At 41.4% G+C, this 144179-nt stretch overlaps 1 protein-coding gene across 4 annotated transcripts; it reads left to right on the forward strand.

The window, feature by feature from the left end:
- The first annotated feature begins 6156 nt into the window (after nucleotides 1-6156).
- On the forward strand, nucleotides 6157-76928 carry SEMA6D (semaphorin 6D). Of its 4 annotated transcripts, none has more exons than XM_040413991.1 (19): nucleotides 6158-6414; nucleotides 44204-44357; nucleotides 48896-49007; nucleotides 51827-51887; nucleotides 52002-52064; nucleotides 52157-52258; nucleotides 53918-54008; nucleotides 55121-55240; nucleotides 55710-55798; nucleotides 61746-61963; nucleotides 62083-62214; nucleotides 62336-62491; nucleotides 62847-63020; nucleotides 64126-64266; nucleotides 64350-64427; nucleotides 64882-64940; nucleotides 65265-65321; nucleotides 66558-66722; nucleotides 70787-76928. In XM_040413991.1, exons 2-19 carry the CDS (start codon nucleotides 44249-44251, stop codon nucleotides 72106-72108), a joined length of 3249 nt encoding a protein of 1082 aa, XP_040269925.1. In that variant the 5' UTR covers nucleotides 6158-6414; nucleotides 44204-44248; the 3' UTR covers nucleotides 72109-76928. The 4 variants fall into 4 exon arrangements, with proteins under 4 accessions (XP_040269926.1, XP_040269925.1, XP_040269924.1 ...); XM_040413990.1 differs by having other exon boundaries at nucleotides 6158-6402; nucleotides 44201-44357; XM_040413992.1 differs by lacking the exon at nucleotides 65265-65321 and having other exon boundaries at nucleotides 6157-6402; nucleotides 44201-44357.
- Nucleotides 76929-144179: the final 67251 nt, after the last annotated feature.

The raw sequence follows: 144179 nt of genomic DNA on the forward strand, positions 1-144179 counted from the left end.
CTGACATTCAAAAACAAAACAAAAACAAATCAGTGACCAATATAGCTACCTTTCTTTGCAAGGACACTCAAAAGCCTGCCATCCATGGATTCTGTCAGTGTTTTGATCTGTTCACCATCAACATTGCGTGCAGCAGCAACCACAGCCTCCCAGACACTGTTCAGAGAGGTGTACTGTTTTCCCTCCTTGTAAATCTCACATTTGATGATGGACCACAGGTTCTCAATGGGGTTCAGATCAGGTGAACAAGGAGGCCATGTCATTAGATTTTCTTCTTTTATACCCTTTCTTGCCAGCCACGCTGTGGAGTACTTGGACGCGTGTGATGGAGCATTGTCCTGCATGAAAATCATGTTATTCTTGAAGGATGCAGACTTCTTCCTGTACCACTGCTTGAAGAAGGTGTCTTCCAGAAACTGGCAGTAGGACTGGGAGTTAAGCTTGACTCCATCATCAACCCGAAAAGGCCCCACAAGCTCATCTTTGATGATACCAGCCCAAACCAGTACTCCACCTCCACCTTGCTGGCGTCTGAGTCGGACTGGAGCTCTCTGCCCTTTACCAATCCAGCCACGGGCCCATCCATCTGGCCCATCAAGACACACTCTCATTTCATCAGTCCATAAAACCTTAGAAAAATCAGTCTTGAGATATTTCTTGGCCCAGTCTTGACGTTTCAGCTTGTGTGTCTTGTTCAGTGGTGGTCGTCTTTCAGCCTTTCTTACCTTGGCCATGTCTCTGAGTATTGCACACCTTGTGCTTTTGGGCACTCCAGTGATGTTGCAGCTCTGAAATATGGCTAAACTGGTGGCAAGTGGCATCTTGGCAGCTGCACGCTTGACTTTTCTCAGTTCAAGGGCAGTTATTTTGCGCCTTGGTTTTTCCACACGCTTCTTGCGACCCTGTTGACTATTTTGAATGAAACGCTTGATTGTTCGATGATCACGCTTCAGAAGCTTTGCAATTTTAAGAGTGCTGCATCCCTCTGCAAGATATCTCACTATTTTTGACTTTTCTGAGCCTGTCAAGTCCTTCTTTTGACCCATTTTGCCAAAGGAAAGGAAGTTGCCTAATAATTATGCACACCTAATATAGGGTGTTGATGTCATTAGACCACAACCCCTTCTCATTACAGAGATGCACATCACCTAATATGCTTAATTGGTAGTAGGCTTTCGAGCCTATACAGCTTGGAGTAAGACAACATGCATAAAGAGGATGATGTGGTCAAAATACTCATTTGCCTAATAATTCTGCACGCAGTGTATAACTACTATCATTGTCGCTCCACACAACCAACCAAAAGTACATCAATAGAACTGAGGTCCATTAGACAATGTCCAATGCAGTAATAAAACGCATCAATGGAGAGTAGCACTCGCCGGATCTTACGGTCATCCGGAATGCAGCAGCCCACCTGGAGCGCTAGATCCACAAAGGCTCCTGAATACACAGTCCAATAAACGATAACGGAGGCAGTATGTCCAGTGAATGTCCCTTTATTGGGAACTGCTTACATGAAATACGTGGTTACAAAAGTTGCTACGTTTCGGCTATAGCATAGCCTTTATCAAGCACAGTGCATGATAAAGGCTATGCTATAGCCGAAACCAAGCAACTTTTGTAACCACGTATTTCATGTAAGCAGTTCCCAATAAAGGGACATTCACCGGACATGCTGCCTCCGTTATCGTTTATTGGACCATGCAGTAATAAGACTGCAAAAGTGCAAGATGGATAAAACATCAGACAAAGTATATAGTACCGACTGCGAGGTGATGCAGCCTCCACCTTGCGGTCGGTACTATATACTTTGTCTGATGTTTTATCCACCTTGCACTTTTGCAGTCTTATTACTGCATTGGACATTGTCTAATGGACCTTAGTTCTATTGATGTACTTTTGGTCAGTTGTGTGGAGCGACAATGATAGTAGTTATATGTATGAAAAACAAAAAAGGCGACCCAAGGTGTCCCAGGGAAGGGTGAAGGACAGTGCCCACCCAATACAACCGCAAAGGACACGCTTAAAGGGCAACTCGGCACAAGCTCCCGAGTACAACAGCAGAAACACAAGAAAAAGGAGCTCATAGTACCAAAAAGATAATATGTTTTATTAGAGCATAGTCAAAATTACATAAATGAAAAAGCAATAAATGTGATGCCGTTAATGGGATAAAATAAGAGCAGAGGACAGAAAAGAAAAAGCGCCACCCTGGGGAAGCACTCGGATCAAAAATACAATATATCTATAGATCACAGGGAAATACTGGGTAGAGTGCCCAACCTATGAAACAGGACAATGAACTATGTATGTACTGCTGTTTTGGTGCATGACCTACCATGTGCTGCTGCTTAGGATCCGCTTTTAACCGCATGGATGTTATTATATTATGTGATGTTTGCAATAAATAAAGAGTGTATATTTTCGATTATTTACTAATGCGTGGTTACTTGTTTGGTAGACCCAAGTAAACAATAAAGGGGGCAGCCCCTTCAAATCGTTGACGGACACGGTTGCCGAGAGTCGGACCCCCCATTGATTTGCTACGAAAGGATAGGCCAATCCTATTGAAACCATATAATTCACCTGGACAAAAAAAAAAAACAGAAAACTGTGATGCATGGTTCTTACTACCGTAATGCCTGTCTGGGCTCCCAAAATATGATAGGATGACTAAACTTGTAGGGTTTTCTTTGCAATAGAGAGGGTGAGGTAAGTGGCTATCACCAACAGGATTGGATTGAACTAGTTTCTAGTTCTCCCTGATGGGAATGAAGATGAAATCTACACTCAACCTCCATGGAGATCACATTTCGGCAGATTTCGCCCTGACTATACACTAGTATCCAGGCTCGGACTGGCCCACAGGGGTACAGGTGAATCCCCCGGTGGGCCCCTGAGCAGGGTGGGCCCCTTGTCTTCCACCTCCTGCACAAGGGACACAAGACAAAGTAGACTTACTGCACTAAATATAGATAAGCTCTGTACAGCACCTCAACCATCGAAGTTTATATAAAAACTGAGTTGATTATTTAAGGAACTCCCCAATTTATTATTATAGACACATTCATGTGGCTGAGAGGACTTCTAACGTTCCAGCAGATTCAATAAACATAAATATCATGGGGTATGTAGGGTATATATCATAGTTCCAGCATAATTTTAGGGGTTCTTTCTATGCTGGAACTATGAGAGGACTTCTAGGTTCAGAGGCAGGACAGCCAGTATCCTCCTTTCCCAGGGACCTGCCCTCTCAAAATTGCTGCAAGGACCCCATAATCAATCATCTGGTAGCATCTTGCTGCTGTGTGAGCAGGTAATATTTGGATGTATCCATACGGTGGGCCCTAGACAGCCCAGTCCGCCACTGCTAGTGTCTATGACCTCCTCGTCACGAACGATATACACAGCAATGCCCTTTCCCTAAAAGCATTACCCAACCATCATCATAATGCTAACAAATAGAGATAGCAGAATTGATTCAGAGGGGTCAGGAATTTCCAGGAATCTGAGTCATTCCCATTTTACAGATTAATTGGAGGATAGATGTTTTAATGATTTGCTCATCTCTACTTCCAAATATATGATGCTGCGCTTTTTTTTTTTTTTGTCAACACAAAAGCCTTTCAGGGAAAATAAATCTCTGCATGATCCATAGGAGGGCAAGTACATCTTCTATTGCTGTGTCATGGCCTGTCAATTAGGCATTGTCACCGCGAGAAACCAGAAGAACATTTTCCTGTTTGGCACAGCTCCCCGGGGTGACGGTCTCTAGAGCAAACTATGGCCATTGTTGCATCCTGGACCACAGATGACTAGGCTTTCCGAAGTAGCAGAGCTCAGTATGCTATCGTCCTCTATGGCATAAGGCACATTTACACTCGCCGAGCAGCAGCGGATTGTCGAGAAGGAAGAGTTCCCGACAGTCGGCTGCTCATTCAGTGGAGGTGAAGCTCTGTACTTATGTGCAGCGATCACCTCCACAGTATGAGGTTGAGGGATCACTATTGCCATCACTCGTCCTCATACAGACTCATTGTGACTGGGCAGCAGATCTGTTTAGACCCCACAATCTGTCCTATTGCACTACAGACAAGGATAGGACTGTTCTTTTAGGGGCCGGACCTTCCGTTCCCCAAAATACAGAATGCAAACAGACGTCATCTATATTTTTTGCAGATCCGTTTTTGTGGACAGCAAAATACATACGGTCGTGTGCATGAGCCCTTAAGATGAGGCTGGTTTACCAGCAGTAACCTCAATTCGGCCTAATCAGTCAGATGAATCTGTTTGGGTCTGAATTGATTATGCCTGAATCGAAAACGCTCCATTTGGTCTGGAAATTGGTGTATGACATTCTGAGGAGACTTATTTTTTTTATTATTTCCTCTTTATCTCTCTCCACAAAAATTGCCCCATTCGAATCAGCAAAAATTTGGAAGCAACTCGAAATTCTACAAAATTTGGGTCTAATTTGATTGGTTATATTATCCATTCGCTCATCGCTAGTCCTAAATAAAGCCACCAAATATTACCATGGATTGGGCAGCACGGTGGCTCAGTGGTTACGAGCAGCGCTGGGGTCCTAGGTTTAAATCCGACCAAGGACAACATCTGCATGGAGTTTGTATGTTCTCCCTGTGTTTGCGTGGGTTTCCTCTGGGTGCTCCGGTTTCCTCCCACACGCCAAAGACATACTGATAGGGGACTAATATAAGCGTATATTACACGGAGCGAATGTTTGGTGTCCCGTGCCCATGCTGTGAACCGCAGATTGCGGTCCACAATGCACGGGCACCTTCCGTGAGGCAGGCGCATGGGGATCGCAGACCCATTCACTTGAATGGATCCGCGATTCCTCCGTTCCGCAAAAAGATAGAGCATGTTCTATCTTTTTGCGGTGCAGAGGCACGGAACGGAACGCCAGAAATGTGGTCCACAATACGGGAACGAGACCCAACGGTGGACGATTTTTCGGCCGATAATTGCTAACAAGCGTTGATGCGAATCATCTTGCAGTGTAATACTGACGCGGACTGCCCGATGAACAAGCATTTGCTCAAAAATTTGCGCTTTCTGGCGACAAATTGTGGTGTCTAATAATGATCTGCTGACGGCAAACTGCTAGACAGTATAGGGACGAGTGATGGCAAAACGATCACCCTCCCCATGCTGCGGAGGAGATCGCTGCATGTAATAGCAGCGGTCTCCTCCGCTAGCTAGCAGGCGATTACCGGGAGGGAACGCTTTCCTCGAGACAATCTCTTGCTCAATTTACCTGCCTAATACAGGCATTAGATTGCGAGCTCCGCTGGAGACAGCACATTATGGTAACGTTTGTAAAGCGCTGCTGAATACGTCGTAGGATCTGAATGGCCAGATGTGATTTACGGATATTCTACATGATGCGCTTTACCGCTCGACACGGAGTAGCGGGTGAGCAGTGACTTCTGATTATGTGTTGATTCCAGTCATTTCATGCACTCGGCCTAGTGACCGTGTAAAGGGCGGATTACTTGCAGCTGTCCCTTATCGTCGCCGTCTGACCGATAAATGGACCTTTATGGTGTTACAGCTTTTCCTGCGACTTCAGCAGCGTTTTTCCATCCCCCCCACTAATAGCTTTGCGTTCGGCCATGTCAGTAAATCAGACCTCCACACCGCCCGGATTTACTTCAGAAATGGCCTTCCATGTCATTGCTTTTCATGTCTAAGAAAACTAAGACTGAAGTTTGCTGCAGCAGCAATGAGGGAAGGATGACTTGTCTTCAGGATGATGGGGATAATGAGGGGAGAAGACATGACTGGCACCCTCCTGGCTGAGGGGGGAGGGGATGAGGCCACCATAGGGTCACTGGAAGAAGAGGAGCAGGCAGAGGACTAGCCAAATCTCTCCAAGCTGGGGGAGGCTCCTGGCTGCTGCCGCCGAGGGATCCTGTTACAGCAGTTGCTGGCTGCTTTCCTCCTCTCTGCTGACTAGCGCTGTATGAGGGAAGGAGCGGGCAGCTCTCCCTTCCCTGGACGGGTGGCACAGCCCGCCACTCCCTGGCACACAGGGAGAAAGTTTCTCCGCCACTGGCAGCAGCGGCACAGCATTGTGCGGGGAAGTTGTGTTTACTGTGAGGGGGATGGGAGTGTGAGAGGGGGAGGAGGAGGAGGTGCCGGTGCAGGCGGGGGGTGAGGGCAGTCCACTGTCTCTCTGCCATTTGATCAGACTGGAGCTTTGAAGATCAGTGAGCTTACAGCCGGGCCTCTCTGGGACACTGCCGAGGTCTATGGGATATTGGGGATGTGCATTGGATCTGCAGCTGGATGGGAATCCTTCCTTGGTGGAGCAAACTTAGCTGGATACCAGGATCTGTGCCCAGAAATGGAGCAGTAGAGGGGCTGGCAGCCGAGTAGCTTCTGGAGGTAAGTTACTGTGCCCTGTGCCTCCCCATCGCTCTACCTGGTGCTATCATGGTTGTGTCTCATGTGGACTGTACTGGCACCGGGGATCGCACTGGATGTACTGGATACACTGCTATAGATATAACTAGTGATCGGTATACACTGCTATAGATAGAACTAGTGATCTGTATACACTGCTATAGATATAACTAGTGATCGGTATATACTGCTATAGATAGAACTAGTGATCGGTATATACTGCTATAGATAGAACTAGTGATCTGTATACACTGCTATAGATATAACTAGTGATCGGTATATACTGCTATAGATAGAACTAGTGATCGGTATATACTGCTATAGATAGAACTAGTGAGCTGTATATACTGCTATAGATAGAACTAGTGATCTGTATACACTGCTATAGATATAACTAGTGATCGGTATATACTGCTATAGATAGAACTAGTGATCTGTATATACTGCTATAGATAGAACTAGTGATCTGTATACACTGCTATAGATATAACTAGTGATCGGTATATACTGCTATAGATAGAACTAGTGATCGGTATATACTGCTATAGATAGAACTAGTGATCTGTATACACTGCTATAGATATAACTAGTGATCGGTATATACTGCTATAGATAGAACTAGTGATCGGTATATACTGCTATAGATAGAACTAGTGAGCTGTATATACTGCTATAGATAGAACTAGTGAGCTGTATATACTGCTATAGATATACTAGTGATCGGTGAATACTGTATATACTGCTATAGATCTAACTAGGGATCGGTATATACTGTATATACTGCTATAGATATAACTAGTGAGCTGTATACACTGTATATACTGCTATAGATAAAAGTAGTGATCGGTATATACTGCTATAGATATAACTAGTGATCGGTATACACTGTATATACTGCTATAGATATAACTAGTGAGCTGTATACACTGTATATACTGCTATAGATATAAGTAGTGAGCTGTATATACTGCTATAGATATAAGTAGTGATCGGTATATACTGTATATACTGCTATAGATATAACTAGTGATCTGTATACACTGTATATACTGCTATAGATATAACTATTGAGCTGTATATACTGCTATAGACATCACTAGTGATCGGTATACACTGTATATACTGCTATAGATATAACTATTGAGCTGTATATACTGTATGTACTGCTATAGATATAACTAGTGATCGGTATATACTGCTATAGATATAACTAGTGATCGGTGAATACTGTATATACTGCTATAGATATAACTAGTGATCGGTATATACTGCTATAGATATAAGTAGTGATCGGTATACACTGTACATACTGTTATATATATATATATATATATATATATATATATAAAACTAGTGAGTTGTATACACTGTATATACTGCTATAGATATAAATGGTGAGCTGTATACACTGTACACTAAGTGATGGCAGTATATACACTGTATGTACTGGTATAGATAGAAGTAGTGATCGCACTGTATACACTATATACGTGCACTGCCACAATCTGAGGTCCAGATCGCACTGTAATATACAGAACTTGAGATCACACATGTGTATCTTATTGCACTGCCATATAGATAACTAGAGATCGCACCGTGTGCACTGATAACAGGATCGCACCGTGTGCACTGTGTACATGTTCTGTGCACTGATAACTTGGGATCGCACAGTGTGTACTGTGTATATGTTCTGTGCACTGATAACTAAGGATCGCACTGTGTGTACTGTGTATATGTTCTGTGCACTGATAACTAAGGATCGCACAGTGTGTACTGTGTATATGTTCTGTGCACTGATAACTAAGGATCGCACTGTGTGTACTGTGTATATGTTCTGTGCACTGATAACTAGAGATCGCACCGTGTGCACTGATAACAGGATCGCACCGTGTGCACTGTGTACATGTTCTGTGCACTGATAACTTGGGATCGCACAGTGTGTACTGTGTATATGTTCTGTGCACTGATAACTAAGGATCGCACTGTGTGTACTGTGTATATGTTCTGTGCACTGATAACTAGAGATCGCACCGTGTGCACTGATAACTAAGGATCGCACTGTGTGTACTGTGTATATGTTCTGTGCACTGATAACTAGAGATCGCACCGTGTGCACTGATAACTAAGGATCGCACAGTGTGTACTGTGTACATGATGTGTGCACGATAACTAGATGTGTGCACCCAGTGCTGTGGGTGCCGGAGATTGCCCTCTGGATGAAGGTGGAGGCTGGATGAATAGGGTTACTGGTGCAGTTGTCTCTGCTGCTATTCGTGTCTGGTGTATTAAAAGCTCCATGTATTCTGGGCTGACTTGGAGCTGGGGAGGGGGCTGCAGCCTCCCCTGGTGCTGGGGAACAGACAGGCAGCTAGATTTCACTGGGCTATAAATTATGCATGGAAACAAATAGGTGCTATCAGTGTGCGGGGCTGGAGCAGAGCCCCCCAGGCTTCAGCTGTGTTCCAGCAGCAGAGATGGATGTGGTGGTGCTGGAGCAGGTTTCTACTAGTATGGGAGCATTGTGGCTTTCTGCCTTTAGTGCAGTGCACCACCTATAGACCATCTGCTGGCTTATGGACTTGGAGAGAAAGTGGGTGGCTGTTGAGCTACAGGTCTCAGCATAACATGTTGGCAGCACCTATGGATCTAGACTATTTTGGGTAGGTGTGGCTCCTCGGCGCTTCTTGCAAAGAGACATTAAATAAGAGTGTCTCTTTAAAGGGGTTCTCCGGAAATTAAGAAAATGAAAATACTTAAATATTACTTCATTATAAATATATTCCCAAATACCTTTCTTTAGTTATAATGGCTCGTTATGTCTGGGGAGCAATCATTAGGAGAAATAAAATGGCCGCTGTCCTATTAGTACACACAGAACCTGTCCTACTCACACAGGAGGACAAGTTACTTCAGAAGCTGCCTCATCCTCCTCTCATATTTGTCAGGGATTATGATCCTGAATCCAGCTGCGAAGAACTTCAGCTGAATCTCAGTAGGAATGGAGTCCATGAGGATTGCTCCTCAGACAGAACAAGCCATTATAACTAGTGAAAGGTGTTTGGGAACACACTTATAATAAAGAAATAGTTCTTAATTCTTGGAGAACCCCTTTAAGTGTGCTGATGCAATGCTATATCTCACAGTATCCCTTGTTTTTTGTGTTTTCCTGTTGCTTTTTTATTATTTTCTTCTTCTCCTCGTGTTGTCTGTAAAGTGTTACTTCTATACAGTAATAAATAGAAGCTCATTTTCAGTAGCCTCGGGCTAGGCATTCATGTGGTTAACCGTACACCTAATGAACATCCTGCAAGCCGCACTGGTTGACGACGCACAACCGGTAAACATTTACCTTGCGCCAAGGAAATTCATGGGAAGATGAATGTGCCCTGTCATTCTTATCTAATTGCATACTTGACGCATCTAATTATACCGGCTTAAATGAACGACAGCCCTTACATGTTTGTGCACCCGCATATAGGCGACATATCATTAATTCAATGCAGGGAAGTAAAAATAGCACGGGAACAGAGGCAGCCTTGTTTCCGATGATTCACATGAACAAAAAGAGTTAAGTGCGGACTCTGGTACCGAGAGGTCTTTAAAGGAAGTTCATCCAGAATGGAGGATTTATTGGGACCACGCGTTTCGGTACTGAACCAGTACCTTCATCAGGCCGTTGTTTCCAATGCTAACTATTTTTCATCTGGTTCCTTCAGGAGGTTGCACCTTCTGAACTACTACTCTCATCAGAGGCTTGTCTGTTCCTCTCGGAGGCAGGCTCATCTTTATACTGATCGTATCTTTGGATTACATGTCCCAACGGGATAGGAATAACCCCAGTTTCTTAAGAGCTCCTTTCGACTGCCCAGTTTATCAGGAAGGAATGTTAGTAAGAACGCTCTTTCTCGATAATCTGCTCGTGTAAAGGTGCTGCAGACACCGCCATCATCATTTCTGGGCAGCAGATCAATCTGTCGAAGGGCTCATGCACACGACCGTATCTATTTTGCAGTCCCCAAAAACGGATCCGCAAAAAATACAGATGACGTCCGTGTGCATTCCGTCTTTTACGGAACAGCTGGCCCCTGATAGAACAGTACTATCCTTGTCCGTAATGCGGACAATAATAGGACATGTTCTATTCTTTTGGCGGAACGGACATACGGAAACGGAATGCACACGGAGTACCTTCCGTTTTTTTTTTGTGGACTCATTAAAATGAATGGTTCCGCATACGGTCCGCAAAAAAAAACGGAACGGACAAGGAAAGAAAATGCATGAGCCCTGAACAGCATCCCGCCGCCCAGGAGCAATGTGAGGAGCCATCGCTCGTCTCTGTACAGTGGAGGTGATTGCCGCATGTAAATGCAGCTCTTACCTCCACTGACGAGCAGGCAGGAACGCTTCCTTCTGGATAATTGGCTGCTCCAGAGACTGTAAAATTACGAATTTGAATTGTACGACCTACTGTGAATCTAATTCTCACTGAATAAATTCGGACTTGTGAGGTCATGACTTACCCCTCCAGAGAATGTGCCTTGTATGGATGCCTGTCACCCCCCTCAGCAGCTGATGGACCTCTTCAACATCCAACATCTTGAAGTCCATCATCCACTTTTGCTGTGTAGGTGAATGCAGGCTACTGTTCTCTGAAAGCAGCCAGATTAGACAAGGCTGAGGCAGACTAAGATGTTCTTCAAGAGGATTAATGACCAGAAGTCCAGGAAGATGTCCACCCCCATGATGACTTCCTCCAGACGCATTTCCATAGGCATATGGTGAACAATATGAGCGACTAACTTTACGTTTTTTTAAGATTTAGATCTTACAATTATGGATTCTTTTGAATCTGGAAGAGCAGATATAGAAATCGGAGTAACCGAGGACAGCAAGATCCAAGGAGAATCGCTGCTAATTTACTCCAGAAATAGATTGTAATAGAAAAGGAGGTTTAATCAGGGCTTAGAAATTCATGACATAAAAAGTGAATTGTTTGCTACAGTGAGATGACTATTTCCTCCAGCAGTAGCAGAGTATGTGTAATTAAAATAGTGAAGGCATTGCTCACGTCTGTTAGGAGACATGATCTGTTTTCATACATTAGATAAGCCATTACGGTTACAGTCAGAAATCCGTGTAAACCATTAAATTAAGTTCTTACTGGGAGAATAGCTGCCAATTTCTCCTTCAGAAGAAATTCTGTTCAGGCTTTTTTTGTTTGTCTTGTCGCTGAGAAATGTTAGAGGAAAATCATATTTGAACGGTCCAATGCCAATTCCAGAAGCTGCGGGAGGCCTGTCATGGTCTAGATTTAGTGTCATGTTCAAGACTCGCTGCAGCTAATAATAAGATTGGTAAATTGTCTACTGTATGCTGATGCCTAAGTATGAAGAGCCACCGAGTGGCATAAAACGAGGGGCGCCTGTCCCTCCCAACTTTTCTCTTCCATCGCTCTTTTGTTAACTAACCCATATTAGCATTTTAACAGCGGCACGTTGAACTTCTGTCTTTCTTCTTCGACTTGGGCACAGTATGTAGATCATCCATCATTCTGTCCTTGGCCACAACAGGCTACTGGCCCCATATCCATTCACAGCTATAGAGAAATTACCCGACTGTGAACAACGCGGCTGGCATTTTCTTCCTTTTCACGGCACTGCCTGCACTGTTGTGCCTAGCAACTAAAGTTAACTTGGTGATCATAAAATTAGTATCCATGTTGATGCTGTGATGTTCAGCCAGGTTCTGAGCAGTAGGAGACGCGGTACCACCATGGCATGGTAGTGGCAGATGTCGCTGCTGCTAACTCTCTTGATTTGGAAGACGAGAACCTCTCCATAAGCCTGCTTTCAGTTCTGGATTAAGTCGCCCTTTACCTGAGCCGAGAATCCGCCAGATAATTGCTAATGAGCGTTAATAGGAACAATCGTTAGCGATTATCTGGAGGTGTAAAGGTGCCGTTGATCATCCAATGAGCGAGCAAAGCGCTCATTCGCCAGGTAAGGCCTCTTGCACACAAACGTATTTTCATACCATTTCCGTTCTGTTTTTTTTTCCCAATTAATTTCAATGGGTCCGCAAATAAAACGGAAGGTACTCCGGCGTGCATTCTTTTTCCGTATTTCCGTTCCGCAAAAAAATAGAACATGTCCTATTATTGTCCACATTACAGACAAGGATAGTACTGTTCTATTAGGGGCCAGCTGTTCGGTTCCGCAAAATACGGAATACACACGGACGTCATCCATATTCTTTGCGGATCTGTTTTTTGCGGACCGCAAAATACATACGGTCGTGTGCAAGAGGCCTAATTTGAAAGTTTGTGTAGGCATCTAAAGTAGCGTTTGGTGGCAGCAGATCGTACTGTGTAAACGAGTCTGTATGGGGACGAGTGATGGCATTAGCGATCGCTCTTCCCCATACTGTGGAGCGGATCGCTGAATGTAAATGCAGTGGTCTCCTCCACTGACGAGCAGGCGATTGTTAGGAAGGAACGCTTCCTTCATGACAATCACCTGCCGCATCGTCCCGTCTAAAGGCTGTATTAAAACTCTTTAACATCGTATTTGAGGATGAAGGGATAGTCTTTTGTCCATTGCATTTTCCTACCAACTGGTTACTCAGTTATCCTTTTGAAGCACTCCTATGCCTGGTTGGTTTTGGGCATCATTTGTAGTCTGCAGGACAACTGAGATTTACCTACAGCTGCCATAAACCGAATGCTCAGTTGTTTATCTCCTAGATTGTACCTGCTCCTCCATATAATTGTAAGGATTCCATGCATCGGTTGGCTTCCCCTTGATAAATGTAAGCCATTGTTCACTTTTGCTTAAGGGACCATAAAATATTGTCCAACTGTGTTAATTCCGTCATTTTTAAAGAGAAATCAATGGTAACAAGTATTCTTTTTCTGTGGCAGCTCAATATAGTTACATTGCTCTTGGGCACATCCATAGATACCAGGAACACAGTGACTGGCAAATCAGGTGTTATTAAGATGATCCCTGTTGCTTATGCTAAATTTAATAATACAGTACATTTTCTATAAGAGAACCTGTCACCATAAAATGCAGTGCAATCTGAAAGCAGCGTGTTATGGAGCAGGAGAAGCTGAGAAGATTGATGTAGAGTTTTGTGAGAAAAGATTCAACAAAACTAATTTATGCATTTAAATCTCTGCCTTTTCTAACTTCAGTAGTACACAGGGCCGTCTTATCAGTGATAGCATTCTCTGTGTAAGTGTGTATACATAGATAGATGTCAGTCACTGATAGTTGTACACAGGGGAGATGTTATCAGTGATTGATAACATTCTCTGTGTGTGTATACATAGATAGCTGTTAGTCACTGATAGTTGTACACGGGGGTGGTGTTATAAGTAATAGCATTCTTTGTGTAAGTGTTTATACATAGATAGCTGTCAGTCACTGATAGTTGTACACGGGTGTGGTGTTATCAGTGATAGCATTCTTTGTGTAAGTGTTTATACATAGATAGGTGTTATCAGGGATTGATAGCATTCTCTGTGTAAGTTTGTGTAACAGAGATAGCTGTCAGCCACTGATAGTTGTACACTGGGGAGCTGTTATCAGTGATTGATAGCATTCTCTGTGTAAGTGTGTATACATGATAGCCCTCAGTCACTAATAGCTGTACACGGGGAGGTGTTATCAGTGATTGATAGCATTGTGTGTATAAGGCTACATGCACACGACAATGAAAAACTGACATGTACGGTGATGTACATTTTTTAACGGCCATCACAAGTCTGTTTTAAGACCAATGGTAGTCTATGGGGTTATTGACACGTCAGATTTTTTGACTGCCAGTAAAAAAACAGACGTAAAAAAAAAAAACATGTTCTATCTTGTCCGTTTTTCACCGACAGACTGTTTCTCAGAAAGGCATCAGTGAAATAAACGTCCGTTAAAAATGTCCGTTTTTAACAGACATTTTTTTCGTTGTGTGCATGTAGCCTAAGTGTGTATACAGACATAGCTGTCAGTCACTGATAGTTGTACACGGGAGGTGTTATCAGTGATTGATAGCATTCTCTGGGTAAGTGTGTATACATAGATAGCTGTCAGTCACTGATAGTTATACACAGGGGAGGTGTTATCTGTGATTGATAGCATTCTCTGTGTAAGTGTATATACAGACAGAGCTGTCAGTCACTGTACAGTTGAGCTCAGAAAGCGCAGGGATATACCGTAAATATTTAAATTACAAGTTTTACTGAATCTTTTCAAAAAAATTATATGTCAATCTGCTCAGCTCCTCCTGCTCTATAACATGCTGCCTTCAGATTGCACTTCCTTTCGTGGTAACAGGTCCTCTTTAAAGGGTATTTGTCAGCAGATTTGTACCTATCAAACTTGCTGACCTGTTGCATGTGTGCTTAGCAGCTGAAGGCATCTGTGTTGGTCCCATGTTTATATGTGCCCGCCTTGCTGAGAAAAATGAAGTTTTAATATATGCAAATAAACCTCTAGGAGCAACGGGGGGGCGTTGCCATTGCACCTAGAGGCTCTGCTCTCTCTGCAACTGCCATGTCCTCTCCACTTTGATTGACAGGGCCAGGCAGTGTAAACGTGATCACACCTGGCTCTGCCAATCAAAGTGGAGAGGGAGAGGCCGTTGCAGAGAGACCAGAGCCTCTAGGTGCAATGGCAACGCCCTCATTGCTCTTAGAGGCTCATTTGCATATATTAGAACATCATTTTTCTCAGCAATGCGGTCACATATGAATATGGGACCAACACAGATGCCTTCAGCTGCCAAGTGCAGATGTAACAGGTCAGACAGTGTCATAGGTACAAATCTGCTGACAGATGTCCATAACTTTACATATACTTATTCACAGAATGTTCTGCCATTGCATTGGTTTCTGATATTTGAAGGCAAAGGATACAAGCTGTCCTTGCTTCCATGGAAAATGGCCTGATATAAGGACATGTCTGATACGATAGACTTCTTTCATGTGACTTGTAACTGATCTCCATAGCCACCCTTTTCTCTATCCCTCCTCTGTATAGTTTGCTGTCTTTTAGAGCTCCAGGCCAGGGAAGCCACTTTTCAGATATCAGACCAAGCTAGGCTGGGATTAGGAGGCGCTCTATTAGCTTGCACGGCTATTGTCTCTGTGTCTAGACCACTCCCGTCACCACCAGAGATCAGACAGTCGCTGTCTTTTATCTGGAGGTTGAGGATATTTGAGTAGTCCTGTGAAGCAGGACTATTTATAGGGTGGATCCTTCCGTTCTCCTGCCTCGGGGCTATATATTTTTACCAGTCCTAGATGTAAGCAAAGCACAATCCTGTTTATTTCATGCCCTTGGGTGTGGAGCTATGTGCGGTGCCATCTGCGCCATCCAGTTTTCTGTCCGTTTCCTGAGAAGTTTGACAATGTGTACTCTGCTGATGGACCGTTATAAGCCAAAAACCATTTAATTGTGTAAGGTGCCAGTGATATGTCCAAAATTGTTACGGTTACTTTTTAGACTCCTGCGTCCAGCAGGCTTTCCATTTAACTAAATGAAAACTGCACCCTGTCTGTGCCCTTATTGATGCGGCTGAAATTAAGCTGCTTAGAGGCTGGCATGTTTCCACAAGAATGACGTTCTCAGCTCCCATTTCCTTCTAGCTAATAAATGTATGGTCGTTTCTAAATAATTGCATTTTCTTCATGTCCACGGTGGGAATCCGCCATGTTAGTGATCACTACAGATAATGTGGGACATTTATCAAAACCGTTGCCCATAGCAACCAATCAGATTCCACCTTTCATTTTCCAACAGAGCTCTGAAAAATGAAAGGGGGAATCTGATTGGCTGTTCTGGGCAGTTTTGATAAATCTTCCCCATGGAGGCTAATAACCTGGCCATACACATTAGATAGTTGCCTCTCCCAGTCGCCGTTCACATGCATGCTGTTTGTAAAGCGCTGCGGAATATGTTGGCGATATATAAATAAAGATTATCATTATCATGTGTCCTGAAGAGAGGGAAGCAATAAGTCAGTAAGAATAGAGGCTGTAGAATAGTTATTACATGGGGAATGTAAGTAGTTAAAACAGAAATGTCAGGAGAGGTGAGAGGTCCCCTTTTAAACTCATCCCAACAATCTGCATTATTCAGTTTCCTGATTCTGCTCCAACAGCAGTGCTGGATCGGCACTTGACAGGCCCTGAGGGTGTCCGATGGACCCCACTGACTGACCATAATACATGCATGCTGCGCTATTTTGTCTGCCACTTTTTACGGAATCTGTGAAGCTTCTAACACAGATGTGAGCACAGCCTTACCTGCTCCTATATCAAGGCATTCAGTCAGAGTGAACAGGTGCCCTACAAAGAGCAGAGATATTGATGACCTTCTCTAAAGATACATCATCAGTATCAGATCAGTGGGGGTTTTACACCCGGGACCCCCATTGATTAGCTGTCTACAGCAGCTGCCAGCTGAATAGGAGGTGAGCTGCAGTAACCTGACATGGCCACTACACACAGGATGGAGCTGTGCTCCCTGCTCAGTTCTCTGTTAGTTTTGGTGCCAGTGGCGGCTACAATTGACAGATCAGTGGAGTTGACGGGTGTTAGACCTCCACCAATCTGTTATTGATGACCTATCCTTTAGATAAAGGGGTCAATATCTATAATCTGGAAAACCCCTTTAACAGGCTTCTTTAGAGGCATTAGAAATTATACAGTTCCTATACGGTGCTGGAATATTGTATAGTGTTGAATAAAGCGCCTGCTCATCCATGGGACTGTTACGTTAGGCCTTGCTGGAGACAATAATTGTTGTTTTTGGGGAAACAGGATCACTAATGACAGCACTAAAGAATATATCGAGAAAAGTCCATTAATTTACCAGATTTAAAGAGGACCTTTCACCAAAAAATGTCATGCAATCTGCAGGCAGCAGGTTATAGAGCAGGAGGAGCTGAGCAGATTGATATAGACAGTAAATATTCTTTAATTTATACATTTATAGTTCTGCTATTTCTAACTAAAGACCATCAATGTGAACAGCTCTCAGTACACGGCGATAAAGTTATATATATTGGGAAGGGCAATGGCATTAGTGATCACTCCTCCCCAAACTCTGGAGGGGATCGCTGCATGTAACTGCTGCGGTATCCTCCGCTAGCAATCAGCAGATCGTCGGGATGGAACACCTCCTTCCCGACATTCTGCTAGATCGCCGTCCGGTGTAAAGGGACCTTTAGCACATTTGTGTTTAGTGTTTGGTTGGTAAGTTTCTGGCTTTCTGAGAGTTGCTTTTTGGATCATTTCCTGTTTTTATTTTTATCTTTTTTCAATTTTGGAAGGGGAGGGGGTTGTTATGAAGTGGTATTGTATTTTTGGCTTTTCCATGGCTTTGTAATTAGCATGGGAATAGGGACAGAGGTTACAGGACAGTGACCACCTTGGAACAATTTTATATGGTTTACATATATTTTTCATAGCCTACATAAAATGTTGAGTAAGGGGCCCTATTAGACCTCATGATTCTCTGGCCATTTATTGGGAAAGGGCGTTCATAATTGCCCCGTATAATCGATGATGCGATGAACGAGCAAGCGCTTGTTTGTCGGCTGATGGCCATCTTTCATCTTTATGAAAGATGGGGATTTTCGGCAGCACATCTCCCTGTGTAATCAGGAATGTTCTGTCGATAATCACCAGAACTGAAGGAGGGAGGAACAACGACAGTAGCAATCTTTCCTTCTACATCCAGTTTGGATCAGCCTGTGTAATCAGGCAGGTGCAAACAAGCGCTGATGAATGTGTTTTTATCCATCGGCGCTCGCACTGCCCGAACATCAGGCAGTGTAATAGGCTCCTAGGGGTCCTATTAGATGGGCAGATATTTTTTTTTACTAACGAGCAGCAAGTGATGATTTAGTGAGTCATTTGCAATCAAAACACATTCAATTACACAAAACAATAATCACTAAATATTTTTCAAAGTTTGCTCGTTATTATGAACGTTGCATGTCCACCCCTAGAGCATTTACACTACTAATAACTGCCAGACTTCTGACTAGACGCGGGGGGTGGCGGCGTCTAATGATAACCTTTCAGTTGGTGCAGATTTGTCTGATCCATGAAAAACACTTTATCGCTCATCCTTTGATTGCAGCCCCTTCTTACCTATGATGATAATTTCTCAACAATCGAACAATTATACAAAAATTCTAATGATAATAATTGGAGCATCTAACAAGTCCTTAATTTAGTAAAGTTGTGTATCTATGTAAATGTTGGAAGCATTAAGGGGTTCATTTACTAACCAGAAATGCGCCTATGCAAAGGTCCTGCAACTTTTCCCTGCTCATGCAGGTCTAAAAAAGTGGGCGTGGTGGGAAAGGGGAGGGGCTGGCAGGCCCTTCTCATTTACCATTTTCTATGTCCGGTTTAGGCATAGAAAATGGTCTAAATGTAAGACAGCTCACAAGCGATCTTACATATAGAACTGGCGCTGGATGCGCCGAAGTTATGGAGAGGCCAGCCGCCGCTACATAACTCCAGCGAATCCACCACCAGGTATAGGGGATATTAAGACCGGCGTCTAAAACGTGGGTCTTAATTGACCCCCTAGGTCTCATGGATCCCTGTGCTATTTAGACCAGACTCTTCAGGGATTAAATCTCCCAGCATTCCTTGCTTGCTCAATGCTGTCTGCACGTAGCATCATTCTGCAGAAGTGTACTCTTCGTACCTGACACAGCATTTTGATGCAGAAAAAAACAGTCATTATTTGACCTAAGCAAAGCCATTAGTGATGTCTTCTTGTTGACTGTTTCCAATAGCAACAAGCAGAAATCTAGATGCAGCTGTGGACTCTGATTATGGCTGTAGCTACTGAACAGAACACATTTATAGAGCTACCTTTTACGTGCCATACACTGTAAATCAGAGTGGATTTGCCATAGGCAAAGATTCTTCAAAGAACATACGAAAGAAAATTGAACCTGGGACTCCGATTTATGACATGGATTGACCGGTTGATCCTCATAGGGATTAAGCCCATTGTAACTCACTGGGGCTTACATGTTAATAATAAACATGCTGTGGATTTTAAAATGCAGGACACACACATTCATGAACAAGAACCTAAAGGTGACCATTGGATGAATATGTAAGGGTAAGAGTATGACAAATTGGATTTTGATTTGTCTGCTCATTTTTAGGGAGATAACCAGAGGTGTCTGGCAGTGTCCTTTTCCCCCCTTTCTATTGAGAACACATGAACACTTGGCTGACTGCGCATGTGCATGGTGGGGTTGGGAGGAATAGCTGCTGGTTGAACATGCATTCAGCCAACAGCTATCTAAGGTGTATGGCCACCTCAAGGCACCATTGCCTTTTCTCATGACTTCATGTAGATATTTCCGTGGTAAAAATGTCATGTAAGCAAAACCTAATGAGCTTCATAAACGTTATTAATATTACTAATATATCATTTCATGAAAAATCATCTGAGATTACATCTAAGCTGGTCATACATATAAGAGGAACGTTGGCTAAACCTCATTGAGGATAGGATAACAATCTAATGTGTATGAAGGATCCAGACTGTTCTCTAATTAGCTATTCAGTGGAATATCTATCATTCGTGTTGCATTTCTACTTGACCAGTCCTTTGCTGGCACTGAACATGAGATGGTATCTGAAGTGTCCGCCAATGGCTTGTGTCACTCCCTTAAAGCCACTATAAACCTCATCGGGACCAGACAACAATCTAATTTGTATGAGAAGGCTCCTGACTTTCCCCTGACAGATGATGTTGGGGGAGAGAACGGTTTTGCAGATTAAATTTTTTTGGCCAACCACGTTTTTAAGCTGCCGATAGAGGGGTCTGGCAGTGAGTTTCTCCTTTCTCCCACTGAAAACATGTAACATTCGGCTAGACTGGGCATGTATGGGAATTGGGAGAGGTAGTATTTGGCTAAGGGCTAATGAAGGTGCATGGGCACGTTAAAGGAGAGGTGCACCTTTTGAGTTTTTATAATTTTTGGGCAACTCCCCCTCCTGGACAGACATGCAAAGAGAAGCATTCTTACTTGCTTCCTGGTGCTGGCTCCCGGCATCTTTTCTCCCCGGCCTCGGCTGTTCCACTGGATGTAAACCTCCTATTTGATGCTGCTGCAGCCAATTGCTGGCTGCAGCAGTGGCCTGCCCCCATTACGCAAGGATAACAGGTCACTGCTGTGACCAGAGATTGGCTGCAGCAGCATCAAATAGGAGGTTTTCATCCAGGGAGCCCAGTGGAGCAGCAGAAAGAATCTGATGAATGTGAGTCCAAGTCCAACAGATTAGAAAGCTGTCGTTGTGCTAAACTATATTGATGTACTCTGCCAAAGTGCTCCTCAAGAAGATCTTGACCAACTTGGCCAATTAAACCTGTAGCCAAAACAGACTTTGACTTATTAACACACCATGAAAAGATCTACACTGCGTGCAGAATTATTAGGCAAATTAGTATTTTGACCACATCATCCTCTTTATGCATGTTGTCTTACTCCAAGCTGTATAGGCTCGAAAGCCTGCTACCAATTAAGCATATTAGGTGATGTGCATCTCTGTAATGAGAAGGGGTGTGGTCTAATGACATCAACACCCTATATTAGGTGTGCATAATTATTAGGCAACTTCCTTTCCTTTGGCAAAATGGGTCAAAAGAAGGACTTGACAGGCTTAGAAAAGTCAAAAATAGTGAGATATCTTGCAGAGGGATGCAGCACTCTTAAAATTGCAAAGCTTCTGAAGCGTGATCATCGAACAATCAAGCGTTTCATTCAAAATAGTCAACAGGGTCGCAAGAAGCGTGTGGAAAAACCAAGGCGCAAAATAACTGCCCATGAACTGAGAAAAGTCAAGCGTGCAGCTGCCAAGATGCCACTTGCCACCAGTTTGGCCATATTTCAGAGCTGCAACATCACTGGAGTGCCCAAAAGCACAAGGTGTGCAATACTCAGAGACATGGCCAAGGTAAGAAAGGCTGAAAGACGACCACCACTGAACAAGACCCACAAACTGAAACGTCAAGACTGGGCCAAGAAATATCTCAAGACTGATTTTTCTAAGGTTTTATGGACTGATGAAATGAGAGTGAGTCTTGATGGGCCAGATGGATGGGCCCGTGGCTGGATTGGTAAAGGGCAGAGAGCTCCAGTCCAAATCAGACGCCAGCAAGGTGGAGGTGGAGTACTGGTTTGGGCTGGTATCATCAAAGATGAGCTTGTGGGGCCTTTTCGGGTTGAGGATGGAGTCAAGCTCAACTCCCAGTCTTACTGCCAGTTTCTGGAAGACACCTTCTTCAAGCAGTGGTACAGGAAGAAGTCTGCATCCTTCAAGAAAAACATGATTTTCATGCAGGACAATGCTCCATCACACGCGTCCAAGTACTCCACAGCGTGGCTGGCAAGAAAGGGTATAAAAGAAGAAAATCTAATGACATGGCCTCCTTGTTCACCTGATCTGAACCCCATTGAGAACCTGTGGTCCATCATCAAATGTGAGATTTACAAGGAGGGAAAACAGTACACCTCTCTGAACAGTGTCTGGGAGGCTGTGGTTGCTGCTGCACGCAATGTTGATGGTGAACAGATCAAAACACTGACAGAATCCATGGATGGCAGGCTTTTGAGTGTCCTTGCAAAGAAAGGTGGCTATATTGGTCACTGATTTGTTTTTGTTTTGTTTTTGAATGTCAGAAATGTATATTTGTGAATGTTGAGATGTTATATTGGTTTCACTGGTAAAAATAAATAATTGAAATGGGTATATATTTGTTTTTTGTTAAGTTGCCTAATAATTATGCACAGTAATAGTCACCTGCACACACAGATATCCCCCTAAAATAGCTAAAACTAAAAACAAACTAAAAACTACTTCCAAAAATATTCAGCTTTGATATTAATGAGTTTTTTGGGTTCATTGAGAACATGGTTGTTGTTCAATAATAAAATTAATCCTCAAAAATACAACTTGCCTAATAATTCTGCACTCCCTGTAGACGAGACAAAGTCTGTTTGTGTACCGTTAGCAGAAGAGCCTTTCACTTCTTTAGTTATTATTTTTAATGGAGATTATTAAATTTACTAACTTTTAATTTTGCAATATCATTTTTGTTGCATAGTTTACAACTAATGATATGATTTTTAAGAAATCATAGCATTAAGAATGTCTATTCAATTCTTAGGGTGATCTCATACACTTCCCTAAGCCAAAGACGCACCCATTATCCTTTTGACCATAGCTTGTATTTTGAACATCTACATATACCAAGTAGATACTAATATATGTCATGGAGAAGTTTCTGGAATGTTCCTGAAGTTTGCTTTGGAATGAGTTTGTTTAGGCCTCTTTCACACTTGCGTTGTCCGGATCCGGCGTGTACTCCACTTGCCGGAATTACACGCCGGATCCGGAAAAACGCAAGTGTACTGAAAGCATTTGAAGACGGAACCGTCTTCCAAATGCGTTCAGTGTTACTATGGCACCCAGGACGCTATTAAAGTCCTGGTTGCCATAGTAGGAGCGGGGAGCGGGGGAGCAGTATACTTACAGTCCGTGCGGCTCCCGGGGCGCTCCAGAGTGACGTCAGAGCGCCCCATGCGCATGGATGACGTGTCCATGTGATCACATGATCCATGCGCTTGGGGCGCCCTGACGTCACTCTGGAGCGCCCCGGGAGCCGCACGGACTGTAAGTATGCTGCTCCCCAGCTCCCCACTACACTTTACCATGGCTGCCAGGACTTTAGCGTCCCGGCAGCCATGGTAACCACTCTGAAAAAGCTAAATGTCGGCTCCGGCAATGCGCCGAAACGACGTTTAGCTTAAGGCCGGATCCGGATCAATGCCTTTCAATGGGCATTAATTCCGGATCCGGCCTTGCGGCAAGTGTTCCGGATTTTTGGCCGGAGCAAAAAGCGCAGCATGCTGCGGTATTTTCTCCGGCCAAAAAACGTTCCGTTCCGGAACTGAAGACATCCTGATGCATCCTGAACAGATTTCTCTCCATTCAGAATGCATTAGGATAATCCTGATCAGGATTCTTCCGGCATAGAGCCCCGACGACGGAACTCTATGCCGGAAGACAAGAACGCAAGTGTGAAAGAGCCCTAAGCAAAGTCATGGGTATGACTTAATGCATTATTGATCACCTTCATAAGGTCATACAATGTTACTGTTAAGTGTTGCATTTCATTACTATCTTCTCCTAATCTGATGACTGCTGAGCAATGTTGATGTGAGGTGGCACTTGCTACAGTTATCATCCACCTGGTGATTAGACAAAGCTCAGTTCTCAGGCCAATATTAGACATTCTGAAAAGAAGAGACGACATGAAAGAACCAACATTATTCTGGATTTGTATAGATAAAATGACAGAAAAGAGCACCTTTCGAAGTAGAATTTACAATATGATGCACGTACTACAGATATTGTAGTCAGTAAGGACTGTATTAATGACTCCAACGAGCTATGTTTCAGATCTACAACGTTGAAATATTTTTAGGCATTTATTCAAAATGAAACAACTTGGGATAAGCATGTGTTTGTAGAGCCTAAACTAAAACCTACCTGCCTATAAGCTCATTCATGGATGCCACACTACCCTGGATTTTTTACCACCATACGGCAGTAGTTTTATCAAATTTTTTAACAGCTGTGATAGAACGTCAAATATCTCAGGTGTGAAATATGGTAATATATAATTATATTTCTGCAAATGTCATTACTAAAGTGCTGATCTAAAGCAAATGTATGTTTGGAAGGCATTTGATTGCTACAAAAATTTTGGACTTTGATGAAAAAGGGAATGTAGGAGAATATAGGAGATTTGCTATATGGGGTTTCTGTCCTGTTTTCTGGTATTTTTCTCTGAATTACTGTACTATTCTTGCCATTAAAAAAAAAACACCAAAGCCCTAATGGAAACATAACTAGACCCCATTATTCTAAATGCACGCACAATATCTGTCGTGGCAGAGTCAGAAATGGAAGCGTAGCACTAGTGTGACCAGAGTCTAACTTTACTGTACAGATGTTGAGAACAACTGGTGATTTTTTTAAGCCCTTGGTGGAATTGTAAAATTTTAAAGGCCTAGATAAACTATACTGCCATATAACTTTCTTCTTGGTTAATTTCTTTGGAGTTAAACTCGAAATGTATGAAGCTAGTTACATTGATTCATAGGAAGAATCACAAAGATACGGCCCTCATTATCAGGGCAAGAGAATGCTTTGTAGACTTTAGGAGCCGTTCCAGCAGCCATTTTTTGATATGTACTACAGAAAAGGAACCCTTCATTTACATTATTAGAAAGCAAACCATGGTGTTCAGGGCCAATGACCCATTTATATGTTTGTTTTCTACCTGGTTTCTGGTATTTGTACAGCTCTGGGTGATAATATACTGAAAAGTTATATTTAAGTATAGTCAATATAATCCCATTAAAGGAACAGGTATCCTTAGCTATTTAAAACCTAATGATACATTAAAGAAGCTCTCTAGGATTTTTTTTTTTTTACCTATTTACCTATATAATGCATTATTGTAATGCATTTACCTATATAATCCATTATTAAAGGGGTTATCCAATACTAAAAACTGGTGTGGGGAAAGTATATTCCCTGTGAGTGGCCAGGACATATGGGGGCAGTTTTTAGTATTGGATAACCCCTTTAAAGAATAAGATACAGGCTCCTGTGTATTTTTGTGTATAACAGTTTTATTTGATGCGGAATTTGTGGGTTGTCAGCCATCTTGATTCCTTCTCCTCTTAGATATGATATTACTAATCCAACATTTCCCATCATGCCTGGCTCTGCAGAGACAGAGGGGCGGAGTCTCATCTCACTGCATTGTGTAAGAGTAGCCATGACACAGAACTGCTGTCCCCTCACACTGCAGGGTCTCTATGTTTTCCTATGTGATGCAGCTTGAGCCTGTCTGCCCTCTCTGCCCTGTCATCTCTCTCTCCTCTGTCAGCTTTTGCATGCAGGAGGCAGGGAGGCCAGTGTGACACTACATCTCAAAGAACTACACTGGAGAGTCAGCACACACAGATGGCATAGACAGGCAGAGTCAGGAGCTTTATATAACTGCAACTAATCACTGTATACTATATATTCACTATATATCTGTACTCCAGGTCCTTTAGATAGGGTAGAAATTATATGTTCAGCAGAATACAGGGATATACAGAGAAACATGGAGGGCGGGGAGGGGCCTGAGAGCTGTCAGGAGGGATCTGATAGCTGATGATGTCATCCTCTAATTTCCACAGAGACTGTTGGGAGACTGACCACTGCTGTGTACACATTAGAGCAAGCTCTGGGCTGGTGATCACCTGACCAGGTTCCTATAATTCAATTCCCATAGCAATATATGTAAAATAAAAAAAATCCCTGTGTGCTTCTTTAAGGCCCATTTACATGTGTAGATAATCTGCCTATAAAGAATACCGATTGAGGATATGGCAAGTTGTACTGCGCTCATTAGTTACAATTAAATGTATGGATTATTGGGGGTACAGTATGTTCAGACAAATGACCATTCGTGCAGTTATACTGACAAATGACTTGAACGCTTATCATCAGTCATCCAAAGACTTATGTAACCATCTGTGGCCATCTTTATTAGCTGTTGGCCAAATGATCATTCGGTCGACAGCTATCTCTCCTTATTTTCCCGTACACGTTTGGGTTGGCCGGGCATGTACGTGTTGTCAGAGAGGAGAGCCGCTTAGAGAGTTGGGAGCTCCTAATATGCTTTAGTTTGTCAGTCGAACCTGCCTTTTTAGCGGTTAACCCAATAAAGCACTAATGTGTATGAGAGCCTGTAGACCATGTTGTCATTGGGAATGTTGCTCTTTTATGAAGCTGGAGCTTTTCAGATGGACATAGAGGCACTGACAATTCCTTGATCCTTGATTCCTTGACTGTAATGATAGATCATAGTGACAACTGTTCGGATGTGAAGTCCTAGCCAATTGATGTCTGTTTACATGGTCAGAATATTTTTTGACCGTGCATAAAAATATTTCTTGTTTTATAAATGATCTTATTTAAAGGGAACCAGTCACACAGTACATGCACTCTGATCTGTAGGCCGCAGGTGAAGCTCTGCAGACTGATGTATAGTTTTCTAGAAAAAGATTCTGCATAACGTAATTTATTCATTTTCATTCCTGCTCAGTCCAGCGGGTGGTCTTAGTCAGTGGATGACGGCTCTTACCATATGTCCACTGATCAAAAGGCAAGCCGTCAATCCAAATATAGTAGAGTATAAAAATGTGCGAAATTGGATGTGTACTTTTTTTAAAATCTAGAACTAAAGCTGGACATACACATTAAATGTATGTTGGATGACCCCAGGAGTAGATGTCAGGGGAGAAAAGGGTGAGATTGTTGGATTTCAGTAGGCCCAATCCTTTAGTTCTCAGGGGGTTAAACCTGTCTTCTTATTCACAAGTCTATAGGGGTAGTTCGAGAGACAGTTATCTCATATATATATATGGCTGGCTTAAAAAGAGAAAATAATGTGTCCAGCTTAAGGTGTGATAGTATATGTTATATCACTTCTCATAGATAGCGATGATGGTGCTAAGGCAGTCTCTCTACATTTAGCAAATTATCTGGAAGTGTTAGGGTTTTTTGTATTTAGCTGAAATAGTACATTCTTTTCAAGGTTACAGCCTCCTCCTTGTGCCATGTCTCTATCCGGCTGCCTCCTTGACTACCGTATTGTCTTGTTATTTCTAGTCCTGTGCTGCCACCGTTTGCTCCCTCTGATAAACCTTCTCAGCTTTTATATATGTGGTCCTCACAACGCGTTACGTTTCATGTGACCCTCCAATTTTCTCAGTTTAAATGCCTTCCAAATCTAATGTTCTTTAAATGATAATTCTATGTGCTGTGGAAAATAAGAATATACTCGTCAGTAATTCTTCAATTTTACGTTGACCGGGTGGGGATGCATAGGGATGGACTACTTTATCCCTGTATAACTAATAAGCTGAATTGAAGGTCCGGGTACCTTTCTGCAAAGGGTATACATCTTGATACACATATATACTAAATCTGTCATGTAAAAAAATTACAAGTGAACTTTTGCAGGTTATAATTCACTTGGGTTGTAGGCTGTTGTATTTTTAAGACCACGAAAACACATTAAAATGTCTTGGTGTAAGCTGTGGAAATGTTATTTTAGAATGATTTTTATTTCCTAGCCGTGGAGTGTGTAAATATTCAGAGCTGTGCCGCTGGCAGATTGCAATGGGGGGAAACAAATGCCCTCATTATTATTATAATGGCGGCAAAGTTTCACTTTAACTATATTCATGGGAGATACAAAAGTGTATTTCATATGTAAATAAGGCCCCTATGATCACAGCGTTGACTCATCATTGCACCATTTCTATTTGCTTCGCTCCAAAGTTGTCTAATTTAAAGAACATTTAGAAAGGACCTGGTTTAATTTGAACTTTTCTCACTGATGAGTAACCCAGCTTAATTGCATTTTGAGACAACACACTGCTTTGTATAGGCGAGTTATTTCTCCTCTGATGAGATGAGCTTTATATTCATTAATGATGCCAAAGTGAAGCCTTTGGTGGGAAGGTGGGATCTTTCATAACACTGGCATACAAGGGTCCTCACTGATATGTTGTCTGCTGAACACAAATGGATCCAAGAAAAGGATACGGATCAATGGCTGACGAATGACAATGACAAACGTTTGCAATGTGCTTTTCTCACAGGGACTCAAAGCGTAGGGATCGTTGTGTGGCTGGGAAGTCGGTGGCTGCCATATAGGCGCTTGACCTCAACACACACTAGGGTCAATTTGTAGGAAGTCAGTGGCTGCCATATAGGCGCTCAACCCTCAATTTTATAGGAAGCCAGTTTACCTATTTGTATATTTTTGGACTTTGGTAGGAAACCCATGCAAACACATGGAGGACATACAAACGCCAGTAGATGAAGTAGCTTTTATTTTAGTTGTATTCTTTCGGATACTTGCTAAGCATATTGCTCAGTGGCATGGACTGCCAACTGGTTGGTGTTCAACTTCTAAATTAAATCTATGAAGGTGTTCCCTTTCCATCTGTCTTAAAACATACTGACGGAAGGAACGGTTTTGGCGCTATGAAGAACAGCTTCTGCTACAACTTGCGATGAATAGCTCTAATGCCAACAAATATACCAGTGATTTCCAAAATGATTACTGCAGGGGAACCCCCTGAAAAATCTCTCTACTTCTGTACTTCTGGGGAAGCCCCAATACCATTCCTGACTCAAAGGAGCTTGTTATATGGGGTGGGTAAAGTATTCTATAATTATGGCTCAGTGCTATAAGTTAGCTCAGTTATGCTTACTGCTTTGTAATCAGTTTACCCTTCCTGTTGGCTTTTTGCCATGTTCTGGAGCTCAAGGGGCTTTATCCTGGGAAACTGGTTGGGAAATATTGGAATATACAGTTATAAGACAGGATACATTCACATTTGGAGGTAGTGGTGCTGCAAATTGTTTTTGTTCCTGTATCTACTGCTGTGTTATGGCCACATTGTATAATGTGGATTTTATAAAATCCTGTAAATTACTATGGCACATCTGGGCACTGGGATTACTATAATTTGTCCCCACAACCCTGAATGAGGGTACTTTCACACTAGCGTTATTCTTTTCCGGTATTGAAATCCGGTAAAGGGTCTCAATACCGTAAAAAAAACACATTCGTTTTATCCTAATGCATTCTGAATGGAAAGCAAAACGTTCAGTATGCATCAGGATGTCTTCCGTTCCGTCCCTTGTACGGTACTTTGACCGTATTTTTTTCGGACAAAATCCCGGAACACCACCGTACTTTCCATAGACATGTATTAATGCCGGATCCGGTACCAAGTGTTCCGGAAATTGCCGCGTTGCTGGATTCTGTTTTCCGTTATTCCGGATGAGAAGGATAACACCGGATCTGTCTACCAGATCCGGAAAAAACATATTTCCGCTTGCATACGGTTTTCCGGCAGGCAGTTACGAACAGCGCTAGTGTAAAAGTACCTCAATCTGTTAATTGATTACTAGAATGGAAACTGGCTCTGATTATGGCCTCCACCAGGAGATGTCTATACCAGGGTTATATGTCTGTGTGTCTGTGGCAATTCTTTTTGAAGTATTTGCATAGTCCGTCTTTATAACTAACATTTGAAGGATGCAGTGAGTATAATGGTCGGTTTCTTAAAATTAAATAAGAAATTGTCCAGTTTCTACTTATCGACTCCACATTGGGTCTGTTTGTGTTCTGTTCCAGTGCTGGATGCGCTGGCTGAGCTTTCTGATCAGAGGGAACAAATGTCTTTGGAATTCATGACATATTGCTCTGGTTTTATGCTCCAAGCTTGTATTGATTATTGAAACACAGACTGAGCCAAGGGTGTCGTACGCTGGCAGAAGTGTATGGTGCGTGGCGACTCTCATAAAATACATCTTCAGAGCAGTTTGTTCTGGATTCGTACATCTGATGGGTGCTCTGACACACCGTAACATCAGCCCAAAAAGAGCACAGTGAACTGCTGTCTATACCGGATGCTCGGTATAAAATGTGTGAAAGGTTTGGATTCACATCTTCAAGTAGAAGTCTGTTGTCTTACAATTCTTATGAAAACCGCCATAGACATTTGTTTTGCCTTAAAATACATCCAGCTGTATCCTTCTTTACCTTTCCTCTTGGTTTGAGGTTTCCCAAGATTGCTGTGAGAATGAACTTTTCGTAAGGCTGAATCCACCCATGGTGAACATACTGGAGCTTTTCCAACCAGATTTGTGGACAGAAAATTCACAGTAGGAGCAAAGTGGGTGAGATTTTAACAAACCTCATCCACTTGCTGCAGGAAAATGTTCATGCGTAAATTGGCATGCGGTGAAGAATACCAACACTTTCTGCAGATATTCTCCTCGAATCTCATGTTTTACAATGCGTAAGGAGAAATCCATGGCGACCTCCGTGATAAGATATGCATGTCAGCCTGTGGATTTTGGTGTAGATTTAAATCCATGGTGAGTTTTACCATCTCATGTGGATGTACCCTTGATCTATTATCTGGTCATCTGGAGAATTTGGTCATCTCGGGATAAGAGGAAAGGTAAGGAAGGACACATCAGTATATAAGCTTTGGAATGATACCTGCAAGCGGTTACTATTCAGCATAAGGAAGACATTAGTGGACAGATGAACATTCAGGCCTTGTCCCAAATTATTGCTTGTGTTCAGGTCACAATCATATTGACCTGAAATAGAAAATGAGAAGATTTGTAGGTTCTTGAAAATATGATTCAGTTCTTTTTCAATCAGTTATATCAGTGATCCTCTTACTTACCAGGTCTCCTAAATTGCAGAATTATAGGGGCACACGACCTACCACTGTCTATCTACCATTCAGGAGTCAGTCAAGGTTTGGTTATAAGAGTGCTGCCACACATAGTGGCGTTTTGTGCCCAGTTTAATGCATTCAAAAACCTCAGATTTTATGCAGCCTTTTTAAACATTTTTGACCAAATAGTGAGCGTGTCATTCATTCTTTAATGGCGTTGTTATATTAGAAAGTATGAATGCCCTTTTAATGTCAGTTTTTTCAGACAACAGTATGGCATTTGCAAGGCAAAAATAATAGTAATAGTAGATATCAGTGGGACACAAATAGGAAGTGCCACACCCAGAAAATAAAAGCATAAAATAAAAGCCATTTAGTCAAAAAGAAAAAGCCAGTTAGAAAAAAAAGCCATTCCGCCAAAAAACACAACTCAAAGGTGTCTCCCCATTGAATATGTATGTGTATGGGGGAATGGGTCAGGAGGGGCAGCTATTGAATGTGTATGGCGCCTTAAAACCTGGAGCTGATTTATTATTTTTTTAATTAAGAAACAATGACGAAAAACACCTAAAAACGGCAAAATATCACCTGTGTGTGAAACCAGCCTAAAATAGGTGTTACAAGCAGGTTAAGGCTACTTTCACACTCGCGTTTTGTGCGGATCTGTCATGGACAGATCCGTTCAGATATTACAACCGTCTGCATCCGTTCAGAACGGATCCGTTTGTATTATCTGTAACATAGCCAAGACGGATCCGTCTTGAACACCATAGAAAGTCAATGGAGGACGGATCCGTTTTCTTTTGTGCCAGATTGTGTCAGTGAAAACGGATCCGTCCCCATTGACTTACATTGTGTGCCAGAACGGATCCGTTTGGCTCAGTTTCACCAGACGGACACCAGCGTTTTGGTGTCCGTCTCCAAAGCGGAATGGAGACTGAACTGATGCATTCTGAGCGGATCCTTTTCCATTCAGAATGAATTAGAATGCAAACTGATCCGTTTTGGACCGATTGTGAGAGCCCTGAACGGATCTCACAAACGGAAAGCCAAAACGCCAGTGTGAAAGTAGACTTAGTAGTCCTTTATGTAAAGATGATTTCATGAAAAGGGTTATTAGAAGTACCGCACACTTGTGTTTTAGCTTCCAAGAGTCAGTCAAGGTACACAGAGAACATCTTAAACTGATTGAATATAATTTAGTAATTTGAGAGAATTGATGACTAAGCTCTTTCCGCTATGGGGTGTAAAATATTTTCCATTAAGAAGCAGACCACAGCTTTTCAGGTGATAGAACTTGGTGCTGATCCCAGTGTCAACTCGCTTTGTGATCTTAGGCCCTCAGCACAAAATTATATATGGGCTCAGTGGAGCAGGGAATCGTTTTTGCTGAAAAATTTCTAAATGCACTTGCGGCAAAATAGGAAGAAAAAAAAATGCTCTATATTATTAAAGCTAGTTCTGCCTAATAATAGAAGAATTATGTAGACTGAGCACATATAATGATCTCACGTTTATCCATTATTCAAATTGAAATTTTAAAATAAAAATGCAGTTAACTCAGGTTTTTCCAATTTTTTACTTTTATTTTTTGTATGAAATAGTCTGTACAAAGTGCTTTTATTAATCAAAGCAGCGTTTAGTTTTCCAAGTGAGTCAAATGAAGCACTAAGCACTAGCATCATTAAAAAGCACTGAATCTACTTTCAAGAATTCTGCCAGCCTGCTCTTGTTCAAGGGGGAAGGATCGGTTTTCTGTAATATTAAAAGCTGGCAAACAACTGAAATATAACTAGCTCCACCAGAAGCCAATTAAGATCAAAGCCGAGATTTTTCAGTAGTGAGGCTTCATCGTTTTAATATTAAACATTTTTTTCACTTTGACATAGATCAAGAGGTGTTAATGCGGATTCTTTGAAACAAGTCAAGTAGTGTTTTTAAGTGACAGAACTGCTATTTGTTCTATCACAATCAATTAGTATCATGCCCCGGAATCCTCTCCATCTCTCCAATGCTGTATCTGAAGTATCTGGTGCTGACAAACAAGAACAGTACTGTAGGCTTTCATGGCAGACGACGTGGCTGTCGGGAAAAAAACAAGACTAAGTACACAGTGATGAGAACAAAGCACACAGATTTGTATTCCTCCTTCCCAAATCATCCAAGCAAACCATGTATCTGATCAAGACGCAGGCGGATGTGACCGGGGTGTAAATAGTTAAAGCTGGTCATAGCAGACACAGGGTTGGGTATTATCACACATTCCCTAAATTGGCCATGCAGATTAGATTTTCGGGGCGACAGCTAATCTCATTCAGCTCAGCCAAGCGTGCACGGGCTCTGAAAGGAGAGAGGGGAGAAAGCTACAGCCAGACACTGCTTATCTCCACTAGGATCAGACAAATTGAAATCCAAAAGCCCGATCCTTCTTTCCCTGACATCTGTTGTAAGTGCGGAAAGCCACTATACACAGTAGATGGCCGATCAGTTCTGAGTTCAGCCAACAACTTTTCTAAGAGTAGAATATTGATGACCGATCCTCAGGATAGACCATCGATATCTGATCGGTGGGAATTTGACTTCCGGCCCAACTACCAAACAGCTGCTTTAAGAGGCTGCGGCGCTCCAATGAGCTCTGCAGTCTCCTGGCAGCTTACTAAGCACAGTGCTGTACATTGTATAGAGACTGTTGGTATTGCAGCTTAGACCCTTTCAGTGATGATAAAGGGGTTAATGTCATTTATTTTAAGGGAGTGAGTTTTTCACAAGGAGTCCTAATTTATGGTGTGCGAATGATAATGTTAAGCAGATATATTCACCTATAATAATCCTATGGATGACACATAATATGCTGCAAAAAACTGTGTCTTTGGGTGTATGTTAATGTATGTGTTAATTGGTAATAATCATTACTTTTGGCTACATGTACAGAGGACATGCATGGAAAAACCTGGTTTCTAGACTCTAGTGACTGTATGATACAGGATGAACCATTGAAAAACTATGATAAATATAATTTGTCTGTTTCTTTAAGGAAATAAGGTCATGATATATCAAGACATGAGCATAGTGTCTTAAAATTGTATTATCTATCATGGTTAGTAGTTTTTCCATCCATTTCTGTATAAGCATTATTTCTGGCAGATCTCTAGACCTTCCCTTGGAACTCAGAAATACAATGCTTCTTCAAGATACTTTAAAGGCCTGGAGACGCATAAGATCTCTGTTTAAGCTTTTTCCTTATCTATAGTAGGAGAACATTCAGCTGTGGTTGGATTAATTCCAACCGGAGTAGAAGTACAACGGCAGAACCAGGTTTGCAGTATAAAACAGACTCAGTGGACTACGAAAATGGAAATATACATAACTTTCATTAGGTATTACCAAACATTTTTGGTACCCCTAGAGGATTTCCTCTGTTATCAATGAAAAAGTATAGTGTCGGTTCCAGGTCAGGGATGTCAGAGTCTGTGGATTCCTGTAGATTTCTATGAGATTTTTCCCAAACAAAGGAGAAAACTCACCATTTGCACAATACATAATACTCAGATAGACCCAAGGATTCTAGACAGGGCATGTTTTAGTAGATGGGAAAAAGAAACTGAGTTTTTAACTACCCATTGAACCAAAAATGAAACCGCAGACAAAAAACAGAAAGGGTGGATCTAGTGTATGCTTCAATTAAATCTGAAATTCATAATTATACAGGATCCATATATATCTGCATTCCATGTCATGATGGGCCAGATAGGTGGTCATAATTAAAGGTGAAAGGACTATAATTTATTTTCCTATCAGAGAAGATGGTACCGTAATAAGTAACTGCTGGATTTCAAAAACATGCTGACTTATGCCTGTATAACACCTGCCGATTTTTCGGCAGAGGAACACTAATGAGAGTTCATAGATGAGCGATCATCTGTCAGTGTAATATTGTCGTAAATTATTTTCACTTTTTTTCTTATTAGTTTCACTTTCCAATATTGCATTTTTTCTCATTTGTAATTAAATGAAAAACTAAAACAAACAAAAAAATCAATCATGTTTCCATAACATGATTGATGAAGGGATGCGGACCTCTAGAGTTTGCATATGTTTTCATGAACCTCTAAGTAGTTCTTAATGAAGTAATAAACCTTCTTTATAATAGTAACAATAACAGCAAAATTCCTAAAAAAGTAGTAACAATAAAAGGAAAAGCCTTCATTGTTGGAAATTAAGGGATGGATACATACATTACTGTAGACTTAGTCAGTTAGACCACTCAGGAGCCCACTCTGAAAACTGAGCTTTTGACAAAAAGAACTTTTGTAGACTCCAGCACAAAACAACCAAAAATATAGGCACCGGTTTCAGATTTATAGGCATATTTTCTACCTGGCAGCTGAGATTTGTCCATCTATGACAGAAGGAGAATTTAGTATTTAGTGGAACACATATATCACCTGTAATAAAGGTTTTTTGGAATGTCCTACTTGACAACATCAGTGATTTTTGATCTATTGCATTGCTAAAATAAATTTGATCTAACGTTATTAGACTTTTTAAAACACATTCAAGATTGAAAGGTTCAGGGAATAATAAGCCAGTGGATTTTTATGATGCCGTAGTGATTCTCCCAAAAACAATATGGAAGAATAAATGGCTGAGCTACGACTTTACATATAAGGTCCATTTGTTATACATTGTGCTTTATATGGCATGTTTTAGTTTACTTTTATAAGCCTGCTGATGCATGTAGCTGGTTTCCAAGAATGGTCCTTTTTTTTCCTGGCAAATGACTTGATCAATAAACAATAGGACTGCTGGCTAACGTGTTCTAGATAGAGAATAACCAAATTCTACATCACTTGATTGTTTTGCAGTTAGATCATTCAACACTTGATCCAAAATGACTTTATGGATTGGAGCTGAATAACTACAACACACAAAGAAACTTCTTGTTCCCTACTGACAGCTGGGCCAAATGTTTGTTCCAACAGTGCTGATCGGTTTTCTGATAGTATTGACAACAAAACACAATATTACGACTTTGGATGAATTGGTATGGTTAACATTTCACAAACATTTCAGCCATTCCAAGTGTGCATACCTATGGGGAAGGTCGGGGAGATTATGTGTATGTCCAACTTTAGGCTACACTGCAACTTTGACTGCTGGCATCCCTACTGAGAGCTTTCTCATACCCCTTGCAAGAATTTGTTGATGACAGCACTCTCAAAAAAAATGACATCAAGCAACATAATGGCAATGTTGTGGCCCTTGTGTACAGTCAGGGTCTTCTCCAGCAACCAAATACAATCATCTCACCCTTTGTAAAGCCAAAGTGAAAGACCATGTGATGCTTTTCAGCTGATCTAGCCACATAAACAACCTCATCATAGAAGTCCAGTCCACACAGGGAGCAGGAGAAGAGTTCCTCAGGATCATTCACTCTACACTGTGCATGTTTGCATTTTTATATGTCTGGTTAATTTATTATATTACCATCCCAGGCCGGGCTTAATGTGATTGGAGTGCTTCATCCTGCCCAATCGGAGGGGATACGTCATCTCAAGCCAACTCTGGCTTCATGTGCACACTGAAGATACATTAGATGCCACCAGAACTGCCTTGTGATGACTGAATCCTGGATTTAGCAACATCAATCGAGCCAAAGTGACATTTAGGGTATGGATAACATGACTGTTCAGCCAAATGGTTCCACCTCCATGACTTTAACAAGTCATACAGTGCATGTGGGGATAAAACTGTTTATTTTTTTAATCAGTTACTGATATAGATAAATGTACTAATCCCCTAGGGGACAGAGGGGTAAAACTTAACATTTAATACAAATGCTTCTAAAATAGTAGGCGCTAGAGGAAGGGCCTCTAATACAAACAAACATGAGACAGCCCAAAGGGCCTAAATTAGACATACACAGTATGATGACAAAAACAATGTATTGAGCAAAACAGGAACGTTCTCACCCATGTGTGGAGATGGATGGCGAAATCTCTCTGGGGTTGCTGGTGTCATCGATGGACATTAATGATATGTCACCATACTGGAACAGTGCCAACGTATTCGCCCCTGCATAGACAGGAATCGGGAGACAAAGGCCCTAGAAAGCCCTATCAGAGGGACAGGGGCTAGTGTGCCCTACCTGTCTACACAAGGTACTTACCCCGCAAGGGGCATCCCCGTCCGGATACCTATCCCTATTAGGGGCGGAATCCCTAGTACACCCTATTCAATATTATTAGGACTAATTTCAGGATGTACTACTACTTCAGCTGTGTTCTAGTTACAGTAGTCAATTGTTCACTACATGGTGCACTGAATAATTCCCTTTTCACCCTTCTTTAACCCCTTTATCTTCACATTTCTGCACAGATTTACGCAGTCCATTAGAATGACAGTTTTCTCTCTTGTTATTGAGTAACCATTAGCCGGTAACTAATGGCCTAGATCAATATCTTCTCAAGAATTGGTGTACTGAGTGATGGGAAGCTCTTCCAATGTCTATAAAATATAACCTAATTTGAGAAGGTAATGTCTATCAGTTAACAAACTGGCCAACAGCTAATGAACGTGTATGGGCATTTAAAGGGCCCCTTTTATCAGAAAGGGGTCATTATTTTTTAATTTCAATATTCATAGAAAACATTTTTTACGAATGTTTGGCCATTTTTATTTTTCATTTCAGCAGCATCGCACCACTGAAAAAAAAAATAAAAAAAAAAATATTGTCCTTCTTTGGCAGTCAGCACATAGAGATAAAACTTCTATATAGATAGGGATCCCATTATTTTACTGTTGATGTAATGCAAAGATGTTATTTGTTTGTATAATAGTAGATTAGTAGAATCAAGGCTGTTTACTGTGCTAAAAGTCCAAAGAAGGAAGTTACAAAGCCAGAGCAGGAAGTAGAATATATGGAGTGAAACCAAAAAGTATATCCAGAAAACCATCTACCTTTTTTTCAAAAAATTACATAGAATATTCACATATAGGCAGTTTATATGTGATTTAAAACATTTTTTGATCGAAGCGTTCCTTTTAAATAAAGCTTTAGTAGCAACTGTTTGTTAATAAAACATTACACTTGCCTGCCATTGACTAAAGTAATGACTTGGGTTGCAGTATTTGCTCACTAGTAAAGCCATATGTTGTGTCTTTGGGGCATCGGTAGAAGATCTATGTCTACGCTCTATATGTAGAACTAAATGTCGATGTTCTAACCAAGGGATCAGCAACCTTCAGCACTCCATCCATGGTGAAACTACGACTCCCAGCACGCACAAGTTCTTGGGTGTTGTCAGAACCTCCATAGAAGCAAATGGAGCATTTTGGGAGTTGTAGTTTCACAACAGCTGGAGTACCAGAGGTTGCTGACCTAGTCTAACCCCTTGTCTAGGAGCTGTTTAGTCATTAATTAGCAAGCATAATAATAAGGAATCAAAATTTCACTTAGCAAACATGTAAATGTCCTTCCGTGGTATGGGAACAGTGGTATAAGAACCACTATTACTATATCATTGCTCACTAGATTTTGTAAAGTTATCAGTAAAGAAAAAAAAATAGAAGTAGTAGTAACACTTCTTTATTGACTGTCTGGTATTGATTATCATATTCATGTACAAAATCATCTCCAAATTTCTGCTGTGATGTTACTATGGAATAGGATTTCAGAACTTGGAGAAGGATGGTTTCTTTATCTACAAGCCTCATCGGATTTTGGAGCAAGGGGCCAAAGTGCTTATGTCAGTAGATGCTTCAAACACGAATACGCTGAACTTTTCCTGATATAGCATTTTGCCTTCAGGTGAATTTTAATAATTCACTTAAGTGGCTTTTTGACATTGGTTGATTGCTCTGCAGCTTTGTGTGATTAAACTTCGTTCATCTACATAGACGTTAATTCATTTATGTAAACATATTCAATGAAATTTAATTCGAAATGTTAGCCTTTGCAGTATATTGATATCCATGCCAGGGTACACCAAAACTGTCAAAGCGGGGTTTACTCAAGAGTGACCTAGGTAGGTGCTTAGGATTTTGTTGCCTTAGGAGCTCCGGCACTGTCACACTCTGTAGTAATACAGCAATATACTGTATTTGCTATGATGGAGAAAACATGGCCATTTTTACAAGGAAAGTTGGACTTTTTGATCTTTACGTTGAACTATGTTTTTTAAAGGGAACCTGTCATCAACTTTATGCTGACCTCACTGAGGGCAGTATAAAATAGTGACAGACATGCTGATTTCAGCGGTGTGTCACTCATGAGGTAAAAGTCAGTGGTTGCCGAGAACCAGCATCATAATTATTTCAGCCCAGGCCTTAAAAAGAGTCAAATCTACTTGAGAAGAGTCATGGTTATTCATAACACCCTGCACTCGCCCATCTGCTGATGATTGGCAGTTCTCTCCTAGAGAGAAAGGGAGACAACCAGATCGAAGACTGTCAGACATCAGCAGGTGGGCAGGGAGAGCAAGAATTCATGAATAACCAGGACTCTTCTCAGGTGGCCGTGACTCTTTTCTAGGCCCAGTCTGCATTTACTTTTAACTTTTAAATGACAGACCACTGAAATCAACTCTATTCTAAATTCCCTTTTAATTGTGTCTCCGCCTAAACTAGACCCAGGTCTGCCCTATAAGTGATCGCGATGGCTATGTAGATCTTTACACAATGTATGGACAGCATACGTTTGGAACTGTTATAGTAAAGGCTGGTATTGGTGATCTTTATGACTGACCACATATAACTAGTTAACTAATTCTGTGTACAGACCCCATAATATTGTGACCAACTCTAAAATATTAGTTATATATAGTTGGACTATATGCATAAATTATTTAATTTACCCTCCACTGTGAATTCTACAATCATTACAAGTCACTGAGAAGTCAAGGCCTCCTTCTGACCTCCAACACCTTCTAATATCTTCTAATATTTTTAACAATTATTAATAGAGATACATTATTGTGTATAACACGTATCTCGGTGGCTGCAGAACATCTTTATGAAACAGGAGCTTTACATTAAATATTGTGGATTATTAGAAAATACCTTAAAAAAGACCATATATTACTCCGGGGACAGATCCCATAGGAGAAAGATACACAGAGCCTATTTTATAGCAATGTGGAACACTGACTTTTTGGAGCTTTTTGACGTTACCATGCCACCAGACGTGTACAGGTAAAAAGTCCATTGACGTGTAAAATAAAAATATAAGATCCCCCTTAGGAGCCCCTAGTGTAGGGTAAAGAATAAAGACAACTACAAGAGAAGAAAAGATGGCATACCATGATATAGACGTTACAGAGGACTTCTGTGTGAGGGTTTGTACAAGCAGATTAACAGTGAAGGTTGGTATTATGTTGAGTTCTGGAATATGGAATATGTTTTAAACTATTATGGTGACCAAGGGGGTTTATTTATGAGAGTATATGCGTGTAAACAGTTGGATAGTAACAGGCTGTCTTTGTAGATTGCTATGTGCGCCATGTGTATGTGCACTACATTCTCTACTGTATTCCATGTTTGTACCATATGCATATTTGTTGAGTGGTCAGCTCAGACCACCAAATGTATGCCATCTCTATATCTGTAAAACACAAGAAAATCATTCCCCGCATGGCCTAGGTTCATCGCATGGCCTAGGTGCAGCTCAGTCCCATTCAAGTGAATAAGCCTGGGCTGCAGTACCAAGCACAGCCACTATACAATGTTCGGCACTGTGCTTGGTTATCTGTTAGGAGGCTGCAGCTCTCACCGGAGCACCCCGGCCTCGTCAAACAGCTGATCAGTGGGGGTGCTGGGAGTCATGCATAGCCATGAAACTGATCAGATATTTATGACCTATCCATCATTATCAAAATCCCTTTAAACCCCTTTAAATTAAGTCTATTGTAAAGACCTGCATGATATAATCATTATTTCATTGCCTACCAATATCAAATAATGGAAACGTCAACTAGTTATTTGAAAGCCATGTCTAGTTTGACCCACAGCTATTGTCAGGTCCTATACACATTTCCAAATTAATAATATAGGGCTGTGGACGTGTTTTACCATTGCACGGCTATATTCCCACACGCAGGTATGAATGGACGTGTATTCGACATATTCTGGGGGTGCAGGTGCAATGAACCCTTTAAATCATTTTCAGATATTTATTTTCTACACCGGATAAAACAAAACTTACACGCCAACTTGGAGAAAAAGCCTTTTAAATGCCACTTTAATATCATCAGCCCATATTTCAGTAAAGTAATGGAACTGACAAAAGTGTACATGGATCTGTAACAAATAACATTTAACCCAGCCGCCCGTGTAACATGAATTGTTATTGGAGATAAATCTGCAGGGAAAGGACTGATAAATTAGTGGTTAAAATTGACAAGTGACAAGACATTTGGAAACATCATTTGTCTTCTTTCAACAGAGAAGGTGATAGCCGTGCATTTCAAATAATGCCTTTTCCTGTGTCCAGAGCTGTGAAAATAACAGGCGGCGGGTAGTGCGGATGTGCCGTTCCTCCCAAATCCCCCTTTATAACAGTCTTATTGCGCACCAGGCTATTATTCCCCATTGCTAGTAAATGGGAGATTCTTACAGTATATCACTATTACCGAATCCATAGCTTCTTGTGTTTATTGTAGGGCATACCTCAGCATGGCGGTGAGTAGCTGGTGAGTAGTTCCCGTGCAGTCCTACATCTGCCAGTTCAGTATGTCCTTCTGGATTAAACAAGCAATTTGTTAAACCTTTACTGGAAGGAAGCGCACCAGAACTGATGGGGTTTACGCTCAGGATCTCGCTGGTGGACTGATACTGACAAGGTAGAAAGTAAAAGTTTCCATACGTTCCAGTAGTCTCAAAGGGGGAATCTGTACGCCACTGGAATGTGCAAGAAGAAAGGTCGCCCCTCCTGACGCGTCTGTCTTAGTAACTACTTCCCCATGAGCATCTTTCCATTGAACTCCTTATGTTGAACCATTCCTTCATTATTCCAGCTTGAATTTTGTGAATGGATTACCAATAAAGGTCCCTCTGGGTGTCACCATTTGGGGGGGTGTCCTTGCACAGTCTGACAATGTCCAATCAGTGTGGCCAGTATCAGACTGTGCACCCCAACTGGTAACACCTAGTCTCCTTTTATGATCTACTCCTGGTTTTTATCTTCAAAAACTTACTTAAATAACCTGCCCATGTGTCCGTACCCTAAGGCTGTGTTCACATCTCCGGCACAAACTCTGGTTGTCTGATTTGGCAGAGGAACGGGCTACTGAAGTTTACCGTCTCTAGCATAGCTGAATACTGCCACACACTGTTGGACCCCCCCCCCTTCCCCGACTATAATGGGATCTGATAGGGATTCGGCAGCTTTTTGGCATAAATGCTGGCTTTCGGATGGACAAATACTGCGCCATTTATGCAGAAAAGCTGTCAGATCCCATTATGGTCAATGGGGATCCAGTGGTGCGTTCGTTGCCAATCATTGAGTATCGGGCCATGTAAATGGGCCCTAAAGGCAGCCAGTGTTTTGTGACTAAGAAGGCAGTACTGCTTGTATAATAGTGATCTGTGGGGCCCCTTGTAGCTCTTTATAAAAGTGTAGAATATATTTTCTTTTCCAACTTTATATAAAAAAAAAGAACAGATAATGACATAGTAACATAGTTTATAAGGCTGAAAAAAGACATCTGTCCATCCAGTTCGGCCTGTTATCCTGCAAGTTGATCCAGAGGAAGGCAAAAAAAAAACCCTGTGAGGTAGAAGCCAATTTTCCTCACTTTAGGGGAATAAAAAATTCCTTCCCGACTCCAATCAGGCAATCAGAACAACTCCCTGGATCAACGACCCCTCTCTAGTAGCTATATCCTGTAATATTATTACACTCCAGAAATATATCCAGGCCCCTCTTGAATTCCTTTATTGTAGTCACCATCACCACCTCCTCAGGCAGAGAGTTCCATAGTCTCACTGCTCTTACCGTAAAGAATCCTCTTCTATGTTTGTGTACAAACCTTCTTTCCTTCAGACATCAGTTACAGAATGGCAATACAATCTACAGAGAGTCTCTCCCAATTATCATACTTGCAGTCCAATAGAACGTCGGCACATAGAATAGATTTTATTAATATGGTTTAAAAAAATAATACAATATTTTATTTTATGATTATAAATGCCTCTTAAAATCCGAATAAATCTGTTTCACTGGTGTCCACATGACATCACTTACATCTGCATCTGCTACTGTTTGCCTGGCTGTGTGACTTGTAAACTTTCCAGGGCAGGACATGTATACTTTCCATGTTTGCTATGTACACTGGCAGGTACATGTGTGGCTTAGTAATATGTTGATAGCAGGTGTAGTTTATCGAATGTTCTTTCATGGCCTGTGATGGAAACCCATGAATAACGGTGAATATTACTGCACTTAATATTTTCATTGTTACAGTTGTGGTTGATTTAATATATGTAATAGGGTCATTGTTCTAAAATCTCTGTTCTGATGTTCCTCTGTTATTCCTCCTGTAAATACATCTGTAAATTGATAACTGGGTGTCACTGTTGCTTTTGACAGTAGATCATGTCCCTACACACTATGAAGATGTCCAATCCATGCTGATAGTTTCAGACCTCAATCAGTGCGGTCTAATACACATAGATAATGTACAGTACCTTTCTTTCAATTTAAACAGTAATTTACATAGTCACTTAAAGACATATTTACACTAGACTATTATCAGGCCTGTAATTTGTACGTACGCTCGTTCTCAATAATTTTCCTGTGTAAAGGTACTGTCGATCATCGGATGAACGAGCAAAATGCCATTTTTTTGGGTGAATTTATTACTTATGCAGCACATTATATCATTGTTTCTGGGCAGCAGATTGTCCTCTGTGACTTGAAGACCATGAACCCTGCTATATGAGCAGAAATCTGTTTCATTTAACAAAAAATTATTAGAAATTATAAGATATGACTTGATATTGCTTGCTTTAGGACGGGTGATAATTAGGGATGAGCGAAGCGAGCTTCATATCCTAGATCCAAAGTTGCTTCGCTCCAAACTTCGTTTTAATGCTGTACGGAGATCCATCTCCATACAGCATTAAAATGTCTGGGCACCGACGAGGCAAATTCGAATAGTTATCACCGAAGTCTCGCCGACTTCGGTGAATAACTTCGGGATTTGATAGTAGGCTATAGGAAGATACATACTGTATGGTAGTTAATACAATTACTTCTCACATGTATGAGTAGATGCCTGAATTCAGCAGAAAGTAACCATTTCTCCAGCATTCAGAAATTAAGCAGGTTTGAAATATTTGTGGATATCAATGAAATAATTCACAGTTTTACATTTTTTTATAGGTCAAACCCTGTTATCAGAACGTGGACTGGTCCATTTTATGAACCATGACGTTGTGTGTGCTTCATGCTGGCATGGTGCTAGTAATGGCGTCATTGGGCTATGCAGTTAGCTTCCCTGAAGACGATGAGCCTATCAACATCGTAGATTATCACTGTAAGTATTTTCCCTGTTTACTGTACATTGGGGGGATTTATCATGAGGGTAATATTTGAAGTCAGTTTTCCATCAGTCTGTGTTTGCAATACATTTATAAATTAGCGCACATTGCTTGTTAAATTTAGTCTATCTTCAAACCTAATATCCCAGTATTTTACCCAGTGCTTTACTGGAGTGACTTTGTGAATTTTTCGGCAATGTTTTTTGAAGAAATGTCCCAGTCAAAAATCTGGATTGAAACTCATTAACATACACTGCCTGCCCCAAAAAAAGGTCACACACTCTAATATTTCTTTGGACCACCTTTAGCTTTGATTACGGCACGCATTCGCTGTGGCATCGTTTCGATAAGCTTCTGCAATGTCACAAGATTTATTTCCATCCAGTGTTGCATTAATTTTTCACCAAGATCTTGCATTGATGATGGTAGAGTCTGACTGCTGCGCAAAGCCTTCTCCAGCACATCCCAACGATTCTCAATGGGGTTAAGGTCTGGACTCTGTGGTGGCCAATCCATGTGTGAAAATGATGTCTCATGCTCCCTGAACCACTCTTTCACATTTTGAGCCCGATGAATTCTGGCATTGTCATCTTGGAATATGCCCATGCCATCAGGGAAGAAAAAATCCATTGATGGAATAACCTGGTCATTCAGTATGTTCAGGTAGTCAGCTGACCTCATTCTTGGAGCACATACTGTTGCTGAACCTAGACCTGACCAACTGCAGAAACCCCAGATCATAGCACTGCCCCCACAGGCTTGTACAGTAGGCACTAGGCATGATGGGTGCATCACTTCATTTGCCTCTCTTTTTCCCCTGATGCGCCCATCACTCTGGAACAGGGTAAATCTGGACTCATCGGACCACATTTTCTTACGGCTACACAGCTGTTCAGTCCCAATCCCTTGAGTTCCCTTTTGCATTGTGCATGTGGAAATGCTCTTACTTTCACTATTAAACATAGCCCTGAGTTCTACTGTTGTTTTTCTTCGATTTGATTTCACCAAAAGTGATCGCCGATCACAATCATTCAGGATTTTTTCCCCACAACATTTTCTTCCTCGAATACAATGGGTCCCCACTATCCTTCCAGTTTTTAATAATGCGTTGGACAGTTCTTAACCCAATTTTAGTCGTTTCTGCAATCTCCTTAGATGTTTTCTCTGCTTGATGCATGCCAATGATTTGACCCTTCTCAAACAGACTAACATCTTTTCCACGACCACAAGATGTGTCTTTTGACATGGTTGTTTAAGAAATGAGAAGTGTAACGGATCACCTGGCACCCCGACTGGGTACCTCCGTTGACGATGAAACCAACCTCGCCACTAGAAGCAACTCATTGCACCAGTTGGGGTTAAATAACTTATTGCCAGCTGAAAGATAATCGCCCATGCAGTAACTATCATAACTATTTGCTTAGTTAAAGAGGACCTTTCACCAGAATAAAGTATCTAAACTGACTATATAGACGTGTAGAGCGGCGCCCAGGGATCCCCCTGCACTTACTGTTATCCCCGGGCGCCGCTCCGTTCTCCGGTTATAGCCTCCGGTATGTTCATAGTTAGGCTCCACCCAGGGGAACCTGCTGGCGTCTCTTTCTCCTATGCTGTAGCGCTGGCCAATCAGGCTATGAGCTGAGCGCTGCGATTGGCCAGCGCTACAGCATAGGAGAAGGAGACCGCGGCAGGTTCCCCTGGGTGGAGCCTAACTATGAACATACCGGAGGCTATAACCGGAGAACGGAGCGGCGCCCGGGGATAACAGTAAGTGCAGGGGGATCCCTGGGCGCAGCTCTACACGTCTGTATAGTCAGTTTAGATACTTTATTCTGGTGAAAGGTCTTCTTTAAAGGGTTTCTATCACCTCGTTTTGACATAATTAGCTATCAGACACTAGCGATAATTAGCTATCAGACACTAGCTAGTGTCTGCTCTACCAAACAATGCTATTATAATACCTTTGTGTGCAGCCGTTTGCCTAAAAAAATTAATTTTTATTGATATGCTAATGAGCCTCTAGGTGCTATGGGGGCGTCTTTTCAGCACCTAGAGGCTCGGTATACTCACACAAAATGCCGCCAAGCGCGTCCCTCCAGCCCGCCCATCTCCTCTGGAATGCGATCCTCCCTCTTAGCCAGCTGACGAATTCTAGCGCCTGCGCAGTGCGCGTCTGTATTCGGCGCAGGCGCAGTGAATGTCTGACCGCTCCCTGCACAGACATATCCACTGCTTGCTGCCGGGTGTCATCTATTTCTCGGAGCACTCTGACGTCATCGGCGCAGGCGCAGTGGAGATGTCTGTGCAGGGAGCGGTCAGACATTCACTGCGCCTGTGCTGAATACAGGCGCGCATGGCGCAGGTGCGAGAATTCGTCTGCTGGCTCAGAGGGAGGATCGCATTCCAGAGGAGATGGGCGGGCTGGAGGGACGCGCTGGGCGGCATTCTGTGTGAGTAGACCGAGCCTCTAGGTGCTGAAAAGAGGCTCATTTTTAGGCAAACGGCTGCACACAAAGGTATTATAATAGCATTGTTTGGTAGAGCAGACACTAGCGGATCGCTAGTGTCTGATAGCTAATTATGTCAAAACGAGGTGATAGAAACCCTTTAAATCAAGGTGGCGACTTTTTTTTGGACAGGCATTGAATCTCATTAACTCATTACCATATCTGGAGTGAAACTCATTAACTTACCAATTATTCATCTGCTTTTAAAAATTGGAATGGTGTAAAAATGGAGAAAAAGTGACCTCAAAAAGTCGCGACTTTTTGAAGGCAGAATTCTGGAATGCAAGGCTTGATAAATTACACCCATTATGTATGTAGTAAAGTACCAGAACTGTAATAGATTTGCCAGATTTGTTGTTGAGAGATCTAGCGGACAAAGACATCATGGTGGAAACAAAAATGTGAGAACCCTCTCAAGCCCTAGTAATGTTAGTAGATTAATCATGGGATAACCCCATAGGTTTTATGTAAAAAAAAAAAATCATACAGACATCATACAGTACATGACAATCTCATTCCAACAGAGCTAGAACCAGCCCTGTACTTTGCATGGATCCAGAGATCTCATTCATTGCTTCAGTTGCTCTGCTAAATGTATTTCAGGGTGGCAGCTCAGGGTGCGTGTCCTTTCTCAAGGAGCATGCCCTGTCTGCTGCAGCTGGTGGCAGTTGAATGATGGAACTGAGCATGTGCATCCATCACAGTGAAGGGGACAGAGAAATTAGAAAAAGAGAAAACAGCAGGTGGTGCTATGCAGATAGATTTCATTGAATGACTCAGTGGCTATACAACATTTTTAATTACAAGCACAAAAGTATTCAGATCCAAGGGCTGGTTTAAAAACTGTAGCGTTTTAACCGAGTGAACAAGTAAAGGTTGACCTTCAGGTATTCTTAATGAACTCCCCATATGCATTAATGGCCGGTTTGGTTTTCAGTCGAGACAGGCTAGTAAGCTTAATCCTTCAACACAAAACCTTCTAGACTCATCTATTCCTCCAGCTGTAGAGGAGACCAAGAAGCGTGAATTTAAAGTGGCCCTGGAAAAAAAACTAAAAGTGGCCCCATTTTGTAGGCATTTCCAAATTAACAGAAGGCGGGGCAACACAAGTAGGTGGGGTCAACAATACCATAGTGCAAAATACCATTATAGCAGAACCAAATAACACAGTGTAGCACAAAATACTGCCCCAAAAGCTGTCCCTCTGTGGTGACCATCAATAGCTACCATCTTCTGTCCTCCTTCTCCAGTTGTCTATGGAACAGGGGGCTTGGGTCACAGCAGGTGAATTCAGGAGGGCATGTGCGGTCGCTGGCTGTGTACATGAGTACCTGATTGTCACAGAGTTAATTACCGCTGGGAATTCATTATTTACCCAGCCAGCGGCCGTGAGGAGGACCCAGGCTGCCCCCTGGGTCATCGGCCCACCGAGAAATTTCCCTGTAAGGTCTGTGGCCAATCCGCCCCTGCCAAGAGACGATGACCACATTTCTGCAGATCAATTTTTTCAGGTGCAGATAGTCTTTCAGAATTGCAGAACTTTTTTTTTCTCATGCCTTTCTATCTTTAGTGTATCTTTAAATAAGCCAGTGATTAAATATGTGCTGAATTTATGTTTTTTTTTTGCTTTAATTGTGTTCTGATTCTCCCAGAAGGTTGCATTTTGCAATTTATCAGTACAGTACATTGGGTTATCTGCATAGAATTGTTTAACACAGACTGATTTGGTTGAAATCTCTCCAGCATGTTGTAGACTGTTTTTCCCGGAGAACATGGCCGTCCAGGAAAACATGCCATACAGTGTACTCTACTCTGTGGTTGTCTTTTGGAGGACCACACATTATTTGAAAGGGAAGGAAATCACAGTTGCTGACATTGGTCATATTTTATTCATTTATATTCAAGGTGTTGCATCAGGGATTTAGCTCAAACCCCTCTACACCTAGTATATACAGCTAATCAATTCTGTATATTGATTCTTTTGCTGTGTAATCCAGAGTGATGGTGTATCCCATTTTAACTTGCAGATTCAAGGCAATATCCTGTATTTAAAGGACGCCCTTCAGGCAATGAATCACAGCACAGCTTGGACTTTCAACTCATGTTAAAAATTCGAGACACACTTTATGTTGCTGGAAGGTAATTTCCTTTAATCTGTTTATATAATGTGGACTTGTATTCTGTTTTTCGTTCAGGAGTCATTTTTAAAGCTCACAGAAAAACTTTGGTTTAGAAAATTAAAATAGTAATCTCTATCAATTTTAGGTTTCATGCTTAGAAAGGAATGGAACAGACATAAAAAAAACAACCTAGTCATACTAAGATTGTGAGCCCCACTGTGGACAGCTTAAAGCCAATGTCTGTAAAGAGCCGCAGAATATGTCAGTGCTATATAAGTGCGTAAAATAAATAAATCAAACATATGGAGCCTTCATGTGACAATCTAATGCATAATTGCTAAGTAAAAAGGTTTCACTAATAATGCTGTGGGTGATTGGGCTGTACTGCCATTTTCAAAGTACTTTTTAGTCACCATTTAACAATTTGCAAATATATAAATTTTCTTTACAGCAATTAGTATAATAATGGCGACCACCTTTAACGAATACTAAGTGCATTAAATGGGTTGTCTAATGTCGACTACCCCTTTCCATATGACCCTCTCCTACTTATCACACTCTATTAATGGCCCTTTTACATGAGCCAGTGCATAAGCAATGATCAGGAACAAACCGTTGATACCTGATAATTGCCTATGGTTAAAGGCTATAGAAACCTTTGCAGAATTTTTTTTTTATAATTGCATTTTATTCATTTTTAGCTCATTTTTCAATTTGTTTTTATTTAAAGTTTTCAACAATTTGTATTCTACAGCCTTCAGTTTCAGTGTAAATACAGACTTTTGCTCTCTGCCTCACACTGAATCCGTCAGGGGGGGAGAGCTCTGATGGCTCGATCTGTAGTTCTTGTCCCGGAACTCCTGGCAGCTCATAAACACTTGCTATAGCTACATTTTTATCAAACTAATAAGAATTTATAAGAAATATAAGAAAATTTATAATAAAGATCACCTGAAAAAATTTTTTAGCCCAAAATGAGTAAAATGCAATAAAAAACAAATTACCCCCAAAGATGTCTAAAGCCCTAAGCCGAAGGAGAGTTTCATTTTTATGGAGCAATAATTTCTGTATGAGGTTGCTTGTCCCCATTGAGAATTAGTTTGCTGACTTCAGATTCTTGTTGACACAGGAATTCGAGCTGCCCAGAAATTATATATTTAATGTGCCACAGCTAAGATGTGATCACCCAATGAACCATTTGTTATTGGTGGCACACTTAAATGGCAATTATTGGCCGGTGTAGACCAGCCTTTAAGCAGAGCAGAGAACTACCAACCTTTGCACTGGCACTTCTGATCCATGTGTTACACAGTTTGCTACTCAGTTGAATGACAGGCAATGTAATACTACATGCCACTGCAGAGGAAAAATTTGGATGGCCTCAGCTTACCCTGGAAATAATAGCTGATAGCAGAGGGTTTCTAAAGATGTCCCATGTTGATCAGCTGGACACAAACAGCGAGAGGCCTATCAATCAGGCTGAGTCAAGTGAGGAAGAAGAGTCAAGTATAATTAGTTTTTTTTTAAATGAGGGACCCTGTTGGCATTTTATGCTGCCCATGGTTAGGTTTCTAGTTTGTACTATATATTTTATTCTCTTTACTTTAAATCCTATTGAAGGGGTTTGCTAGGGAGAAAAAAAATCAAGCCAGACATGTCAAATGGGGTTTCCAGGACTTCAATATTAGATAAGTCATGAATATCTGATTGGTGAGGGCCCGACCTCCAGCACTACTGCTGGTCAACTGTTTGAAGAGGCCGGAGGCCAGTGACGTCACATTCACTGGTCATATGACCTGTTTGTAATTTAAGTGAATGGGCCTGGGCTCCAATACCAAGAGCAGTCCCTATACAATGTACAGCGTTCTGCTTGGTATGCTGTGATGATCTTACAGTACTCACCAAAGCACCGCCACTCTTCAAACAGCTGATCAGTGGGGGTCAGACTCCGAGAACCTCTGCCCAAGGGGTGGTCACGGATATCCCAATGTTAATGACCTATATTTAATATCAATGCCCTATCCTAATCGAAAATCCCTTTTAAAAAATATAAAACGAAGGCATTACTTCCACCAATCCAGTCCTTCCTACTCTCCACTTCCTATCCCAGTGTGACACGCCGGAACTGCCAGTCACTGACCTGTCTTGGCCATTGGTTGGCTGAGCCAGTTTTTCCTTGCATTTCTGACATGTCAAGCCAGGACAGGAAGTGGAGAACAAAGTAGCGTCGAAATGGTAGCAATGGATCAGGAGATGTGAGTAACACTTCCATTTTATTTTTAACATCTTCTGACCATTTTTTTTTTATACCTAGCAGACCCCTTTGAAATTTTTATGTTACCATAAAGTTGTTCACTAGTCTGCAGGTCTGACTTATGAAACACAATTCAAAACATATTTCAAGATGTATGGGTTAGAAATATGTTTCTGTTTTTGTTGTAAATCTCATGACTATTATGAAAAACTTAGTAAAGGAGGTTGATCACTCTTTGCTTGGAAATACATTGATCTCAAGAAATATGATTTAAAAACTCTCTAATGACAGAAGGTTTGTTCAGCAACAGCCTGTTAAAACATGCATAGCCCGGATCTTAGAAACACATGGAAAGAAGGTTAGACTGCTCTGTTACAAGAAGAAAGCAAATGAAAGTGATACTCCAAGAAGGAAAAATGTAATCCGGCAATAACCTTCTGTCCAGACAAAGAAATTCAGCTGCAGAACATGTGTATTGTCTGACAAAAGTCTTGAAAATACATTTGTCATGCTATGCATGAATAACTCTAAGGCCTGCTCTCTTCTCCATTTCCTGAAGTGGCTTCTTTCTTTATCTTCCATAGAGATCAAGTTTATGCAGTAAATTTAAATGAGGTGCACAAGACTGAAGTAACACCAAGCAGAGTAAGTGAACGTACTCCAAAGTGCAATCAGAAAAGCCGCTTCGACTTTTAAAGGATAAAGGAAAAAGAAAATGTCATTCACATTCTTTATTGTTTGCTGATTTTGTTTCTTCAGAAGTTGACATGGAGATCGGGTCAAGCAGACCGTAAGAATTGTGCAATGAAAGGCAAACACAAGGTATTTCTAGACTGTTGAAGGCTAAACATCAAAAGATAACGTTAATAGAGAGGAGCTTCTGATTTCTAATGTTTCATGTATTTGTCATTCAGGATGAATGCCATAACTACATCAAGGTTTTTGTTCCACGAAATGATGAGTTGGTCTTTGTCTGTGGCACAAATGCTTTCAATCCCATGTGTAGATACTACAGGGTAAGTATGGCCTTTTTAATCTTTATGTACTCTGATGAAAATCCTTTCAATCTTTCTACCTTCTGAAAAAGTACAGACAATTGATAGAACATGTGTTGGATCTGACTAATGCGGAGTAATGAACAACACTGTAGGCTTATTGTGAGGTTTAAGCATAGATTAGGCCTCTGTTCATCTAGTAGAGGTAAAAGTAAACTAATCATCAAAATTATCTGACCTTTAATAATCTTGAAGATGTTTTACCACTTGCTAGTTTGGTGGAGTCAAGCTCTAAGACCTTTACCATCTTTGCTCTCTTTAAATATACCAGACCTTAAAGGGATTGTGTGGTCTAGTAAACTGATGATCCAATCTTGGGATAGGTTATCAATATCAGATCCACTTCCGGGACCCCTGGCGGTTAGTTATTTGTAGAGGCCGCGGCTCTCTTGAGTGCTGCATCCTCTTTGTGTTTGACTGCATGCTGTCTAGTGTGTGGTGGCGATGCAGTACAATTTCTTGTTCCATTCACTTGAATGGGATGAGTAGTTGTAGTTTTACTGCACCGTTGCTACAAGCTAGATGGTGTGCAGTTGAAAAGTTAAGAGGTTGTATGAGCGAGCGTTATGACCTCTTCAAACAGCTGATTGGCAGGGGTCCCAGGAATCGAGCCCCCCCCCCCCCCCTTCCCACTCAGCAGTACCTGAGAAGAGATCTTAACTTCCCTGGTCCCAGATACTCCGTTCTGACTCCTTAGCTTCAGGAATTTCTTCACTGGACTTCGGGTCCCCCTCTGTCAACTTCCTGCTCAACGGGGTCACATGCACTGTTGAAGCCAATGACTGGTTTCGGCAGTGACGTGTCTCCAAGTGGCAGGTCACTGCTGGGTCACATGCCTCTTGGAACACGTGACCCCTCTTTTTAAGGTGTTTACAGATGGTGACCGAAAGTCTAGTGTAGATAGCTTAAGAGGCAGGGAGAGCAATTGTATAAAGATTTCGCTACAGGTACCATTCTGTGAGCGAGGGATTTAAAACGAAAAAGTCATCCACAACCCCTTTAGCAATGTATGGAGCTGTGCTAGTTCCCGTGCACCATGGCTCCTTCTGTCAGCTAATCAGTGGGGGTGCCAGGAGTCAGACCTCCACTAATCCTATATTGATTAAGTATCCTAAGGATAGGTATTCAATATTTAAGTCTTAGTAAACAGCTTTAATGAGTAAAGGCCTTCAATGACATGTTATTAATGATATTTATAATCAATAGCAAATCAGCATCTCATAACTTCACATCAGAAACACACATGGCATATTATATTTGTTATTAAAATGTCTGTGTTAATAGATTTTTCATGCTAGTTACTAGGGATAAAAGGTCTGAGTAGGTGGATTAACCTACTGCTTGAACCATGAAGAGCCAAATATAACACATGATTAGCTGCTGAGAACTGCAGGGGGTTCTTTGTTACTTAAAATGTAGAGTCTATCTGTGGTAAATGGTCATTTGATTTCCTTTTTTTATCGGCACTCTAAATATGTGCAGCAATAATGTCTACAAAGTTATACATTCCATCCGAGTTATTTAGAATTGTAGGCTGAGAGCTTGCAGTGCTTTGTTGCTGAATTTTATATCTATCTATCTAAATATGTGTGTATATATATATATTTTTTTCTTTTGTAGTTAAGCACTTTGGAATATGATGGGGAAGAAATAAGTGGATTGGCCAGATGCCCATTTGATGCCAGACAGACCAACGTAGCCCTTTTTGCTAGTAAGACATTTGCTGTCACATTTCAGTTTGTAGGACCAATTTCATTATCTTTGCTTGGAGTCTTTGCTTGAGATTGAATTGCCATATCTTAAGCCATGTTGATGTTTAACTGATATACCATCTGTAAAGGAAGTATTGCTTATCACATTATTTTAGACTGCTCAAAAGATTATTTTGTGTATTTTTGTAATGATTTATATATAAAACTATGGATGAATAGTACACTATAACTGCATCATTTTAATGCATAGTGCCCGCCACCTGTCTCTTGGGTAAGATTTAGAAGGATTTTCTCATCTTCTCAAGCAGTGGCATACTCCTAGGATATGCCTTCACTTTATGGCCGGTGAGAGTCTGTCTTCTACATGAAGATGTAGCACTGTGTCCTTGTCACTGTTTTTCCACTCTGGCCATCCTCTTAGGCCACCCGCATAGCACTATTTCCCATGTGAATGGAGCAGCTGTGCACTACTCCATTTATGAGACTATGTCCTCCAGTCCCACAGAAGTGAATGAAGCGATGGTCATGCATGTGCACTACTGTTCAGTTCATATGAGGGAATCAAGGACCTCCGTTCTTGTGATGGCTGGAGTACCAGAGGTTGCACCCCCAGTGATCAGATATTTATCCCCTATCCTGTAGATAAGAGATAAGTGTTCTTTGTGGCCTTCACCACTTGAGACAAGAAGGGTTCTCCTTTGTGATTCAGAAATTGTTAAGATTTTTACCAAAATAGCCTGCTCTTCTTCTATGAAACCTAAATCTGATCCAGTATATTTCATTCTACACATTGTAGCTTTGTTAGCATAATTAGGATTTTAGAACTGTGGGTACTGAAAAATACAGTTTCTATGTTTGCTCCACTGCCAATATTCCTCACTTTTGTTCTTGGCAGCTTGAAAATGCAGTTTTTTTTATATTAGACAACTATGGTCAGATATTCTAATCTCAATACATAGTGTAAACTGCTTGGCTTTAGCATTTCTTTAAATACTACATAGTTTCCTTGTATACATAGTATATTTCTAGGAAAAATACCTGTAATTTACTGTGTGTATGTTTCCGTGTTTATACTTGATTTTATAATGAGAAATGTTTCTTTCTTGCTCAGATGAGAAGTTATACTCTGCCACCATGGCTGACTTCCAAGCCAGTGATGCTGTAATCTATCGGAGCATGGGGGATGGATTTGCTCTGAGGACAATTAAATATGACTCCAAGTGGCTAAAAGGTACTTGAAACCAAGCTTTTATTAATAATGACTAAGAGATCAGGCACCTACTTGATATGGGAATGAAGCGGAACGCAGTTTAATAGTATTTCTCAGAAATATGATGCATATTAAGTACCTTGGACCCTTTTAGGTTTGACAGAGCTATATGATGAAGCTAAATCTTGCATGCTGATACATCAAGGTCTTTACTCCAAATGCATATTTTCCCCCTTTGCAAAATGGTATATGATTGATTCTGCAGTTAAAAAATATATAAAAATCTTAACTGTAATATAAATCCTATGAGGCCCTTTTACACTCCATTAGACAGCATTGAAGACTGGAAGATCAATTAAGCATGAATCCCCTCGTTTAAATGCATCCCTTCGAAGATATGTAGGCTCAGCAGGCTTGAGTTTATGCATTCAAGATGCGTTTTGTGTATCTCATACAATTTAACTGATATCCTGTCCTACTGACTTTCCAGAGCCGCATTTTCTGCATGCAATAGAGTACGGCAACTACATCTACTTCTTTTTCCGAGAGATTGCTGTGGAGCATAATAATTTAGGCAAGGTAAGTGTAGATTTTGGTGTTTTCCAACTTCTGATGTTTAACATGGAGTTCAAGTTCACAAATGTGGCATAACGTTTTGAGCAAGTCGGCACTTGATAAATCTCTTTGCTATTATAAAATTATCCATTAGCCTGGGGGCTGTTCATTTTCATCTGCTTCTTAACCACAAGATATTTGCTTTACTCTTTGCTTTAATTAATCTTCAAAGACGGACTTTACATGACCTAGAAAACGAATGTGTCTTAGGAGCCTAGGTGTGTTATCGTTTTTATTTTAAATGTGCAGAAAATTTTACATGGCTTTATCCAAGACCAAAATGGCTGGCAGATTCCTGCATGACCCTGATTAGAAAATCACTTTATTTCTTGGCAAGGATTAAATGCCTAAATATGTTTGTATTTCAACAGAGGTTCCATTGTGCCTCCCAAATGTTAAATATTTAAATGACACAAATGCAGTTTATGATACTTTGGCTACATTATGGACATTCCACTGTAAATTATTAAACCATTCACGCATGGTTAATTAAAGACTTCACAAAAGGTGGGGGATCTGCGTGAACGTTATGGGCTTTGCTCAGTGGAGCATTAAAATGGACATCAGGCTGCAGTTAAATTCTGTCTGCTTTCTTTCACTGCTTAATTCTGACAAACTAGAGTTTGCTGAAAGCCCATACAGAATTATCCTATCCCAGGAAAAGAAAATTGTATATAATTTATGTTTGTCTTTAACATTTTTGCATAGAACGTTTTTTTAATTGGAAGTTAAGTTTACATCAACATCCAAAACCAACTGATTGAACAATTTAAAATCATCTTCATAGGCATTCTTTGGGATTTTGATATTGATGGCCTACCCCAGGCATCCTCAAACTGCGGCTCTCCAGCTGTTGCAAAACTACAACTCCCAGCATGCCCGAACAGCCTACAGGTATCAGCCTACAGCAGGGCATTGTGGGAGTTGTAGTTTTACAACAGCTGGAGGGCCGCAGTTTGAGGATGCCTGGCCTACCCTCAGAATAGGTCATCAAAATCAGATGGGTGGGTGTCTGATCAGCTGTTTAACCACTTCACATCCGCCCATAGTATATAAACGTTCTATCGGCGGATGTTTAACTTTGAATGGACGTTCTGGAACGTCCATTCAGAGATGGCAGCTGCACGCTAACCGTGCAGCTGCCGAGCGGGGGGCCCGCTGTCAGTGACAGCATGGCACCCCAGAGAGAAGGCAGGGACCATTCCTGTATGTCCCTGCCTTCTAGATAGCTGTATACACAGCGATCAACGAGCACTGTTTATACATATCAGGAAGCGCTATGCTGCTTCCTGTCCCGGCCCGGTGGTCATGTGACCTCCGGGGCCGGGAGAGTGCAGGAGCTGTCGGGTCTTCTACAGACCTCGATCAGCACTGAGGCTGTACAGCGTTGTATTCTGCTGTAGAGCCTCTCTGGGGGCTGTATTTCCTCTTCAACTGGGGCTACTATGTCAGCCCCAGTTACAGGAGAAATCAATAGTGGGGGGAAAAAAAGAGTGAAGGTAAATGTCCCCCAGATGTCTTGTATGACTTTATGGGGGACGCAAAGTGTAAAAAAAATATATAAAACAATAAAAAAAAAAGGTTTCACATGTCAAAAAAACTAAATTCACCAATTAAGTAATTAAATATATATTTTTTTAAATAGAAAAAAAATTATAAAATAGACATATTTGGTATTGCCGCGTTTGTAACAACCGGCTCTATAAATATATCACATGATCCACCCCGTCCGATAAACACCATAAAAAAATAAAAACTATTAAAAAAAGCAATTTTTGCCACCTTACATCACAAAAAGTGCAACTCCAAGTGATCAAAAAGGCGCATTTCCCACAAAATGGTACCAATAAAACCGTCACCTCATCCCCAAAAAAATTAGCCCATACATAAGAAAATCGCTCAAAAAAATAAAAATAAACTATAGCTCTCAGTACATGGAGACATTAAAACATAATTTTTTTGTTTCAAAAATGCTATTATTGTGTTAAAGTGAAATAAATAAAAAAAAGTATACATATTAGGTATCATCACATCCGTAACAACCAGCTCTATAAAAATATCACATGACCTAACCCCTCAGGTGAACACTGTAAAAAATAAAAACAGTGCCAAAAAAAGCAATTTTTGGTCACCTTTCATCAGAAAAATTGCAACAACAAGCGATCAAAAAGGTGTATGCCCCCCAAAATAGTACCAATCAAACCGTCACCTCATCCTGCAAAAAATTAGACCCTAAGACAATCGGTCAAAAAATAAAAAGCTATGGCTCTCAGACTATGGAGACACTAAAACATCATTTTTTTTGGTATCCAAAATGCTATTAATGTGTAAAACTTAAATAAATAAGAAAGAATATACATATTAGGTATTGCCACGTCCGTAACGATATGCTCTATAAAAATGTAACATGACCTAACCCCTCATGTGAACGCTGTAAAAATTACCAATGTTTTGGTCACCTTGCCCCATAAAGTTAAATAATGAATGATCAAAAAATCTTATGTATCGAAAAATAGTACCAATAAAAACGTCAACTCTTCCTGCAAAAAATAAGCACCTGCACCAGACGATCGGCAGAAGAAAAAAAATGGCTTTAAACAAATGGGGACACCATTTTTTTTTTTTTTAATGCTTTATTATGTAAAACTGAAACAAACAAACAAAGTAGACATATTTCACATCATTGCGTCCGTAACTACTTGGTCTATAAAAATAGCACATGATCTACCCTGTCAGATTAATGTTGTAAAAAATAAAAACAGTGCCAAAAATCTGTTACCTTGCCTCACAAAAAATGTAATATAGAGCAATTAAAAATTATATGTACCCCAAAATAGTACCAATAAAACTGGCACCTTATCCCCTAGTTTCCAAAATGGGGTCACTTTTTGGGAGTTTCTACTGTAAGGGTGCATCAGGTGAGCTTCAAATGGGACATGGCATCTAAAAACCAGTTCAGGTAAATCTGCCTTCCAAAAACCATACAGCGCTCCTTTTCTTCTGCACCCTGCCGTGTGCCCTTACATCAGTTTACGACCACATGTGGGGTGTTTCTGTAAACCGCAGAGTAATAAATATTGAGTTTTGTTTGGCTGTTAACCCTCAATGTGTTAAAGAAAAAAATAGATTAAAATGGAAAATCTGCCAAAAAAGTGAAATTTAGAAATGTCATCTCCATTTTCCTTTAATTCTTGTGGAACACCTAAAGGGTTAACAAAGTTTGTAAAATCAGTTTTGAGTAACTTGAGGGGTGTAGTTTCTAGAATAGGGTCATTTATGGGGGGGTTTCCACTATGTAAGCCCCACAAAGTGACTTCAGACCTGAACTGGTCCTTAAAAAGTGGGTTTTGGAAATTTTCTTACAAATTTTAAGAATTGCTTTTACAATTCTAAGCCTTCTAACGTCCTAAAAAAAAATTAAATGACATTTCCAAAATGATGCCAACATAAAGTAGACATATGGGGAATGTTAAGTAATAAATATTTAATGAGGTATCACTTTCTGTTTTAAAAGCAGAGAAAATGAAATTTTGAAAATTGCGAATTTTTTAAGATTTTTAGTAAATTTTTGATTATTTTATAAATAAAGGTGAAATATATCGACTCAAATTTACCACTGTCATGAAGTACAATGTGTCACGAGAAAACATTCTCAGAATGGCTTGGATAAGTAAAAGCGTTCCAAAGTTACTACCACATAACGTGACACATGTCAGATTTGCAAAATTAGACTCAGGAAGGGGGAAATGGCCCGGATGTGAAGTGGTTAAGCATTTAGGCCTCTTCCTAGGCCAGTGATGTCACATTTATTGGTCATCTCAGCCTAGGTGCAGATCAGTCCCATTCAAGTGAATGGGGCTGAGCTGCAATACCAACCCAACCGCTATCCATTGGACGGCGCTGTACTTGGTAAGCTATGAGGAGGTCACAGTGCTGACCAGAGCACCAGTGAGCACCGTGGCTTCCTCAAATAGCTGATTGCAAAGGGTGCCAGGAGTCAGACCTCCGCTTATTCCATATTGATGACCGACCTATTCTGAGAAGAGTCCCTCAGTATGAAAATTGCTGAGAAACCGTTTAATACTTTACTTTTGTAATTTAATCATCTGATGTCAATTTGTTTACTGCAAGACGTGTATCATGTTTAGTCATGGGCAGGGATGGAGCGCTCTTTGGCCAGACTGAATAGAAGACCGTTTACAGCAGCAGAATAGGAGTGTGCTGTTCTTGTCAGGACTCAGTGACCTGTTCACTCAAGTGATTTAGTTATTAATAAAAGGGCACGTTGTGGTGGGGGTAGCTAGTATAGATCCAAAGCCACAGAATAATGTGGGAGGTAGCTTGGAATGGCAATATTAACGAGTACAAATTTGAGAACTTTGTGAAACCGATGCAGTATTATTATGCAAAGCCTTAACTGTGTAATACAGATTTTCTAAAGCCAATAAGTCTACTCTTGTGCTGTAAAGCTAGTGAATAATTAAATGCTTAGAGTGCTATAATATACTATGGAATTATGGGAAATAAGTTGCCTTTTCTTTTGGTAGACCAGGGCTTTGATGGCTTAACAGACCTCAGGCTGATTTTTCAAAGATACATAGTAATCTACAAGTTTTACAGATTGTTAGGGTAACAGCAAATTAATTGACATGTATGGTCAGTTTGGCCCCATGTAGGGCTGCAGTAAATGATTATTTGAGTAATCAAGTATTCTATTATTTTTTACGATTAATCGAGTAATCTAATAAGAAAAATTGAATTAATAGACTGTTTTCCTTTATAAAAACTCATCAGACCCCCTGCCATCAGTCCCCAACACCCTTCGTTCCCCCCTGTGCGATCAGCCCAAGTGCATCAGTTCCTACAGTGCCATCAGCTCCCCCCCACCCCAGTGCCATCAGCTCCGTTCCCCCAGTGCCTTCAGCTCTCCCCCACCCCAGTGCTTTCAGATCTCCCCCACCCCAGTGCCTTCAGCTCTCCCCCCACCCCAGTGCCTTCAGCTCCACTCCCCCAGTGCCATCAGCCCCTCCATGCCATCCATTGCCATGTCACCCACTCCCCCATTGCCATCAAATCAGCCCCTTCATGTCCCCCACTTCCCCAGTGCCATCAGATCAGCCCTTCCATGTCCCGCACTCCACCAGTGCCATCAGATCAGCCCCTCCAAGATCAGCCCCTCTATGTCCCCCACTCCCCCAGTGCCATCATATCAACCCCTCCATGTCCCCCACTCCCCCAGTGCCATCATATCAGCCTCTCCATGTCCTCCAGTGCCATCAGATCAGCCCCTCCATCTCCCCCAGTGCCATCAGATCAGCCCCTCCATGTCCCCTACTCCCCCAGTGCCATCAGATCAGCTCCTCCATGTCCCCTACTCCCCCAGTGCCATCAGATTAGCCCTTTCATGTCCCCCAGTGCCATCCGTCAGCCCCTCCATGTCCCTCATACCCATCTGTCCCTCCATGCCATCCATTGCCAGCTGTCCCCCTTCAGTGCCATGTCCCCAGCGCCAGTGAAATAAAATACTTACCTTTCCTGTAGGGGCACCGCTCCACAGCTCCTTCCTCTTCTTCTCCGTGCGCTGCACTGGATCCTGAGGTCACACAGCGTCGGGTCATAGTGCACACTTACATGCACTATGGCCTAAAGATGTGTCAGGATCCAGTGCAGCGCGGTACGAGCCGGCGGGTGACCACGGAGCGGTAAGTAATAGCAAGCGCTTCACTCCCGCTCCGTGCTCACATGACACAAATGAATTCTCGATGCAAAAAATTTGCATCGAGGATTTTTTTGTGTCAAATTACTCGATTCAATCGAGTAATCGTTTCAGCCCTAGCCCCATGTAATGTTAACCATTGTACTTCCACAGATGTATTTCCTTATCCTGTGTAAATTTCACTCTGTTTTTCAGGCTGTACATTCCCGTGTAGCACGCATATGCAAAAATGACTTAGGAGGGTCGCAAAGGGTCCTTGAAAAACATTGGACTTCATTCGTAAAGGCAAGACTCAACTGTTCTGTTCCGGGGGATTCTTTTTTCTACTTTGATGTTCTGCAGTCTATAACAGACATAATAGAAATCAATGGAATTCCCACTGTTGTTGGAGTGTTTACTACACAGCTAAATAGGTAAAGAGAAGAAGAGACTGACATTAAATAGAGTCCTTCACTTTCTTCATGCTTTTACAATTCTTTCTATTGTGTAATGTGCACAAGAAAGATTTTCTTATTTTCTGCTCTTTTCTCAGCATACCAGGTTCAGCGGTTTGCGCTTTTACTATGGATGACATAGGGAAAGTATTCAGAGGAAGGTTTAAAGAACAAAAGACGCCAGACTCTGTTTGGACAGCTGTACCTGAAGATAAAGTACCCAAACCAAGGTATTAAAAGGAAAAAAAAGATTAGCTCAAGAGATGGTTAACAAAAGGGTCTCAAAGCTGTGCTTAACTAATGAAAATACTTAATATATTATCGGGGTAATAAATCATTCTTCATTTTTAGACCAGGCTGCTGTGCAGGACATGGTCCTGGTGCAGGTTTCAAGTCATCCACTGAATTTCCAGATGAAACCCTGGCCTTTATAAAGTCCCATCCTTTGATGGATTCTGCAACCCCCTCTATTGTCGAAGAGCCTTGGTTCACGAAAACCCGCGTCAGGTACTATATTAAACATAGAACTGGAAGTAGGGGGTTGTAGTCTGGGATGGATTGACTACACATTTAGCTACATATTTCACCTACAGTGAAGTTCTTTTGAATGGCCCATTGTGTAATATATGAGTCTATTAAAGCGAAGCTGCTCTTTTCATAGGTTATACCACTGTAGCTTTTTCTTAATTATTATTCTTATTTATTTTGGGGGCCATCGATGACTTCCATATCCCCTAGTGTAACATACGGAATGAGGGATGTCCTACCTGGACAACATCTTTAATGTTTCTTCTCTAAATTAACCTTTAAGCCCATGGATGATGAATATTATTAGGCATAACGCTCCTGTGTTTGGTTTCAGGTATAGATTGACAGCTGTAGCAGTGGACCACCTTGCTGGACCTTACCTTAATTACACAGTCATATTTGTAGGCTCTGAAGCTGGCATTGTGCTAAAGATCTTGGCTAAGACTAATCCATTTTCCCTGAATGACAGTGTATTACTGGAAGAAATTGATGCGTACAACCGTGCAAAGTAAGCATTACCTCGTACAAAACAAATGTATTGATTTCACATAGAAGTTAGTCTCCTACACAATTGCACATTTTCAGTCTGTTTACTTCTAATGATATAACCAAGGAAAGAACATTCTCAGTTATACAAGAGTATAGGTTTAAGAAACAGTAATAAACCTGAAATAATACTGGTCATATCATAATCCATGTTCTAGTATAAGGATGCTGAAAAAATGGATTTAAAGAGGTTCTCCGGGAATTAAGAAAATGAAAATGCTTAAATATTACTTTATTATAAATATATTCCCAAATGCCTTTCATTAGTTATAATGGCTCATTTCTTCTAGGGAGCAATCATCAGGGGAAATAAAATGGCCGCCTTCCTATTAGTGCACACAAAACCTGTCCTAATCACACAGGAGGACAAGTTACTTCACAACACTTCTGCACTTCTGTACTTCATGTTTCCTCATGAACTCCATTCCTACAGAGATTCAGCTAAAGATCTTATAATCTGTATTCAGAATCATCATCCCTGAAAAGTAGGAGAGAGCTGTCACAGCCTCCTCTATCTCAAGGTTGTGAAGTACCTTGTCCTGCTGTGTGATTAGGACAGGTTTTGTGTCTACTAACAGGACGGCGGCCATTTTGTTTCTGCTAATGATTGCTGCCTAAACAAAATGAGCCATTAAAACTAATGAAAGGCTTTTGGGAATATATTTGTAATAAAGTAAAATTTAGGTATTTTAATTTTCTAAATTCCTGGAGAACCCCTTTAACTGTTCAATATAATAAAAAATAAGCAGCATTAATTGTTGTATAGTTTGACGGCAACATTCGGGAAGGCAGCAAAACATCACATATTATAGATGAAACAATGAGGTAAATGACACTATTCTTTCAGAAAATTTTGCGTAAATCAACAGTACATGCAGATATAAGAAACTTTTTAATATACCTATTAGAGAAAAATGCCTCTGTCTCCACCTCTCCTCTCCTGCTGCACTCACTTTTAATTGACTGGTAAATTACAGTGTCTTTCCAGTCTGTTGCAGGCTCGTTGATATTGCATAATTCTAATTTACACTCTCATATTCATAAATTGTGTAATTTCTTCCCTGCAGGTGTTATGGGGACAGTGATGAGGACCGAAGAGTCTTATCCTTGCAGATGGACAAAGATCACCATGCCTTATTTGTGGCCTTTTCAAGTTGCATTATTAGGGTCCCACTGAGTCGTTGTGAGCGATATGGCTCATGCAAAAAGTATGTCAAATTTTCCTTGAGGTTGCCTATCACTGCTGGTTGCTCAACAAATCCTTGACAAAAGCATTCTCATTAACAAACAGGTCTTGTATTGGTTCGAGAGATCCTTACTGCGCTTGGCTAAACCACGAAACCTGCGGCAGAGTCAAGCCTGGCATGTTGTAAGTGTGATTACACTCTCTTACTTCTAACAGTAGTGATAGATCTAAGATTATAGGAATATGTAAACTGTTTTATTAGGATTATGTATTTCTTCCCTCTACTGCGATGCCTGTAGATGTGACGGAAATTATTTGTGCTTAGTGATAAAAATTACTCTGTGTATTTTATATTGTATTTCTACTGTAATACTTTGGAGACAGAAAACATTAATCCTAGCGGGAATTGTAATATCTGCTTTGAATCCAGTTGGGAGGTAAAGTATAGCTCCTCTGGAGATTCCTATTAATTATCACAAAGCAATTCTCCTGTACAAACAAGCATAAATTGGCTTTCTATGTTTACACAATATATTGTCGCTTTTGTATTTGCTGCTAGAATGTATTTCCAATATTTTTAAGTCTCGAGTCTTCTTACTCTTAATATTTCACAGTAAATCTCATTTTTATTACGCAGCTTTGGATATGAACAGGATGTGGAGCATGGCAACACGGCGCAGCTTGGCGATTGCCATGGTAAGGACCAGCTACTGGTTGCTCGTTACAGCCCTCTAATTTGTGCTTTGTAGTAGTAGAATACAGTGCTCACATAATGCACATACTACCTTTTGACCATAACCTATTCTTTAAAAATTTTCATGGGCTAAGCTGTTTTGCATTTAATAGCAGTAGTGAAATGTGTATTTCTTTTTTGGCTATGTGCAACTGCTTAAGGACGTAGAGAAAAAGGATCTTTTATTATCATAAACGATTTTTTATTTATTTTTGCTTTCCATTAAGATTTGACTTTTTTGGTTTGGTTTCCTTTCTTTTACTGATGACCTGTTCCTTTAATTTTAGAAAAAATGTCTACTACAACTACACCAGATTACAAAATATTTGGCGATCCAACATCTGGTTAGTTTTATTAATTTTATCTAAAATTAACTGCCTTTATCTTTCGGTTCAGCATTTTCTGCTCTTATGACCCCCTACCCACCCCTTTCGCAGTTGGCCTCATTTTTGTGCTTCAACTTCATGCACTCACTAATTGCAAGGAGAGATATCTGTCCTTTTTTAAGTTTGTTATTTTTTCTTTAAGAAGCAAAGTAATTCACCTATGTGTGACCGCATGTTACCAAATGCCCGTCATTGATTGATGCGTCAAATCTTTTATTAAAAGTCTTAATTAGTATGTGACATTTCCACAGCATGAAAGCCGACCAGCTTTCATTATTGCTCCTCATGCATCTGTCAAAGCGTGTTTCTCATCTATTAGTTATAGATGACGGTCACATTTTTCATACATCTCTATTTTTGATTGCATATGTACTTTACTGTGTACTGCTGGGCTGAACATTTGTCTTATCTTATGTATGACTCTGAAATTAGCAACTTCATAGGTAACTTTATCCATAATTCTCCTATTATCTTGATATTTCTGTGCCCTACCTGTTTGGACATGTTAAGTGCTGAGAAAGTGTTATGAAGTTCTGACACCTCAGCAGGCAGTAACCAATTTATTGTCCAGAAAATTCTAAAGAAGCTGTCATATCCTTGACCCTTTTACTAACATTACTGCGCTGAGGTATAATCTTATTTCACATCCTGGCCTGAAACAGTATTTATATAATTAAAGCATTATTTCCACCAAAACATGTATTTAAAGGAGATGTGTCAACGTGGCTGACAACATTACTTTAGGACATTTTGTGGATGCAACCTCCCAAAATGCTGATCACGCAGGTTAAAATATATATCAGATATATGTACCTAGTCCAAATGTTTGCCTGTGGCCCTTTTGAGAAAAAGGGCGTTTCCTGTTCCTAAGACGGCCTGATTGCTACTTGGCCACTATTAGGAAAACCTTTGTTAGATGCCCTTATCTAAGGGAAGTCTTTAGTTCAGACAGGTTCCCATTTAGTGTTTCTTTGTTGTCAATATCCCTTAAAAAAAAATCTTTATGTGTACTATTTTAATATTTACCTAACAAAAAATATTTTTTTCATTTCGGTTGAAGATAGAATTTAATTATTTAAGACTTTACATATTGCGCCTGGTTCTGCCACTATGTAACATGTGATATTGGTGTGGTAATTGTACGACAGCTGTGTATCCTAATGAAATGTAACAAACATCTATTTGCTACCACAGACATTGAAGCACCTTCCACTTCTGTAACCACAATGACAAGTAGTCCGTTCATTCTTCCTAAAGTGATTGGTTCCTGGAAACCCAGAATGACTGGTTCTCGGAAATTTGTGTATGAAGACCCAAACTCCTCTGATTACATTGATACATTAACAGGTGTCCCAAATGGTAAGGCCTTAAAGGGGAAGAAAGTGAACTGAGTGGAAATCTGCAATCTCCATTTTTCCTATGCTGAACTCAGATTAATTTTTGATGATGAAGATCTGAAGATGATTCAGCTTCCTTTAATAAGGCACTTTAAGCCATTCCTACCCATTGGAGGTTTGGCAGGTTTCCACTCAGGAACGGCAGTGCACTTTTGTTTTGTTTTGCTTCAATTATTTTAATGCACTTATTTGCTTTTATTTTTTGTTTGACATTACTTTGTTTTTCGCAATTATTATTATTATTATATTTTTTTTTTACCATCATAAATTAGGGTATTGGCATTTTACATAACTGTATATACATTTCCCACCACACATCATTATATTTCTTCTATATACTTGAAAATCAACTCTGAAAATGATCAATTTAGATAGACCATGGAATTCACTTCTTACAGAAAAAGTGTCCTTATTGCTCACGTCAGCCAATCAGAGTTCAGCTGAGCTGGGATTGGCTTCTATGGCCAACATGGACATTGTATCTCTATCAAATACTGGAGATTGATAGCGCAGTAAGACACATTTTTATTAATAAATTATTATAATGAAAACATGAATATTCCTTTGAGAACATGTTGCAGGAATAATAATTTATAAACAGTGCCTCTATAGGACTACCTTTGTTCCTTTTAAAACCAAAACTTACAACTTTGAATATAACTATGCTTTATGAGGTACACACAATATCCCCTTTAATGTAATATTAATACATGAACACATTATTCATGCAGGATCCTAACATAAAATATATCAATGTGCCTCCTGTTTGGCTGCTTATCATTTATACTATTATTCTGAATGCATGTATGTTTTTTGTATGCATTAGTACTACCATCTGCTCTTTTCTTCACTTTTAAGTTGGTATTTAGTTTCTTTATTACTTTTACATCTTCTTTTTACTTTTGTGTTCAAGTTTCTTTACTTTGCACACTGCCGTAAAAATTGATAACCCAGAGCATTTCTTGCTAAATGTTCAAAGGCCTTCCCACTAACAGATCTTATTATTCTTTACTATTGTAAATTTTACTAAACCTATTCTATGGCAAAAGGAAGTATTGGAGACAAATTAGAGCGGATGTCTTCATTTTAACCAGCTGTATAGAGCTTTTATTGTAGACCTTCCTATGCGTGAAGAGTTTCGCTTCTTGTATGTCTGTGGTTGCCAACTTTTCTCATAGTCATGAAAAATGAATGAGTACTAATCTAAATGTTTTCTTTCTAGGTTAGATGCTAGTGCTTGAAATAAAATCTATTTAGGAAGTATGAATGTGCAGTGCTGTGAATTTTTTTCAGGAAGTAAAGTATTCCAGAAGAATTTCCAGGACAGCAGATCTCCCTAGCCTCGGCTAATATTAGTGCTCAGGATGCCATAATTAGACAGATACCAGGCAAAAACAGGAATCATGGGATAGTTTCTAAATGGAAACCATTGCTATTAGTACTTGTAGTTTCTATGCAAAAAAAAACTAAATGAGAATGTCATTCTTTCGACAGATGAGTCAAATGGTGAGGGGGGGTAGTCTTGAGATAACACAGAAACTGTTATGAAAAATGAATTTATCATTACATAAATATATCTGTCCACAAATAGGGATACCAACAGCCAAACATAGCAGTTGTGGTAATGTGGCGGTGGTGGGACAACTCTGCAGCAGAATAATAAATGGTAGCACAAAGGCAAGACGAGATCTGAATGCCCAAAGAGAAACAAAATCAGTCCGGACATACACCCTATGACTAGATTGTGCTTGAAATCTGCCATTGTCTCTAAATCAAATTAGCTCTGCAAATTAAAGTGAGCTAAAAATCCTCAACTGGTATCTAAGGGGAGATTTTATGCCCATAACAAGTGCCAATCCAACATGTAAGTCAAACTGTGATCGTTATCCCTTAACTTTCCAATAACTGTGAGAGGGATGAGTGATGATCACACATACCCTCCTTTGCACACACCCTTAAGATTATGCCACAAGCATATTCCCTGTTTACATAGGGAGATGTGCTGCTGACAAACAACTATTTTTACGACCACATAAAAGATGCTATCAGCTGGCAAACTAGTCTTTGTTCGTTTGTCGGCTCATTGCTGTCCTGCTTACATTGGGCAATGATTGGGAACAACCTTCTTTGGACTCTTCTGATATCTGCTTATCTCCCCAAAAACAAAGTTGACTTCCTACTGCCTGATCTTTATCTCCCCTGACATTTCTCAATGGGGGAGAGTCAGGAGACCATCCAACACATTAGTAGGTTGGCCAGTCATGCCAAAATTGGTGCGTTCAGACAACATTTATCTATTATTATTAAAGCGACATTGATTCCATGGCGCTGTACATATGAAAAGGGATATACATACATAATACAGACAATTGCACTAAGCATGAACAAGATGAGTTACAAACTGGTACAGAAGGAGAGAGGGCTCCATAGGAGGATAGGGCTCTAATGGGGTTTCAAACACCCAAGGTGAAGTTTATAAGTGAAGATTATTTTCATGCCATGTATACCAATTACTTGTAACCCTGAAAAGTGATTTCTACGGCACACTATAAGCTCATGACCTGCTCAGCATTTGTCAAAAAAATGAAATTATTTTTTTAAATGTTATACAATTGAATTCACTTGCCGTATTCCTCCGACTTATGTTTTCCTATGGAAAGAAAACCTCAAGCAGTATTGTAAAAATGGTGGTCGCATGGTTCATTACAGCTTTTTTGTTACACAAACATTGAAGTAGTCATCAAGACTTGATAAAGCAGCAATTTTTCCCACAAATTGTCAACAAGGATGTGTTTATAAGATGGCATATACGATAAAACACAATGAGAATGGGATAGAATTATATATAAAAATTATCAAGCCATAAAAATGACAAACGTAAAGATGCCAATATAAACCACAAGGGCATTTCTTAATCATAAAATAATATAATAAATTGCCAACACCGGAGGGGTAAATTAATATATTTTTAGGTATTGTCATTTTATGTATTGTTGCATTTCTGTAAAGCAGTGAACAATTTAGTATGTCCATTAATAGTAATTACTTTCTTGTTTCCTTCTGATTTTCTGCTTGACTTCCCATCAGCCTTATTAAGTGGTTGTGCGTTGCTATTTCAACCTTGACTCCATGTAATCATATCACCGCGACTAAAATCTAATTAGCATACGTAAACTTGGCTAGAAGCACAAGTTTACTCACACAAGAGACTAGCACAAATCACATCAAACTAGGGCTCATATTAGCCTCAAGGAAAGGCCATGGTACATCTACCGCATTTCCATGGTTCATTTTGGAGAGCAGGTTTGTAATGACTTTTACAATACTCTGGAAAGATATGATGCTTTACAGCATATTTTGTTCAAACTTCTATGGAGACTTAAATAACACTTAAAGTTCATAATTTCTAGAAACACGCTGAATGACTTTTTAAAACACCTCAATGAATCCCAAGGAAATTCAAAAGCTATGATGGCAGATATTCAAGTGGCTCATCAAAATTCCCATCAGCCTCCACATCAAACGTTAATGCTTGATACAATGAGAATGAGAACAAAATGCAAATGCTTCGAATCAATGGGTTGTGCAGTGAGTAGATATTGATGACCTATCCTCAGGATAGGTCATCAATATCATATTGGCGGGGTGCCAACACCTGGCACCTGCTGATCAGCTGTTTGAAGATGAGGCAGCGCATGTGCAAGCGCTGCTTCCTCTTAAATAACACACTGTGTGCCTTCTCACTTATCTCAACGGTGCAGAGAAATTACAGCTGCTCATCCGATTCACTTGAATGGCAGAGAGCAGTTGTAGTTACACTCCAGTGCTGCTACAATTGAGATAACACAGAGTATAATCTTGAAGAGGAAACAGCGCCGCCTCCTCTTCAAACAGCTGATCGGATATTGATGACGTACCCTTTTAAGATGCACACATTTAATTAACTGCCACCACTTTTTAAGACTGATAATTTGTTTTAAATTGTACAGCTATTTCCTAAAACCTAGCATGTGTTTATTTCAACAGGTGTAAGATGGGAAGTACAGTCTGGAGAATCTAACCAAATGGTCCATATGAATGTTCTGATCACTTGTGTCCTCGCTGCATTTGTTCTTGGAGCATTTATTGCAGGAATGGTTGTCTACTGTTACCGGGAAATGTTTGCACGGAAATCCAGGAAGATACACAAAGATGCAGAGTCTGCTCAATCCTGTACAGACTCAAGTGGAAGTTTTGCCAAACTGAATGGGTTGTTTGACAGCCCAATTAAAGAATATCAGCAAAGCATTGATTCACCTAAACATTATACAAATATACTGACTAGTAGGAAAGATTTACCACCGAATGGTGATACAAAGTCTATTATGATAGACAGCCAAGGACAACCACCAGAACTAGCTGCACTTCCGACTCCTGAATCTACTCCTGTGCTTCAGCAGAAGAGCTTACAGCCCATCAAAAATCAGTGGGAAAAGGCACAAAATAACTTAAACATTTCACGTAAAGAGACTACTCTTAAAAGTCCACAGTTTTTTCCTTCCAGTCCTCCTCCACACTCACCTTTAGCTCATGGACAAATCCCAAGTGCAGTTGTTCTTCCAAATGCCACTCATGATTATAATACATCATTTTCTAATTCAAATGCACACAAATCAGATAAAAAACTCCACAATATTGAGCATTCTTTGGTAAAGCAGCCTAGTAAAAGAGATCGACGCTCAGTGGATTCTAGAAACACGCTGAATGACTTTTTAAAACACCTCAATGAATCCCAAGGAAATTCAAAAGCTATGATGGCAGATATTCAAGTCGCTCATCAAAATTCCCATCAGCCTCCACATCAAACGCTAATGCTTGATACAATGGGGAATATGTCTGAAATACCACCTAAAGTTCCAAATAGGGAAGCATCCTTATATTCCCCCACCTCAACTCTTCCAAGAAATAGCCCAACAAAACGGGTGGATGTGCCTTCCACCCCAAATGGGCAAATTACATCTCTAGAATCACAAAGAAGTTATCAAAAAAACTCTTCACAGAGGCATTCAATATCAGCAATGCCTAAGACTATGAACTCACCAAATGGTGTTTTGATTTCAAGACAGTCCAGTGTTAATAGAGGTTATATGCCTCCAAGTCCTAACCCAAGGATGGACTACATCCAAGGAACACCTGTTATTGTTCATCAACAGACTTCTTTATCACGGCAAAGCAGTTATACAGGACATGGAACTCTCCCTCGTATGGGAATAAAGAGGACACCATCTCTAAAACCTGATGTGCCACCAAAACCCTCATTTTCTCAGCAAAATACATCAGTTAGACAGCTAAATAAATATAGCTACTGAGATCTGTCATCTTGGTTAAAATGTGTATGGTGATAAGGCATACGTTATAAAAGGACCTTTCAGGCAGAGACATGCTTGCCGAATTAGTCCCTAAGTGGCCAAAGAAGCTGTCTTTAGTTTGGCAACCTAGAGTTGTGCCAAACACAGGAACTTCAGAACAAGCTTGAGAGGAACAAAACAAAGGAAAGTGCTGGTCATTTTGCTTCTTTTGTTTGGAGAAATGTGGACATGTAGCACAGTGGGAGCTACTTCCGTTATTGATACAGTACCAAGTTTTAAAGATATACTTGAAAAACAGGATTTCATTTTAAACTGCCACTGTGTGTAGCCATCCCATTAAATGTGAACATATTAAGATGTATGCATTTACCTTGCCTCTTGCACAAGTTTCACAAAAAGTGTCCCAGTGAGTGTTTGCATTTTAGGCCATTTCACTTCTGTTGTCTCAAGCCTAAAATATATTCTAACTCTTCAGTGGCACCACAGTGTGTGCCACAAATGATTTGGCTATGTGCGTGTGCATAAATGTTTCACACACACAAACACATGCACGTTAAGATCCTCATTGCGATTTCTATGCCTTTGAACTGTTTACATTGAGCATGTCTGAACAAACAGTTTATTTCCTTCCACAGGTATTCTGCTGGCTGTGCAACTGGGGGCATCAGTTATCTCCCCTCCTTGCCTTCCAGATAATTAACTTGGCTGAACATGGTACCTCGTGCAAGAATGTAAACATTTCTTAGAACTGTTATGCTGCTATATAAACAATATTGTAGAATTCACTGGATGTCATGTGGCGAGTCTATGTCCATGCTTGTTCCTTCTTGGTATTGGGTGGTCCTAAGTGAACTGTGGCCGCAGTGTTGAAGAAAGATCACAATGGCTAGTGTACTTGCAAGGAATAATTTTTAATAAAGCTTCCACAAAAGAAATTGTAGGCCAATGATGTAGGATATATGTACTGAGGCACCTTATGTGTAGCAGTGGTGTGTTGCCTTGAGCTGTTCTTACAGAATCTGGACATAGAAGGAAGGTAATAGCATCATCAGAAAGTTGATGAACCCTCAATGAGATTGTTGTCCATGTGAAACCTGCAGTCATTACTACAGCAATCTGTCACGTGAAAGTTGTGTTCCCTTTCAGTGTACAAATCTACCATGGTTGGGATTGCTAACGCAAGAAAGCAGTCTATTTCAACACATCCATCTGAATCCAGCCATGAGGCCAACATATCTCCAGACTCCATACTGTATTTGTCAGAGATAAACTAAGCTACTTACTGTTCATTATGAGGGAAAATTGTTTGCGTGTGTATATATGTTACCAGCCATCACAAGGGTGGAGTGCTAATCAAACTCAATAGACACCTGGTCTATACTTTTCCAGCAGTGTTTCCTGTCTGTGCAAGTGGCAGAAATTTCAATGACCACTAAACTTATATGTCAACTTAACCCTTATGTGACAGCAACTGGTAACAGTTATAAATATCTATGCAAAAGTTTACATTGTATAAACGTATTGTTTAGCAGAGGGTGTTCATTAGTAAACTGAGGTAGGGAAAATATACCTAAATAAAAAGTGCCCCCACCCAACCACAGCCTTATTTTAAATATAAGTTTCACTAATGAATCACTGTCAACCTCTTACATGTATGTCTGTGAATGTTGCTTAATACGGTTATATAGCCATTTTTAAATGTCAGGTTTTGTGAGGTACTAACTCTCCTTGGGGACGTGAGGAGACTTATAGGCCATAAATGCTCCTCTGGAATTCTGGGAAGAAAGGGATGCAAATGAGCTCCTAACAAGCTCCGCCTCTAATGCCACCAACTGTAAGGTAGTTATCCTATAAGTTAATGTTTGATCCTTTAAATATGCCTTGAATATCCAAGGCCTGTTTAAAGGGTTGAACAATTACTTATAGGATAGCTGCCTTACATCTGGTGGCATTAGAGGCGGAGCTTGTTAAGGGCTCATTTGCATCCCTTTCTTCCCTTAATTTCAGGTTTAATGGTCCTTCCAAGGGCTTTTTCAATGCTGATTTTCTTCCTAAAGATCAAATTTATGCAGTGGGGAGCCACTTAGATCGTGTTGTGTTGCTTTGTCTGGTTAATTTACTGCCAGTCTGACCCAGATGTGGAGTAAAGGGAATTTGTCACCATGAATATATAAAGTAATCTGCAGGCGGCATGTTATAGAGCAGGAGGAGCTGAGCAGATTGATATATAGGTTTATGAGAAAAGATTCAGTATACACATGTAGTGATCCTCATTTTGACTCTTAATGTGTTACTTAAACAATAGCAAGAAAATGTTGACTTTTTAAATAGTTTCTGTGTAGTGATATCAAGGAGACACGTGATATCACAGTCAGGTTTGGATCTGCTACGTTTGTAACATATATTTTATTGATTTAACTTCCTGCTTATTCTAAGTTTAGGAGTCCAAGTAGGTGGTACTGAATCAGTGATCGACAGTCTTTCCTGCATCAATGTGCTTACAGAGGTAGCTGTCAGTCATTGGGTAGGACTGCCCACTGGACACAAACCTAGAATGAACATAAATTTAAATTAATAAAATGCTAATTTTACTGAAAGTTTTCCTATATTTATAACATGCTGTAGAATGAACAGTATTTTCAATGTGACAGGTTCCCTTTAAACAAACTGAGAAATGTATCAAAACTGGTGTAAAGGAAAACTGGCTTAGCTGTCCATAGCAACTAATCAGATTCCATCCTTTATATTTCACAGCTCCTTTGGAAAATGAAAGGCTCAATCTGATTGGTTGCTATGGGAAACTAAGCCAGTTTTACTTTACAGCAGTTTTGATAAATCCCCCCCCCCCCCCCCAAAGTGTTGACCAATATCACTGCCTACTGGCCTGTCATAAGGCTGTGGATGTATTCATTCTAAAACACCTCCCAACTCTTAAAACCTTATAGTTCCAATGTCAATGCATGGCTTGTGTTGTATAAAGAGAGGCAAAAAAGAAAGCAGTATGGGCCTCTAAAACGTGAACGCAACCTTTCAAACTTCACAGGCTTTGCGTTATACTTGGCTTCCAAAATAGAAGTAGATCAGCGCTAATAAGCCCATGTCCACACCGAGCTCATAAAGTCACATACATTTGGTTTTTAGAAGAAGAAACATAGGGGGAGATTTGTCAAAACGGGTTTAAATGAAAAACTGGCTTGGTTGCCCATAGCAACTTTTTCCAAAGGAGCTCTGAAAAATGAGAGGTGGAATCTGATTGGTTGCTATGGGCAGCAAAGACAGTTTTCCTTTGCACTACTTTCGATAAATCTCCCCCAGGAACTCATGTAATACACTCAATAGACATTATAGTTCTTGATTCTAGAGCAATATAGAGGCTTAACACAGCAACACCATTTCTCCAACTATTGCTGTTTGAGGTGTGATTGATTTCAAGCGATTGTTGCGAGGGAAGCGTAGCCTCACGAAAATCGCCTGCTAGCTAGTGGAGGAGACCAATGCTATTACATGCATGGGGAGGAGCAATCGTTATGTCATCGCTCGTCCCCATGTTGACTAGTGGTTTGCCGGCGGCAGATCATAATTAGACAGCATTATCTGCCGCCGGGAAACAATAATTTTTAAGCCGAATTTTTAACTCCCATAGAAGTGAATGAAGCCTTCTGGAAATTATAGTTTCAGAAGAGCTGGAGGTTGCTGATTCCTGTCTTAGCCCATGGCCACCACTGCCCAGAAGAAAATAGGAAGTTTAACAGTAGTCCAATGACAATATGCGTATTTCATGTGTGAATGGTTTTATGGGTCATGCCGGTAATGACAATGTTCTGTAAATATATGTGAGGGTACCTGAATCTGTGCATTTTGTGCCTTATTCATGAAAATACAATTTATGATAGTATTGTAAGTGTCTTCTGTAGAGCACACTATATTTTCTGAGTGTCAGAAACATTTGCGAAAAGCCCTACTGACCTATATATATAGGAACCATACTCTGCTTCAGATCAATAAGGGATGAACCCAATCAAGAAAATTACAATTACAGCTAATGCAACCCTTTCTAGTACCTCTCTGTGACTGATATTCAACGCAGATGTCTTTTTTACCCTCTTAAGATGCATTTAAACGTAACGTTTATTGCACACATGCAGACTGTTTTGAGACAGACGTTGCAATCATTCTAGCGTTACACGAAGGATGCTACAACTAAATCATGTCTAACAAGACTCTATTTTTTAAACAGAAGGGAAACAAAATTCATTCTCTCACTATTTTTGTTCTATAAAATGAATCTATAAAAAAAACATATGTTAAACCGTATTTCTGGTGGCCAAAGCTGAGAACTCTAATTTTTAGATTTGGGGCAATATTTTAATTTAATTAATACCAGTTATGCAATCTATGTCAACGTTGTCACTCTTTTATTTTCTAAGTGAAAATGCTGATGTGTTTTCATGTGTAAGATTGTGGTATGAGCACTAGAAACTGGATAAGCCAAACCACAAACTGTTAACTTGGATAACATTGTACTGCCTTGTAGATCGTAATGTGAGTATTTCTGTTGATGTTTCTAACATTCAATCTAGGCTAAAAGAAATTAATTTCATTTTTTTAAAAGTGCTTTATCCATTTGTGCAAAAGGTAAAAGCAGATTGTATCTTTTTTATATTCGTCCAGCATATCAAAGTAATCTTTGAAATAAGTTGCTCTATCCTGTTCTGTAGAGTACTTTAACGTGTAGATATCTTGTAAAGTTGTATTGTGAATGTGTAAATAATTCTGTACTTTTGGGTTTTTAACACCGCATGTAAAGTTAAAATAAAATACTCAAGTGAAAAAAATATTTGGGCCTCAGTTTTTATAGTTTTTGGAACAAGAGAAAGAGGATGAACACAGAGGAAAGACATTAGACTAAGGGCTCATGCACACAAATGTATTTGTTGTCCGTGTCCATTCCAGTATTTTGGTGTCCCATATGTGGAACCATTTCACTTCAATGGAAATTACTCCGTGTGCATTCCGTGTCTGCATGTCCATTTCACAGAAAAATAGACCCTGTCCTATTATTGTTCGCATTACAGACAAGGATAGGACTGTTCTATTAGGGGCCAGGCATTCTGTTCCGCAGAATGCACATGGCCTGTATCTTGCGTATTGCAAAACAACAACATTGCAGTGCATGAGCCCTAAGGCTAGTCTCATACCAGTTCTAAACTGAACCAGAGTTCATGACATCCGACATACCCATATATTACCTTTTCCCGCTGGAACCCATTGACTCTAATGGACCCGGCAGGGATCTGGCTCATTTCCGGCATTAATGCTTGCAGCAATATCTGGCCTAGTCTTGCCACTAATGCTGTAAACAGGCTGGGTCCCATTAGTCAATAGGGCTTGGTGGTGCTCCCGCAGTTTCTGGCTATACCGGATGTGAAGAACTCCAGCAGGCTGTTCCAGTGGAGTTTAGTGCTAGTGTGAAACTAGCCTAATTATACAGGATGAGGAAAAAGTCTGAACACACATTTTTAACTGGTATAATTTATAGAAAATTGACCTCCAATAAGTGAAAGTATTAATTAGGAGGGAGGATGCATTATTTGGTGGTGGAAACGTTTCTGGCTGCTATTTTGAGTATCACTATACAGCAGAATGGCGGCCACATAGAACATGTCATGTAAAGCACTTTTGTATACCTTGACTTTGCTTAACTCCTGAACAGCTAAAGATAAGTCAAAACTGACACTTTTAATGTGTTTCTGAGTAAACAGACTGATATATCGCAGTACCCCCTTCTGGTTGGAAAAAACTGAGCTGAATCCAATATGGTGGATTTTAAAATGACGGCCAAAAACATTTCCTCCACCAAACAGCCTCCATCCTAATTAATATTTTCACAAATTGGAAATCAATTTGCTACAAATGACACCAGTTAAAAAGGTACACTGACGAGCAAAATGGTAACAATGTTTTGCACTTTTGACTTGCAGTCTCCATATCTCACTATCCACTACAGCTTCGACCGTGAGACTACCATCATTTCATAGACAATCATCTCGGCTATCTGATACATAAATTAAACTTGCAGCTTTTTAGCACATTAGTAGTTATGCAGATGCTTGTCATGTAACTGCATTGTTACTGTTTTGTTCTAAAATTTTAGTATTTTGTAAATCCACCTTTGGCTTTCAACACTGCCTGAATCCTTCTGGGCATGCTCTTGATCAGATTCAAGCATGTCTAAACCAAAATCTGTTCGCAGGTCTCTTCTACACATTCCCAACGATAGTTCATACTGGTCGACTCACTTGGGTACGAATACAACTTTTTCTTCAACTCTACCCACAAGTGGTCAATTGGGTTGAGGTCTGGGGATTGTGGGGGCCAATCCAACAACTGCTTTGGGCAGTTGATCAGTCTAAAAAGGTGTTGTCTCACAAAAAATATTCTATATTTTTTAAACCAGCACCTGACTCTGAATACTTTTGTAATCGCATCTAATTTAAAACTTAATAGCCACAAAGTTATTCAATAATATCTACCGTATTTGTACAGCATCACCCGCTGTTTATCCTTTTTTTATATTCTCTGTCCATATTAGTAACATTACTGCTACCAGCTATATCTACTGTGATAGTTACAGGGAGGGAACGGCAACAGAAAGGACACACACCCCTAAAAAGCTTGAAATAAACCTAGCAGAGCAATTGGGACAATAAATGGGGCAATCTCTGGAACCATGTAAGGTACAGGACTGGTTCTAGCTTTGCAAGAGATTGTCATGACTATATTTAACATTTTTTAATTTACTCATGGGATAACTCATTTAACTTTTCTAAATTCAACTTCTTTGAAGCCTCCCAACAGAATTGTATCAGTAGTTGTTTAGTTAACCAAGGTTCTAATATTATCCTGGTCTTGTAAAATTGGCCAGCAAGTAAGTCTTGGTTGACTGTAGGTAAGTGTCTGCCCAACATACATGCTATAGAAATTTCCCATAATATATGTGGCACATATCCATAGACTTATATCCGTGGACTAGACCTATGTCAAGAATTTGCTTTTGGCATGCATGTGGCTTGCATGCACCATCATCCTTCTTTTTAATTGCATTGAAATAAGTAGTTGTCAAGATCTCGGCCCATGCTTCTGCTGCCCTGCTCCTCTGAGCAGGCACAGTGTCCCTTACTCCACTCAATTTTTTACCAGCACTCTGGACCCACGCGCCCTCCTCTTCCACCAGCAGCGTCCAGCTATCAGTGTTTCATGTGCCTGTTTCTGCCCTGCTCTTCTGTTGTAAGCCACAGCCTCCACCCTCCTCTCAGGTTTGTGCCTTAGGGCACACGCACTCTCCTGGTTCCTGAAGGGTCAGCACATGTGCATTTAGTCTTCCCCATCCTATCACAGGTCACTTCTGGGTATCATCCCCTGCCCTGAGCTATAGGTATTCTAGTCTTACTCATCCTAGTGAAGGTGTGCTTATTCTGTCTGACTAACTCTATACCGAACCTGGCCCTTTTCCATCTCTGACCTCCCTCTGCCTGTTCTGACTCCTGCCTGCTTATCATATTGACCCTTAGCACGAACTCTACCTGCCCTGACAGGCAGAACTGTTTATTGACTATGAGATTACCTGATTTTTAGTGCTTTGCACTAGTGTCTGCCAACTACACCAGGACTACTCCAAGAGGTAGTGGCCTGGTGAGTCCCCTGCAGTAAAGGCCAGATCCCTGTATATGGGTTAAATTCAGAAAACCAGGGAACCTCCAGGTCAATGCCTTTTGGAATGGAAAGTCAAACCGGTTAGTTGGTACAGTGGGTCCATTCCCACTGTCAGTTGCAATAGTCAACTAAGCACAGTGTATAAATTGGATGTAGACCCTGAACATGGTGTGAGCTGAGCCTTAATTAGTATATTTAGAGTGTGGAGTTATAAATTCAGTGATACAAGGGATGGTCATTAGAGCCAAGTAAACAGAAAAAGAGGCAGACTTCAAAGACTGCATTAAAATACATTACCGACTTGTCTGTACTTCAATACAAAGACCCCAAAGAAGCTAATTGATCTTTCTATACAGAAACATGTTTTGGTACAAAAATAATCCTTTTTCTCTGTTAGTAGTTGAAGTTTATGCTAGTTTCTCACTTGCACTACATTACAAGCTGAATGGTTTACATAAATAATACTAAGAATCAGGCTTGATAACAGTTGGCTTTAATCCTTAATTTATCTCAGACCTTTGTAGCACCTTGGGCATTTGGCTCTTTCTGGAGATATCTTGCTAACAACCACATATACTGTATACACTTAGAAAACATTAATTGATACTGTGAAGTATTTATAAACAAAGAAACATGGATGATTTGGGCAGTTGATCAGTCTTAAAAGAGATGGCTATCTAAGAAATAATATAGTCACACCAAACCCTCCGAACCGAGAGATGCCCTTTAAAATAACACTTTGGTTAACAGAGGGATGTGCCAAGATGCAGACCTCCACTATGACATAAAAACAGTTTAAGAAGTCAGAAGAGAGGCTTTAAAATCAATACTCTGCACTATTAATTTGATGACATAAATTTGGTTAAGAATAATCAACCGGGTGTTTTTACTTTTTTAGTGATTTTAGTTATAAATAAAGCTGAGTTATCTTAAGCTGTGTTCACACTCCTATAGGGCCCTGTAGACTCAATGGGTGCCAAATTAGGGTCCATTCGGCATCTCTCTAGCAATCACCCATATTTACTAATCATATAGATGTGGGATGGCCAACCTGCGGCTCTCCAGCTGTTACAAAACTACAACTCCCAGCATGCCCAGACTGCCTTCAGCTATCAGCCTACAGCAGGATTGGTGGGAATTGTAGTTTTACAACAGCTGGAGAGCCACAAGTTGGCCATCCCTGCTAGATGGCCTAATTTTAAACAGGCTGTCTAGACCTGCACCAGATTTATCACAGGGGCTCAGGCTGAATGATAGATCTGGTTCAGGGATGGACGTTTATCTCTGACTCCATATCAACTATTGGTCACGTACATTGAGGCAAGCCGGTGCTTCTTAGGCCACACCCATATTGCTTGAAGACCCTCCTTCCCAATGAGCCCCACCCCATAAATGGTGCCACTTTTCAGACAGATTCTAGGCACAGACACATTAGTAAATCGAGGCCACTGATTTATATTTTACCATAAAATTTTTTGTATTATAACTGTGTTCTTAATGCGATGCTAAGATACATTAGCGCTCATTAAATTCCATTTGCATGGCCTATATAAACGTCAATATGTGGATTTTCAGTGTTTTTTTTTATTAAAGTCATAAATATCTAATTTGCAGCTTGGTATCATACATCACTAGGCTCAGGCGAGTGGAACATAATTAGCTGGAGGCTCTCAGTTAAGCACACTGCTGTGGTTGAAAAACCCTGCATATTACGCTGATTGGTGTCATAACTGCCATTATATTTCCTGTGCTTGAAAATACTTGAATCAGGACAAAGACAACAGGATAAGTTTCATTTTAAACTATTTTCCTTTTTGTATTTATCCTGTGTCACAAGCCTGACCAAAAAAAGAATAATGTTCCAATGTGCATCACAGAAGACTGAGTCACACAACTTTACTCACACAGCCATAAAGATGAATTTCAGTAGCTTTGCACTGTCTGTACCCCACTGTCATTCAGATATGAGTAGTATTGTGACTTTTTACTTTCAGCAGCCTGCAGGGAGAAGCTGTCATAGAGAATGTTGAGCAGATGTTCAGAAAGAGCTAGTGATCCATCAAACTATTTGGTGTTGCTAGAAAACTTATTCTGCCATTCATAGTTGTTAACACACAACATCCCCATTTACAGAAAGTGGAGACACATGCTAAGAATGGGGTTAAAGCTTCAAAATCACTTCTTGAGTAAGCATGTGGCCTTGTAGAGGATGTGAACAGAATCAAAAGCATACATTTCTCTTGCAAATCCATGTCAGAAAATCCAAAGAAATAATAATTATTATTTTGATTCAGATTAGGATACCAGTGCACTGTGGGCAGGACCACACTGTCCAGTGCACCATCGCTCGCCCAGCGCCTCTCCCTCGTGCTTGTTTGACAGTGCCATGTTTCTTTGTCTCATCACTGTCAGCTCTGAAATAACACATCTGTGTTGATCAGTTTAAGTTTGGCGCATGCGCAGTACAGTAGACAGGGACAAGGCCAAGAGCAGAGCTGTTCTGTGCATGCACCGAATATAACCTGATCAGTGAAGGTGTGAGATTTCAGAGCCGCAGCAGTGGTGCAGGTAAAGCCTGGCACTCTCAATCACCCATGAGGGGTCAGTGCTGGAAGGCGATACTGAGGGAGTGATGTTGCGGCTGTGCCCATAATGCTCTGCCATCCTAATGTGCATCAAAATAAAAAGAATTCTCTAGATTCCAAGCACAGATTTTGAAAATAAAGATATGTTCTTGATTCACTGCATGTTCCCTACATGGCTTACTTTATAAGTGACTTAGGAGCTGATAGACTCCTTTAAATGATACATCTGCATTGTTGGACTTCAATCTTTAAAATGTTACATAGGCAATAGTGATGAATGAGCATGCTCGGCCAAACACCTGTAAGTACTGCCCTCACTGTAATGCTAGTAGCCATGTTGGCTACTGGCATTACAGTGATTGCCTGGCCGGAACGCATCATCAGGTGCTATATAGCACCCAATGACGCATGTTCGGCTCATTCATATTCAGGGAGAGCTGAGCATAGGAAGGGACAGAGAGTGTAGGGAGTGTAATTGAATATTTTTTTTGTACAAAAATGTTTCAGAGACCCAAAAGTCCTTGCAAGGTCTATTGTGTATAACAGCAGCAATATACACTCACCTAAAGAATTATTAGGAACACCTGTTCTATTTCTCATTAATGCAATTATCTAGTCAACCAATCACATGGCAGTTGCTTCATTGCATTTAGGGATGTGGTCCTGGTCAAGACAATCTCCTGAACTCCAAACTGAATGTCAGAATGCGAAAGAAAGGTGATTTAAGCAATTTTGAGCGTGGCATGGTTGTTGGTGCCAGACGGGCCAGTCTGAGTATTTCACAATCTGCTCAGTTACTGGGATTTTCACACACAACCATTTCTAGGGTTTACAAAGAATGGCGTGAAAAGGGAAAAACATCCAGTATGCGGCAGTCCTGTGGGTAAAAATGCCTTGTGGATGCTAGAGGTCAGAGGAGAATGGGCCGACTGATTCAAGCTGATAGAAGAGCAACGTTGACTGAAATAACCACTCGTTATAACCAAGGTATGCAGCAAAGCATTTGTGAAGCCACAACACGCACAACCTTAAAGGGTTTCTATCACTTCATATGACATAATTAGCTGGCAGACACTAGCGATCCGCTAGTGTCTGCTCTGGCCAACCATCCTACTATAATCACTTGTGGGGCAGCGGTTTTGCTAAAAAACTAACTTTTATAAATATGCTAATGAGCCTCTAGGTGCTATGTGGGCGTCATTAGCACCTAGAGGCTCCGTCTACCTTCATACACAGCCGCCGCCCAGCGCGTCCCTCCAGCCCGCTCATGTCCTCCTCCGTGTGACGCAGCGGCCGAATTCTCGCGCACGCGCCGTGCGCGGCTGTATTCGGCGCATTAGAGATGTCTGAGCTCGGAGCGGTCAGACATTCAATGCGCATGCGCGGCTGTCGGCGCATGCGCATTGAATGTCTGACCGCTCCGAGCTCAGACATCTCTAATGCGCCGAATACAGCCGCGCACGGCGCGTGCGCGAGAATTCGGCCGCTGCGTCACACGGAGGAGGACATGGGCGGGCTGGAGGGACGTGCTGGGCGGCCGCTGTGTATGAAGGTAGACGGAGCCTCTAGGTGCTAATGACGCCCACATAGCACCTAGAGGCTCATTAGCATATTTATAAAAGTTAGTTTTTTAGCAAAACCGCTGCCCCACAAGTGATTATAGTAGGATGGTTGGCCAGAGCAGACACTAGCAGATCGCTAGTGTCTGCCAGCTAATTATGTCATATGAAGTGATAGAAACCCTTTAAGGCGGATGGGCTACAACAGCAGAAGACCCCACCGGGTACCACTCATCTCCACTACAAATAGGAAAAAGAGGCTACAATTTGCACGAGCTCACCAAAATTGGACTGTTGAAGACTGGAAAAATGTTGCCTGGTCTGATGAGTCTCGATTTCTGTTGAGACATTCAAATGGTAGAGTCCAAATTTGGCGTAAACAGAATGAGAACATGTATCCATCCTCTGATGGCTACTTCCAGCAGGATAATGCACTATGTCACAAAGCTCGAATCATTTCAAATTGGTTTCTTGAACATGACAATGAGTTCACTGTACTAAAATGGCCCCCACAGTCACCAGATCTCAACCCAATAGAGCATCTTTGGGATGTGGTGGAACGGGAGCTTCGTGCCCTGGATGTGCATCCCTCAAATCTCCATCAACTGCAAGATGCTATCCTATCAATATGGGCCAACATTTCTAAAGAATGCTATCAGCACCTTGTTGAATCAATGCCACGTAGAATTAAGGCAGTTCTGAAGGCAAAAGGGGGTCCAACACCGTATTAGTATGGTGTTCCTAATAATTCTTTAGGTGAGTGTATGTTTGTAGCGCAACCTGTGCTAAATTGCTCAGTGTTACGGAGAGCTGTGCATAGACAGACAGTGTAGGGAGTGTAATAGAAATATTTTTATACAAAAAACTTTTCAGAGACCCAAAAGTCCTTTTAAGGACTATTGTGTGTGACAGCTGCAATATATATTTTTAGCGCATCCTACCGCTAGCGCTAAATACCATGCAATAGGCCACTGTGGACAGTTAAATTATTTGCGCCACATCTCCTGTTTAACCACCTCCGGACCGCCTAACGCAGGATCGCGTTCCGGAGGTGGCAACCCTGCGCAGAGTCACGCATATACGCGTCATCTCACGATGGCCGAGATTTCCTGTGAACGCGCGCACACAGGCACGGAAGGTAAGAGAGTTGATCTCCAGCCTGCCAGCGGCGATCGTTCGCTGGCAGGCTGGAGATGTGTTTTTTTTAACCCCTAACAGGTATATTAGACGCTGTTTTGATAACAGCGTCTAATATACCTGCTACCTGGTCCTCTGGTGGTCCCCTTTGTTTGGATCGACCACCAGAGGACACAGGTAGCTCAGTAAAGTAGCACCAAGCACCACTACACTACACTACACCCCCCCCCCTGTCACTTATTAACCCCTTATTAGCCCCTGATCACCCCTGATCACCCCATATAGACTCCCTGATCACCCCCCTGTCATTGATTACCCCCCTGTCATTGATTACCCCCCTGTAAAGCTCCATTCAGATGTCCGCATGATTTTTACGGATGCACTGATAGATGGATCCGATCCGCAAAACGCATCCGGACGTCTGAATGAAGCCTTACAGGGGCATGATCAATGACTGTGGTGATCACCCCATATAGACTCCCTGATCACCCCCCTGTCATTGATCACCCCCCCTGTCATTGATCACCCCCCCTGTCATTGATCACCCCCCCTGTCATTGATCACCCCTCTGTAAGGCTCCATTCAGACATTTTTTTGGCCCAAGTTAGCGGAATTTTATTAATTTTTTCTTACAAAGTCTCATATTCCACTAACTTGTGTCAAAAAATTAAATCTCACATGAACTCACCATACCCCTCACGGAATCCAAATGCGTAAAAATTTTTAGACATTTATATTCCAGACTTCTTCTCACGCTTTAGGGCCCCTAGAATGCCAGGGCAGTATAAATACCCCACATGTGACCCCATTTCGGAAAGAAGACACCCCCAGGTATTCCGTGAGGGGCATATTGAGTCCATGAAAGATTGAAATTTTTGTCCCAAGTTAGCGGAACGGGAGACTTTGTGAGAAAAAAATTAAAAATATCAATTTCCGCTAACTTGTGCCAAAAAAAAAAAATTTCTATGAACTCGCCATGCCCCTCATTGAATACCTTGGGGTGTCTTCTTTCCAAAATGGGGTCACATGTGGGGTATTTATACTGCCCTGGCATTCTAGGGGCCCCAAAGCGTGAGAAGAAGTCTGGTATCCAAATGTCTAAAAATGCCCTCCTCAAAGGAATTTGGGCACCTTTGCGCATCTAGGCTGCAAAAAAGTGTCACACATCTGGTATCGCCGTACTCAGGAGAAGTTGGGGAATGTGTTTTGTGGTGTCATTTTACATATACCCATGCTGGGTGAGAGAAATATCTTGGCAAAAGACAACTTTTCCCATTTTTTTATACAAAGTTGGCATTTGACCAAGATATTTATCTCACCCAGCATGGGTATATGTAAAAAGACACCCCAAAACACATTCCCCACCTTCTCCTGAGTACGGAGATACCAGATGTGTGACACTTTTTTGCAGCCTAGGTGGGCAAAGGGGCCCATATTCCAAAGAGCACCTTTCGGATTTCACAGGTCATTTTTTACAGAATTTGATTTCAAACTCCTTACCACACATTTGGGCCCCTAGAATGCCAGGGCAGTATAACTACCCCACAAGTGACCCCATTTTGGAAAGAAGAGACCCCAAGGTATTTCGTGATGGGCATAGTGAGTTCATAGAAGTTTTTATTTTTTGTCACAAGTTAGTGGAATATGAGACTTTGTAAGAAAAAAAAAAAAAAAAAAAAAATCATCATTTTCCGCTAACTTGTGACAAAAAATAAAAAGTTCTATGAACTCACTATGCCCATCAGCGAATACCTTAGGGTGTGTACTTTCCGAAATGGGGTCATTTGTGGGGTGTTTGTACTGTCTGGCCATTGTAGAACCTCAGGAAACATGACAGGTGCTCAGAAAGTCAGAGCTGCTTCAAAAAGCGGAAATTCACATTTTTGTACCATAGTTTGTAAACGCTATAACTTTTACCCAAACCATTTTTTTTTACCCAAACATTTTTTTTTTTATCAAAGACATGTAGAACTATAAATTTAGAGCAAAATTTCCATATGGATCTCGTTTTTTTTGCAAAATTTTACAACTGAAAGTGAAAAATGTCATTTTTTTGCAAAAAAATCGTTAAATTTCGATTAATAACAAAAAAAGTAAAAATGTCAGCAGCAATGAAATACCACCAAATGAAAGCTCTATTAGTGAGAAGAAAAGGAGGTAAAATTCATTTGGGTGGTAAGTTGCATGACCGAGCAATAAACGGTGAAAGTAGTGTAGGTCAGAAGTGTAAAAAGTGGCCTGGTCTTTCAGGGTGTTTAAGCACTGGGGGCTGAAGTGGTTAAAGTGTGCGCATGCCTAAAATATCTGTGACATCCAGTGGACCTTTTTCCGTAGACACTGTGAACAGTGACATTACCTGTGGTACCTGTCCTGTATAACGTTTGTAAATTATTTTGCACATACACTTCCAAATCCTACGCTACTGTACGTGTGACATACTTTCAAGCATATATCACATTTAAAATGAAGAAGGCGAGCAGTAAGGCCATGATGCTGATGGTGCACACAGAGGCCATGGCCCTGGGCACGGAGAAACTGTGCCTGCTGCCAGAGCACAAGAAAAACAATCATCCACGATACCTAGTTTCATGTCCCAGTTTGCAGGGCGGTTCAGGACACCACTCTTGAAGTCAGACCAGTGCGACCAAGTGGTCGGTTGGATTGCAGCAGATAATGCTTCCAGTCAGTTTAGCACCACCCTGTCTTACACCAAGTCCAGTCGCAGTAGCCAGGAGTCTGGTCAAAAAATCCTCACCCTGATACTCCTTCTTCCCACCATGTACAGTCTGGCCAAGCAACTGATCCCACACTCGGATATTCCGAGGACCTCTTTTCATCGCCATTACTTGATTTGGCCCTCTCGCCAAGCACGCTTGAAGAGGGACATGAGATCTTGTGCCCTGATTCCCAACCTCTAGAGCATCCACAGTCACAAGAACATGACAGTGGGGAATGGCAATTAGTGTTTAATGAGGTGGATAATGATGAGTCACAGTTGCCGATGAGACACAGTTGCCAATGAGTCAACCGCAATTACTGTCTCAAGAGGTTGATGAAGAGGATGAGACACAGTTATCAATCACTGAGGTTGTGGTTAGGTCAACAAATCAGGAGGATGATCAGAGTGAGGAAGTGGAAGAGGAGGTGGTGGACGATGAGGTCACTGACCCAACCTGGGAAGGTGGAAAGCCGAGCGAGGACAGCAGTACAGAGAGGGAGGAATCTTCAGCACCGCAACAGGCTGAAAAAGGCAGTGTGGTGCCAAAAGAGAGAAGGCGGGCCACACCAAACAGGCCTGCAACTGTTCCACAGAGCACCCCTTTGCGGAAATCTCCCTTGTCAAGGGGTAGATGTTCCGCAGTATGGCGCTTTTTTGAGAAAAGTGCGGACGACAAAATAATAGCAGTTTGCAGATCCCTGAGGTACCCCACTGGTAACAAGACCATGGTCTGAATATACTCCATTGACTACAACCCTCTATTTTCTGTCCCTCAGCCACTGCCTAATCCATTCAACAATATGGGAGTCCACGCACAAAGACTGCAATTTATTGATAAGCCTTCTATGTGGGACAGTATCAAAAGCCTTACTAAAGTCTAGATAAGCGATGTCTACTGCACCTCCGCCATCTATTATTTTAGTCACCCAATCAAAAAAATCTATAAGATTAGTTTGACATGATCTCCCTGAAGTAAACCCATGTTGTTTTTCATCTTTCAATCCATGGAATTTTAGATGTTCCACAATCCTCTCCTTAAGTATTGTTTTCATTAATTTCCCCACTATTGATGTCAGGCTTATTGGCTTATAGTTGCCCGATTCCTCCCTACTACCTTTCTTGTGAATGGGCACAACATTTGCTAATTTCCAATCTTCTGGGGCGACTCCTGGCTGCAGTCTTGCATACTTTAGGCATGGGAGATGATTGTTCTTCACCCACTGTGCTTGAGCCATCATCCATGTTGCTCTTGCACTCTAAAAGTGCTGCAAATGAATTATGGAGAGCCACAGACTGTGGGACATGTCTTCTATCCACAACTCTGTCTACCAGAACTTGCAGTAACCCATCTTCCATTTCTAGGGGGCCTCTGTGGCAGTGGCATTGCAACGTTTGTTGCCTGAGTTGCCTGAGCCTGAGTTTGTTTAACGGTTAATTTACAAATCTCATATTTCAAAAATGAATTTTCCTGCTGCATTATAGAGAGCTGTCTACAGATCAGACAGCATCCAAACCTCCGAAGAGTGGAACCTGAAATAAAAGCGCAACAATTCCTGCACAGAACCAGGTCTGTCATTTTAACCACCTCAGCCCCCAGTGCTTAAACACCCTGAAAGACCAGGCCACTTTTTACACTTCTGACCTACACTACTTTCACCGTTTATTGCTCGGTCATGCAACTTACCACCCAAATGAATTTTACCTCCTTTTCTTCTCACTAATAGAGCTTTCATTTGGTGGTATTTCTTTGCTGCTGACATTTTTACTTTTTTTGGTATTAATCGAAATTTAACGATTTTTTTGCAAAAAAATGACATTTTTCACTTTCAGTTGTAAAATTTTGCAAAAAAAACGAGATCCATATATAAATTTTGCTCTAAATTTATTGTTCTACATGTCTTTGATAAAAAAAAAATGTTTGGGTAAAAAAAAAATGGTTTGGGTAAAAGTTATAGCGTTTACAAACTATGGTACAAAAATGTGAATTTCCGCTTTTTGAAGCAGCTCTGACTTTCTGAGCACCTGTCATGTTTCCTGAGGTTCTACAATGGCCAGACAGTACAAACACCCCACAAATGACCCCATTTCGGAAAGTACACACCCTAAGGTATTCGCTGATGGGCATAGTGAGTTCATAGAACTTTTTATTTTTTGTCACAAGTTAGCGGAAAATGATGATTTTATTTATTTTTTTTTTTTTCTTACAAAGTCTCATATTCCACTAACTTGTGACAAAAAATAAAAACTTCTATGAACTCACTATGCCCATCACGAAATACCTTGGGGTCTCTTCTTTCCAAAATGGGGTCACTTGTGGGGTAGTTATACTGCCCTGGCATTCTAGGGGCCCAAATGTGTGGTAAGGAGTTTGAAATCAAATTCTGTAAAAAATGACGAGTGAAATCCGAAAGGTGCTCTTTGGAATATGGGCCCCTTTGCCCACCTAGGCTGCAAAAAAGTGTCACACATCTGGTATCTCTGTATTCAGGAGAAGTTGAGGAATGTGTTTTGGGGTGTCATTTTACATATACCGATGCTGGGTGAGATAAATATCTTGGTCAAATGCCAACTTTGTATAAAAAAAATGGGAAAAGTTGTCTTTTGCCAAGATATTTCTCTCACCCAGCATGGGTATATGTAAAATGACACCCCAAAACACATTCCCCAACTTCTCCTGAGTACGGAGATACCAGATGTGTGACACTTTTTTGCAGCCTAGGTGGGCAAAGGGGCCCATATTCCAAAGAGCACCTTTCGGATTTCACAGGTCATTTTTTACAGAATTTGATTTCAAACTCCTTACCACACATTTGGGCCCCTAGAATGCCAGGGCAGTATAACTACCCCACAAGTGACCCCATTTTGGAAAGAAGAGACCCCAAGGTATTCGCTGATGGGCATAGTGAGTTCATGGAAGTTTTTATTTTTTGTCACAAGTTAGTGGAATATGAGACTTTGTATGAAAAAAAAAAAAAATCAGCATTTTCCACTAACTTGTGACAAAAAATAAAAATTTCTAGGAACTCGCCATGCCCCTCACGGAATACCTTGGGGTGTCTTCTTTCCAAAATGGGGTCACTTGTGGGGTAGTTATACTGCCCTGGCATTTTCCAGGGGCCCTAATGTGTGGTAAGTAGGTAAATGACCTGTGAAATCCTAAAGGTGCTCTTTGGAATATGGGCCCCTTTGCCCACCTAGGCTGCAAAAAAGTGTCACACATGTGGTATCGCCGTATTCAGGAGAAGTTGGGGAATGTGTTTTGGGGTGTCATTTTACATATACCCATGCTGGGTGAGAGAAATATCTTGGCAAAAGACAACTTTTCCCATTTTTTTATACAAAGTTGGCATTTGACCAAGATATTTCTCTCACCCAGCATGGGTATATGTAAAATGACACCCCAAAACACATTCCCCAACTTCTCCTGAGTACGGCGATACCAGATGTGTGACACTTTTTTGCAGCCTAGATGCGCAAAGGTGCCCAAAGTCCTTTTAGGAGGGCATTTTTAGACATTTGGATACCAGACTTCTTCTCACGCTTTGGGGCCCCTAGAATGCCAGGGCAGTATAAATACCCCACATGTGACCCCATTTTGGAAAGAAGACACCCCAAGGTATTCAATGAGGGGCATGGCGAGTTCATAGAAATTTTTTTTTTTTGGCACAAGTTAGCGGAAATTGATATTTTTAATTTTTTTCTCACAAAGTCTCCCGTTCCGCTAACTTGGGACAAAAATTTCAATCTTTCATGGACTCAATATGCCCCTCACGGAATACCTGGGGGTGTCTTCTTTCCGAAATGGGGTCACATGTGGGGTATTTATACTGCCCTGGTATTCTAGGGGCCCTAAAGCGTGAGAAGAAGTCTGGAATATAAATGTCTAAAAAAATTTACGCATTTGGATTCCGTGAGGGGTATAGTGAGTTCATGTTAGATTTTATTTTTTGACACAAGTTAGTGGAATATGAGACTTTGTAAGAAAAAAAAAAATAATTCCGCTAACTTGGGCCAAAAAAATGTCTGAATGGAGCCTTACAGGGGGGTGATCAATGACAGGGGGGGTGATCAATGACAGGGGGGGTGATCAATGACAGGGGGGGTGATCACTGACAGGGGGGGTGATCAATGACAGGGGGGTGATCAGGGAGTCTATATGGGGTGATCACCACAGTCATTGATCACTCCCCCTGGAAGGCTCCAGGGAGACGCCTGTATGTGTTTTGCAGATCCGATCCATCTATCAGTGGATCCGTAAAAATCATGCAGACATCTGAATGGAGCTTTACAGGGGGGTGATCAGGGAGTCTATATGGGGTGATAACCACAGTCATTGATCATGCCCCTGTAAGGCTTCATTCAGACGTCCGGATGCGTTTTGCGGATCCGATCCATCTATCAGTGGATCCGTAAAAATCATGCGGACGTCTGAATGGAGCTTTACAGGGGGGTAATCAATGACAGGGGGGTAATCAATGACAGGGGTGTAATCAATGACAGGGGGGTGATCAGGGAGTCTATATGGGGTGATAACCACAGTCATTGATCATGCCCCTGTAAGGTTTCATTCAGACGTTCGGATGCGTTTTGCGGATCCGATCCATCTATCAGTGCATCCGTAAAAATCATGCGGACATCTGAATGGAGCTTTACAGGGGGGTAATCAATGACAGGGGGGTAATCAATGACAGGGGGGTGATCAGGGAGTCTATATGGGGTGATAACCACAGTCATTGATCATGCCCCTGTAAGGCTTCATTCAGACGTCCGGATGCGTTTTGCGGATCCGATCCATCTATCAGTGCATCCGTAAAAATCATGCGGACATCTGAATGGAGCTTTACAGGGGGGTAATCAATGACAGGGGGGTGATCAGGGAGTCTATATGGGGTGATAACCACAGTCATTGATCATGCCCCTGTAAGGCTTCATTCAGACGTCCGGATGCGTTTTGCGGATCCGATCCATCTATCAGTGGATCCGTAAAAATCATGCGGACGTCTGAATGGAGCTTTACAGGGAGGTAATCAATGACAGGGGTGTAATCAATGACAGGGGGGTGATCAGGGAGTCTATATGGAGTGATAACCACAGTCATTGATCATGCCCCTGTAAGGTTTCATTCAGACGTCCGGATGCGTTTTGCGGATCCGATCCATCTATCAGTGCATCCGTAAAAATCATGCGGACATCTGAATGGAGCTTTACAGGGGGGTAATCAATGACAGGGGTGTAATCAATGACAGGGGGGTGATCAGGGAGTCTATATGGGGTGATAACCACAGTCATTGATCATGCCCCTGTAAGGCTTCATTCAGACGTCCGGATGCGTTTTGCGGATCCGATCCATCTATCAGTGCATCCGTAAAAATCATGCGGACATCTGAATGGAGCTTTACAGGGGGGTAATCAATGACAGGGGTGTAATCGATGACAGGGGGGTGATGAGGGAGTCTGTATGGGGTGATAACCATAGTCATTGATCAAGCCCCTGTAAGGTTTCATTCAGACGTCCGGATGCGTTTTGCGGATCCGATCCATCTATCAGTGCATCCGTAAAAATCATGCGGACATCTGAATGGAGCTTTACAGGGGGGTAATCAATGACAGGGGGGTGATCAGGGAGTCTATATGGGGTGATAACCACAGTCATTGATCATGCCCCTGTAAGGCTTCATTCAGACGTCCGGATGCGTTTTGCGGATCCGATCCATCTATCAGTGGATCCGTAAAAATCATGCGGACGTCTTATGGAGCTTTACAGGGGGTTGATCAATGACAGGGGGGTAATCAATGACAGGGGGGTGATCAGGGAGTCTATATGGGGTGATCAGGGGTGATCAGGGGCTAATAAGGGGTTAATAAGTGACGGGGGGGGGGGTGTAGTGTAGTGTAGTGGTGCTTGGTGGGACTTTACTGAGCTACCTATGTCCTCTGGTGGTCGATCCAAACAAAGGGGACCACCAGAGGACCAAGTAGCAGGTATATTAGACGCTGTTATCAAAACAGCGTCTAATATACCTGTTAGGGGTTAAAAAAAACACATCTCCAGCCTGCCAGCGAACGATCGCCGCTGGCAGGCTGGAGATCAACTCTCTTACCTTCCGTTCCTGTGAGCGCGCGCGCCTGTGTGCGCGCGTTCACAGGAAATCTCGCGTCTCGCGAGATGACGCATATATGCGTGACTGTGCGCAGGGCTGCCACCTCCGGAACGCGATCCTGCGTTAGGCGGTCCGGAGGTGGTTAAAGAGGGGAAAGATTTTAAACAAACAAATCTTGTTTAGATTGTATCCACCTCCAGATTACCTCCTGAATATCTCCAATGCACTTATAAAATCAGCACTTGGAAAATTCAGCAACCTATAATTAGGCAAGCTAATACTATGTTGCTATATATAGAAAAGAAAAGTTGCAGCTCTCACCTCTAATCACCCTTGTGAAGCAAGGAAGATGTGGCTTGAACCCAGTCACGCTTGATATGTCCAAAAACAAAGGGTCAATTCCAGCTTCTGACGTATAAAATAATTGTTCTTTATTCGGCTTTCAAAGTTTAAGATCCAACATACATCACATGGAGAGACACAAAGTAATTGTGACGCGTTTCGGGCTATGGTATTGAGCCCTTCATCAAGACAATACATAGTGCACTAAAAACAGATACTTATATACAACACAAATGGGTTCCTCCTCTTTCTCTAATTGAGGTTACATCCCAAGCCCAGGTGTTCCTGGATAAGGTGGGAAGTCCAACCAAGAACACATGGGCGGGGAGGCAGCAATTCAATATGATGCATTTGAAATCACATACTGATGAACTATATATACTGCAAAGTTAGATCATATTTTCTGTTTAGACCCTTCAGTATGCAGGTTTCCAGAATAAACATCAAATTTGTTTCTCTGCTCAAAAGCTTTTGTTTGCGATCACCCCCTCTAATTGGTGCAGAAACAACCTCCACGCCCTGCACAGAAAACGCAGAGATGTCGCCCTTGTGAACAGTGGCAAAATGCATTGTTGCCGCTGAAACATTCCGAGACATAAAATGAGGGACATCACTCAAATGCTTCCTTATGCGTACTTTTAAATCATTTGTGGTGCAGCCCACGTATTGTAGACTGCATATTTTACATGTTATGACATATACTACGTGGTCTGTATTGCAGTTTATATATTGCTTCAGCATATGCTTTTTGTTATTGGCCATAGATATGACCTCTTTTGAGATAAACATATGTCGACAGCAAATACATTTTTTGCTACCACATTTGTAATTCCCATTAGTTTTAGGCCAGGTGCATATTCTGGGGATATTTTCCCTGAATAGACTCGGGCTGATTTTTTGACCCACTGTGGGGGCTCTTTTCGCTACACATCTAATCCCTGTGGATGCTATGTTTCTCCATTCCTCATTGAAGTTTAGAACCGGAAGATGTTTCCGTATAATGTTACATATCTTGAAATAGTCTCTACTATAGTTGGTAGTAAAAGTAATAGGTTCATCTTTGTTCAGAACATTTTCTTTCCTGTTTTTTGTTTTATTTTTGTTTTTACTTCTGTATTTATTCCCTTCCTTTATATTTTCGTTCTCATTCTTATTTTGGATAAAATGAGAGTCTCTCTATCTTTTAATCTGGCAAAATGTATACCTCTATTTATACTGGTTTGGGTGTATCCTCTCATTCTGAGTCTAGCTGCAATATTTTGAACTTCTTTTTCAAATAGTTCCTTAGTGGAGCAGTTCCTTTTTGCCCTTATCATTTCTCCCTTAGGGATGTTTTTGAGAACGTGTGGTGGATGACAGGAGGAGGCAGAGAGAATAGTATTACCAGCTGTGGGCTTTCTGTGGGTATATGTGACCACCTTATTATTGCCCTTATCCACTTCCAGACAAAGATCCAAAAAAACAATTTTTTCCGGATCGCTGGAAAAGGTTAGTTTTATTGATGTAGTACAGTTATTTAAGTACTCTATACATTTTGCTATTCTCTCTTCGTCCCCCTGCCATACCCACAGCATGTCGTCGATAAATCGACCATACCATTTAATGTCCTCCCTATACGGGTTATTATCAGAAAAGAGGAACCTGCTTTCCCACCACGCCATATATATATTTTTGCAAATGAAGGTGAGTATTTCGCTCCCATAGGGATTCCTGATTGCTGAAGGTAGTACTTTTTATTAAACATAAAAAAATTATGTCTCATTAAAAAATCTATACATGAACATAAAAAATCCTGCAGCTCTGGAGTATAATTACTATAACATTCTAGGAACCATTTTAAAGCAACAATAGCTGATTGATGTGGTATGTTCGTGTATAATGCAGAGATATCTGCTGTTACCCAAGTAAAGTTCATATGGCAGTCAAAAGAGAAGAAGTTTCCTAATACTGTGCCAGTATCCCTCAGATATCCTAGTATTAACGGCACAAGTGGCTGTAGCAGGGAATCTGCCCATTCCGATAAATTTTCGGAGTAAGAGCCGATGCCTGCCACAATCGGACGTAATGGAGGAAGAAAGCCTGGTTTATGGATTTTAGGAAGCGTGTGAAATACAGGAGTAATTGCATGTTCCACATATATAAATTCAGTTTCCTTTTTAGACAAAATGCCCAGGGAGTGGCCCCTGTCCAGAATTTCACAAAGCATTTTCTGACATGGGAGGAGAGGGCTGCAATCCAGTGCAAGATATATACTGGGATCTTTCAGCATATCCAAAATTTGGGTTTTATATGACTCGCTGTCTAGGATCACTACCGCTCCTCCCTTGTCAGCTCTGCGTATTACAACATCTTGCATACTTTGTAACCCCTCAAAAGCTTTATATTCATCCTTTGTGAGATTATTTTTAAACATTTTTTCTTCTGAATTAGCTTTCAAAGTGCAGAGGTCCCTCTGAACCAAATCCTGGAATCTGTCAAGGACCTCGGATCGGGACTAAAACATCCCTAAGGGAGAAATGATAAGGGCAAAAAGGAACTGCTCCACTAAGGAACTATTTGAAAAAGAAGTTCAAAATATTGCAGCTAGACTCAGAATGAGAGGATACACCCAAACCAGTATAAATAGAGGTATACATTTTGCCAGATTAAAAGATAGAGAGACTCTCATTTTTTCCAAAAGAAATAATAATAGTGAAAATAAGAATGAGAACGAAAATATAAAGGAAGGGAATAAATACAGAAGTAAAAACAAAAATAAAACAAAAAACAGGAAAGAAAATGTTCTGAACAAAGATGAACCTATTACTTTTACTACCAACTACTGTATAGTAGAGACTATTTCAAGATATGTAAAATTATACGGAAACATCTTCCGGTTCTAAACTTCAATGAGGAATGGAGAAACATAGCATCCACAGGGATTAGATGTGTAGCGAAAAGAGCCCCCACAGTGGGTCAAAAAATCAGCCCGAGTCTATTCAGGGAAAATATCCCCAGAATACGCACCTGGCCTAAAACTAATGGGAATTACAAATGTGGTAGCAAAAAATGTATTTGCTGTCGACATATGTTTATCTCAAAAGAGGTCATATCTATGGCCAATAACAAAAAGCATATGCTGAAGCAATATATAAACTGCAATACAGACCACGTAGCATATGTCATAACATGTAAAATATGCAGTCTACAATACGTGGGCTGCACCACAAATGATTTAAAAGTACGCATAAGGAAGCATTTAAGTGATGTCCCTCATTTTATGTCTCGGAATGTTTCAGCGGCAACAATGCATTTTGCCACTGTTCACAAGGGCGACATCTCTGCGTTTTCTGTGCAGGGCGTGGAGGTTGTTTCTGCACCAATTAGAGGGGGTGATCGCAAACAAAAGCTCCTGAGCAGAGAAACATATTGGATGTTTATTCTGGAAACCTGCATACCGAAAGGGCTAAACAGAAAATATGATCTAACTTTGCAGTATATGTAGTTCATCAGTATGTGATTTCAAATGCATAATATTGAATTGCTGCCTCCCCGCCCATGTGTTCTTGGTTGGATTTCCCACCTAATCCAGGAACACCTGGGCTTGGGATGTAACCTCAATTAGAGAAAGAGGAGGAACCCATTTGAGTTGTATATAAGTATCTGTTTTTAGTGCACTATGTATTGTCTTGATGAAGGGCTCAATACCATAGCCCGAAACACGCCACAATTACTTTGTGTCTCTCCATGTGATGTATGTTGGATCTTAAACTTTGAAAGCCGAATAAAGAACAATTATTTTATACGTCAGAAGCTGGAATTGACCCTTTGTTTTTGGACATATGTTGCTATATATACACACACTCCCACAAAAGCTCCTCCCCAACAGCAAATTTAACACCTTAATCACATATGCTCATTTGCAATCAGACAATAGTGATAACCTGTCTAACAAATTCCTTACCTGTTTGGAAACACAGTGTCTGAGTATCCACCAGAAACACTGCTGAAGTTCTGCTACAGTGGAAAATCTCTGAGTTAGTCTAAGTTAGTCTCCTGAATATCTCCAATGCACTTATAAAATCAGCACTTGGAAAATTCAGCAAGCTATAATTAGGCAAGCTAATACTATGTAATACTAATACTAGCGCATGTAATACTATGACAGCGAAGTCTTGCCTGTTGGTACTCTGGCAAACATGGCTGACTTCATGTTAGGCTGCCTTTCCCGCGACCCATGCATTATAGGCATTTTAGACAACACAGATTACTGGTTGTTCACCCTTCTCGACCCCCGCTACAAAGAGAACTTCTCATCTCTAATTCCTCTGGTGGAGAGGACGAGCAAAACGGTGGAATACCAGAAGATCCTTGTTGAAAAATTGCTCCAAAACTTTCCATCTGACAACGCTGGTGGCAGAGTCCATAGTTCCTTGGCCAACCAAGGAGGGGAGACAAGGGGAACACACAGTAGTTCCAACAGAGGCAGGGCAACACTCTTCAAAGCCTGGGACAGTTTCATGACACCCTGCCAGCACCCTCACCCTGATGTCACAAGGAGGGAAAATTTTTGGAAGATGGTGAAGGAGTACATAGCAGACCGTTTCAGCGTCCTCAATGATCCCTCAGTGCCTTACAACTACTGGACACATGGCACGAACTGGCACAGGCCCTTGCATATAATTTTTTAAAGGGTCAGCTCAACAGCAGGCCCTCGCATATACTTTTTTAGAGGGTCAGCTCACCAGCAGGCCATCGCCTATTGTGTTTTACAGGGTCAGCTCACCAGAAGGCCCTTGCATATAATTTTTTAAAGGGTCAGCTCACGAGCAGTCCCTCACATATAGTGTTTTACAGGGTCAGCTCACCAGCAGGCCCTCGCATATAATTTTTTAGAGGGTCAGCTCACCAGCAGGCCCTCGAATATAATGTTTTACAGGGTCAGCTCACCAGCAGGCCTTCACCTACAATCTTTTACAGGGTCAGCTCACCTGAAGGCCCTCGCATATAATGTTTTAGAGGGTCAGCTCACCAGCAGGCCATCGCATATTATGTTTTACAGGGTCAGCTCACCAGAAGGCCCTTGCATATAATTTTTTAAAGGGTCAGTTCACGAGCAGTCCCTCACATATAGTGTTTTACAGGGTCAGCTCACCAGCAGGCCCTCGCATATAATTTTTTTAGAGGGTCAGCTCACCAGCAGGCCCTCGCATATAATGTTTTACAGGGTCAGCTAACCAGCAGGCCTTCACCTACAATCTTTTACAGGGTCAGCTCACCTGAAGGCCCTCGCATATAATGTTTTAGAGGGTCAGCTCACCTGCAGGCCCTTACCTACAACCTTTTAGTGGGTCAGCTCACCAGAAAGCCCACACCTACAACCTTTTAGAGGATCAGCTCACAGCAGGCCCGCACCTAAAATCTTTTACAGGGTCAGCTCACCAGCAGGCCCGCACCTAAAATCTTTTACAGGGTCAGCACACCAGCAGGCCCTCGCATATAATTTTTTACAGGGTCAGCTCATCAGCAGGCCATCACCTATAATCTTTTAAAGGGTTAGCTCACCAGCAGGCCTGCACCAAAAATCTTTAACAGGGTCAGTTCACCTGCAGGCCCGTACCTAAAATCTTTCACAGGGTCAGATCACCAGCAGGCCCTCACCTAATTATACCTAATAGGTAATTTGCGCGCATGCTGCCTTGGTTGGATGTGGTAGCCATAGCTGTTTCTCAGGCTTCCTCTCCGGAAACAAACCCCGATTCCCCATTACTCGTAGTCACCATGGTTTGCTCTGACAAAAACATATAAGTTGATAGGCCAGACATCCAAATGGATCGTCGCCGTCACGGGGACGTGCGATCAGCCCAAGGTTATCTAGAGTCACCAAAGCGGCAGCAGGCCCTCGCCCATAATGTTTTAGATGGTCAGATCAGCAGGCCCTTGCTCAAAATGTTTTTGAGGGTCACCAGCAGGCCATCCATCATAATTTTTAAAGGCTGTGTATGATGCCCTCCTTTATGTGTAACAAAGGGTGTATTCTAGTGCAGGTTCCTTGTAATTTTTGGCAGCCCTTTCACTCAGTGCATAGGCTTTATGAGTGTAGGAGTCCCACTACCTGAACAATTGTACCACAATGTGAATGAGGCCCTCCTTTATGTGATATACAGGTTGTATCGGAGTGCCTCTTCCTTGTAATTTTTGGCAGCACTTGCACTTCATATACAAGTAAATATACAGGAAAGAATGTTTCCTAACAATTTTTCCTCTAAAATCGCTTTTATCTTCGGTTTGGTGCGTATTATTGTCAGTCTGTAAAAGTGGCGTACTTCTCGGACAACATCGTTCCCAGCAGCAACCTGGGAGTCCAAGATGCATCCAGACATCCTCCCCATGCTGTTCCCGAACCATTTTGGTGGTGTTACCATCAATTTCTGACCTTTTCCTCTGAACCAGGCACCCTCCCCTCTTCAGAGCAGGGGATGCCTGGTTTAATGTTCGGGTTCTCCCATTGACTTCCACCACAGCATCCCGATGTGTTCGGCCCGAGCACCCTAGCACTATAGTGCTCGATCAACACTAATAGGCAACTCTATTTATAGGCTTTGTATTTGCTTTCTGCTCATATAGCTCTCTTCCCAGCAGCTCATTCTACAGTTTGTGCTTCACTATGAATCGATTGAATCATGCCTGTCAATTAGGTAAAGGTAGGCATGCAAAATAGATACCTGCAGAGTCCAGCAAAGGCTTGAATCTAAGTATGTGATCTAACGTCAAAGTATGTAGGATAATAATGCAAGTAACACAGAACATTGTAAAGCCTGAACCTTAAAGAGCTATTCCCACATTAGACATTGTGAACATGCCATAAGATCTGCATCTACCTCCAGAAAGGCATCCAGCCGGACAATGAATGGAGTGAATGGAATAAGTGCTTGACTGTTTCCATAGGTGCCATAGAAGTGAAAACAGAGAGCACATGCTCCCTGTATACGGAGACTGGCAGGGCAGGGGTCAGGAGAACCCAGTTCTGGAAGTACGTGCACATTCCAGAGGTGAAACCTGCATATACAATATACAGTGGGATGCGAAAGTTTGGGCAACCTTGTTAATCGTCATGATTTTCCTGTATAAATCATTGGTTGTTATGATAAAAAATGTCAGTTAAATATATCATATAGGAGACACACACAGTGATATTTGAGAAGTGAAATTAAGTTTATTGGATTTACAGAAAGCGTGCTATAATTGTTTAAACAGAATTAGACAGGTGCATAATTTTGGGCACCACAAAAAAGAAATGAAATCAATATTTAGTAGATCCTCCTTTTGCAGAAATTACAGCCTCTAAACGCTTCCTGTAGGTTCCAATGAGAGTCTGGATTCTGGTTGAAGGTATTTTGGACCATTCCTCTTTACAAAACATCTTTAGTTCATTCAGGTTTGATGGCTTCCGAGCATGGACAGCTCTCTTTAAGTCACACCACAGATTTTCAATTATATTCAGGTCTGGGGACTGAGATGGCCATTCCAGAACGTTGTACTTGTTCCTCTGCATAAATGCCTTAGTGGATTTTGAGCAGTGTTTAGGGTCGTTGTCTTGTTGAAAGATCCAGCCCCGGCGCAGCTTCAGCTTTGTCACTGATTCCTGGACATTGGTCTCCAGAATCTGCTGATACTGAGTGGAATCCATGCGTCCCTCAACTTTGACAAGATTTCCAGTCCCTGCACTGGCCACACAGCCCCACAGCATGATGGAACCACCACCATATTTTACTGTAGGTAGCAGGTGTTTTTCTTGGAATGCTATGTTCTTTTTACTCCATGCAATAACGCCCCTTGTTATGGCCAAATAACTAAATTTTAGTTTCATCAGTCCACAGCACCTTATTCCAAAATGAAGCTGGCTTGTCCAAATGTGCTTTAGCCCACCTCAAGCGGCACTTTTTGTGCTGTGGGCGGAGAAAAGGCTTCCTCTGCATCACTCTCGCATACAGCATCTCTTTGTGTAAAGTGCGCCGAATGGTTGAAGGATGCACAGTGACTCCATCTGCAGCAAGATGAGGTTATAGGTCTTTGGTGCTGGTCTGTGGGTTGACTCTGACTGTTCTCACCATTCGTCGCTTCTGTCTATCCGAGATTTTTCTTGGTCTGCCACTTCGAGCCTTAACTTGAACTGAGCCTGTGGTCTTCCATTTCCTCAATATGTTCCTAACTGTGGAAACAGACAGCTGAAATCTCTGAGACAACTTTCTGTATCCTTCCCCTAAACCATGATGGTGAACAATCTTTGTCTTCAGGTCATTTGAGAGTTGTTTTGAGACCCCCATGTTGCTACTCTTCAGAGAAAATTAAAAGAGGAGGGAAACTTACAATTGACCCCCTTAAATACTCTCTCATAATTGGATTCCCCTGTGTAAGTAGGTCAGGGGTCACTGAGCTTACCAAGCCAATTTGAGTTCCAATAATTAGTTCTAAAGGTTTTGGAATCAATAAAATGACAACAGTGCCCAAATTTATGCACCTGCCTAATTTTGTTTAAACAATTATAGCACACTTTCTGTAAATCCAATAAACTTCATTTCACTTCTCAAATAACACTGTGTGTGTCTCCCATATGATATATTTAACTGACATTTTTTCTCGTAACAACCAACGATTTATACAGGAAAATCATGACGATTAACATGGTTGCCCAAACTTTCGCATCCCACTGTATAGGCAAAACACCTACACATTACACCTACAGGAGTTTGTATGACTTCTCATCCTAAATCCATAGGAGGTGATTCCACCTTTCCAGCTAAAACAGTTCTACTCTTCTGGGAAGGCTTGCTATAAGATGTTGGAGTGTGTCTGTGCAAAGATGAGCATTTCTGAGGTCAGACACTGATATTCAATGAGAGGGTCCAGCTCGCAATCTCCGTTGTAGTTCATCCCAAGGGTGTTCAATTGGTTTGAGGTCAGGGCTTTGTGCGGGCCAGTCAAGTTCTTCTATACCAAACTCGCCCAACTATGCCTTTATGGAATTTTCTGTCTGCACTGGGGCACAGTAATACTGGAACAGAGAAGTGCCTTCTCCAATGTTGGAAAAATACAATTGTCCAAAATCTCTTAGTATGCTGAAGCATTAAGATTTCTCTTTACTGGAAATGGAGCCTAGGCCAACCCCTGAAACACAACCGTAATCCCTCCACCAACAAACTGCAGTTGACAATATTCAGCCAGACAGGTAATGTTTTCGCCACACCTGAAGACTGCTCCACAGAGCACATTTCTGCTGCTCCAGAGTAGAGTTGTGGTGTGCTTTACAACAATCCATCTCTTTGCAATGTGCTTGTTGAAGTAAGTCTTGCATGCAGCTGCTCGGCCATGGAAGCCCATGCCATGAAGCTTCCTGCGCACTGTTTTGTGCTGATGTTAATGTCAGAAGTTTGGAACTCTGCAGTTATTGAGACAGCAGAGCGTTGGTGACATTTATACACTATGAGATTCCACACTCGACGACCCCACTTTGTAACATTACGTGGTCCGCACTTCATGGCTAAGTTGCTGTGGTTCCTAAATGCTTCTACTTTACAATAATACCACTCACAGTTGATCTTGGAAAATCTAGGAGAGAAAACATTTCACAAACTCACTTATTGTAATGGTGACCAGTGATGAGCAGTTCGCAGTGTTCGCCAGCGAACACATGCTATCTGCCATCTTAACTGACAAGTCCGGCAAGCCACAGGTAAGTCCTTACCTGTGCCTGTGCGCGAGCCGGTCTGAAATGAAATGTGGTCTCCGGGAGCAGGCAGTTCCTGGCGAACACTGCGAACTGGCCATCACTGATGGTGACATCCTATTACAGGACCATTCTGGAATTCAGTGAACTCTTTCACAGGTTTGTAAAGGCAGACTGCATGGCTAGGGGCTGGATGGCAATGGAACTGAATAAAATATCTGAATTCAATGATTAAGAAGTATGTCAGAATACTTTTGTCCTATAGTGTATAACACATAATTGTCTAAAATGGGAATACTTCTTAAAGGATTATTCCTCATTAAAATCAAAATATCATTCTCTCCAGGAAATATCCTTCTTAATCCAAGATAATTTACTTCTAAAAGATCATAGTTTCAGTCCTTCAATCTTACCTTCTTTCCAATAAAACTGCTTTCTGCCCTTTATTGTAGGATGCAGTTATTTTTCTAAACTGAAATCAGATATGTCAGTTTTGTGGTGTAAAGTCATGGCATTTGCCACATTTCCAAGGCAACTGTGACATTTTTGTGATCCTCACCACTTTTCACAGTGGTCTACACTCACCTAAAGAATTATTAGGAACACCTGTTCTATTTCTCATTAATGCAATTATCTAGTCAACCAATCACATGGCAGTTGCTTCAATGCATTTAGGGGGGTGGTCCTGGTCAAGACAATCTCCTGAACTCCAAACTGAATGTCAGAATGGGAAAGAAAGGTGATATAAGCAATTTTGAGCGTGGCCTGGTTGTTGGTGCCAGACGGGGCGGTCTGAGTATTTCTCAATCTGCTCAGTTACTGGGATTTTCACGCACAACCATTTCTAGTGTTTACAAAGAATGGTGTGAAAAGGGAAAAACATCCAGTATGCGGCAGTCCTGTGGGAGAAAATGCCTTGTGGAGGCTAGAGGTCAGAGGAGAATGGGCCGACTGATTCAAGCTGATAGAAGAGCAACGTTGACTGAAATAACCACTCGTTACAACCGAGGTATGCAGCAAAGCATTTGTGAAGCCACAACACGCACAACCTTAAGGCGGATGGGCTACAACAGCAGAAGACCCCACCGGGTACCACTCATCTTCACTACAAATAGGAAAAAGAGGCTACAATTTGCACGAGCTCACCAAAATTGGACTGTTGAAGACTGGAAAAATGTTGCCTGATCTGATGAGTCTCGATTTCTGTTGAGACATTGAAATGGTAGAGTCCAAATTTCGCGTAAACAGAATGAGAACATGTATCCATCATGCCTTGTTACCACTGTGCAGGCTGGTGGTGGTGTAATGGTGTGGGGGATGTTTTCTGGGCACACTTTAGGCCCCTTAGTGCCAATTGGGCATCGTTTAAATGCCACGGGCTACCTGAGCATTGTTTCTGACCATGTCCATCCCTTCATGACCACCATGTACCCATCCTCTGATGGCTACTTCCAGCAGGATAAAGCACCATGTCACAAAGCTCTAATCATTTCAAATTTGTTTCTTGAACATGACAATGAGTTCACTGTACTAAAATGGCCCCCACAGTCACCAGATCTCAACCCAATAGAGCATCTTTGGGATGTGGTGGAACGGGAGCTTCGTGCCCTGGATGTGCATCCCTCAAATCTCCATCAACTGCAAGATGCTATCCTATCAATATGGGCCAACATTTCTAAAGAATGCTATCCGCACCTTGTTGAATCAATGCCACGTAGAATTAAGGCAGTTCTGAAGGCAAAAGGGGGTCCAACACCGTATTAGTATGGTGTTCCTAATAATTCTTTAGGTGAGTGTATGTTTAAGAGGTAAAAGTGTGAATATGGCACATTTACTGTCTACGACACTTAAAATGGTGTATTTTTTAAGACTTAGTCATATAACACAGTGACTTGCACCAAATTCATAAAAACTGTGCACCATATCAGTGGCTGGCAGTCTTCCCTCTATGACTGTGTATACAGAGATAGCTGTCAATCACTCATAGGACCGCCTCCTTGACTTCAAAGTCCAGAAGGAATTAAAATGAATAAATTACAAGTTATATGAAATATTTTCCAACAAGTCTCTCTCTCTCTCTCTCTCTCTCTCTCTCTCTATATATATATATATATATATATATACAGTACAGACCAAAAGTTTGGACACACCTTCTCATTCAAAGAGTTTTCTTTATTTTCATGACTATGAAGGCATCAAAACTATGAATTAACACATGTGGAATTATATACATAACAAACAAGTGTGAAACAACTGAAAATATGTCATATTCTAGGTTCTTCAAAGTAGCCACCTTTTGCTTTGATTATTGCTTTGCACACTCTTGGCATTCTCTTGATGAGCTTCAAGAGGTAGTCCCCTGAAATGGTCTTTCAACAGTCTTGAAGGAGTTCCCAGAGATGCTTAGCACTTGTTGGCCCTTTTGCCTTCACTCTGCGGTCCAGCTCACCCCAAACCATCTCGATTGGGTTCAGGTCCGGTGACTGTGGAGGCCAGGTCATCTGGCGCAGCACCCCATCACTCTCCTTCATGGTCAAATAGCCCTTACTTTCAAAGTTTTCCCAATTTTTCGGCTGACTGACTGACCTTCATTTCTTAAAGTAATGATGGCCACTCGTTTTTCTTTACTTAGCTGCTTTTTTTCTTGCCATAATACAAATATATATAGTCAAAGAAACGGACAGCACATCCAGTAGAAAATACACGATGGTGCTGTCCGATTCTTTGATTATTCATTGGGTAAGGAGCTATACCCCTGGACAGAGCACCCACTATATTGTTGTTTATTGGTGCAGCCATTTTTTCTAATATATATATATATATCAGTCTCCTTTAGGGGGGGACTGGCCATAGACCTTACAGGGAAATTTCCTGGTGGGCCTATGCCCAGAGGGCTGTCCAAGCTCTTCTCTCTGCTGCTGGCTAGGTACATAATGATCACTCTGCATGAATTAACGCTGTGAGAATCAGATCTCATGTCCAACTATTGTGACCCGCATCTCATCTCCTAAGGTACCTGCTCTATATCTTAATCAGAGACAACTGGAGGAGTAGGACAGAAAATGGCAGCTATTGATGGCCACCCCAGAGAGACAGCTTGTGAGGAACGATATTGTGCTGCGCTTTGGCATTTGGTTCTGCTGGGATGCTATTTTGCACTATGGTATTACTGACCTGCCTACTTGGTTCCCCGTCTGCCCCTGAATCTCTTCTTCTATGTTCAACATTACAAGTTCCCTTTAATTAAATATACAGTATATATATATATATATATATATATATATATATATATATACACAGTTGCAAGAAAAAGTATGTGAACTCTTTGGAATGATATGGATTTCTTCACAAATTGGTCATTGAATGTGATCTGATCTTCATCTAAGTCACAACAATAGACAATCACAGTCTGCTTAAACTAATAACACACAAAGAATTAAAGTCTACCATGTTTATATTGAACACACCATGTAAACATTCACAGTGCAGGTGTAAAAAGTATGTGAACCCCTAGACTAATTACATCTCCAAAAGCTAATTGGAGTGAGGTGTAAGCCAACTGGAGTCCAATCAATGAGATGAAATTGGAGGTGTTGGTTACAGCTGCCCTGCCCTATAAAAAACACACACCAGTTCTGGGTTTGCTTTTCACAAGAAGCATTGCTGATGTGAATGATGCCTCGCGCAAAACAGCTCTTAGAAGACCAACGGTTAAGAATTGTTGACTTGCATAAAGCTGGAAAGGGTTATAAAAGTATCTCCAAAAGCCTTGCTGTTCATCAGTCCACGGTAAGACAAATTGTCTATAAATGGAGAAAGTTCAGCACTGCTGCTACTCTCCCTAGGAGTGGCCGTCCTGTAAAGATGACTGCAAGAGCACAGCGCAGACTGCTCAATGAGGTAAGGAAAAAGCCTAGAGTGTCAGCTAAAGACTTACAAAAGTCTCTTGCATATGCTAACATCCCTGTTAGCGAATCTACGATATGTAAAACACTAAACAAGAATGGATTTCATGGGAGGATACCACAGAGGAAGCCACTGCTGTCCAAAGAAAAACATTGCTGCACGTTTACAGTTTGCACAAGAGCACCTGGATGTTCCACAGCAGTATTGGCAAAATATTCTGTGGACAGATGAAACCAAAGTTGAGTTGTTTGGAAGAAACACACAACACTATGTGTGGAGAAAAAGAGGCACAGCACACCAACATCAAAACCTCATCCCAACTGTGAAGTATGGTGGTGGGGGCATCATGGTTTGGGGCTGCTTTGCTGCGTAAGGGCCTGGACGGATTGCTATCATCAAAGGAAAAATTAATTCCCAAGTTTTTCAAGACATTTTGCAGGAGAACTTAAGGCCATCTGTCCACCAGCTAAAGCTCAAGAGAAGATGGATGTTGCAACAGGACAACGACCCAAAGCATAGAAGTAAATCAACAACAGAATGGCTTAAACAGAAGAAAATACGCCTTCTGGAGTGGCCCAGTCAGAGTCCTGACCTAAACCCGATTGAGATGTTGTGGCATGACCTCAAGAATGCGATTCACACCAGACATCCCAAGAATATTGCTGAACTGAAACAGTTTTGTAAAGAGGAATGGTCAAGAATTACTCCTGACCGTTGTGCACGTCTGATCTGCAACTACAGGAAACGTTTGGTTGAAGATATTGCTGCCAAAGGAGGTTCAACCAGTTATTAAATCCAAGGGTTCACATACTTTTTCCATCATGATATGTTTACTACAGTTAAATAAAATATATTTTTTGAATATTTTGGGCATTCTTTTGTTGTTTGTTTAACAACACTATAGGTTTATATGGTTATTGATCCCTTGCCCTGACTTACGGTTGTACATTGAAGCTTTCTTTTTTGGTTATATATTTGTGTGTTATTAGTTTAAGCAGACTGTGATTGTCTATTGTTGTGACTTAGATGAAGATCAGATCACATTTTATGACCAATTTGTGCAGAAATCCATATCATTCCAAAGGGTTCACATACTTTTTCTTGCAACTGTATTTATATATACTCAAACACACAAACTTGTAATCAAGATTATTTAACCACCAGTGTAAATTAGGTTTATTAGCCACATTTACAAATATTGAGCTGTTTGCAATAAACCAATCAAACAAGAACAAGAACAACAAATAGCTCAACACAACAAATATAACAGTGGTTTCTCTAAATTCAACCCAAAGGGGGAGATTCAGGTGCAAGGGAGATAATAAATCTTCCCCATAATGGTTACCGCAGTCTGAGAACTATTCAATGGCCTGAATAAAATCTTTCATAAGAGAACGCATTTGCAAATCATTTGTTCTCAAGCACAAACTGATGCAACTAATCAAAGGTTTCATCAGTTGCATCAGGTGTGCTAGAGATAAGACACATCAATTACCTGGACAGGGTAGAGGTTTGTTAACTGTGATGTTTAATTGCATATTAGAAATATGGCTAGAGGTGACCATACATTTACGTGTAATTAATGGGGACAGAGGAGAACACAGCACTTCTGGCAGGGGAGCGTTGGGACCTCCCCACACACATTAGACTGTCGGACAAATCTGCTGTTCTCTGCCAACAATACACTATTGTGTATGGGGTAGAGATGAGCAACTCAATTCTAAACAAATTAAATGTGTTACAAATCTGACAAAAAATTGTCTGCCAAACAAGTCCAGAGTTTTTTTTAATTAGTTTCACGTAAAAATGGCGTCCAGTTCCATTTTACTGGGAGAATTGGAAAGGAAAACAGGAGAGAGGAAGAAGTTGAATGATCACAGGAAGTGGAAGGAGGGCTTGATCTTATTGGCTCAGAGGCTGACAGACAGGCTGATCAGCCAATCAGCGGGCAGTATGCAGCCAGGGCCTTGTGCACAGAAAGAAGAAAAGCCATTCTGTTCCCAGCTACACTTATGAAAGGATGTCTTGTGGTAGTGTGTGCCATAAAACAATTGCAGACACAAGCCAGTAAGGTTTCTTTCACACTGCCGGCAGGAGTTCCAAGAAAGAACAGCCTGCCAGAGGTCTCTGGATCCTTCATTGCCGGACAGTACTGGAATGCCCACTAGCCCCTTTGACTGTAAAGAGGTCCAGCAGAAATCCTGCTGCTACCCGGTAAATATCAGGGATAATGTCGGGATTCACCCAGACAAGCAACATCTGGCAATGCCAGATGCAGAGAGCTGGGGTAGACTATTCTCTGCTGGAACAGCCTACCGGAAATCCTGCCACCTGTGTGAAACTAGCCTTACTAGGGACACAATTGCAGACACAAGCCAGTTAATAGATACACTATAGGGGCACTCTAGGGAGAAAATATACGGACATGATTTGGTAGATTTTAGAGTTTTATCAGGGAAAGCTTAGCATAGAAAGTGCGGGTTTGATCACTGTCCCAGGTGTTTCATACAGCTTGCTGACAGGTTCTGCATTACTGAAGTCTGCAAGAAACTCATAGTTTTTTGTATGAACAGCCAGCCAGCAAATTTTTTTTAAGTTTCTATAGTACAGAGGATTATTGCCAGCACCCCAAATAGAATGCATTCTGCTGCAAACACTGAGGAATTGCCCCCCTCCCACTGTTTCTATTTACCATTTTTAACTGGACATTTGAGTTTGTTATACCTGTGTTCTTGAACATGTTATATAGTACTGGAAGATACTGTTCAGAATTACAGTAAACACATTTTACTGCAATAACGCCATTATTAAATAAATGTCATTGATCACATTGTATATTACTGCAAGATACCATTCAGTGTCAAAGCAAATACATTTTAATTCCATTATTACACCAGTGTTATTTATGTTATATATTACTGCAAAATACCATTCAGTGTTATAGCAAAAGCATTTTACTGCAATAACGCCATTATTATACCTGTGTTATTGAACGTGTTTCATGTTACTGCAAGATACCATCCAGTATTATAGCAAATACATTTTACTGAAATAACGCAATTATTATACCTATGTTATTGAAAGCATTGTACATTACTGCAAGATATTGTTCAGTGTTACAGAAAGCACATTTTACTGCAATTGCGCCATTATTATACCCGTGTTAATGAAAGTGCTGTATATTACTGCAAGCTACCGTTCAGTTTTATAGCAACAGCATTTTACTGCAATAACATAATTAGTATACCCATGTTATTGAATGCATTGTATATTACTACAAGATACTGTCTCTTGCTATAGCATATGCATTTACTTCAATAACACAAATATTATACCCATGTTATTGAAAACATTCTACTGGGTGGCCCGGGAAAAAGTAGCCCACCTCCAGCGATGGTATGACAAGATGAATGAGCAAGTGGATGTTTTTTTTTTTATTATCCACAAGTCATAATAGATGCTGAAAATGGTCCCCGTTCACATCTGTGCATCTTTGGGCACATCAGATTATGTTGGCTGATACTGCTTGTGATGCTGCAGACAGTGTTTGTGATGTTTTCCTTGAGTTCATCCAGGGGATGTGGATTGTTGGCGTACATTCTCTGTTTTAAATTTCCCCACAGATAAAAATCACATGTGGACAAATCTGGGGAACGTGGTGGCCAACTCCTTGCTCACAGTTCGCTCCTCCATAAACAGTTCATGAACCCGTGCCAGTGAGTTCTGTGAGGTGCAGCATGTTGCGTCATCTTGTTGGAAAAAGCAAGACATTTTTTCTTCTGGTGTTAGTTGGTTGTAAAACTGTTCAAAGATGTCCAGGTAAATTGCGGTATTCACAGTCGATCTGAAGAAAATTGGGCCCACTATTCGTGTTCCTGACACTGCACACCTAACGCAAATTTTCTGGTCGTAAAGTGGTGTTTGGTGAGTCAAATGGGAATTTTCAGTGGACCAATGCCTCGAATTTTGGGAATTTACATGACCTGATAAATGAAACCAAGCTTCAACCGTCATGAAGTACAGCAATGGGTCCAAATGTCTGTCAGAAATCATAGTCAGCAACCAAGTTCAGTAATTTAGGCATTTAGCTTTGTCAGACTCTTTCAGTTCCTGCACACACGTTATTTGGTTTGGTTTCAGGTTCAGAGATTTCAGCACTCGCTGACACGTCGTTCGTGATAAACCAACTTGCTGAGACAGGCTTCAAGTTGATTTTTGGGGGCTAATTGCAATCCGCTGCTCAATTTCATGCACAACTTCAGCTGTCCTGATTGATGGAGGCCTCAGTTTCTTCATGTTTGCAACGCAGCGAGTTTGATGCAATTTCTGAACCAGACTCGGAATAAAACGGTGGTAGTTTTGTTTCTCGGTACTTGTCGGCAAAGGTCTCTTGTGTTTCCTAAATCAATCTGCTTCACACATAGCCTTCCACAATCACTATTCGCTGTTCCAGGGAGAACACCATCTTTCTGACACAATAGGCAACTTTTATCAAACCGAATAATAACTCAGTCTTAGTTGCCCATAGAACAACCAATCAGAGCTCAGCTTTCAGTTCCTACAGGGCTCTGAAAAATTAAAGCTGAGCTCTGATTGGTTGATATGGACAACTAAGACAGGTTTACTATTGGGCAGTTTGATTTGGCAATATTGGAGGCGGGCTACTTCTTCGTGGGCCCCCCTGTATATTCCTGCAAGATACCATTCCATGCTACAGTGCACATTTTACTGCAATAACGCAATTATTATACCCATGTTATTGAATACATTGTACTGTATGAGGCATTAAAGAGGCTCTGTGACCTGGATCAACCCTATTAAACCAGACATACTGCCTGGTAGAGCTCAACATGCTGATTAAAACTATACCTTTTTTTCTTGTCTGTATGTTAAACAGCTGCAGAGAAATCAGTGTTTTTATTCATATGCAAATGAGCAGCTGGAGCACCAAGAGGCGAGGCTGAATCACCTGAGCACGTTCCTCCCCTTGATTGACAGGACTAGATATCAGGCTGAGAGGAGAGCTGTGTCCTAGCATGTATCATATACACTATAGCTTCACCGCACTGAGATCTGCTCAGAAAGCAGCTAATATACTTATTACTGCTTTACTCACAGGCACACTATACTGTATGATTATACAGACACCAGTGATATATGATAGCTTATAAGCACAGAAAAAACACACACCTCTATGTGGTATTTCTATAGCTTAGAGGTTAAGCTAATGGTTTTGCATGTACAGATCCTTGGTTTGAATCTTAGGAGAAACTTTGAAGTTTTTTTCTTCAGATATTTTTTTTCTTCCACATTTATGCCTTAAGAAAAGTCTATATCCTTATCATATAGAGAATAATGTTTTTTTTTTAGAAAGCTAATAAATATTACTTTATAATCATATATTGTGTCTGTGAATAAACATGTAATAGGTTTTAGCAAAAAAAAAATAATGCACTATTCTCAATATAGTAAGGCCTTATTATTATTATATGATTATATATTATTTATTATAGTATAGCCTTTTAATATGGTTTTAAATAAAATAAAAAAGGGGGAAAAAATAATAGAAAGAAAACATATATCTCTCCTGGGACTTGAACCTAGGATCTCTACATGTGTGGTAAACCACTATAGCACCAAGCTATAACATAACCATATAGAGACGCATGTTTTTTCTATACTTATAAGCTGACACATATTACTGGCGTCTGTATAATCATGCATTGTGCCTGTGAATAGGGATGAGCAAACCCGTGGAAGTTTGGGTTCGGCCAAACTTCAGGTCAAAGTTCTTACTCGGGACCCCAACTCTACCCTAAACCTGAACCCCATTGAAGTCAATGGGGACCCGAACTTCCCTTTATTTTACATTATAACATGGTTATATCGGAAAATAATAGCATTCTTAAGACAGAATGCAAAACAATATGGCCATTTAGGGGTTTAAAAAAACAAACAAAAACAACTCACCTCATCCACTTGATCGCGCTGCAGCAGCTTCTTCTATTTTCACTGAACAGGACCTGCCAAAGGACCTGCGATATGCGTGATGACATCACCAGGTGGGAGAACACAGTGACATCATCGCACACATCACAGGTCCTTTGGCAGGTCCTGTTCAGTGAAGATGAAGAAGCTGCTGCAGCGCGATCAAGTGGATGAGGTGAGTTGCTGTTTGTTTTTTTAACACCTAAATGGCCATATTGTTTTGCATTCTGTCTTAAAAATGCTATTATTTTCCGATATAACCATGTTATAACGGAATATAATAAAATCACCAGAACCCAGACTTCATTGAAAAAGTCCGGGTTCGGGTCTGGGTACCCGGACTCGCAATAGAATAGATTGTGTATAATACACATTCCCAGCTCTGCCCTATGCCTGATGTCTTGCCCTGTCAATCAAGGGGAGGGGGGAGTGTGTAGAGCACAGGGGGTGTTACATAGCAATGCTCAGAAAATTCAGCCCTGCTTTTTTGTGCTCCAATTGCTCATTTGCATATAAATAAAAATGCTGATTTCTCTGTAGATGTTTAACATACAAACAAAAGAAAGCCATAGTTTTAATCAGCATGCTGATCCCTACCAGGCAGTATGTCTGGTTTAATAGGGTTGATCCTGGTGACAGACGGCCGACACCTTTGTCTTTAAATTACAGAAAAAACACTTGCCATTTAGCTAGTACTGTTTAATAATATGTGTACCAAACCAGTTTATTTTCATTTATAGCCCACATGCTTCATCATCTGAGATTCAGAATGTGGGTAGTAGTGCAAACAGCAGTAGTAGCAATAGCCATCTGGCCAGTAATAGTAGTAGTAGTAGGCCATAGTCCTCCCTGGCTTCTGATTGGTGCAAGATTATTATTAAGGGCAAAGAGGACGAGGTTGTGGACTGAATGGCTCACTACTGCTCTCAGTCACAGTAGAATCATTTGGATGTCACCTCTGAGTCTGACACTGTGTCTTGGAGCCAGGGGTCACAGCATTTCTTCTGCTCCTCCTCCTTGCAAACCCGGATAAGCCTTTCAGTTACTTCTGCTCTTTCTTCACTGCTCCCCCCCCCCCCCCCCCCAACCCAGTGTGATCTTTTCTTTTTTTTCTAAGGAGAGACAAGAAAATCCCATGTGCTATAGAAGACACTAAAGATAATATCCCTCTTGATGACTTGTGTGAGAACAGTCAATGTTTGGACTGTTAAAAAGTAGGTGGGGGATCCCATGCCTAGCTGTGTTGATAGTGGTTTTAGTAGTGGCACCTGTTACCAAGATGGTGGTGTAGGAGCAATGGTAGCGGTAGTGGAACTCAGAGCAAATACAGAGCAGGGAATCAGGGGGAGGAGGGGCAAGGAGCCCATAATCACGTATCACAATCTGATAAAAGTGTTAAGGAGGGTGAGGACCTGGGAGATGAATAGGGCTGCTGAGGAGGAGGAAGTGACATCAGGTGGTGGGTGATGGCCGCACCGGCAGCAATAAAGCGCAGACGCAATGTACAGCCAGGATCTCCCAAAAGAAACTGCCAGGGCCAGATATACTTCTATTAAGGTCAGCTTGGGAACTGGTGATGCTGCTGATACTGTAGGTGCAACATACAAGATCTAATGCAACAAGAATGTTTTCCTTCTACCAATGTGCTTTGCTGCAGCTAGGCTGCATCCACTTGCAGTACAGTGTTCTTGTTGTCATAATCAGTTATTGCTTCTCCTACTCAGACTCCACCTCTTACCCCGTTCCACCGTCAGTCATTGATAATAGAATCTGTGGCCAGAAAACAACTCTATGCGCCCAGCAATACATTGGTGCGCAAGCTTTACTCGAACCTGGCCAAGTTACTGGGAGTATAGTAGCTGCCATACCACTTAATGGATTCTGCTGCCTTTAGAGAACTGATAATGTGTCCTCCGCATCACTGGAAGATACCTAGCTGGCATTATTTCTCGAAAAAAGCCATTCCTGCCTTGTACTGTCACATGATGGAGAATGTGGGCCGCACCTTGCAATTCTCGCTGTGCAGTAAGGTGCATGCCACCATAGAAATCTATAGAAGCTGGTACGGGCAGGGACAGTACATGTCTTTTACAGCCCACTGGGTCACTGTTTTTTGCAGCAACAAAGCAACAAGGCCAGGCCTATTGACACTTCCACGCTTCCTCTATATCCTGTTCAATAGACATCCTTCCCTCCTCAACAGAAGCAGGGCAGAGTGTTGCTCCCTCTCCCTCCTACCATGTGTATAAAGTGAGGTGTTGCCATGCCGTGTTAGATTTGATGAGCCTGGTTGAGAGTAGCCACACAGCCAATCAGTTGCTAAGATGGATAAAGCAGCAAAAATCCAGCTGCCTGTCCCCCTGCCAAATCCAACTGGGCAAGGTGGTCAGCGACAATGGCAGGAACATCGTGGCTATACTGCATTTGGGGGAAGTAACACATGCTCCCTGCATGGCACACATGATACATTTAGGTGTGCTGGTCATTTCCAGGAGATTCTCCTTGCATTTTAGCAATTCTTATGTGGTATGGAAAATATCCTCAACTTGCAGCAACAGAATGGTCTGCCATTGCACTACTTGATCCACAACATTCCAACTTGCTGGAATTCCACCTTGCACATGCTAGAGTATCCTTATGAGTAGTAAAGTCGTGAATGATTTTATCGTGCACAAGACCACCTCAGCAGGGAGCATGCGTTGTTTTGACATCAGGCAGTTGCAGCTCATCAGAGATGTATGTTGCGTACTCTGGCCGCTCGAAGAGGCCATCAGATCTGTCTGTAGGGATAACTACAGCATCAAGTATGTCATCCCACTGACATTTATCTTAGACTAAATGCTCACGACGATGCAACAAGGGATGACATAGCAAGAACAGCTTACGCATCCTGCAGGCCACCCTATAGCTGTTGGAGACCCAAATGGACAAAGTCCTGTGGAGAATGAGTCACTTATGCAGGAGGATGAGGCTGATGATGATGATGACACTGGCCATGATGACTAATCATCACAGTGGGGGAAAGAGCCAAAAAGAACTGTGTTCTTGGTCATGCTGGTGAGCACGGCAAGCTGTATGCTTTATTGCTTATGTAATGACATGTGTATTCTTACCATCAAGCAATCTAATGATTACTGGATAGCCATGCTTTTAGACCCTTGCTATCAAGCAAATTGGGTGAATGATTTCCAGTTGCCGAAAGTGAGGCCAAGGGAGTCTACCACACCCATCAGGAGCTGATGCAGCAGCCAGTTCAGTCTCATGAACATTATGGCACAATTTTTAATGTGTCATGCCAGGCTAACGCAAATGGAGACATACAGTACCTCCTGAACAACTAAGTTCAGTCCTACCTGGACTGTAGCCTGTCTCTGGCACATACCGTATTCCCTGTCCCCATGGACTTCTTAGCAGGCAGATTGGGGCAGTGGCTGTCTCTGTAACATCTTGGCTATTCTCCAGTGTCATCTCAGAGAGAGTTTTCAGCTATATATATATGTCTGTGTTACTTTGACATTATTTGCTATTGCTATCATTGGGTTAAAGAGCTTAAAAAGGGAGGAGGAAGGAGATAAAAAGTAAAAAATTGTGAAAATAAATAAATAAATTAAAAAAGAGTCCTTGGAGACCTCAGAGTGTCACATACCAATTTTCAGGCCAACTGGAGCATATTTGATTTGTGTAAAATCGATTCAACAGAAAAGGCAAGCCGAAGGGGAAAGTGTGGTGCTCTGGGCAATGTTCTGTTAGGAAACCTTGGTTCCTGACAATCATGTAACTCTGCCATCTATCACCCACTTAAACATTGCAGTAGATCGAGTACCCCCACCTCCCCCCTTATTGGTAACAGTTTCTCTTTCTGTAGGATCATCTGCCCTGCCACACTACAAATATAATTCAAGTACATGGAAAAGAGTTCAAGGTGTTGACTTAGCCTCCAAATTCCTTAGATCTTAATCCAATTGAGCATTGGATGCACTCAAAAAAAGTCCATGGAGGCCCTACCTTACAACTTGAAGAATCTGCTCAAAACCCTTTGGCGTCAGATACCACAGGACACCTTTGGAAGTATTTGTTGACATGATGGGGAATTACAGAACATTAGGCTATTGTTTTATGCTATGGCTCATCGATATACATATAGTTTATCTTATGACTGCTACTGCATTTCTAGTTTTTGCTACATTTTAAAAATCAGTTTGGTCTGTTTTAACTTACTTGTTATATGTCATTCATAATGTTTCATTTCCAATTTCACTATAATCCTATTTAAACGAAAACAGACTAAAATTTACATAAGGAAATATAATTTACTATTCAGGTTTTAGAGAAAATAAAAATAAGAATGTGAAGGGTAATTTTCCATCCCGCAGACACAGATGTGACTAATATACATGTATTCTGCCAAACTGTTACACGGCTGTGGGAGATTACTCATTGAAAACCAGCTATTGAGGTTTTACAACATTAAAAAAACACTTTTGAGATGCTGTTGAAAAGGGAAGTGCCCCAGCTGGAACGTGGGGTGAGACAATAAAAAGGAAGCCGCTCGCTATAATTGATGGGGAATGTGAGCTGCAAGTCACACAGGAACTGTGGAGTGGCACCAGCCCAGGGGATCACGTTCAGCAGAAGGTAAGCAGCACTTGATTAAGGAAGATTTTTTTCATACTGAATAGAGAACCCTGGGGAATTAATTGTCAATCTTTAAAAAGCAGGTGAATAAAAAAGGAGAGAATTGTTTTGAACATCTCTATGGAGGGAATATGCCAAGATTTGTGCCACCAAACTTGTTAAGCCTGAGCTGACTTAACCTCTTCCACCCCTGTTAGTTTTTCCAAATGATAAAAAAGTAAATATAATAGTGCATGCTGCTCTGGCAGCTTCACGTTGCTCGTTTTAGTTGGAAATTTGTGTCCATTTAAGCGAACAGTGACATTAATTGTTCTTAGTTGTCACTACTTCAATAATTTTTTTCTCTATATAAAAATCTTGTGTGGCTTAGCAGGAATCTTTGATAGAGTTACTTTCCTAATACATTGTTCTCTATCAAGGGGAATGACGGTTTACAATAAAGGCAGCATTGTAGCTGTAACTCCATTGTAACCTAAAAGGGAATACATTAGAATTAGTAATTAATCCCTTTCCTTAAGGCTTATCTCATGCAGTGATTTGAAGGTGGAAAAACAGAACTTGTTAAGCCTGTGGGTTTCAGACTGTGGAAGTTATATTGTCGGAACTGCATCCCAGGAGTTACGACTGTGTTCTTACTCAGAATTTCTATTCTAAGTCTTGCTTGCTAGTATACTTTCAGCTTTGTTGGCTAAATGATGTGTAGCTATTTTGCTGGCCTATTAGACACATTTTAGAGAGCCACAAAACAAGTATTCTAAGGGAATCAAAAAGCTATAGTTATTTGGCATAATAATCACTCAGAAACTTTATAGTTGCTCGTGGAATTAGATTTGACATGATTCTTTGACTTCTGGCTGAAAATTTCTCTGTAGACTCATCTTGGCCTAGATTTTGGTCAAATTTTAAAGATCCACAGAATATGGTGGATGGAGCAGACAGATAATCCTGTGAAGTAATTTATACATATGAATCTGCCTCTCAGAAAGTAGTTAGACTCTGGTGTAGTAGAGGTGCTTGGAGAATGGAGTGTTCCCAAAATCCAATAGAATGATGGTCTCACTGATGCTAGTAAGCAGTGTTGAGCGAACCGAAGCATCCGAAGTGGAATTTGGTCCAAATTTTAGGAAAAATGGAATTATAAAAAACAAAGTCAAATTTCCTGGTGCTTCATGGTAACTAATCATTTTTCCTAAAATGGTGTCTGGAGTTGTCTTAGAAATAACACAAAAAAATACTCACCTCATCCACTTGCTTGCACAGATGGAGTCCGCTCCTATCTTGATTGAAAAAGACGAAGGACCTGCGCTAGACGTGATGACATCACCACGCGCTTCCAGTGTGATCACTGATGACATCGCTGCGTAATCATGCTCGGAGCGCGCTGCTTATCATGCTCAGCACAGTGTTTTTCAATCAAGAGAGGAGCGGACTGCCTCTATGTCAGCAAGTGGACGTGGTGAGTGTTTTTTTTTTTTAAACCCAAAAGATCATATTGCACTAGTTTATTAACATTTTTAATGGCCTTTAGATGGGTGCACTTCTGTCTAAGCAGCCGTTAAAAAAGATCCCATTGATTGATAGGCTAAATGGGGTTTTAACCAATTTGTGACAAATGAATTTGTAACAAACTTCAGCGAAGCTGCCGAATGGAATTTTTCAAAACTTCGCTCATCTCTACTATTAAAGGGGTTATCCGGGTTCAGAGCTGAACCCGGACATACCCTTATTCTCACCCCGGCAGCATCCCTGAGGCTAGCATCAGAGCATCTCATGCTCCGATGCGCTCCCTTGCCCTGCGCTAGATCGCGCAGGGCAAAGGCTCTTTTGTTTATCATAACACACTGCCGGGCGTAAACTTCCGCCCGGCAGTGTGTTCGGTGACGTCACCGGCTCTGATGGGCAGGCTTTAGCGCTGCCCTAGCCGTTTTACTGGCTAGGGCAGCACTAAAGCCCGTCCATCAGTGCCGGTGACATCACCGGGCTTCCTGGCAGCCCCATGGAGAGCCCCGGTACATCACCGGAACTACTAAAAATGCCTTTGCCCTGCACGATTTAGCGCAGGGCAAAGGAGAGCATCGGAGCATGAACTGCTCCGATGCTCAAGTCAGGGGGGCTGCCTGGGTAAAAGGGAGGTATGTCCGGGTTCAGCTCTGAACCCGGACAACCCCTTTAAATGTAAACCTTGACTATAATAAAAAGCATTTTATGGAAAGTAAAATCAGTGATATCATGAAAAGACAGTTTCATCTTCCTTGAAATCGTTCACCACATCATGTCAATTACAGAAAACAATAGTAGAGATTTATCATAAGGTTTGCAGGAAAAAAAAATTGCCTAAATAAGTTTGACAGATACATAATTTGTGTAAACGTTTTTGACTTTTTCCATTTACCATTTTCCAATGCTCATGGCAGTTTACAGAAAAGTTGCTGGGGCTTATTTGGAAGGCGGCATGGCATCTGTGACGTGGCAAAATTCCCATAACTTACACCAGAAACTGGTGTGAATTATAGCTCAAGTCTACTGCACCATCTAGCTGGCATTGATTTGACTTTCTAGTGCACAGAGCACCAGAAATGCATTCAATTTAATAAAATAGGCACATCTCACTCCACCACACAGGGGATCATGAGTGGCATAGGAGATACAAGTATTGATAACTCTCCCCTAGTGGATCTTCTATGCAAGAGATCTTCTTTTTCTTTATTTGTCCTTACTGTTGCTCACTACCAACCATCTATAACTGAGCTGGACGTATTTCATAATGAAACATTCTGTATGTGCACACTGATATACAAACTTTTCTTCAGCCATGTGCACATACTGTACATTTAGCCATATTTACTTCCTTTCCTGGATTTCCAGGAGCCTCGTAGTATTGTCTAGGCACTACTATATTTTGTCTTGGGCATTGTTAGGGCTTACACTGTATTTTGTATGAACACAGATGTGGTTGGCACTATATATTATATAGGCATTGCTTTGGCTAATACTACTTGTCTGGGAAGTACTGCTTATACAGTTCAAGGTGTCTGGAAATTCCAAGCTGAGACACATTGTTTTTCAGGTCTGTTTACGGATGCCTGTAGGGTAGAAAATAGAGTATTTAAATGGGTTGCCCAATATTACAAAAAGATGACTCCTTTCTACTAAAACAGTGCCACACTAGTCTATAGGTTGTGTGTTGTATTACAGCTTATCACCATTCACTTAAATGGAGCTTTGCTACAGTACCAGGCACAACCCATAGACAAGTGGGACACTCTTTTTGGATGAAACCAGCCATGTTTTTCTAATCCTGAAGAACCACTTTAAAGGTGATGCATATTTTTTGTGCAAAAGACTTTGCTCAAATGTGGGCAACTATGGAGAGTTCAGCAGTAATGTCTGTGGGAGGAATTTATCAAGTCCTACACTCCAGAACCCTAGTTTCAAAAATTAGCAAAATAGGGATTTGACAGCTTTTGGGCTTATTTTGCTTTTTTAATCTAATTTTAATCTAACAGATTTATAAAAGAATACATAACAAGAAAGGCATGCCTGATAAAATTTATATGATGCGTGGTATTTAAGGTGGGATTTATATCATTATAGAAACAAGTGATGTATCTAAGATCAACAACAGAGTCAGACAATCCAAGAAGATGGTCAACTGACTTATAAACCAATGAACAGGTCCTTCCAGGAACATGTTAATTATGCTAAATAGAAATGTATAGAGAAGATAGGAAAGGGAAACGGATAAAGGGAATGAAGGTGGAGAGAAAAAAGGTGGGAGGGGAAGACTAGAAAAACCCATAGGCATAGAGGTCAAGGTTCTAAGTACTGAATCTACGACCAACACAACCTCACGTTCTAAACAAAGCTAATAAAAAAAAATGAGGATCAGTCTAATAAGTTATTCATGGTAGCCAAATTCATTCAACTCAGTATGATCTATCACAGTCTTCCGCCATAAGCAACTCCATGCCGTGAATGTGATTTAAAGGGAACCTGTCATCAACTTTATGCTGCCCATACTAACGGCAGCATAACGTAGAGACAGGTGAGTTGATTTCAGCGGTCTGTCATTTAAAAGTTAAAAGTATGTGGTTGCCGAGAACCAACATCACAATCATTGCAGACTGGGCCTGGAAAAGAGTCATGGCCACCTGAGAATAGACATAGTTATTCATAACTTCCTGCTCTCCCTGCCCACCTGCTGATGATTGAAAGTCTTCTACCTAGTTTTCTCCCTGTCTCTATAGGAGAGAACAGCCAATTATCAGCAGGTGGGTGAGAGTGCAGGAGATTATGAAAAACCATGACTCTTCTTAGGTAGATTTGACTCTTTTCAAGGCCTGTGCTGCAATAATTATGATGCTGGTTCTAAGCAACCACTTACTTTTGGCTCATGAGTGACACACTGCTGAAATCAGCATTTCTGTCATTATTTTATGCTGCCCTCAGTGAGGTCAGCATTAAGTTGATGACAGGTTCCTTTTAATTCAGTATGATAATGTTTAACTGAAGGAGTCTCTGTAGACTTCCAAAACCTAGCTATCACCATTCGGGCTGTCAAGAAAAAATTATATGGGTGACACTTTTTACAGGCATATGAGAGCCCAGCAGGGGAGATTGTAGTATTATTTGCATTGAAAGATCTAGTTTGGAGCCCATTACTTAGGAGTAATTTTTGAAAACTGCATTCAAGAATGTCTTTATAGCTGTCATGTCAGAAACTTGTTTCTAATAAAGCCATGAAATTGAGCATATTCTAGCTTAGGAATGAGTGTCACCTTTGCTGGCCCCCTAAAACAATTTAAATGTAGATAGGATTTCTCCCAGTAGCCATCACCTGCACCAACCTGACAGACTCAGAACCCTTCCAGGAAAGAAACAGATTTTGTTCATGGCTGGGGGATACGCAGCATTGTCAAATAATGGAGTAATCTGTCCTGGCCTATGGGATAGGTTTTTCTTAATAAATGGTTGATCCTATATGAAAATTAGATGGTAACCATTATTTAGGCATTCCATTATGGAACCATTCTACTGGCCAAAACAAAAGAGCAGAGAGGTGGTAAGAGATAAAATCAGGTAGGCCCACTCCATCTTGATTTTTTGGACGAGTTAATGAGTTGAACATGGTTTTAAGGTTTCCCATACAAATTTGCTAATGGCACTTTGCCAACTTTTGAAGAAAGCCTCCGACTGCAAGATAAGGCAGGTTTGGAATAGGTAAAGAAACTGTGGCAAAACTTCCATTTTAACTGCATTGATACATTGAAATCAGTTGTGGGTGATTATAAAGCCACAGGTCACGTAGAGGGTGCTGTAGAAGGGGAGTGAAATTTAGAGAGAAAATCTCAGAAAGATCATCTGAAATTCTTACTCCCAAATGTTTAATAGAGTTAGATTGCCAACAAAAAGATAAGTTGTCAGATAAACAAGAAACTAACTGCTGAGGCAATATAAGATTGAGAGCTTCCATCTTGGAAAAAATAACTTTAAAATTGGCGACATTTACAAACTTCTCAAATTACTTTATGAGAACAGGCAAGGAGAGAGTCATGTTAGAACCATACAGCAATAGGTCATTGACGTATAAAGCCTATGATTGTAGTCGACCACCTGAACTCCCACAATATGGGGGCACTGGCAAATCGTTATAGCCAAATGCTCTATAGCAGTAACATAGAGCACAGGGGCAATGGGCATCCCTGTCTAGTGCCATTAGAGGTGGGAAGGGAGGAATAAAATAGACCATTTACCGGTACTTTAACACGGACAGAGGGATTGAAGAGCAGTTCACAATGTTTTTCTAATAAGGAGGGACCAATTCCTAATTATTTAAGGAAAACATTTAATAACATCCAGTGAACTCTGTAGAGCACTTTTTCAGCATCGAGCGAGACCAGGCAAGTAGGAAGTTTGTATTACTATACATGAGAAATTAAAAGGAGTGTTTTGTTTGTATTATCACAGGCTTCTTCACCTGGACAAATCCAACGTGTCCATGTGAATAACGTGAGTTAATAATGGCGTTAATCTGGTTGCTATTATTATGGAAAAAAAATTCACATCAGTATTGATCATAGAAATAAGATGATAATTTGCATAAAGGGAGGGGTCCTTCCTGGGTTTGAGATGTGAGCAGTCAGAGACAGTGGAGAGAAGGGTGAAGTGACAGAAATTTAATTGAAGACTTGAGTCAAGAATGGGATAAGTTGGTCTCTAGAAGTGTTGAGCAAATCAAAGTCACACGAATTTAGGAAAAATTCAATTCACCACAAAGTCAAATTTCCTAGCCCCTTGTGGTAACAAATCTATTTTTCCTGAAACTGATTAAATCGGTGATGATTTCACTGCGCCCGGTCAGTGTGATGACATCATCACGTCACCGCACTAGATTTCGTGCAGTTTCTTCAATCAAGATGGCTGCAATGGTCTCCCTGCAAGTAAATGGATAAGGTAAGTATGTATTTTTTTTTTAACCCTGATTAACTCCTAAAAGGCCTCAATTTTAATGCCAGATGCCTTCATCAGCAATGAACGTAGCATCTGAGGGGTGCAATTACGGGGGGGGGGGGGGGGGTTGTTCCACGTCATTGCGTCATTGCAGACGCAGATGCAGAATTAGCGATTTGTGACTAAGTAATTCGTAACAAATCAAATTTCCTTGTGAAATTCGGCAAAGCAGCCGAATCAATTTTTTTAGAACTTCGCTCATCTCTAGGAGTCTTGTACAATAGAGTAAGGGACCCATCAGGACCAGGACATTTGCATCCGGGAGAAGCATTGATAGCAGAGGAAACCTCCAATCTAAAAGGCATCTACCATGGGAGTTTGGGAAGGGTTATTTGCTCATATCTACAGTATGGTTAAATTCCGTCATGAGCATGTCTGCAAGTAGGCATTTAAAATTATAAAGGGAGTAAGAGTGCTCAAGAAATGTTTCCGCAATATCTTCAGATTTATGGAGAATAATTCCTAAAGATGTCCTAATAGATAAAACAAAAGAGGTACATAAAACTTCATGAAAGTAAAAAAGTAGCTAAGGCTATCTGGTTTATTAGAGTATTCATAGAAGACCTTTCTATAGTGATCTCTCAAGCCCTAAGTTAATTTTTTTTTTTTATCTAGGAGGGCTCTCAATTGGTTTCTTGTGTCCAACAAAGTAGTTAATGTGCAAGGGTCTTGAGGCTGTTTATGGGAGGGCTCAAAACTTTGGATTTGGTGTAATTATTTGGTGATAAAGAGAGGAGCCCTGGTCTCTAAGAACAGGGATAGTCTGATGATTAGCATATCTTGTTTACATTTGTCTCTAAATTGATCAAAAAAATGAAGAATATGTGTTTTGGACTACTAAAGTATTAAAAGATTAATAGCTGAATTATAAGCTTGGTAACTTTATCATGTTCTGGATGTATGAGCTGAAATTCCCATACACTAAGACCACGGGGAGTGCTGGTGTTGAATGGCAGGGACAGGAACTGTTGGGTACTGTGTCCCATTATTTAGCCTCATAGGCTGAAGGCCGCAAAAGACTGAAGCCTATGAGGCAGTGCTAAGGTGCAGGATGGTCACAATGATGACATCTTTGCGACCTCCTGTGTCGGGTCAGTGTCAGCGTGACAATGTCATCAAGCCACCAGAGACCGGGTGCAGAAGGTCTTGACCACCTATACTGTAATGGAGGGAGCCAGAGCAGTAGGCTTGAAGAGGCCTGCATCACAGAAAGCCGGATGGAGGGGAGTATTTTCCTCTTTTTAAATTTTTTTCCTTTGTGAACACTACAGGGGCAATATATATATATGGTAGAAGGAGTCTACATTTCACATAGGTTCCTGTCTTATACATTCTAAATAGCAGCCAGGGAATTGAAACAGCGTTTGTAAGGTCTAATCAAAAACCTGGTTAGAAGGGTCTGGCTGCTTGGAGCAGGGAGAGTTGGGTGGGTCCTTGCGGGCAATAAAATCCAGCGAGTTTTATGTCCTGGGTTAAGTCTGCTGTTCTTGCAAAACCAAATACGGCAGATATGGAGGAAGTTGTTAAACAGCTGATCCAGGCTAACATTTAGCTCCAAAAGGCAAATTCTAACCAGCAAGAAACGAATCGGTTATTCATGGAGACTACTCAAGCTGGGTTCAGAGAACAGCAATCGGTTAACAAAAGTATGGTGAAGCAGATAAAGATGCTGGCTGAAAGGCCCCAAGTCCGGGAGTAACCCATCCCTGTGGGTAGGAGAGTGCAAGCTTCCCTTCAAAAAATGACCATTGTGGAGACATACCTCACCATTTTTGAAAGAACCGCTGAAAGAGAGAAACTCCCAGCAGAACAGTGGGCAGACACCCTTGCTCCGTTCCTCAGTGGAGAGCCGCAGAAAGTCTACTTTGATTTAAGTGAGCAGGATGCCCGACAATTCGACAAACTGAAATTAGAAATCCTTTCTCGATTAGGGGTAACATCTGCGGTCAGAGCCCAGCGGGTGCATACCTGGATTTTCCAACTGGATAAACCAGCGAGGTCGCAAATATATGACCTTTTCCACCTGGCTAAAAAGTGGCTGCAGCCTGAGGTCTCTACAGCTGCTCAGGTAGTTGAAAGAGTGGGCCTGATACATAATGTCATTGTGGGGAGTGATTTTCATCTGTTTTGGCAAATGTGGCATATGCGTGAAAAGTGCTTAAGTGTAACTGCTGTAGAACCTATCCCTCTGGCTGAACCGGAAAATGTGCAAGTGGTAGGGGTGACCCTGAGTAAAACCAAGAGTTTTCCCTTAGCTGTGCTTGCAGGTGATACTGATGATGTCCCTGAAATTGGTCTCCCTGACTTGCCAGTCTCCAGTGATACATTTGGGACAGCTCAACTCAGGGACCCTAAATTAATGGGGTGTCTCAAGAACCTGGGGTAGAGAAAATATTTCCCCATTTTTCATTAGAAAATGAATTCTTGCATAGAGTCGATGAGCAAAATGGACAAGTTGTGGAGCAACTTGTGGTCCCAAAGTCGCATCGCCAGAAGGTGATGGAGCTAGCCCATTCACATGTAGTACAGGGGCACTTTGCTTATGAAAAAACCAAAGACTGTATTTTGCTGCGGTTTTACTGGCCAGGGTTACATAGAGAGATAAAATAATACTGTGATTCCTGCCCCAATTGTCAGTTACGCAACCCTGCGGCGACCTTTAGGAGTCCGTTAGTGCCACTCCCAATTATTGAAACTCCCTTCGAGAGGATTGCAATGGATTTGGTGGGACCTCTTGTTAAGTCTGCCCGAGGTCACCAATACATTTTGGTTGTCCTTGATTATGCTACCCGCTATCCTGAAGCAATACCTCTGAGGAAAACCTCGGCAAAGGCTATAGCAAAGGAGTTATTTCAAATGTTTACGCGAATGGGCATACCTAAAGAAGTACTCACTGACCAGGGGGAACCCTTTATGTCAAAGGTTACAAAGTAGTTGTGTAAACTATTAAAAATAACTCACTTGCGTACCTCAGTTTATCATCCCCAAACGTATGGGCTAGTCGAGAGGTTCAATAAAACCTTAAAAGGGATGCTCAAAAAGTAGTGGCACAGGATGGAAAAGACTGGGATTGTCTTTTACCGTATCTGATGTTTTTTGTACAGGAGGTGCCTCAAGCATCTACCGGATTTTCTCCCTTCGAGTTAGTGTATGTTCAACACCCTCGGGGTCTTTTGGATGTTACCAAAGAGACCTGGGAGAGTGAGGCTACACCCTACAAAAGTGTGATTGAACACATTGCCCAAATGCAGGAAAGGATTGAAAAAGTAATGCCCATTGTAAAAGAACACTTGCTGCAGGCCCAGGAGAGTCAGTCCCGGGTTTACAACAGGTCTGCTAAAGTAAGAAGCTTTAACTCTGGGGATAAGGTACTAGTCCTTGTTCCCACATTATAAAGTAAATTTTTGGCCAAATGGCAAGGGCCTTATGAAATTGTCGAGAAGGTCGGAAAAGTAAATTACCGGGTTCATCAACCAGGTAGACGTAAGCCCTACCAAATCTATCACGTGAACCTAATCAAACCCTGGAAAGACACAGAGGTGTTATTACCAGCTAACAGTAGTTGCAAAAAGGGATTTAGCACTGAGGTAAAGATTGCAGACACCTTGTCAGGATCTCAAACCCAAGAGACAAAGGAATTTGTACAGAAAAATAAAGATGTATTTTCTGAGCTACCTGGTCGAACAGATATAGCCAAGCATGATACCATAACCGAACCAGGGGTCAGAGTAAACCAAAAGCCTTATAGAATACCTGAGGCTAGGCGTAAAGCTATTTCCCAAGAAATACAAACAATGCTTCAGTTATGGGTTATAGAGGAGTCCCACAGTGACTGGTCTAGTCCTATAGTCTTAATTCCCAAATCTGATGGCACCATACATTTTTGTAATGGCTTCAGAAAAATGAATTTTGTCTCCAAGTTTGATGCTTATCCAATGCCTCGAGTGGATGAGCTGATTGATAGGCTTGGGAATGCCAACTTGTCTACCACATTAGACCTTACAAAAGGTCACTGGCAAGTACCGTTAACTGATGAGGCAAAAGAAAAAACAGCTTTCAGTGTCTCTGATGGCCATTTTCAATATGTAGTCCTTCCCTTTGGTTTGCATGGGGCCGCAGCCACATTCCAGAGAATGCTGGACAAAATTTTAAGATTACATCGTAAATACGCAGCTGCCTATTTGGACGATGTAATAATCTATAGCCCGGATTGGAAAAGTCATCTACCCAGGGTTTGAGCCGTCCTCAATTCTATAAGGGAAGCGGGTTTGACAGCAAATCCCCAAAAATGTGCAATTGAGCAAGAAGAGGCAAAGTACTTGGGGTACACGATTGGGCGAGGGGTTATAAAACCTCAAATAAACAAAGTTGAAGCCATTCAGAGCTGGCCAAGGCCTTTGAACAAAAAAGAAGTCAGAGCATTCCTGGGTTTAACTGGTTATTATAGGCGTTTTATTGAAAATTTTGCCAGCATTGCTAGCCCTTTAACAGACCTTACAAAAGGGAAGGATTTAACCATGGTAAAATGGACCACGGAGGCGGAACAAGCTTTTCAGAACTTGAAGCAGGCTCTATGTGCCCAGCCAGTGTTTGGCAATTAAATTGGCAGTAGAAGCACTCAGGTATTATTTGGTAGGGAGAACATTCAAACTGGTAACTGACCATGCCCCCCTCATATGGATGTGCCAAAACCGTAAGAAAAACAGGCGAGTGACCTGATGGTTTATATCTTTACAAGATCATAGTTTTATAGTGGAACATAGAACCGGGTGTCAGCTTGGAAATGCCGATGCCCTGTCCAGGGTGTACTGTTTAAGAGCACAGTGTGTTCCTACCCAAAGGTCGAAACGGGGGGTATATGTGACAGTACCAGGGGGAAAGTGGTAGAAGGAGTCTACATTTTACCTAGGTTCCTGTCTTATACGTTCTAAATAGCAGCCAGGGAATTGAAACAGCAAGGAAAACTAGGTTTTCTGTGTGTGTAAGGTTTTATCAAAAACCTGGTTAGAAGAGCCTGGCTGCTTGGAGCAGGGAGAGTTGGGTGGGTTCTTGCTCCAATTAGCCACTCCAGGTATTCATGGTGAATGTGGTTAACCCTTTGAGGACCATAAGATTACCGTCATCAATATAAAAATAATTATATATTTTTCCCTTTAAGAATGTATTTGAACAATAAATAAAGCTAGATCCATTTGTTGATAAGAACTAATATTTTGACTCAAACAAAAAAAAAGTATTTTAAGTTCTTAATCAGATGATACAGGCAATTGAAAACATGGCACAAATACGTCCCTTGGTCGGTCCTCAAAGGGTTAAGCCTTTGAGGACCGACCAAGGGACGTATTTGTCCCATGTTTTAAATTGCCTGTATCATCTGATTAAGAACTTAAAATACATTTTTTTTGTTAATCACCTGAGAACCTGGGTGGACTATAAAAGGGCAGACAGCTCACTAGCTGAGATCTCTGCTCCTGGGAAAAGCTCTGATGTAAGTAAAAAGCAACTGTGTGTTTTGGTTTATGGTGCTGGGCATAAGGCTCAGTTTCCTGTAGTTAGGAACTGCTGTATGTATAGACGTAGTGGCCAAACAGCCAGGTATTTCTTTTATGTTGTACTGTTTTGTTCCGGCAACAGCTAAATAAAACCGGCTGCGGTCAGTTGCACCATACTTGCTTGGACTGGACTGTGTTTTGTGTGCCTAATCCCGTTACAATATATATATATTAAGAGGCGCTACTGGGGGGCACTATATATAAAGGGACACTACTGGGGGAGCACTATATACAAAGAGGCACTACTGGGGGCACTATATACAAAGAGTGGATTCTGGGGGAAGCACTATATGCAAAGAGGCAGTACTGGCGGGCACTATAAATAAAGAGGCACTACTGGGGGGCACTATATGTAAACAGGCACTACTCTGTGGCAATATATATGTAAAGAGGACACAAATGGGGGTGAGGGCTTCATATAAACATAGGGCACTACTGGAGGGGGCATTATATCTACTGTGGCCTAAATGGGTATGAAGTAGGGGCATAAAAGGAGGCAATTATACTCAATATCTGTGTTCTGTTTGTTTAGTTATAAAGAAAGAAGTTGTGGAAAAAGGAAAGAGAACAACTCCAGTCAGAGGAGACATCATTTGTAAGTCACTGAGTGGGGGCCTATACGAGTTTATTAATTACTGTGTTTTGACCGACCATCCGCCCCGAACATCCCTCACCCCAAACCATACCCTGACCCCCCCACCGCTGGTCCGTGACAAAATAGTTATGCGTGCAATGGGCCCTGGCACAAAAAAGATTGGGGACCACTGTCATAGAGTATATATTAAACCTATTAAAAGTTATTCCTTAACCTAATTGTCACCATATGTTTGATTCAGTTGATGTCATTTACTGCATTACATCTAGTTCTGAATTATGTCATCGATGAGCATGACATTGTTATTTTCTATACATGTTTTACCTTTAAATTGTTTTGTCTCAAGATCCATGGTGCATAAAAGTGCAGTGCACATAACGTCCTATTAAATGGAACATTTTGGGTGAACAATATAACATCCCTTTGTCTCGCCAACTGTGGACATGACGCTGAATTAGCCTTTGTGATATTTTTTCACTTCACTTTAGGATTCTGTACAGCCAACAAGTGAGGCAGCTGGCTAAAACCTATTATAAAGCAATTTGGTGAGTTTAGAAAAGCACAGGAAACTGCATATGGCATGGAACGGAATGGGGAATTCAAACAGGTTGCACTTTGTAAGTGACTGTTTTCAACAGCAGTGAACCTGCTAATGGAATACACAAAATGGGAACATGGAGCTTGAAAACTGGCAGATTAAACCAGCCCCGAGGAAAATCTTCCCGGATAGGGTTCTGTAATGATAATGGCACCGGCTGTAATGATGCTAAGAGCTGTAAACTGAATGAGATAATATTCAGAGGATTGAACTTAGTCTTAAGCAGTAAATTAGATCTTATTTTAAGTTAAGCAACTACAAAATAATATACTTTACAAGTATATTGCGTCTCTTATTCAAGTAATTTGGGAATTCGGAAGGGGAAGCAGTAAGGCAAAGATGGAGAAGCTAGGAGCGGAGAAGAGATACCACATGTGGCTAAATATGACATGTTGGATGGGTGAGACCAAGATTATGATCACAGTAGGCCACACAGATTATATCTAGGCCCCTGACTTGACAGGTATACAAATTACCGTATTTGTTTCTCCACTATATCCTATTTATAGTTACACAATGAACCAGCATGCAATTAACTTGAGTTTTACTTCCTCAAGGTCCCAATCATTTTCATCGATTTTGGCTTCTTTTCGGTGGAAAATCTGCAGTGCCCAGATGTGAATGATTTTGTAGACCTTTTATATAATGATGCTCTGATAAACAACACGCAATAACTTAAAATAAAATCTGGTGAGCTTACATAATATCTTTAACAGATATCAAATATTATACTGGATCACTACAGGTAATAAAATGTGAGTATGTATGTATGTGGGAGTTGGAAGAGATAGCTGTCAGATAAATATGCGTTTAGCTGACATCTGAAACTTCCATCCAGTTCTATGATTCAAAAAAATACTGTATGGTTTAAAAAAAAATGTATCCTGCACTGATGGTTCCTGATTATACAAATCCAGCTGACCTGCCATCTTGACATTGGGCACATTGGCGCCATATTCACCTTACTGATATCACCATTTATAACATATAAAGCTGAAATCCCTTTAAATAGAGTCATGACATATATTGTGGCCGTATTTGTACATTTCAGTATATGATTTTCATACTACAGTGAAACGTCTTTGAGACCACCACCCAAGATTGCATTATAAAGTGAAAAATGAAAGAAAACCGGCACTCCCAAAAATCTTTGCTGGTGATAGATTTATTGGTCACTCATATCATCAATATGAGTGACCAATAAATCTATCACCAGCAAAGATTTTTGGGAGTGCCGGTTTTCTTTCATTCTTCTGATTTTGTGATTACCTCCACACTAACCGAGCACCCCTCAACCAGTACGCTGTGCCGTCTGACTTCATTACACTGCATTATAAAGTGGTCTTCTAGTGGGTTGGTCTTCTCAAAGAAATTTTCTATACATACTATATGATGAAAATAAACGTCTGGGAGTGGAAAATAGGATCTGCATGAAGTGCTTGTTTCCTCAATAAGTTGGTCTTTTAGAGAGGTCTTACCATATTACTATTATTGACATTTAACTATATCATGCAGCAGTGTCGTGAGAAGATTTATTCATTCACATCTGTCCCTGCCCAAATGGAGCCTTCAATCTAATTTCCTAAGAGAGATGCAGAGGCAGTAGGGTCAGTTTATTCAGAAGCCCATTAACCTGCCAGTATGTTTGTGGACCGTGGGAGAATGGCAGACCTCCCGGTTAAGCTGTTAAACTGTAAAAAAAAAACACCCTGGTTGTAGCAGAGCTACCTCATGAAGCAGACCCGCTACATTTCAATTTTTTCAAGATTTATTTTAGACCAAGTATCAGAGGAGAAAGGGAGATATGACTTGTAGATTAGTCGTCTTGGCATGCTTTGTGTGTGTGTTCAGTTGTGACTCAAGACAATGGACTTGGCTCGGTAAACGTTTACTTTATAAATAACTTACCCCTTTCCTTTGAGTTTTAAAACTTCATAAAAACACACCTGGAAGGGAACGTTCCCTGACTTGATGCAACCTGCCTTCTCTACATTGCTCTCCTCTATACAGCTGTCAGTTTTATGTTGCAACGGAGGGAGGGGAGATATGGAATCAGCTGCAGCTTAATTGGACAGAGAGCTAGCAGGTGTTCGGCTCCGTATCTGGCTGCTTTCCAAACTTTGTTGCTGGAAGCCAATCAATAAAATTACGTGTACTTAGTTGAGAGAGGAAAAGTTTTAAAAGTAACTGGAACGTAATAACCATCCAAGAACACATTAATATTCAGAAAACGGCATTACAAAACAGAGATATTAGGTGGACTGAATATTACTTTCAGTACAAAAAACTGTGGTATAGCATCTGGGCCCCTAGACCTGTGGGAGACAGCAGGAGACATAAGGTGACAGCTGTGGTATAAAAAAGCAGTACAGGCAAATGTCATATCATGCAAATATCATAGAGTCAACCACCTCCCTACATTGAGCATACTGGTGCTTGTGCCCTGTACACATGGCAGAGTGCCATGTACAGTAGTCAGATAGTCTCAGGTGGCATCTGACTAGCATACACATGGGATGGTGGTGGAGGGGTTGATGGCCAGGCTCACTCAGCTCTGTGGTGCTTAAGGTACTGTGCAAATTCTGTGATGTGTAAACGTCTTCATTAACCCCTTAATGTCCGCCCACTGTCGGTGTGGGCTCAGTCTACAGCAACATATTTTGATGTTGCTGCAGTTGAGGGGGAGGGTTAATGGCTGAAGGAGTGCTTCTGAGATAAGAACTGGCTGATATTAACAACCTTGGTTCTTAGAGAAGACTCCTGCTAAACAGCAGGGATCGGAGAAGCTCCAATTCTGGAGGTTAACCCTTTGATTGCAGTGGTCTATACCACAGTATGATCAAAGGGGATTTCCCCCTATGATCTGTCACCAGGTTTCCCAGTGGCCCCATTAAAGACTGGTGGAGTCATCTGCAGTCAGCCCTGAGGACCAATTAAAGACCCCAGGGCCGTCTGTTCAGTAAGCCTGCAGTTAGGACACACTACTCTACTGCCACAGAGTCTAATGTTTTAGCATTCAGGAGTATACTAATACATTATAAGTCTGAAGTAAAAGCAGGGCTGTCTTTAATGCAGGGCAAAGGGGGCAGCTGACCCAGGCCCAGTTGCTCCTGGGGGGGCCCAAGGCAGCTGCCTCTTGAGCCCCGCTGGCCACTAGTGACGTGGGGGGGGGGGGGGAAACGGCAGGGCACAGGGAGATAAGCCATGGGCAATTCCATAGTCATCTGTATCGCCGTCCTCAGGGCAGCGATACAGATAAAAGTGCTGCGGCGGGGCAGGGGAGGGAGAGGCGTCTCCCTTCCCCGTTCCTCTGATAGGCTGCAAGCTATCAGAGGCCGCTGCAGGTGGCGCGATGACGTCATTGTGCCGCCTGAGCTGTACAGCGTGGGGCACAGGCCGGAAGAGGCCTGCATTGCATCGCTGCCAGCCTGATGGAGGTAAGTATAAGTGTTTATTTTTTTTCTATGGTACTACTACTGGCACATGATTGGGGGGCATCTATGGGGGCACCTGTTACTGGCACATGATTGGGGGGCATCTATGGGGCACTTGTTACTGGCACATGATTGGGGGGTATCTATGGGGGCACTTGTTACTGGCACATGATTGGGGGCATCTATGGGGGCATCTATGGGGGCACTTGTTATTAGCACATGATTTGGGGGCATCTATGGAGGCACCTGTTGCTGGCACATGATTGAGGGGCATCTATGGGGGTACTTGTTACTGGCACATGATTTGTGGGGATCTATGGGGGCACTTGTTACTGGCACATGACTGGGGGGAATCTATGGGGGCACATGTTACTGGCACATTATTGGTGGCACTTTTTACTGGCACATTATTTGGTCAGGTGGCACTATGGGGGCATCTATGGGGGCACTTCTTACTGGAACATTATTGGGGGCATCTACTGAGGCCACAAAGAAGGGGTATTTTATATGGGGGAAGGGGGGAGAGGAACACTATGTGGGCTTCTACTGAGGCCAAAAAGAAGGGGTATTTTATATGGGGGGCTCTGTATAGGGGCATTTTATACTGGGGCACATTATGCTGGGTACTGTGGGGAAGGGGAGAGAGGAGTACTATGGGCTCATCTATGGGGGGCACTAAGAAGGGGTATTTTATACTTGCAAATTATGGGGGACACTAAGAGCATCTACTGGGGTACTATATATGGGGGATTTTATACTGGTACATTATGGAGGGCACTAGGAAAAAGGGGGGAGAGGAGCACTATGGGGGCATTTACTGGGGGCACTATATAGTGGTATTTTATACTGGCACATTATGGGGGCACTATGGGGACATTAGCTCAATTGGGACATTAAAAGGGGGTATTATTTTTTTGCACTGGCACATTATAAGGAGAATTATTACTACTGGGGGGCATTATGATGAGCTTTATTACTAGTGGGGGTCTATGGGGAACATGATTACTAGTATGGGCACTATGGGAGCATTATTACTCGTGGGGCACAGTGGGGACAGGTTGGTGGCACTGTAGGAGCACTATTACTACCATGTGTGCTCTAGCAGAGAATTATTTCTATTGGTGGGACTTTTGGGAGCACTATTACTGTGGGGGCACCTTGGCACAGTATCAGATTACCACAATTTTTTGGGGGGGACATTATGTTTGCACTATTAGTGTCAGGGGCACTATTTGCTGGGCACAGTTATTTTAGGGCACTGTGTGCCAATAATTATTGAAGGGCACTATCTGCATGGTACTACTATTATCAGGGGGTTTATATGTTTCTGCAGTATAGTATTGGGGAGCACATCAGCACAGTATTGGGGGTGGTAGGATGATTTGTCCAGAAGATGGGAGGATGATGGAAAAGTAGTAAACTAAGATTTTGTTTGTCAAACTGCAGAGATGAGAAATGGCTGAAAAATGGTGGTCTGTTCTGAAGGTCTGAAAGGAGAAGATGAGCAAAGAGAACATCTACATCAAAGAGACGTCACTGGATGCAAGAGGTATGTGGTGCTGTATTACCCTGTATGTAGGGGTGGATGGAGGGGTTAGTAGTACCGTACTATCTGCACATTGTAAAAAAGAAAAAAAAGTAATCTGCACTGTACTATATATTTGTGTCAGAAGTTGTGCTTTTTTAATTTTTAGAATAATGATACAGCCATTTTATTTGATAGTTTTGTGCTGATTCTTTTTTTTCTCTCTATATTAAGGGACACTATAGTCACCAGAACCACAACAGGTAAACGTAGTAGTTCCGGTGTCTATAGCATGTCTCCGCAAGCTTTTTAATGTAACACTGCCTTTTCAGGAAAAAAAGGCCGTATTTACATTACTGCCAAGGAACCTCTAGTGGCCACTCATCATTATTAAAGTTTACTACTCTACGAGGTGTGTTGATATTTTTTTTGTGTATGTGTGGAGGGTGTGATTGCATGCTAGGGTGTGGGAAGGCGGGATCCAGGGGGCCCAAGTCAATTCTTGCCCAGTGTCTAATCAATATTAAAGACGGCCCTGAGTAAAAGGTTCTAAAATAGTAATAATCTAACACATATTTTTATAATACCGCTAAAGGTCAAAAATATTTTGACTGTGTGTACATAAGTCGATGATTGCTGTAATTCTTATGCCGTGCTCCACACAACTGAGCTGTGATCAACAGCTAATACTGAATATCACAGCTTACTCGCCTACAATCAGTGTCAGAACAAGGCAGGGATGTTGGTAGTAACAGATTCTCAAACCAAACCCTCCCACCCACATCCTAGCACTAAAGACATACAGTATTTTACATGCTTACATACAGGACTATACAGCACCAAATACCAATTACATCCAGTGCATGATCGGTGACCTCTCCTCTGATGTAGATGTTATCTTCTCTATTTGGCAATGATGACTTCTCCCAGGAACATCTCATATCTGCAGAGTTTGAAACACAGACATAGGTTCCTCATTTTTCTATCATCCTTCCCACCCTGGTGCCCTGACAATGTTATCCTGCTGCTACCCCCAATACTGTGCCCACTATGGTCCATAATGTCTCTAAATAAGATACTGCATTGATAATAGTGCCATACAGTACAACTAGTCTCTCCATAGTAATGTAAAAGTTGCACTAATAATAATAATTCTCTCCCAGAGGGCCCTCATTAGTAATAATATCCCCTTCAATATCCCCCCAATAATGATAATGATCCCCATGAGTGCCTCATTGTAGTAGTAGTACTGCCCTCCATAAAAGCCCAATAATAATGCCTACCATTGTGCACCCAGTATTAATAAGGCCTCTCTATAGAGCCTCCAGTAGGTTAGGCCCAGTATCATACCACCAGTAGTTGGCTGCTGAAATGTACACAGTAGTTACTATGCGCCCTATAGAGCCCCCAGTAGTTATAATGCCCCCTATAATTCTCACAGTGATTAAAATGCCCCTATAGCGACTTCAGTGCCCCCACTGATCTATTGTGATCCCTGAAAACCCCTTTCATTTTAAAGACCTTTGTCATAAAAGAGTTCCTATGAAAATAACCAATAATTACCTGCCACCATACGTGATATGAAACATTATACGCCACCCATTGAAATCAATAGTGGGGATATATAAAGGCTTATGCACCACTATTGTAAAGTTGTCTCACACCATGGCTCATGCAATATTTGCACCATATTTGCAACTTTTAGCACAACTTTTTTGCATAGATTTGAGTTTCTGTTGCTCAGAGGGTGCCTCTTCATAAATTAGGTTTCTCACTCTAGTGCATAGGAAGTGAAGACTGGTGTAGAAAACTCCAGTCTTGATAAATTTACCACAATGAACATTATGTAGAATGCATGGATATGCCAGTTCCTTGTAGCCACTCTTCAACAAATTAATGGAGGATATGAATTCCTATTATTATTCCTTAAAATTCATCTTAAACTCTAAAACTTGTACACAAGTGAATGCAATACAAGACCCATTGATATCAAGGAAGCAGATTATTTTGAAAACCCCAGCAACTTGATATGTCAAATCAAGTTGGCAACTTTATAAGAACTTAATAAGTCAATTATAAGATTAAAAGAACTTTATAAGTCAATTATAAGGAAAAAGGTGTGTTTAGTAGGTAAATGACTGCACAGATGGGCTCAGTGACATAAGAAGGAGGAAATATCTCAAAAATACTGCACAGAATGCTTTCTCCGAACAACACAACACATTATATGATGCTGAAAGCACTTAGCGTGTTAGAAAAGTGGAAATGAACTATAGAAAGATGAAAATATACCGGGGTAGACTGAGTTAGGGAAAAATGTATTCCCATGACGTGCTTTTGCAAAACTTTTACAGAAAAAAAGCGGTAGAAAGCCAGTAAAAAGCAGGTCTTAAAAGAAATGTGATGTGTACATAGAGCTGTTCTTGATATCATGAGTGCTCAGGTGAGGATTTATTTGCTAAGGTGTGTTTACTTGTGTTTGCCTGTGTGCTCGAATGAATGTATGCAATGGCGTGTGTATTAAAGTGTGCAGCAAAGTTTGCATGTTTACCTTATGTCTAGGTGGCCACATGTCAGCATCTCAAAAGGTTTTGACTGATACTCTTACTCAGATTTGCTGAGTTGTGGATTAAGGTTATTCCTCCAGCATTGCTATCTAATGGGGGTTAAGCGATGACTAGTGTGAAAAATGAAAATGAAACATCATATATTAAATGAAAATCTCTTTGTGACAAAGCCCATTACCTCTAAATGCTCTGCTAGTTTTATATCTGGTTGAGAGCTCAGGAAGAGTGTCTTTTCTCAGGGGGTGCGTCCTTTCTGTTGCCGTTCTCTTTCTATGTCACAGCTTCTAACAGTAGATAGAGCTGGTGCTAGTTGAATGATGGAACTGAGCACGGGTGACCATCTCAAAAGGGTGGACATGCACATTACTATGCAATGTGGTGCCATTGTAATGAAGTAAAAGAATACCTCAAAACTGGACCAGTTTTGTAACTAAAAGAATATTACAAAAGTAACCAGTTGTTCATGTTGAATTATATTAAAATATAATATAATGGTGTCGCAACCCATTTTAAAGGAGGTTCCTCCCCATAGTAAATACCATATGCTGTATGGCTAGGCTGTGCCATGATTTACCGGACAGCTTGAAAGAAGTAAAATGAACAGGTGCAACCTGGGACAATATGTGAAGCACTGAGCACAAAAAAGCCAAAAGGCTTACATTTTTGCATGTATGGAACATTTGCTTTTGTGCGTCCTGCAACCGCTAAGTGCAAATTAGTACAATCCATTACTGATCACATCTGTGCTCAGTTTTCTCTGCAGGCTTTTTTTTTACTGTAGGAAATACTACTTTGCTTCTTTTTTTGTTGCAAAATTTTTATCTCAATTTTTTTTTTCTTTTCTTTTTTCTTTCACCTAATAAATTTGATCTGAACTTATAGCCCCTTCATGTGTAAAATCACTACATATACACCCCTGTGAATAAAATTAATACACATTTTACAATTTCTACCCCAGAGGCCTTTTCGTTTTTACGTTTTAGTTTTGTGCTCCCTGCCTTCCCAGAGCCATACCTTGTTTATTTTTCCGTTAGCATAGTCATATGAGGGCTTGTTTTTTGTGGGACAAGATGTACTTTCCAATGCTACCATTTAATATTGCATATGATGTAGTGGGAAGCAGGAAAAAAAATTCCAAATGGGGTGGAATTGAAAAATGGTGTTTTTTTGCCTTTTTATACTGATAAAATAATAAAAGCCATGGAAAAAAATCTGTTTTATTTTTTCGTCACCATATTCTGACCCTTATAAGTTTTTTTGTAGTTAAGTGTATGGAGCTGTGTTTTTTGCAGGGCAATCTGTACTTTTCATTGATAGCATTCTGGGGTGTGTACAACTTTTTGATCACTTCTTATTTAATTTTTTGTGGGAAATGAAGCGACCAAAAATAGCAAAGCAGCCCTTTTTTTATTTTTTTCCATTTCGCCGTTAGCCTTATGAGGAAAATATTGTTTTATTTTTTTTATAGTATGGGCGTTTTCACATGTTGTGATACCCATGATGTGTATTTTTGTTTTGTTTTTTTATTTTGGGGAAAGTGGGGGTGAATTGAATTTTTATTTTTTTATTTTTTAAAACTTAATATTTTTTTTGCACTTTTTTATATTATATAAATGGCGCACCTTTCCTTTTAAGCCCTGACATGTGCCATACAGCAGATTACGACCAGATATGTGCAGGGACGGACTGGAAAGTTAAAGTGGCCCTCGAAAACAACCTAAAATTGGCCCTATGTTGTAGGCTAGTACAAATTGACAAAAGACGGGGCAACATGAGTAGGCAGAGCCAACACAAATGACAAGTAGGCAGGGGCAACAGAAATAGGCGGGCCGCAATACTGTAGTGCAGCACAAAATACCGCCCCAGTAAAACCAAATACCAATGCAGCATAAAATACTGCCCTATCACCATACTGAGGACAGTGATACAGTTGAATTGAGGAGGGCACCTGTGGCTGCTGGCCAGGTGTATCAGTACATGATGCATTAATTAATGATGAGAGCATCAGATCTTTATGTACCTGGACAGCGAATGTGAAGAGAGCACAGGTGGCCCACCATGCATCTGCCCACAGAGAAATTTTCCTGTAGGGTCTATGGCCAGTCCACCCCTGCATATGGGGGTGTTTCAGATCAGGGCAATAAGTATTGAGGTTTGTGTTGCTGTGTTTGCTTTAATTCCTGTGGAACACCTAAAGGGTTAACAAACTTTCAAAAATGAGTTTTGAATATAAGAGAAGAGCAGTTATTAAAGTAAGGTAATTTATGTGTTTTCTATTATGTAAGCCCCTCAAATTCAGAACTGAATTGACCCTATATTCTGACATTATTTGCTATTGCTGTCATTGCGTCCAAGAGCGTAAAGGGCATCTGTCAGCAGATTTGTTCCTATTAAACTTGCAGACCTGTTGCATGTGCGCTTGGCAGCTGAAGGCATCTGTGTTGGTCCCATGTTTATTTGTGCTTGCATTACTGAGTAAAATGATGTTTAAATTTATGCACATGAGCCTCTAGGAGCAATGGGGGCATTGTCATTACACCTAGAGGCCCTGCTCTCTCTGCAGCTGAAGCGTCCTCTGTACTTTGATTGGCAGGGCCAGGAAGTGCTGCATACCGTGCTATTAAATTTGATGGAACTGCCAGCAGGCCTATGACTATAGTGTGAACGCAATCTACATGACCTACACGTCACTGAATTAAATATTGCAAACCTTCCTAGGGTTAGTGATAATGAATATCAGTGTCATTTTGTATCTCTGTAAGGTTCGTCATTTCTCTTCCTCTGTATAAAAAACTATGAAGAACTGAAGCTCCTTATTTAGAGGGGATGGCAAGATTAAAAGCTGCTGTATTTGTTAATGTTCCTATCTATAAACACATCATTTGAAAAGTCACATGTTGTTACCTATAATACTCACGTAGGGGATAGTTGTCAGGCTTGAAATGTTGGGCTGTAATACTCCAGGTGCAGGGTGTTTGTAACGTCACCTCCATATATCACAGATTTTTTCCCTACCATTTCTGAAGTTCCAGAACACGGAGCACAAGGTGTTAGAGCTGCCTGCAATTTATTAAGCAGCCATGGCATTATAATGAAAGCAGTGTTTAAGGTGCATTGCCTTAAACACAGTTCTCTTCTTGATAAATAACCCTATTTGTGTGTGCAGTACACATGAATAACAAATAGACCATTCTCTACTCCCCGGGCTTCAAAGATAAAACACTATCAAACAATAAAGAGCTGAAGCTGAAACTCATTTCCACACAAGTTTTGATTTTGAATATTTATTTGTGTCCTGTAATATGTTCCACTGGCTTAATAAAATCTATGTGCCTGTCTGAAGAGATCAAATAATGAATTACAGTATAATGCAATGAACGGAGAAATCAACTAGGGTGAAGCATATTCAAATGTTACATTTGTTACATTCTTAATTCTACCTTTATTTCACTTTTTTGGTCTTAGACCCTTACCCTTTAGTGACCACTAATACAGCTTTTTACAGTGGTCCCTAAGGGGCCTTAGGCTAGGCTGCCGTCTAATACAGTGGCCCAGTCTAAGCGCTGCACAGGTCTCCCTTGAAAAAGGTTCCATTGAGAGGACAGAAACGTTGCATCTGGTGAAATAAAATACGCACGTTTTTGTTGGAAGTGCCACAGAATTTTCTTTCTTATATATTTGGTTGGTGGATCGCTTCTACAGCCGCTGACACTCCATTTCCCTACCTTGTCTGCAGTGCTGCACAGTGTTATATTTATATATATATATATATATATATATATATATGTATTAAGGCATTTGCCTGGATTTGTGGGAGGGGCTGAGGTCCGCCTCCAGCCTATTTAGGGCACCCCCCTTACCTGGCTCCTGCACCGTCTGAGGTCTGAGCTTTGTGAGAGGAAGTCGCTTGTTGGAGTTCTGAGGAATTTACCTGCGAGCCGCTGATTTTCTGAGAGCTTTTTTCGTCGCCGTCTGGTTCTGGTTGTGGAGCATTGCTGTTCTTTTCCCAGCTTCTCTCGGTTCACTGTGGGTCGCGTTTGCCCGTCAAACTGTGAGTTATTTCGTACGGGTCAGCAGGGCCTCACGGTTGCCCCAGCACCGGTTCATCTCATTTCATCAAGGCACACCAATGTCACGGTTTCATGCAAGTCACCATCATTCATTTCTGTCACACCTGTTCATGCGTTCTCATTTACAATCCGCACCACCAGTTGGTCATACACACTGGCAGCATGCGGCATGGTTCCTGGTTCAAACACCCCCCCTTTTCTGTTTTCCACACGCTGCACCCATGTCACCAGCAGCTCCTTTTTCAGGCCCTCTGGCGTCTCCACTGGGCCGTCATGCCGGCCAGCAACCTGCTGATCCCAGCACATTCCCCGGTTTGGTTCACCCCAAACAAACATTCATCATGCACAGCACAGTGGGCTGCTGCCGTGCACCCCCCCATTCATTTTCACTTTTCACCGGGCTGCCGTTCGTCCCTTCCCTGTCGCCTCCTGCCTGTTGCCGCTCCTCCTGCCGCGCGGCCGATGGCGCCCGACCGCGTCCTGGGGCCTGGTCTGCGCATGCGCGGCCGGGGGTTCTGCGCATGCGCGGCATTTTCGCTGGCGCATGCGCAGTGTCCCGACGCCTCCGGACGTTTGTGTTCAACACACTGATTCTTCCCAGCCTCCACATGTCACTCCTCAGTCACAAACCCCCCCCGGTCATTCATGTGCGCAGTCGTGGGGGCCAGCAGCAGTGCAATCGCACAATCTCCCCCCCCCCCCCCCTTTCCATTCATTACCGGCACTGGGCTCACCGCGGCCGTAACATCCCCTCACCACCTGCTGCCTGGTTGCCGCTCTCCCTGCCGCGCGGCCGGCCGCGTCCTGGGGCCTGATCTGCGCGTGCGCG

This window comes from Bufo bufo, chromosome 1 (genome assembly GCF_905171765.1).
Source record: "Bufo bufo chromosome 1, aBufBuf1.1, whole genome shotgun sequence".
In the NCBI taxonomy this organism is placed as follows: Eukaryota; Metazoa; Chordata; class Amphibia; order Anura; family Bufonidae; genus Bufo; species Bufo bufo.

Excerpts from the sequence above, each read along its gene's own strand:
- SEMA6D (XM_040413991.1), top strand. The coding sequence starts at position 44,249 with ATGACGTTGTGTGTGCTTCATGCTGGCATGGTGCTAGTAATGGCGTCA. Across the intron at positions 62,215-62,335 it reads GATAAAGTACCCAAACCAAG|ACCAGGCTGCTGTGCAGGAC; the intron begins GTATTAAAAGGA and ends CTTCATTTTTAG. Across the intron at positions 64,267-64,349 it reads CGATATGGCTCATGCAAAAA|GTCTTGTATTGGTTCGAGAG; the intron begins GTATGTCAAATT and ends ATTAACAAACAG.